Below are 120,004 nucleotides of genomic sequence, written 5' to 3'. Positions count from 1 at the left end.
TGGAAAAATATGCTTACGTAATTATTGAACGGCCCCTTACGGTTAAATGACGGTTTCAAGTTTTTACACATCTTTTGAAAATAAGATGAATGTCTATTCTCTTCTCCATCTTTCTGTTGTGTTCTCCAACTTTCTAGTACTTTTCTATAACTTTGGTTTAGGTTATCAGATCTCGGTTTTTCTTGGATATTCTAGTACGTTATTGCGTTCTGCATCAATTTATGCAAAAAACCCAAAAAGTGTAAAAATGGCACATGTACCACTTTTGCTCTCAACGGCTCAATTATTAGTGATATCCACCGAAGAGTAGAGATGTTGTACCTCAAGGTTCGTTTTTTCATATGTTATTTGGTTTGAGCGTTCGAATTATTTTCAGTGTGTGACGTTGGTTTGTGATATTTGAGCGAGTTGCGCACGCCGCCATTAATAAATGCTTCCGCTCTGGCGGTGACTAGTAGTAGCTCTTTAGAAATTTCAAGGTGGTGACTGTCAGTTTTGGTCAACGAAGTTGTACGTAATATTATGTCCTGTGTTTTTTTTTTAAATACTGTTAGTTGAAACCAGAAACAGTTACGAATTGGATACCTAAGTTTAGTTAAGTGCTTACAGTTTTGAGTGCGATAGTTTGTTTTTTGAAAACCCCGTTACCCGCGATGAATTTTCTCGAAAATCTGCTCGGTAGTTCGAAGCATATTTTGGATGTTTCTCATGCGATGTTTTCTCTCGTTTTCCCATGCCCGCGTTTCTAGTTGAAATCAAGTAAAGAATAACAGCAACAGCAAAATTACAGCGTAAACAATATTAAAAGCATCACCGAATTAAAAGAAAACAGCAAAGCCAACGATACAAAATACCGTCACATATACACATTCGAAATCAGTGCGACGTATTCAGGTGGAATCAGTGGAATAGAAAAAAGGTGTGTTGTGTTGAATCAATAATGATAGTGAACGAATGAAAGTAAAATAATGATAAACAAGGTTTGCTGAAGAAAAGTCTCCTAAAGAAATGCGCCGAAACAAAGTGCAAATCGGTATACGTCTGTTACAGGGTAGTCAAAAGCGAAAATGTGCTTGTATGTTGAATTTAGTTCCATGGTTGAGTAAATTTGCTAACTGCTTGGAACGAAACGCAAAGAAGCATCTGAAATTGCAGTTGGCTTGAGGGGATCTTTAGTACGGGTTTGCTGAATTAGCTGTGCAGAGCAAAGTAATATTGCTGCTTGGATAGAAACAGAATCAAAGCAATTGTTTTGTATTCCGAGAAATGTACTGTTGTTCACTTAGTAATTTATGTTTTCTGGCAGTATTAAATTGACATGGCTTAAAATTTTAGTTCAGCCCTGAGGCTCTGTTTTAACGCCCCATCTTTCCCAAAGAGCCAGCTCTTGAAAACAGGTTCCGTTAAGCTGCACATTTTGCGCAGCTTCGACTTTAATATAGAGCTTCTTCTGGTAATCACATACAAATGTGGACAAGTTTAGAAGGTGTTTATCATTATTGAACAGCCAGATGAATTTGCTAGATTCACTTTGCAGAGTATATTCTGCACCTGTATTGTATTACATGTAGGTATATGTTGATGTGCTGTTACCAATTGAGTTACAGTATAACATCGTAAGTATTTGCAAAAATAAATCAGCATTAAAACAGTCTGAAGGCCAATTGGGTATTATGAGTTAAGTCGCGTGTATGCTGACAGTTTGAAAGCTATGCGAAGTGGTCCGTACCTGAGAGTGCGTAAATGCGTATAAAGTCAATTTGTTTTGTCACAAGGGATAAAACATATGTTGACTGTCATTTAAAACTTAAAGTGATATTTAACTTTCGTTGAATCAATAAATTATTGTATTTGAGGAGATAATCTACCTTATCTGTGAGAATTTATCTCACTGAAAAATGCTGACCATCCAACACAATTAAAATTATGCTGTGATGATACTTAATACACAGAACTAATTATCCACGATAGAATACAACGTTTATTAAATAATTAGATAATTTCTTAGTTTATTTAGCAGCAATCTTCTAGTCTCAGTTAATAGTGTCGAGTCTTATCGTCGTTAGGCCTTCGCAAATTTGATAACTCAAAGTTGGTCATCTAACGTAGTTAAAGACGATATGTAAAAAAAAATCATCTTGCTTGATCGATATAAACCAAGTTCAAATATTTGAGGATTTTCCAAAATCATATATTTTTCTTTTTCCATTTTTCGAAAAACATAATTCCATTTTAATTTAAAAAATAAAATCGTTTTCAGGGATTCGACTTGACGATTCTTCTCTTCAAAAAAAAAGAATGATTTAAAACATTGAATTGAACTATTTGCACGTTATAATACGAACATAATTTTATGTCGCGGAACGCGCTCTCATTTTTTTATCAATCTGTATGTTCGTAAAAACATAAACTTCGCTGAATCTTCTAATTTACTGGCCCTACATTTAGCTCTGTATCCCGGACGTCATAGTAATCGACTAAACAAAGTCACAAATACCGCCATAGTCGAAAGAATTCCCATTTATTGTATCTCCATTATTCGCCATTATTACTATACTCTGCTGCGTGCACCGTTGCTTGCCTGACTGTGTAGCCCGTAGCCAGTCAGGCTGATCGAGTGGTTAAATGTCTTCAGTTGTTTGACTTAAACGACAACAGGGGACAGTCGGGACGGTGAGGTAGTGAGGCAATGGAACCCAACAAGTTTATGAAAGAAGTAGGAAGCGTAAGCAACAAGCACTCTGAAAAAACAGCTAGTTCCCGTAACAATAATAACAACATGTCTAGAATCCATGACGCGTGACTATGCACAGCGGAGTCAACCCCAATGAATTGTCAGATGACGGTGTAACTATTTCCTCGGTAGCAGTGGTGGTTGTATGAGAATTTTGACTTGCAAACGGACTAAATTCTTTGGCAGTAGTCTTCGTAGCAACCAACTGATAGATTGAATTGATTGTAGTCTATTGACAGTTATTCAAGAACCATTGATGCATTCTTGAATCAAAATTGCTTAGTGTCTCGATTTTAACGATGTGTTGTTTCACGCATATTTATCAATTGAATATAAAAGAGCAGGTACCGACGTTAGACCTTAACCGAAAATTGTGATAAACCAAGTCACAGGTACCTAATATTGCTAGCAGCGTTTGAACGGTGTAATAAACCAAACATTTCTGCCAGTCCCTGTCGCTGTTTTGCGACCATGGCTACGGACAACAACAATGATATCGGTACCCTTGCTTCACGTACACTGCTCTAGCGATAGTGTGGTAGTGTGCCAGGAGGACCAAACGCCTTAACGTACGAACGACGTTGTCACGGGCGTGACGTGAGGCTTTACCTCATTCGGTACCATTGGTACCCTCAATCTTCAATGTACGTGTGAGTGCAATGTTTTCATACCTTCGTACAACTGCGTTGCGTTTAAGGTTGTATCGAGGAATTAGTGACCGTCGCGTTGCCTTTCAAGTTAGTCGAACAAGAGTTAATCGTCGTGATTCATTTCAAGTGATTCCGGGTTGCCACCGCCCTACAATTATTCGAATATTTCTACATTGTGAAGCCTTTCCGAAGATTTAAGTGTTTTTGATCTTCGATCAAACAATATTTCAACTACGAAGTTATGGGAATGTAACTCGGAAATCGCGAGTTATTAGTGTATGGCAGCAATTAACGATGACCTCATATCAAACGTGTGAAAGCATCGTACCTATACAGCATAGGAATTTGCAACACAAAGTGAGAAGTGTAATCTTCAATCGAAAGGTGGCTAACAGGTGTATCGGATGAAGTTGAGCAAGCTGCGCTGTAGTGTTCACTGAAGTGAGGTGCCCTGAAGAAAACCAGTGAGATATCAAGATTGCAACAAGGTGATAAAAGTATGATGGCATAGCCCTCTTTTAGTTTGTCCTGTCTTGACGAACAGCAGAAAAAAAAGAAATCAGTGCTGGTCGCGAATGAGTGCCGTGAGCGCAAAATACGCGCATGTGTGAATGTATTAATTGGATTATCGTTACAGTTTTTGAAGTAGAATACTTCTCTCAGGAAGTTCGGCTACATAGGGATGTGAAATGAAAATCTAAAACTGAAAAAAGTGAGAAATATGTCCAATTTCAAATGCTAATAAATCGGTTAGTTTTCGATGGATTTCCTTCGTTTTTGCAGCAATCGATTAGAAAATCTTCTAAGATTCCTACCAAATGCATGAAATTGCAATTTTATCATTCGAACTATTGTACTATTGAAAATTCTTAAGCCTTGTCAAAACACAAAATTCGACCTCTGATTGGTCGTTATATCGCGCTTTCACAAGCACGGTCGGCAGAGTTATGGACCTAGTAAATTGGGAATCATCATTTGGCCTACATAAGAGCTTCATCAGATAATAAACAGACAATTCATCGGATATTAAATTGAACAACTGAAATTTGAAGAACAAAAATGAATATTTGAAGAGTTAATATTTTCTCGTTTTGCGCTATAATCCAAAGTTAATTATCTTCATCTACATAATTTGACTATTATTACGTGTTTGCGTCGCTTAGTGTTTGGATACGGTCATGCAGAACGCAAATAACGGCGCGATGCGATTCGGCAAGACGAAATCTGTTGAAATGTATAGCTCTACTTCGCCTTAAAAAGAGCTGTACAATTCACCACGGTAAGGCGAATCGCATCGCGCCGTCATTCGCGTTCTGCATGACCGTAGCCTTTGTTCCGTTCCCGTTTAACGATGTCGTATTTAATGTGCATATTACAATTCGGCAGCACTTCAACTTCTCATTTGCCCAAAATTTAAAAATATTCAATGAACTTCATTCAAAATATCAAACAAAAAGAAATTACAATACTGCCAATGAACGGTCAACGTTTATTCACTAGAAAAAATGACTGACACGCAAGCAGCCGGGTTATCTTTCTTGTAAAAGTATTCTACTTCAACCTTGCGGTCGTGGCTTTGCATACAACCTTCTTGTGATTTTTTTTGTTTCGTCTGCCTTTGGATACGGTACATACTCTTAGAAATGTAGGCATAAATTTACATTTTTTCAGAGTCTGTACTTTTTTACGTTGAACTGCTACTTCCCTGCTTCAACTGCCCTTTTCTTTTATCAGCAAATTCGTTGCCACCACCACCGGTTTGTACTTAAAACTGGTTCACTGTCATTCTTGCTTTTCATGTTTATGCGTGATATTTTCATCTACCGAACGTCAACCGGCGCGTGCAACGGTTTCGTGTGCCATGTGTGTGGAAATCATACTTCCTTTCTTTCCACGTTTAACTAATCTATAAGAAAACACGATGACCGAGGAAATATTTTGAAACTCACTTCCAGTTGCGGACAGTCGAAGTGGGCAGTCCGGTATATAACTTCATTGTCGTAGCTCAATCTGACCCTAATCAGTAGTGGTGGTAATAATGTGTTGTAGTAGTTTTTTAGGAAGTTTATCTACTACTATTGGCCATAACAAATAAGGGAAATAACTCTTACGTACAGAAATTCTATACTCTTTTAGTCCTTTATACTAACCCAAAGTATGTTTGGATGTGATCCAAAACAAAGTTAGATCGAAAAAAGTTTTCATGTTCGGGCATAATGATTACATCCGACTTCCGTATCCAGATAAATAATTTATCGTCTGGACCCGAGAACTCGAAAAAACGAGTGTCCAGGTAATGAAAGCCTTTGAGGCAACGGGCATGTAAAACAGAATCGTATGAAGTATTTCAGACGGGTCCGTAAATCTGCTTCTAATTGGGATTCTGTCCAGTTGTTCATTGGGATCCATGTCACTGTTCATAGGAACCTCATGTATTTCCTTAATAGTGACAGTGGTAGATTCATTTTTCAGTAGTTAATTTCACATCAAAACATTGTTAATTTAATAAGAAGGGCACAGAAATAAGAGCCGCGCAGAAATAGGGTGCCTCACGGTACATTGATTTTTAATCGGATGAGAATACATCTTTTCGAAAAACAAGAATTTTTTGAAAAATGAACGCAAAGTTACATAGTTTATTAGGGCCTACACATCCACAAAGTTTCATTAGATTCTGTGTGGGTTTAGCCGCAACTGGACGAATTGTCGCGAAGTCCTTCTATACTGACAAATTACGTTTTTTTTTTATTTTGAATGTTGTCTTTATGCATTTACAAAAAAGTTTTCAATTATTGGTTATGTAGCGGTTCAAATAAAATAATACATAACTTCATTTGCAAAGCATAGCAAACAAGCTTCGAGCGAGCTTAACCTGACTTTTATTTTGCACAACTGCTGCTTATAGCCTTTCGCTGGTCACCGTCACATAATCATCAACTCACACTATGCCAACGAACACTTGTCTCGTACGATCCAATCAATGTTTATCGTTTCCGGTGAATATAGCTTGGTCTCACACACAGGGTACCACTGAGATTTTCTCGTACTTTCCCTTTCTTCCAGCGGTAAACGATGTGAGGCTCACGGTACGCTCGAATGACACAACCATCCCAGTTACTTAGCTGTGGCAGTACATCAATCGAACGATGTAGGTCTCAAACAACTCGCTAACCGTAAGATATTTTGTCAATTGAGCAGTGTCAGCGAAACATTGCCAAGATCTAATTGCATCAGTGATTTAACGATTCTTCATCTTGAAGTGCCGAATAACACTACTCGTGGGATTATGAGCTTGATGTATTCTCTTACACTCTCAATTTACACATTACGATTACACTCTTTGTTTGGAAAATTGCAATGCTCCATTTCTTTCACTCTTTATGACTTTCTTTATATCCTTATTTCCTTGCTAGTTGACCCGTAGTGGCTAGCCACTTTTAAAATGAATATTGAGAATAGGTTATGTTTCCATTTAATTCTACTACAAAACTTTTTGTAGTAGAATTAAATGGAAACATAACCTATTCTCAATATACAATTCCATTCTACTAAGACGCTCAAAAAGAAATTTATTTCACTTTTAAAATGCAAGCTGGACTATTACTTGGACTCACTACAAATACTTCTAAAATGATGATGCTTCTTCAAAACATTGGAGTTTGGAATCAAGATTCAACTATGACAATTCGACAATTCGATGCAGATGAATAACGCTAATTTGAAACTCAAATGTTAGCCTTAACTGTGAGAAACATCCTTTTTTCAGTGTGTCATGAAAATGCTTGGATTGATCGTTTATTTGAAGACGTAAGAATATCTTGCCTCCCATACGGAACCACTGCACAGAACATTTTTTTTCCATTATTTAACCACTTTCGAAAAAAAATTCTAATGATTTATTAATTTTCGTTTAAGCTGTATAATTTAAATAAGAGTTCAATTTTTCAATTGTATGATGTTACATTTCAAGTAAAACTTACAAAACAAACAAAAACAAATGTGATCGAGAAAAACATAACATGTTGCAAAATAGTTGCCTACGATACTGAACTACTCCAGAAATTATTCACTCGTGCAAAAGTTTGCCTCCGTACTTTGTAATAGTCATGGCAAAGTCTAGAATAACTGGGTACGTCTCCTTATCATTATTGGGCAGTTCAAATCACTCTGTGATACTCCGGTATAACCTCACACATTATCAATTTTGCGCAAGAAAAGCCTGGCCCCCGCGTTCCCTTGTTCCTGGTTTTAAATCTGAAATGTGTGATGTAAGCCTTGAATGTGTATGAGGTTTTTAACGGGAAATACACTAAGGTCTTTTCACGCAGAGTTCGAAATTAACGCGTTTTTAATGCGCATTTCGGATTCTACGCAGATTTTGCAGAATAGTCGTTTTTGTTGTGGCTTTTTTTAATGGCATTTCATTTTGAAATCGCTTATTCAGAATGTCTGAAGATCGTTCGTTTTACATTTTTCCTTGATGTTCAGCCCAGTTCGTAGGTGGAAATAACACTGCTGTTTATTATTTTTTTTAAGTATTTAGCAGAAATGGTAAAATTTTTTTTAGCAAATTAAGTTTTCTACGCGAATTTCGGAATTTAAGCGGGTTTTTACGTCGATTTTGGAATTTTTCTGGTTCTTTTTTTAAACAAATTTAATGCTTGGTTTTTGTAGGATAGTACCAATGTTGGATTTAAGAAAAATCGAAAACTATATGGCGATATTTCAAACATATAAAATAAAAACCGATAACCAAATTTGACATCATGTTTCAAAGTACACTGGGGTCGCTTTTTACGCGGGTTGTTTTTATGGTTTTCTTAAAACGGAATATTTTTACAATAACGCGGCTTATTTTTACTCGATTAGGAAGATTGTTTGTATGCGATATCAAATAAGTTTAGTATAAGTGTATCTAATCTAATCTTTTAAATGCGATACAACCAACCGCGTAAAAAGCGACCCCAGTGTAATGACAAATAGTGTAAGCTTATACTGTATCTGTATTTAAAAAGCAATGACATAATATCTTATTATTTAATAACGTATTGATTGGTGATATTTTTACATATCGGCAAATGAATTATCGCTTTAACCATACAGTTTGAACGTCGGAGTATAGTTAAAGGATTACGTTGGAGCTCTTGTTTTAAATAACCCATCATGTACTTGAATTTTTCATAGTCGGGTACTGTCTTATGCCATTACTTAACAACCTAATTTTGATGAAGCTGTTTAATGTTACAGGACTAATTGGATATGTTACTATAGATTGACGTTCATAATCGACTGATAGTGGTTTGGTTAACTTCAAATCTCTGGGACATGCTGAATATTTATGACACTACGTTCCTTTTACATCCCGAAATCATCTTCTTCTGTCTTCAGCAAAGCATTATATTTTTGGCGGTTTTTGTCGATGCAACTGGATCAGAACATTTAGCCATGTGCGAATAATAACACGTGTGCCTAAGAAAGTTAAAACTGAGTTCACTCTGATTTCCTCACGCTTCAATGAGTCCGTATCAGGCGAGAGGAGGTGTGTCGAGTAAAGATGGTCGGGTATGGGAAATTGGTTACCCGTACCCGACCCGTACCCGACTCATCGAGATTTTTCAAACCCGTACCCGACCCGAACCCGAAGTCTGAAGTCTGTTTAAAATACCCGTACCCGACCCGAACCCGGAAAATATCTATTCCATCTACCCGTACCCGACCCGTACCCGGGAGAAAAAAATGCCGAAATTGCCGGTACCTGACCCGTACCCGACCCGTCCTGGATTTTTATTTTATTTTATTTTAAATACCTGATTACCTCGCTAATCAGGTATTTAAAACTTACGCTTACTGATTGTCATATGTGGTTTCTCGAGATGATGGCCGGAGTTAGGCTAGACCGAATGTGAACGAATGTTAATGAACCAGAGTTCCAGGCGATGTATTGGTGCTCCAAGAATCCAGCGTAGCATCTATCACTGAGAACGTCCGCTCGTCTGATGTTTAAAAATTTGATCATTTTTATCACGCAGCAAAATGTCTATTAATAACTGTGTACGGAGAATTTGGGTTCCGTTAGTTACCTCATATTAAAATTGATCAGGGATTTCAATTATTTATTTTGTATACGCATACGTACGATTCATATAAACTGCTGAAAATTTTGATAGCGTGTAACTATCTTCCTGCTGTAACCCGAGTATGACTCGAACATCACGAATACTAAATGTGCAAATTTGTATGCAAAACACAGATTTTCCGAGTCAGTTTCTTTAGATTTTTGAGTTTATTTATGTTTACGTAGACTTGCGCAGAGCTGCAATAATTTTACAATTTCATATCTCACTATTTTGTGAAACGAAAATCAAGACTCAACCGTGATGAAGTGTATAGTTCGAAACTGTTACCAAACGACTTTTTTTTTGATACCCGAGTAATAATTATGTAGGAGGTCTGCCGAAAAGAGTTTATTTGCAAACATTGCTTACACGTTTAAACAACAAAAATGCTTTTAAAAAAATCGGCAAACGTTTAAAACTCGTAACTTACCAAAGGACAGAAAGATTATGCTTCAGAAAATATTGTTAATTTCATTGATTGTGTGGATGTTATTTATTTATTTTTAATTGTTTATTTATTTCGTCAAGCAAATGTAGACTACATAAATATTTCATTACAGTTATTATTTATAGTGTTTACAATGTTCTTGTTACGAGCTAAATATTTCTAGTGTATTTCAGACAGTTTTTAATTTGTTTGTTTGTTTTTTTTTTCTTTCAAACTGTTATGCCAATGGTTTTACAATGTAGATTATACTGAAACAGCAGTCGATTTATGGGACCATTTTTTGCATAATTAGTTCTGCATTGTTTTTCTGAAAAAGTTTTCTCGTTCTAAGATGCCGTGAAGGTGTATAAAAGCTGAGTTGTGATAGTAATGCATTTCCGTATTTACACCAAAAAATGTGAATTTTTTCAAAAACTTGTCCTGAAATGGAAAACGAGATTGGAATGAGGTCGATTTCTTGTACCGTTATTGAGTTATTGGAAAAAGCAACCCTCGTAAAAAATCTGACTGTATATGACAAATATGACACAACTTTGTGTCAAATCCTTATTCGAAAATATGTTAACTTTTTGAACGAGAACGTTTTTTATTCGTTGTACTAGTTTCGTTACGATCCAAGTCAGAACTTCTCCAGTTTTGTGTATTTTCTTTAAAATAGACAGGGTGGTAAAAACCTGTAAAAATCTGGAAAATTAGAGAATTTCAGAGAATTCATTTTTCGATTCGGGAATGTTTAAATTTAACAGGGTGTCGAAAACCTGGAAAATCAGGGAATGTCAGGGAATTCTTTTTTCGATCAAGAAATCAGGGAATATCAGGGAAAATTGAAAAATATTCCGGGAATTTTTTCAACCGAGACGCGATTCTTTTTTAAACGACTCTAGCACAAAAAATATTTTTTAGCGTAATTCAGGACCTCTACGGTTCGGTTTTATATCCAATTGAATACTTTTTTTCACTGGGATTTCAGAGCTACGTTCATCTACGCTGAATTTGATTCTGAAAACTTTTCCGCCACCCTGTGAATGAAAAAAATTAATCGAGACACGATTCTATTTAAACGGTTTTTAGCACTTAACCCTGAAAAGGTAGTCTGCGTCAATTTGACCCCTCGCTTGCAGCAACATTTACCATTTTTTTTCTAACCGTGCGTCGGTTTTTTCTCGGTCTTTCTTAATCAATAAAGAAATTTTTAAATCTAAATGCTGGTGTTTGTTACTCACAGATGTGCTAACACTGTAATGACCGTTTATCGATAATTTATGAAAAAAAACTTGCATTTTTAATTATTTAAAAGTTGGGAGTCATTTTGACGCATTATGCTTTTATGTGTACCAAAATATGATTACCTTTTTAGGGTTAAACGGAATTTTTAGTATTCTTTTACAATGTTTGATGGTGAAAAGGGTGATCCATCGATTACTCTTTCAACTACTTTTGGCTATCTCTCAGACAAAGAATGAACATCACATCGAAAGAATTTTTCGTCGTTACACCTAATGAATGAATCAATTCAATTTATCCAAAAATATATTCTGTCGTATATTCTGTCAAAGTGTTGCTCTGACAAGTCATGGATCGGAACAAATAAAAATCATATGTAGTGATGTCTGGTGAATATGGCAGGTGGGACATAACTTCCCAGTTCAGTTTTTGAATAAGACTTTTGACGTTGTCGTGGAGAAAAAGCACTCTGTAATGTCGATCCTGAATTTAAGAACATTTTTCGACGTTTATGAAGGAAGGTTCCCTGTCTGGTTACTGATACTGATACTGATTGGATGTTTATGTCGGTGCGTGACTGAGCAATCATTTTCTGCGCTCAGTTCAAACATCAACTGAAATACGGTGAGTTTCTGCGGCATTGTTCTTCATGTGAAAATTATGAAATAACACTTCTCTAAAACAAAACACAAATGTTAACATGATTGATAATGGTAAATGTTATGAACAATATGGTTAAATAATTTACTGTGACAGAAATATCACAGTAAAAAGATGCACCATATCAGTAGCCTCTTTGTTTTTTTTTTTATCAAATAAATTCAAATAGATCAAAGTCAAAAGACAAATCGTTTGGAATGATTGGTTTCATCGGAATGACAACATCATGGTCTTTTGGCTTCTGTACATCACCTCGATTATGAAAATACTCATATTGGGTGGTATTCGGTCACTTCCAGCTATCTTCCAGAAACCGGAAGTCGTCATCCTGGACGAATTGACATGTGGGGTTAATTTCTAGCCTCTGAGCATCAATCTGAATTCGGAAATATTCATGTTAGGTGGTATTTAGTTATTTTTGACTGCTTTCCATAAACCGGAAGTCGTCATCTTAGAGAATTCAAAATGACTTCTATGCATCATCTCGGTTACAGGAATATCCATTAGGGTGGGGAAAAGTAATCGATTTTCCAGAACCAAGTTTTTTTGGTTACTTTTGGGTCCCCACACAACCCTAAACTTACCGGGAGTCGACTGGTTTTGTCTCCGCTTGGCGCATTGCATTTCAAATTTGTATGAAAATTTATATGGGAAAACCCACTTTTTGCATTTACCTTTCTAGAAAGCTCAATAATGCACTACATTATGTTAAAGTATAGTATTTTAAATGCCGAACAGCTTTGCAGAAGACACTGAAGAGCTAGAATGTTCCTAGGAAGAGCTATAGCTGTTCAAAGTTGAGTATGTCGATTTGAATGCAGAAAATCTTGTTTTCTGCCAACATTACCAATGCACCGGTGTCAGTAGGATTCCAATCAGAAGTAACCTGTTGTAACGAGTTTATACACTTAAGGCAAACATATTTAGGTCAATATTCTAGGCGTAGGTAGAGTCTACAACGTGTTTCAGAGGTTACTTCTGATGGAAATCTGACTGACGCCGGTACACTGGCAGTGTTGGCAGAAAAAATGATTTGCAAGATAAATTTCGACATAATGAACATTAGACAGCTCTAGTATTTTTTTGAGACACCCCAGCACTTTGATGTTTTCGGCCAAGTTGTTAGGCATCAAAAAACCTATCATCTGAAGTCATGAAACCTATGTTTTGGGCCATTTTGAGCTCTTTAGAATGGAAAATGCAAAAAAGTTTGTTTTCCCATACAAATCTCCATATAAATTTGAAATGCAATGCGCCAAGCGAAGACAAAACCAATCGACTTCCGATAAATTTAGGATTGTTTGGGGCCCCAAAAATAACATAAAAAACTTGGTTCTGGCTTTCTGCTATCAAGTTTCGTTTTTTCCATATAACGATTCCCCACCCTAATATCCATATTGAGTGATATTCGGTCGTTTTTTGGCTGTTTCCCAGAAACAGGAAGTCATTATCTCAGAATTCAGCAGAATGATATCTGGGGTTGACTTAAGGCTTCTGTGAATCATCACGATTACGGACATATTCTGTTTTCCAGACACCGGAAGTCGCCATCTTAGAATTCAAAATGGTGTCTGTGAGCGATTTTTAGTTTCTATGCATAATTTTGGTTCAGGAGATACTCGTATTGGGTGGAAATCGGCTATATTCAGCTATTTTCCAGAAATCGGAAGTCGCCATTTTAAAATTGAATATTATGGCTGAGGTCGATTTGTGGCTTCAGTGCACCATTACGATTCCGGAAGTACCCATATTGGGTGGTTTTTGGTCACTTTCGGCTGATTTTCAGGCACTGGAAATCGCCATCTTGGATTTCAAAATGGCATCTGGGCCTCTGAGCGTCATTTCGGTTCTTATTCGATAATGTTCGGCTGTTTTCCAGAAGCCGGAAGCTTCCATCTTAAATTTGAAAATGGCGTCTGGAGTCGATTTTTGGCTCCTGTGCAGCATTCCGAACATTTAAGGCTGTTCCCCGGAAAAACTGGTTGAAGTATCTGTTCAATTTGTCTGAGAGACCTGTCCCCTTCCAGAGTGCGAGATATTAGAGCCCTTTCGGAATAGAGAGGGGTTTATCTGAAAATTATGAGAAAAATTCAATTTTTTGCAATATTGGGTTTTGTGAGTCAAATAATTGAATGCGATGCTGAACCAAACCATGCAAAATATTCAAAAACAACCCCACAAAAATAAAAAAAATATATGGAAAAATGTAGAAATCGAACAGATTTAAAAAAAGTGCAAAAGGGTGGTTTTGTAGCTTGGAAAAGTCATTTTTTCATAAATCTCGTTTGGGTAACCTGAGAACGATTTTTTAGAAAGTCGAAATGTTCTACAAAAATGCTATAAATAACATTATCTTTCAATTTAGGGCTGAGCACCTTGACTTTTTCAACATCGATTTTTTTTTAGGACACCCTACTAAAGATGCTTATGCTAGGTAACGCCATTCTTCGTAAAACGTTACGAATGAATTCTCACCTCTAGTAACTTCTAGTTAACCGGAAGTTGTGCAAATGATGTGTATCACGTTAATATATTCCACTTCCTATTATGTACTCCGTCAGTGACTTAAACTCACGGCTTATGCCGATATTGTCTGATAAAAAATTTAAGTCATTCATTTTCACACATGAACAATGCATAGTATTCTCAATTTTCAGTCACCGATATATTTTTGACGAACAGTTTTATTTTTTCTGTACGTAGGGTAGGGAACATATTCTAAGCAGCTTTAAGAACCTCTTGTGTATTGAGACGAAATACTCGAAATGTGTTGGGTGAAATTCAAACAGAAGTATATCAATCTGTTCTCTATCTTTTTCACTGTGTGAACTTGCTTTCAGATTTTGAAATTAAAAATTAATTATAATTAACTTTAACAATAATCAACTAAAGTTACCACTATTCCAATCACCCCGAACCTATTTTAAGCAGTTTTCATAAGTTTTGCAGGCGTTTTTTTCAGCACCCGAAGTGGCTCCTGAATGGCTGCAATATAGATCGATTTGTTTCGATTGTTAATTGTTTACAGATTTCTTTGTGATTAACGGTATTTCTTATATTCGTAAGACAGCTAGACAATCGAAGTTTTTGTTTCCATCATTGAAATTGTCGATATTGATTAAAATTCAGGAGTTTGAGGCCTGTTTTCTTCGGCTGATTAAAATAGGCGCTACTGCTTTAGCCGTTCCTTACCCTACATTTACTTGTAAGGTCACGATTAAAAATAAACTCTGACGGTAAAAACACTTACTACTTTTACCCTTCACTTTCACTTCTAACTGTTTAGCTCTTATTTCACTATTTAAGCAATGAGCTGCGCCTTTATTAAGTGTTGTAAGAATCACAATTTTTTGCTCTAGTGTGTTTACGTTTACGAAAACATATATAATACTGGTACCAATGTTTATTATTTGCGATGGGAATTGTGATCCCCTAGATTTTCCTTCCTCTATAATTTCCCCGTGTATTGGGCTTAACTTAGACCGGTTAGGATTTTTTTTTGTGTGGACCCCACACTGCGATCAATAATTTTGATCTTTTTCGGCATTGTCCGAAGGTTTTTTAATTAATCAGAATATTGTTGTTTTGGCAGGTTAGTTAATTTAAACGTTTTTAATAAATTCTAACAGAAAACAAATTTTTTCAGATGAAAGATAAAATGTGTAACAATTTTTTGATATTATGTTCAACATTGTTGTTTTACTGCTTAATGGTGGAAAAAGGTGAAAAGTTCTAAGGTCAAGCTTTCCCATACATTTCCCTCGTTATTGGCTTGCTTCCCGAGCACAGATAACAAAAACATGGACGAAATAAATTCCACTGCCTACATATTTTGACTCAACAAATTGTTTTGGTTTGTTTGTCTTTGTCTGAGCTGCGTGGCCACGCCCTAATGGCAGAAATCTATTCTGAACTCGATACAAAAGACTGCGTGTAGAAAATCAGCTTCAGTTTAGCTTGTTACACAATAGCGAGTGCAGTGCAGCTGTTAAAGGTACGCGACATTGAGAAACGAGAGCTGCATACGAGTCAACTTCCAGGCAGTGCGAAGCATGTTACCCTTATTTTGCATACGGCAGCAACAGTTATCATCGTACGCTGCAGGATATTTTCCTGGCACAGCTTCTGGAGGGCACAGCGGAGAGCAAATTTTATGCGCGGCCAACAAAATATTCAATACTACCGGTTTTTGGTGCGATCATCAGCGTTCTATAGCACACATTTCGAGCTGAAGATTATGGAATCGGTTCTTTTTAGAACTATAAATGCTTGAAGATAAAAAATCGTTTGCCATCAATAACTCAAAACTGCAAAATTTTGAGTTGTGCCAGTATTGAATTCAACTGACGATATATATTTAGTCCTACGCCACCATTTCATACAATCCCTAGGGCTGTATACCTTGTAATATTTTATTACATCTTAAATATTTTTAGAATATACTGAATACAATATTGTTTATTATATTATTAAAATAAATACTGGCATGCATTGAGCAAGATCCAGTCACTACTTCAAAAGTGGATTTTTTTTGTGTTAGGATTTTTTTTTGTTTGGACCCCACACTGCGATCAATAATTTTGATCTTTTTCGGCATTGTCCAAAGGTTTTTTAATTAATCAGAATGTTGTTGTTTTGGCAGGTTAGTTAAATTAAACTTTTTTAATAAATTCTAACAGAAAACAAATTTTTTCAGATGAAAGATAAAATGTGTAACAATTTTTTGATATTATGTTCAACATTGTTGTTTTACTGCTTAATGGTGGAAAAAGGTTAAAAGTTCTAAGGTCAAGCTTTCCCATACATTTATTTTTATGCGCGGCCAACAAAATATTCAATACTACCGGTTTTGGTGCGATCATCAGCGTTCTATAGCACACATTTCGAGCTGAAGATTATGGAATCGGTTCTTTTTAGAACTATAAATGCTTGAAGATAAAAGTTATAAGAATTTTCACAACTACTCCTAGTGTGAATTGTTCATCTATTTCTCAATAATCATTTTTACAATAACGACCAGGGTGCACCAAAGATAGTTTATCACAACAAGACATAACCCTCATTTCAAGAATTTTCACTGCTAAATTGAGTGATTTTCCGGTTTAATTGTATGTTTGTGCCCACTCGAACACCGTTATCAGTCAAAGATTAGAAACGAAAATTAGTTAATCTAAGAACCAGAGTGATTTTCGCATCGGGAAAACAAAAAAATTCTTTTGTTGCTTATGAAAATCAATCAGTAGTATCGAAGGTGTGTTGGTTTGTTCCTCTTTCTCCAAGCTACGTAGCCGCGCCTTAATTGCAAAAATCTACTCTGAACTCGATACAAAAGACTGCGTGTAGAAAATTCAGCTTCAGTTTAGTTTGTTACACATAAGCGAGAGCAGTGCAGCTGTTAAAGGTACGCGACATTGAGAAACGAGAGCTGCATACGAGTCAACTTCCAGGCACTGCGGAGCATGTTACACCTTTATTTTGCATACGGCAGCAACAGTTACCCGCGTACGCTGCAGAATATTTAGCTGGCACAGCTACTGGAGGGCACAGCGGAGAGCAAACTTTATTATGCGCGGTCAAGTAAAATATTCATGGTGCGATTATCAGCGTTCTGTAGCACGAATTTCTAACTGAATATTATAGAATCGGTTCTTTTCAGAACAATACATGCTTGAAGATAAAATGTTATGAGAATTTTCGCAACTACTACTAGTGTAAAATTTTCATGTATTCATGCATCGTTAGTTTTAAAATAACGACTATCAAAAATAAACGGTAGTGTTGCCTATGAACAGTTTAGCGCAGCATATAATATCGTCAGTTGAATTCAATACTGGCACAACTCAAAATTCATAGTTTCGAGAAAAACGCGTTTGAAAATTTGCGCCGAAAATTTCTTTTTTAATTTTCGTGAAAAATTCCAATTTTAAGATTTCCTATTTTAATTGAACTTGTTCGGGTCTATCATGTGCAAGTAATAAGGAAATGATAAGAGTTGGAACCTCATTTTTCCGTCTTTTTAGGGATAGTTTAGCTTTGTGCAATAAAGGCACATCTACTTATATTTCTAGAAATATTGTGAATTTTGAAACGGGTCTTTGTGAGATGAAACTTTATAGTATTTGGCATCGTTTGCCATCAATAACTCAAAACTGCAAAATTTTGAGTTGTGCCAGTATTGAATTCAACTGACGATATATATTTAGTCCTACGCCACCATTTCATACAATCCCTAGGGCTGTATACCTTGTAATATTTTATTACATCTTAAATATTTTTAGAATATACTGAATACAATATTGTTTATTATATTTTTAAAATAAATACTGGCATGCATTGAGCAAGATCCAGCCACTACTTCAAAAGTTTAGCAATAATTTTGCTGTTTTTACACATGTTCTAAAATTGTTACACCAATTATTATTCCGGTGTTACATTGTTTACTTCATCATTTTGATGAATTTGGAGTAAACTTTGCTGCTTTAACTAAATTGAACAGCCTAAGACGACTTAAGTGAGTTTATAAAGATGGAAAGCAATTTGGAGACCATTCACATTCTACGTGAACTGTTTATGTGGGCGAATCTCTAAGATTCATACGAAATTTTTAGAATATATATATGAATGATTATCCACGGAGAGGGAAGGTGATCTAAAATGATCAAAAACTAGTCCACGTGAAATATGGCTCATGCAATTGTCCAGATTTGCAGATGCAATTGTTCAGAAGAGAATATGTAATACGCTGTGGAGATTATTGGGACTCAACATTGCCTTCGAGGAGAAACTTGCAAAAATAATAATGAAAAACTTTGGTATAATATTTGTTGATCTTAAGAACTAATCTGGGAAAATTATAAAAAAAAACTTTAACGCATTAAACCTTGTTGTTTTGGATCTGCTGAACCGATTGTTTGTATGCAGCGAAAATCGCCAAAAATACACTTTAGCTTCAACTAATATTTTAGCATAAAAACACTTTTTTAATAGCAGGAAATGCATGAAAAGTAGCTATGTAGACATATATCAACATAATCAGTGGAGAATACGACAAATCCCAAGCATTACGAACGCTTTTTTAACACAATTTTGAAAAAGAGGTAGGGTGATCAAAGCTATCCCGCTGATCAAAGTCACCCCAGTTCACGGTAACTAAAAAGGTGTCATGCGCTTTTAAGGTATAAGTTGATTGTACCATTACATGTCAGTTGATTTTGTTCCATTCACATCCCAATTTATGGCTGGTTAGACAGATGGGAAATTTGCAGATTATTAAATGCAACCAACGTAGAATTCTCATCGCATAAATTATCGTAAGTTGAATGGAATCGCTCTTCTAGGCTTCGATAATTGGCACAAACAGGCCGAGTGGAAATAAACATGGTAAAAAATACAAAGTGCGATGCAAATCAATAATGTATGCTTGAAATTTCATCATTTTCAGAACGATTTTATTTGAAACTACTCTGCATAGCATTACATTATAAACTATCACCTCTAGCTAGCAGAAGTTTTAACAGTCGTTGGATCCCGTTTTTTAAATAACTCTCGAACCACAAACCAAGTCTTTGTGAATTTTATTATCAAGAGGTTTTCAAGCTTTCGTTTTCAACTAACTTTACTTAAATCTTTATATATATTATTAATATTATCGAATTCCTTTGTTATCATATTAAAAACTTAAATTAATCCACCTAGTGGTGAGACCCAGCCTTTCTCGTTCGAACTTATTATTTGTTAAAATAGATTTACACCAACACTTAAAAAATACACCTCGATAATTTCTGCTGGATTTGTTATTCATTCTAAACAACAAATTTTTGGTAGCCAACAGCACAACTATACCGAACATTCAAAGTATAACATTCACACACATATGAACATGCATTAACACATATACATGCAAATGAAATTAAATTCTTTCAAATATATGATGCGATTTTGTTTTTGATTGTGGTATAATCGATTTGTACTCATTTACTGCGTATAAATATTTAGATTGTTTATGTCAACTTTAGTCAGTAGATTTCAAATAATTTACAATTAAATGTTGTTCCTTATACATTAATTTGAATGATCTTATCAGTGAAAATGAAATTCTTTTACGCAGTTGATATTACTGATCGTTTCTGATGGGCATCCAATGAATGGGCTAATATTACTCAATATGGGTTCTTGAAATCTGGATTATACCCAGTGGCCATAATGACTCCTAATTACGAACTTTGATCAAAGCAGCTAGTTTCAAACAGTCTTTGGGTTTTGATTCTTTGTAAGTTCCCGGTCAGAAGAGCATAACTAAAAAATTACAAAATTCTATCAACGTCAGATACAAATAACATATTTTGATACAATTTTGTATTTTTCCATATAATTTTGATAACAAAATTGAATCTGAATGAGTTATAATAACAACGTGTAATGAAGTAGTTCTGAAACAAGTCTTATCAAAACCTGTTGTTTCTAACAATGTTTGTTATTATATTGTTCTATATACTATCTTATTTTGTTAGAAAGCTGATATATTAGTAACAAATTTTGATATGTGTTTGATATTGGTAGAATCATTTCTGTTATAATTTCTGTTATTTTAAAACTTAACGGGACCAAATTGACAACACAGCCTGTAAGGTTTTTCCCGTAACAAACTAACAACTTCTGTTACATTTTTGTTTTTTCTTCTGATCGGGTTTGAGGAACAACCTGTTCGTTTGACACCTGTTTTCTTTAAATAAGTCGTGTAATCTTTGAGAGAACAGACTTTTAATATTTTTACAATTTAACACATAACGATTAAAATAAAAGTCCGATTACATTGGTCAACACAAGTGTGGCCCCAAAGGTCAAACTAAGGAAAAATGAAAAATTATAGCTTTTCCTGTAAATTTTTTTTTAGGGCAACTATTGTGAGCTTTAGAGCAGCATTTTTTTTCGATTTTGTCAACCAGTGTTAAAATCAAATGTAATGGGTACTAATAAAGCAACAAAACCTTTAATTTAAAACTTAATTGTTGAAATCAGTCATGCCATTTTTGGCAAAACGAGTGAGTTTGAAAAAGTTTAAACAGTTTAAACAGTCTTTGAAACGCGTTTCTTTACATAACTTTTGACATGTCACAATCATTATAAAATTATTATACAAATGGTTCAAAAACAAGCCCGTTCTTTTGTAACCAATTTTGTTCAAATCGGTTGTGTAGTTTCTGAGATAATGAAGTTTTGTGATTTTCACATTTTGATACATAACCTCGAAACTAAAAATCCGATTACAATAAAATTCAATAGGGTCTTATGGGGCAACTAGACCTTTCATTTTCAATTAGTTTCATGAAAATCGGTCCAGCCATCTGAGAAAATCGAGTGAGATTGAGAGACCGTTACATACATACACACACATACACACACACACACATACAGAAAATGCTCAGCTCGTCGAACTAAGTCGATTGATATACGAGATTCGACCCTTTGGAGCACTTTTATACCTTTGGATTTTTCAGTGATTGCTATACCTTTCTAGGAGAAAGGCAAAACCATACTCAAAATTAAATGTTATGATGAAAATATGAATTTTTGAAATACTAGTTGAACGCACTAGGTGTTACTCAGGGTAAACAGTTTCAAAATTGAGTGTTTTTTTTTTTGCATATTTCACTGTATTTCGTAACATCGTACATCTTATTGTTCAGTTATCTCTTTGTTTCACAGAATCAAGAAATCGTTATTTTGTATTACAATTGCGTTATTTTGTTTAGATTTAGATATATAGGTATCATCCTTTAAAAACTGAAGCTTGTTTTCAGTGGTACGTTTCAATTTATCCCAATTATCAATTTGCTACAATTTCAATTCAACTTAACTGGTGATTCAATTTCAAATATAGTTTCCAAATTCTGATTTATTGTGTATATTCAAGTCCGTTTTCAATAAAAAAATTCACACTATTGAGGAAAATATAAATAGCAGCCAGTGGGAATGATCGTTGTAAATAAGAAACTTCAAGTGAGGGACCACCACAGCAGTTTAATCCTCAACTAACAAATTTAGCTAATGAGTCGAGATGGAATATAGCAGGGCTACAAAGATGTATACCTTTTGAACAGTAAAGTATCACCTTTCCTTGTGTGTACTTCAGAGGTTTGATATCTCGAAAAAAAAAACAAAATATTTCTGCCGGTACGTTTCTTTGTAGCCACGATGTTTGCTTATCTAGGTTCGTTTATTACGCCATTAGACTATGTTGTGAAAGATGGAAAATAAGGTTGGCTGATAAGAAGCACGGCATAATGTGCAACATGCACCTGATTTGACAAGCTATATCTGTCCCTACGGGTAAGTTTTTATACCTGTACAGTGTATTGAAATACCGGAAATAAGCACTCTTCTCTTGCATTAGGCATAAGTTGTAATCTGTATCAGCCGTGTCTACGTCGAAGCATTTGGTCTCATTAACTCTTATCTTATCGTTAGCGCATTGCTATACGATTTCTTAATATAAACACTAAGTGTTATATCGAACGAACAGTTGATTTTTGATTGAATTTTTTTTTTCTACTAATCAGAGTCGAGACACTGCTAAAATGTCATATTTGATTGTGCGAAAATGGGTTTGGAAGTTTATTGGGTTTATGTTCGTTTGGGTGAGTACGTATGTGGTTTCGGCAAGATTTCTTAATTTTCATGAAAACTTTAAAGATTTCCAGTCGTCTTGTAACATATTATACATATTATGAGCACGTTGTACAAGTTAAAACCTTATTTTTACTAACTTTATGAAAAAAAGTGGAAGAGGCTGTTTATAAGAAACGACCGCAAGGTTAACGTAGAATTATGACAGCCTGTCTTATGTCAATAATTTTTTGCAGTAGCTTTGGAAATGCACTCGATTAGGGTTAATCATTTTAATGGTGTAAAGCGATATATTTTTCCGTATATCATGTTTCGTATATTATTTTGTATATGTTTCGTATTTTTGCTTTAATGGAATGGAATGGGATAACTGGAAAAATAGGTGTGACTAAATTATTTCCAGTTATACCATTCCACAACGTTCGAAAAAAAATACATCACATTCATTCTGGCTCAGAGCGATCATTTGATAAGCTCCACCTTTATTTTTAGTTTTAAAGTTTTTCCTCAGTTTCGTAGCACGGATGTACAAAAATGATTTCTTGTGGACATTCTGTCGAGCCGGACCGGTAACATGTATTGTGTCGTGTTGCGCGGCTTTGAAGGAAAAAATGTTTCCTTCCCCGTGTCGCATGGAAGCAGATTGATTGTTGCGTGTTTGGTACTGCCGACGGTAGACATTAGTATGAAGGTGGAAGTTCTGCTGTGATGTCAAGCAATAACCGTCTTTTTCAAGACGTTACATCCTTGTTAATGAAGTGTTATGAATTTTCTAAAACGGACTCAGCACCGTGAGCAGAACTTGCTGAACTTTTCTGTTTGAGATCGGATTTGTTTCGCATATACCGCTTGTGATGCACAGTATCAATGAATCGTAATATACATCACACTGCTGCGCAATTGCAGCAGCATCAAACTGCAATCAAAGTTGCAGTTTAGTAATAACCATTCATTATGCTCTTCCAAATACATTTAGTAGCCTTGAAAAAGGCTGGTTGCTGCAGTTGCAAATTTCATCCGCTCTGACATAGATTTTTCGCACGTTGTGGAATGGGATAACTGGAAAAATTATTTCCAGTTATACCATTCTACAACGTTCGAAAAAAAAGGATGGGCTACGCTGCTCTGTTTGTCGTTATATAAGCGAAATTTGAGCGTGAAAGCGCATTATTTTATCGTCAACTGTGTACCTGCCAACAAATGTATCATCGTTGAGATGGCACCAGAGGCAAGCGACAAAGGAGCCAGGCAATTTGTCACAACAGGTCAAACCTCGTTGTAATGAGGAACATTTTCGGTTGCTTCCCGTTTGGCGGATTACAACAAACGTTCCACTATTACACTTGCCGCAAAGTTCAGACCGCCGTACGTTTGCTGCTCCAAAGTAAATTGTCACATTCCTTTTGTCAACCTATTGTTGCCTAATAAAAACGGACTCAGCACCATGAGCAGAATTTGCTGAACTTTTCTGTTTGGAATCGGATTTGTTCGCATATACCGCTTGTGATGCGCAGTATCAATGAATCGTAATATACATCACACTGCTGCGCAATTGCAGCAGCATCAAACTGCAATCAAAGTTGCAGTTTAGTATTAACCATTCATTATGCTCTTCCAAATATATTTAGTAGTCTTGAAAAAGGCTGATTGCTGCAGTTGCTAGTTTCATTCCATCATCGCATAAATGCTTCATGGTCCAGATAGCGCGCGATATTCGCTCTGACATAGATTTTTCGCACGTTGTGGAATGAGATAACTGGAACAATAGGTGTGACTAAAGTCGCATGGAAGCAGATTGTTGCGTGTTTGATACTGCCGACGGTAGACATGAGTATGAAGGTGAAAATTCTGCTGTGATGACGAACTATAACCGTTTTGTTTTAAGACGCAATAGCGTAAGTGCTGCATTTCTGTTATCTGCTGCCATCCAGCACTAGAACAAGTATATATTACAACCGGCCACCAACACATTCTTGAGGCAATGTTGAATTTTTCTTGTCTTGCGAATGCTGAAATTTGCGGTTTTGCGTCTGTTACACATGATGAAAAATCTTAACTACTTCAATCACATAATTGTGGAGCACCAAAAGGTGCTATTATATTTGACAACAGTAACAAACTGGCAAGTTTGTTCAATTATCATCATTTCGGATAACCATTCGCCGATGATTCTAGTTCTCCCGTTTTCTTTAGTAGAATTGCCTGCCATTTCCGATAATTCTGCAACTACCAAAAACTCCTTAACAGCCGCCAGATAGTCAGGTGCTTAAGTATCAACGCGCCCAGCGCGATCAGCCAGAAATTGAAACCCGGCTTTTCTTTCTTCCTCACGATCAGCAACCAACGTCCGTGTGGTATTGGCACAATCTTGGAATGAATTATACATGAAACACAAAGCGCGCATTCTTAGCCAACCAGGTATATTCTGTCGACTTTGTTAGGGAAAGAAGCATTGTGCGACCAATCAGAGGTCGACATTTGCGTTTCGACAAGGCTTGACAATTTTCAATAGTACAATCGTTCGAACAATCAGATTACAACTTTCTGCATTTGGACGGGTGCTTGGTTGATTTTCCAATCGATTACTGGCAAAAATGACGAAAATCGGTTGGAAACTGACTGAGCTTAAAACGGTTGAAAATGACAATTTCTGTGAAGCTCTCGATGTTTTTGGGTTTTTGAAATTGGATCCCTGTAATGAAATTGGTCCTCTGTATATGTTGCCGTAAGACGTAATTCTATGTCAAAAAACGTTTGGTGCTGCGAAGGTACTTCTACTCATAACTCTGAATTTTTGTGAATTTTGAAACGGGGTTTCGTGGGGGATAATTGAAAGTATTTGGCATCGCTTGCCATCCAAAACTTAAAGCTGCAAAATTTTGAGTTGTTCCAGTATTGAACGAAACCGACAATATATTCAAATTCTGGCAACACGCCAATAGCTTGTTTACTTTGCTCCAACCGTGATTTTCTTTTCGACGTTTTTTTTCGAGTAATAATTGCACTTACGAATATTTTATTTTACCAGTTGCTTTTTTAAAATCACCTTTCGCGTGTGTGATATCGAGTACAGAGTTATTCTAGACGTTCTGCTGCAAAATCTCCGTTTATAAGTTGGCACCTACCGGCATCGTGCCTCTTTTGTTCGAGTCATAGCCTCTGTCTGTAAAACATGCAGCTCACCTATCAACGGAATCGATAGAGTTGCCTGCCGTGGGAATTGCGGTTCCACGTTTCATCGCACCTGCATTTCGGGACTGCAACGTTCCACTGTGGACGTGATAGCCACCTTCAGTGATAATCTGTTTTGGTTTTGTGACGAGTGCGCCAAAAATTTCAACGAGTGGTTGCAGCGCCCAGCTACCCTTACACCCTCCGCTACCGATACATCGATGCTGTGTGAAGCTGTCGCCAAATTGAATACAGTCGTATCAAACTTATCGATCCGTATAGAGAAACACTTCTCAGCCAGCACCGCTTTACCAGCTCAGAAGATTTTTTATTCTCAGCGACAGCCCGGCGAACAACCGACACCTAAACGGAGTCGTGAAGACACTTCGAAATTTCGGGCTGCAGTGGCCGGTGTTTGTGGCACGAGAACAATACAATGCAAAATAAAAACCATTGCTGATGAACGGCAGCAATTTTGGCTTTATTTAAGCAGATTAGATCCCAGCCACACTGTTGATGACATCGTTGCGATGACTCGAGAGTGCCTCGGCATCAATGAAACGCCTAAGGTCATTATGTTAGTGAAAAAAACGCAGATCCCGCGAAATTGAATTTTATATCTTTCCGGGTGAAGATTCCAGAGAACCTTAACGTGCTTCTACATGGCCCACTGGAGTTTTCGTCCGTAAATTTGACTTCGACCAGATGCGACCCGATAGATTTCGTCAATAGTTCGAACTTTTCTCATGCTTTATTATTGGACAGCGAGAGTCAACTGACTCTCGCACAAGTTAAGTATCCATCCTTGTTTTATGCCCCTGACAACGAATTCCAACATTCCGATTCGTGTTGTAGCATACTCAACTTAACACCCGCACCGTCAGCTCCGCTGCCAACCAGTCCCAGGGCGATACGATCCCGCAACCCGGATTCGATGGTTCAGCTTTATTACCAGAATACTTGCGGCATGAATTCAAATATCGAAGACTATGTGCTCGTTTTTTCGGATGACTGTTACGATGTTATAGCGTTTACTGAAACTTGGTTGGACGATCGTACCGTGTCAGGCTATTTGTTTGGAAACGAGTACGAAGGTTTCCGTTGTGATCGGAGCTCTTTCAACAGCCTGAAAAGGACCGGTGGAGGTGTACTCATTGCCGTTCGTCGACGCTTGAAAGCTCACGTTATTTGTGACCCCACGTGGAATACGCTCGAACAGATTTGGGTGTCTGTCCAGTTGACCGATAGAAAATTGTTTATCTGCATTGTCTACTTTCCACCGGACCGCACACGCGACAAGCAGCTGATCGATACTCATCTTCAGTCTGTTTCCTCGATTACTGCTAGAGCTAATCCGTGCGACGAAATAATAATTATTGGTGATTACAATCTACCTAGTCTATTCTGGCGCCCTGCTTGTGACGGCTTTTCCTATCCCGACCCGGATCAGTCTACATTTCACGCTTGTGCTATGGATCTTCTCGACGGGTATAACGCCGCTGGCCTACAGCAAATTAATGGCAATCCCAACGAAAACGGACGCTGCCTAGACCTTTGCTTCGTCAGCATCTGTGACACGGCTCCTAAGATTGCATACGCACCCGACCCGCTTGTCAAAACCGTACCTCACCACCCGGCTCTTGTTCTGTCTCTCGACAATCGTTATAGAATCAATCCACCGATTTCAGCAAACTCGATTCGATTCAATTTTCGTCGAGCTGATTACGATGGCTTGTCAAGCGCGCTACGCAACGTAGATTGGATTACTGTTTTGAATCACACCGATATTGACCTGGCCGTGAACGATTTTACTTCTGTCTGTACCGAACTGTTGGAACGTTTTGTTCCTAAAGCCCGTCATCGAAAGTATCTCCCCTGGCAATCTTCCACACTACGTCGTCTAAAATCAATGAAAAAAGCTGCATTGAGAAGGTTTTCAGCAAACGGTACGCTTTGTTTGCGAGAACACTATCGGCAACTAAATTACGAGTATAAAAAACTACGACGACGCTGCTACTCAAATTATAGGCGGCTCATGGAGAGTAAATTGAGGACTGATCCAAAAAAGTTTTGGAATTTTGTCAACATGCAGCGGAAGCAATTAGGTCTACCCTCTAGTATGGAGCTGGCTGGCGAGAAAGCAGATAATTGTACCGCAATATGCAGATTGTTCGCCGATAAATTTTCTAGTGTACTCAACAGTGAAACTCTTACTAATGACCAAGTTCTTGAGACCGCTAATAACGTTTCCTCTTATGGACAATCAATCGCCTCGATTAACATCGACGATTCAATGATTCTAACCGCTGCTAGTAAACTGAAACATTCCTATTCTCCTGGTCCGGATGGTATCCCGGCCACGTTGCTAAAAAAGTGCATCACTGATTTACTTATACCGTTGAGTTTCTTTTTTCGTTTGTCGCTTTCCTCAGGAAGATTTCCTACAGCTTGGAAACACGCATTTTTGTTCCCGGTGTACAAAAAAGGCGACCGTACAAAAATCGACAACTATCGTGGCATATCTGCTTTGTGTGCTATATCGAAACTGTTCGAGCTAATCGTACTGCAACCAATTTTCGCGCACTGCCAAAATAACATTGCTGAGGAACAACATGGGTTTCTTCCGAAACGCTCGTGTACGACGAATTTACTCTGCCTAACAAGTTTCGTAATCGACAGCTTCATTGACCGATCTCAAACGGACACGATCTATACGGACCTCTCAGCCGCTTTCGACAAAATAAACCATCGCATTGCCGTCGCCAAACTTGACCGTTATGGCTTTAGCGGCAGCTTGCTGTGCTGGTTAAAGTCATATTTAGTGGGACGGACTCTGAGTGTGAGAATTAACGACGAAATCTCGAAATCGTTCTCGGCTTTCTCCGGGATTGCACAAGGCAGTCATCTTGGCCCACTAGTGTTCCTGCTTTACTTCAACGACGTACACTATTCTTTAAAATGCCCCCGTCTTGCATTTGCCGACGATTTGAAGCTATTCAACAAAATCAAACATTCTGCCGATGCCGCTTTTCTTCAGGAACAACTCAACATATTCGCTTCCTGGTGCGAGATTAATCGTATGGTACTAAACCCGTCCAAATGCTCCGTCATAACATTTACGAGAAAACACAGGCCACTACAAGTTGACTACTTCCTAAACGGTTCTCCAGTACAGCGAGTCGTCTTCATTAAGGATCTCGGAGTACTTCTGGACGAAAAACTCACCTTCAAGCAACACATATCTTTCATCGTAGCGAAGGCTTCTAGTCAACTAGGACTTATTTTCCGAATGACACGTGATTTCAAAAACATCCACTGCCTAGTCACGCTTTACTGTTCGCTTGTTCGGTCTTCATTGGAATACTGTTCTACAGTCTGGGTGCCTCATTATAATAATGCTATCTACCGAATCGAAAATATTCAGCGCCGGTTTGTACGTTATGCCCTTCGAATGCTTCCCTGGCAACAGCCCATGCGTAATACCAGGTATGAGGACCGATGCCAGCTGCTCCAGATCGATACTCTTCAACTACGTCGGGAAACAGCACGCGCTATGCTCGTCTCCGATATTCTGACATCACGGGTCGACTGTCCTGCCATTCTGCGTCAAATCAACCTGCATGCTCCAACTAGAACCCTGCGAAGCATGCCAGCTTTGCACTTGCCCTTTCGCCGAACCAACTATAGCTCAAACAGTGCTATCACAGGTATTCAACGTGCTTTCAACAGAGTGTCGCTATTTTTCGACTTCCATTTATCATACCGAGTTATACGTTCTAAATTTTTGTCAATGTTCCGGAGATATTTGTATTAGTATTAGTAGCCATTAGGACAATTTATTTTATGTCTGTTGGTAATAGTAAATAAATAAATAAATACACTTCCACTTTTATAAAGTATTTCTCTAAAAATATTTGCACGAAAGTTCAAAAATTAAGTTTTCTTCAGTTCACTTCGCAGAATCCGGAAGTAAACGAATTGGTGGGTTTGTAGTGTGAAGAAGCCCGTCGTCGGCCACCACGTGCTCGACTACGAAATTTCATTGGCACAAGACTCGGAAATAGTTAATGCGTTACCTATGAACCTACTGTCTTATGTTGTCATCACCATAACAAACATGAGGATGTGTTTTCACAGGTAACGCATGAACAAATACCGAGAAGTATGCTTTTGAAAGTTCGAAGTCGACCACGTGGTGGCTCGAAGTCGGCCATTTGTGGTTTCAACACACTTTCACCTTAAAATGGCGTCAAACGACGTTAATGTGTTGTTTCTTGGTGTCCTGGTAGTTTAGAAAGTACCAATATAGGAGTATTTAAGTATTTTCTTCGATTTTACACAGCTTTCCAGACATCAATGTTTGAACGTTTGATCACGTTTTGAAAAGGCCATATTGGGGAACATATGATTGATTTTCACGGATTCTTTGAACCGGAAAAAGCCACATTTTCAACCAGTGAAACAGGAAACAGTCGCTCGCAGCGACCCCGAATATCTTTGTTTCAGACCAAAAACTTTTCAGCCCATGTAGCAATATTCTATATGAAAAAATATTTATATGAAAACTGCCACAATTATCGATTTTGATATGTTTGGTATTTATATGACCAATAAGAATTAAAAATTGGAAAACATCTATTTTGCTGTCGCCCGGAATTGTTTGTTTTGCTCGACTATATTGTTAGAGAGATCGGAAGAAGCTGTTCAATCAATTCTCGGCGAGGTACCCGGGTACCTTTGTGTATTTCACAAGACGAAATTTCATAGTTCATTTTATTCAATAGTGATCAGTGACATCTTAAAGCTCATTAAAAAGCAACTATCAAGGGCGATAGATTACAATTATTGGTTCAAAGTTCATAAAATTACTTCCGAAGGCCATTTTTATGGTTTTGGGTGTTATGGTGATATGTTCTTAAAATGGACCTTCCGAAACAGATTCCATGAGGGATTTTAGCAGCCATAGCAACAAGTCAATGATACAACGTTTGTTACCATTCAGGTTTTTTACAGAACCGGATGATAGCTAGGGACCGACACACGACGCCATTTTGGATTTCGAAATGCTGATTTCCGGTATATGGAAGAGAATAAAAATTGGCAGAATAACATCCAATATAAGTATTCCCGGTATCGGAATGATGCCCAAAGAACGGAAATCAGCTCCGAACACCATTTTGAAATTCCAGATGGTGACTTCCGGTTTCTGGAAAAAAGCCATAATTGATCAAATATCACCTCATATGAGTACTTTCCTGTTCCGAAACAAAATGGCCATTCTGTTTCGGAGCAGGATGGTCTATGTGCATAGATCGGTGTGATACCATCATGTAACATGTAACATGTGATGTGATTTGTGACATGTCACACGTATTGTAAATGTTACATGTGAAATAACATGTAATACGTAACATGTTGTGTTACATGTAATGTTACACGTGACATGTTACATGTGACATGCTATACTGCCTATGATCGCATATTTGTAACATTCGACATTTTATGAGCATCGTGTTTTGGATGGGGAAATGCTTAAAATAGTATGTACTTATCACATCTGCCAAAATATGCCTATGTTTGTTAGAAAAATGTCGCAAAAAATACCAAGTTGTTGTGTCACATAGCGTAAATAACCGCATAAGTGTCACACTACTTTACTTTTTCATTTATTTTGTCAGAAAACCTGTCGTCTCAAACCTGCCATCTAAAAAATTCTGTTCCGGTAACCATCCACCGGTGATTCGTTTTAGGTGTTCAGCTCATGCTCGTTGAATCCAAAAAAAAACTTCATATCTGCTGTAATATATTCAAAAAAGAGCCTTGAAGTGGGGGGCCATCCACATTTTCAATCCGGTTTTTGAACGATTTTGACCCCCCTCCCCCTTCCGTGGACAACCGGTTACATAAATTATACAATTTTTGTATGGACCGTGGCCATTACACAGCCACCCCCCCCCCCCCCCAAACCATTCACGTGGAATGTGGATGGCCGCTAATGACATAAATGTATCGCTGTGAAAATTTTTTAAATTTAACTTCAAAAGTAATGTTTAATGTATACATAGTATAAATTAGTACGTGGTACTCTCTTCATGATACTAAGTTTAGTTGAACTGTTCATTTGCAAGAATATATTGGGAACGATGCATTTAATGTCAAAATATACAAGTGTCGTTTGCTCAAACAACCAATTTTGCAAATGTTACGATTATGCGATCATAGGCAGTATATGCATCATGTAGGATGTGACACTAGCCATTTTATACGAGTTAACCTCACTTACCAGGTTTATGTAGATAGATCACTATGTCCGAAACGTTTCGGGGATTCCAGTGAAATATACATGAAGTTAGAGTGGTCTATGTAAATTGGTGTGATAAAATCATTCACAGTCAGGTTTTTTTTGCGCGGATTTTTTACGAGGTTTTTTTTACGCGGATTTTTTAATGAACACGGTTTTTTACGCGGCTTTTTGAATAAACGCGTTTTGACGCGGATTTTTTACGCGATACCGCGTAGTTAAAAAAATCGCGGATTGTCGTATTAAAGCGGATTGAAAACCAAAAACGTCTAAGTGTTCAGTGAATAAAAAAACCTAGTCCAAAAAAATCCCTCCGCCTGGTAGATCCGAAATGACCGTCGAAGGGGATAATTTTAAGTACTGGTCGTAGAGCGTCTCGGGTTTTTTCTAAAATCTTTCTTGGTAGTTTACTTTATGCGGATTTTTGAATTACGCGGTTTTTTACGCGCATATTTTATAACGACGGTTTTTTACGCGGATTTTCGAATTATTGCTGTTTTTACGCGTTTCTGTTTACGTGTAAAAAAACCTGACTATATTTTACAATAAAATGTTATATTTATGTATTTCCATGTTTAACCGCTTCATACCCTTTTTTTAAAAACATTTTGTTTGAAGGAATTCGTTGAACAGAATTTAAATTAGGGATTTTTCGAAAATTGCCTCTCCTGAAAAATTTGCTCGATGGCACACAGACATAGACTCGGTTCCGCAACGGCTCATTTCACAAACTGTGTTAATTGTCATGAAATTTTCAAGTTTTTTTTCTAAATCTCTCAGATAATTTGCATTATTTTGAATTTTATGATGCCCGATTTATAGGTTATTTCCTCCATCCAATAAATAGTGTGAACTACACATTAGCTATTATTTTGTACAATATCAAAACTTCAAACACCTATACATGGTTTTCTTTTTGAAAAAAAAAGTTGCATCATCGTGTATCATTGAAACCAAGAAAATGATTGTTTTATTCTGATAGTAACTGATTAATTTGTTCATAATTGATAAACCAAAAGTATTTTGGTTTGGTTTTGGTGCCAGTAAACGAACCCGCTAAAAACCTGCGCTGCCGCTTTTTTCGCGTTTGAGAGAAATTTTTTTTTATCAGCTTGTCAGAACTCTCATACCATATATGCAACCACAGAATTTTTGCTGCAAGAAAAAGGCTATGATGAAAATCACCGAGTAAATAAACAGTTTTCGTATGAGCACATCGTAGAAAATCGAAGGCTTTTTTCAAGTCCAGTGTATATGTTTATCTGACGCATTATAAAAACGGGAAAAGTGAACGATAAAGGGTCAATTGAGCAAATAGAAAACAAGCGCTGAATTGAGTTACTATCATCCAGCAGGGATAGGGGAACATTGAATTGAACATTTGAGAAAAATTAATCCATTTTCGGGAATTATTATTTTGAATTTTACCAATTCAAAGTAATGTAAGAAAATACATCCTTGTTCGTTTTATTACAGGAAACTTTTTTATCGTTAGTGGAGAACTGCGAATAGCAATAAGAAGAAGTAGTTTACTTTATGTACATTATTTTTTTATCGATGATCACATTCACTTAGTTACATTTTAAATATAAATTTTGAATATTATATAATATATATGGCAATCGAAAAAGATAAGTTTTTATACACGCAGCTGCAAAAAATAAGACGTGATTCGATTTTCAATAAAATAATGATTCAAAACTATTCTAAAATAAGAATTTTTACTGGAGACAAATCATTGCACTGTATATACGATATTTCCACTGAAATTGAGACACTTCGTGGAAATTAGCAATGCAATGAACCCAGTAGCTGTTTTGTTGTGAGAAATAATTCCATCGATTTTCTCTATCAATTGTATTGTGCGGCACATTTCTGTTTCGACTCCCAATTCCTAATATTTGTTTTTCTTTTGCTGAATTTCAGACGGCAGAAAGGTACGTAGCAGGCTATCATGGAATTAAAACAGCCTCTAGTAAAAAGGCTACTCGAGATAACAAATTTGTATTCCTTCTTGGAAACCGGCACATTTACTTGAACATCCAGCTGCTAGTGCCTAAATTCAATAATGACTTAATAGGTGCGGTCCACAAAAGCTCATAATCCTGTTTTAAATCACTGTACTGATAACGGCTTCCACATTTACGATTGTCGCTTGTCACACATTCAACCAATTAGCTCAGTAATCAAATTGTTTACACGGTCTCATTGCGTTAGTCACACGGCACAAAACGTATTATGTTGTCCTACCCCAATAAAAGGAAATTAAAACATGATCAGTACATTATTCTGTCTATTTCCATATAAGAGAGGAGAATGGATTTAGTTCCGATTTAGTTATGGTGAAAAGAATAAAATGGGTTTAGTTTTGTAGCAAATGATGGATACCTTAGCTTGAGTAGGAGGAGAACTAATTTTTATAATAATGTTAAATAGATACACGCATTTGTATTACCAAAAATGATCATTAAAATTGTATAAACTTACTGTATAACTTACTGTTATCTGCGATACATGAGAAATAACCCATACCAATGTCACCTGTTATTGAAAAAGGTGAGCTGTATTGCCAAACAAACTCAATCCAAGGTACAATATGTCAATAGGCCGTATGAATAGAAGAAGTTACTCTGCTTCTCCCGTAAGATTTGCACGGGATGAGTAAAACGAACGCTTTTGTTCATACGGCTTAATATTTCTCAAATTCAGATATTTTCCGTTTTAAAACGGCACTATCGGAGCACTCCAATGTTCCTTTGTATAAGATAAAATTCTCCTTCTAGTTATGTTGAAAATGATACAATTAAACCAATAATTAATTCATTACAAAAATACCAGTTCGAGAATAAAGGTCGCCGAAAGTAACTACCTGTTATAAGCAATATCATGTTTAAATTAGATTATTTAGGGAAAAAAAAAGTTGAAATCATTCGTATTTGTAAAAAGATGTTGTTGACACCGAGCTGTAGGAAAAGTCCCAATGACATCATCGAATAACAACTCAATTATGTTTTGTAGATTAAGACAGACAGCGGTTATAGAAATCTCGATTCTTATTTTTGTTAATTAAAGTGATGTGTTATTGAACATGATTTCTGAAAGAGCGAAAATCTTTTTTAAACAGTTTCAATAAGTATATAGAAGGCTATCTTCGATTTACTTCTTCGTGGCATGAACGTTGTGATCTCAGACATATAATCTAAGGCAAAAGCCTTAAATAATTTCTTGTGCAAATCCATTCAAACGTTAAAACCATGGGTATTGTTGAACTTGGGCCATATTTATCATGTTCAGTGTAGTGAAATATTTTTGTTTCCTCAAACCACATACGAGCTCGGTTTGAAGCCTGTGGAACTAATACTAAGGTATCTATTCGATATGAAAAAATATGTATGTCATCCAAGTCATCAACAAGTTAAAATGTGAACGATGTACGGGCCCAACCAAAGATTGTTACTTCGTCATGTTTGACATCCCCTGATAACACAAATTTATACATGCTGCAATGCATTGTGTTTTATAGATAAAATAAAATGACGCCGAAAATGCTTTTTACGCAATTTTTACACAGTTCTTTTACGAATCTTTTCTCAAAGATCAAGAGCCCGAATATGCATGGTTTAATTTAACCTAATTATTTTCAACGCATCTTAATATGCAAGGTGGAAATGATTCTGGTCCTCAGTCGTTTTCTGAATCATTTAGCAGAGATGATTACAAACTTGTTATGAGTGATGTTTTTCAGGTCGGATTTGAAACGGACGTATTTTCTCCACGTGGATTAAGTAATTTATGTGTGTTTTTCTCAGATTTCAGAACTTGCTTGAATATTTATGCGAATTTCGAAAATCATTATTATTGCACCACCTTCCTGGCAAATTATTGCTGAGGTTTGCAGGAAATTATACTCGTGATTTCTCGTGAACTTTTTGCCAAAATTGTTGTGCAGTTCATAGCGAACTGTACAATGCTCTTGCGGAAAGCTCCTTGTTTCGACACCGTTTTGAAAAGAACTAGGCATGCACAAACAACACAGAAAAAACTGGCATAAAGAGGAGAGAGAGCTTTCATATTCATACTCTCATTTCTCTCTGTGCGTGTTTGCTGTGGAGTAAAAGAGCTTCTCAAAAATTAAAAATTTTCAATGGCACCCGTTTATTCCTCATGAAAAATTTCTTCGTTATTGGGATTATTTTCAACAATATAATTTTCGTTCATTTTGGAAAAAATCCTTACTGTTTACCCGTATTATCTAACTGCTTAAAGGGCGAACGAGATTTTGAAAATTTATCTTCTCAATATCAATTAAAACAACTCACAATCAGAAAAGTTCAACAAAACAAAACATAAGTGCCTTTCAGTTGTTTATTGCTTTTCAAAGTTTTTAAACCCAGTCACTGGAACACACAGCTAACTACGAGCATCGTCGAAAGCTGCAGTCAGCATATTAGGTTACATTCAAACAAAGGCAATAATCATAATTGCATTGAGAACGAAAGTTTGCTGCAGCTTACTAGTTGGATGGTTGAGTGAAATTGGGTTAAAAAGGTAGGAAACAAACACACCCACTCGAGAGGAATGCATTTGACAATACGTTTTATTGAGCTAGTTGCAACTATTACTTTGCATCGCCAAAGTAATGTTGAATTTTTTGGACACATAACAATCTGATCTCAATCGCTTATGCAAAGTTTGTGCAATATCACTTTTATGTGAGGGATACACTTTGAACGAAAAATTTGCGGTAGAACCTTGTACAAAACCTGTATTCGGCTCGAGAAACCCGTATTTGCAACTATCCTGAATTATTTATTTTTACGCGATTGTTTTTTACCTGATTTTATTTTACATGATTTATTTTTACACGCGGTAGATAATTTTATCAAAAGGACGCGATCTTTTTCTACATGGTTTGTTGAAAATAACGCGATAAAAATAACTCAAAAATTTGCAGCTTTGAGTTTTTGATGGCAAACGATGCCAAATACTGTTAAGTTTCATCTCACAAAGACCCGTTTAACAATTTATAAAATATCCAGAGATATGAGTAGATGTTCCTTTATAACACAAGAGTAATTCTATAAAAAAACGGGCAATCAAATTAATCGACTATTTTTTAATCTTACTGAACTTTTGCATAGATGTTTCTATGGGCAAAAGATGCTATTTTGTGCTTATGGCTTCATTTTTTGGAACACGGCTCATTTTTGGGAAGCTATTTAAAAATGTTACTTTGGGAAGGTATTATTGGTTACAAATATTTTTAGAGCCAAAACGGTTTATTTGATCGGTATGACGTCTTCGGCAAAGTTGTAGATAACAATTTTGTCTCTCTGAAAAAGTATGCATTCTAAAAAAATTAAAGCGGCCCGGTTATGGAGAAATCAAGCGAAAAAGTTATAATTTTTTGAAAAAAAAAAATTATTTGAAATTTTTTTTCGGGGACATCTATTATTTTGGAAGGACAAAATTGTTATCTATAACTTTGCCGAGAACACTATGCCAATCAAACAAACCGTTTTGTCTTCAAAAATATTTTTAATTTCCAATAAAGCACTCTATGGGGAATTAAAAATGTTTCTCCTGTCAAAACGGTTTGTTTGATTGGCATAGGGTCTTTGGTAATGTTGCAGATAATAATTTTGTCCTTACATAAAAAATGTACCATGGAACGGGGTGAAATGGATCATCTTTTATAACATTTTTCAATTAATTAGCTTCATGTACATTTTTCACGAAATAATATATATTTAAAACAAGTACTGGCTTGTGCTCTAGAAAACCTCTATGGCCATTGGTGAAATTTCTATCGTTTACTTCATAATAATATCAAGAATTCTATAAGGTACTATGAGATAAATCGGCGTGAAATTGATCATCTATTGTAAATGTGCTTTTCTTTGATATGTTCATGATAAATGATGATTTCTGAACTGAAAAATATCTATCACAGCTAGTTTGGAGACGAAAATATCGATATTTCAGGTTAAAATTTATTCATTTTGGTTCACGAGTTGCAGTTTGCTAAATTTGCTCTCATTCGATCGTTGTTAGATCGATTTCAAATCGGTTTGTTGCAAAAGCTCAAAAACTTGCTCTGAATTTATTTTTGTAGTTTCCTGTGAATTCATCAGTATTACTCTAATGGTATGGAATAATCATTGTTGAAAACCATATTTTTTGAGCTTTTAACAAACTTTACTCACTTCTATTTTCACGTAATTAACCCTTAATTAAGATTACATTAAGGAAATTAAATTTTTTTTCATGATTTCTCCATGATTGAACCGGTTTTATTGTTTAGGTGATCTTTTGTAGTTTTTATGGAAATAAAATTTCAAAAACGAGCTTTTTCGATAAATAATTTTTTAATTTTTTAACTTTTTTTCAAAAATATATGTTTAGAATGTACATATTTTTCGGAAAAACAACATTGTTGTCTACTACTTAGCCGAAGACGTCATACCAATCAATCAAACCGTTTTGTCTCTAAAAATATTTGTAATCATCAATACCTTCCCAAAATAGCGTTTTTTAATAGCTTCCCAAAAATAAGTCGTGTTCCAAAAAATAAAAAAAATACACAAAATAAAATCCTAAAACTGGGACGTTTTCTGTGAAACTGCTCACAAATCTAAAATATAAAAACCTAAATTAATCCACCTAGCGGTCAGACCCAGCCTTTCTCATTCAAACTTATATCAAATTGTTATGATGTTTATTATTTGTAAGCTTGAGAGATGACTCGTTCGTATGACACTATTTATGTTCAAATAAGTCGTGTAATCTTTGAGATAATAGAATTTCGTTGTTTTATTAACAATTTAATACATAACGGTTGCTTAGCTCGATTATAATCAAATGAAATGGGAACGTATAGGGCAGCCAATCTTTGAAACCACGTGTTCAATCATAATTCATCAGTTAACCCTTAACTAGCCCGTTCATCTGATAATTCTTTTGATCAAATCGGTTGTGTACTTTCTGAGATAATGAAGTTTCGTGATTTTCACAATTCGGTACATTACAGACGAAGTTACAATTCGATTACAGTAAAATTCAATAGGGTATCATGAGTCAGCTAGACCTTTCATTTGACACTAATTTCGTGAAAATCGGTTCAGCCATCTCTGAGAAAAGTGAGTGAGTTTATGTATTCTTCGGAATATGTTTCTTTTCATAGCTAGATTTCACATTTCTAAACATAACAGGCAAAGTAATAGTCCGATTGCAAAAAAATCAATAGGGTCTTATGGGGTAACTAGACCTTTCATATAACACTGATTTTGTGGAAATTGGACCAGCCATCTCTGAGAAACATGAGTGAAATTAAACAGTCTTCAGAAGACGTTTCTTTTCATAACTTTTGAACCACATATTCAATCTATATAAAATTCAAAAGTTAAGGGTTTTTAAGATAGCCCGTTCATTTGATACCAATTTATTGAAATCGGTTGTGTGGTTTCTGAGATATTGATGTTTCGTGACTTTTACATTTTTAAACATAACCTCTAAAATAAAAATCCAATTACAATGAAATTTAATAGGGTCTTATGGGGCAACTAGAACTTTCATTTGCATATAATTTCATTAAAACCGGTCCAGCCATCTCTGGGAAAAATGAGTGAAAATAAAAATCTGCATACACACACACGCACACACACACACATCCCAATAAACCAGAAGCTATGAAATATATGTTAATTCTAGATCGCCCACCATATTTTTCGTGATTTCTAATATTCTATTTCTCCAACTAGTTCATTTTCCTATCATCAACCTCGCATTTACTGGCTAAAATAAAAATTAAAAAATAGCATAGTAATTAAATAAGAAAGTGTAAAGTGCATGTTGAAGTTATTTAACATGCAACATCAAATTTGTTCATATGATTTAAGATTTAAATCTTATAAAACATTATACGTGACGCTATTCAATGTATCATAAAACGTCAAATGAATGAAAAAATACAGCATTCCAATAGGTCGGCCAAAAAAACGTGAGAAAAGGGTTTTTTCAATGTTCAAAGTGTATGAGGACTGCAGATTTAGTCGCATAGCCGCATTTCATGCATTTTATGTAGTTATTTTTAACCATATAAGGGTTCACTTAACAGAGTTGCATGCGAATGAATAATATTTTATATAGTTGATATATATTATAAATTTGATTCGCATTCATAGGACGATTACCTCGTCTTAGTAAATAATCGAAACTCCGCAATTCTTCGGTGCAAACGTGTGCAGTAGAACAAAAAATATCGATTATTATTGTATGTTCCATTGAATCCATACCGCTTTTGATGGGTTATTTTTAAAAATATTGCTGGGTACAATTTTGAAGTAGAATACTTCTCTCACGAAATTCGGCTACATAAGGATGTGAAATGAAAATCTAAAACCGAAAAAAGTGAAAAATATGTCCAATTTCAAATGCTAATAAATCGGTTAGTATTCGATGGATTTCCTTCGTTCTTGCAGCAATAGATTGGAAAATCCTCTAAGATTCTTCCCAAATGCAGATAATTGTAATTTTATTTTTCAAACTATTGTACTATTGAAAATAGTCAAGCCTTGTCAAAACAAAAACTTCGGCCTCTGATTGGTCGTTATATGATTGCTTCCCAAGCACGGTCGACAGAATCATAGACCTTGCCATTTGAAATGTGCTATTTGGCCTATATAAGAGCCTGTTTCACCCGAAGCCACTCATTATAATTTTAGACTGCAACAACAGCAGTCCTCCCTTAGCAGCAGCAGTGGATATAGCAGTAGTAGCAGTGCAGCGGTTAACGACCACAGTTGTGGTATGGCAACGGATAGCGGAGCGCGTCTCAGCATCGATAGCAGGACCAGGTGATGCAGGGCAGCGGATACCAATGGCAACGGAAGCGTACACTACTGTGGCAACGGGGATAGCGCAGCGGTTGACGTTGGTCTCAGCATCTATATAAGCAGGGCCAGCCGTTGCAGTGTTGCATTTTAGTGAAATGCTGTCTCTGAGCGATAGCAGGCACACTAGCAAATGCATCCAATGAATAGAACGTTCTGGAAAGCGTTTCAGTGTTTATTTTCCCCCAAGGAATACTTTATTTGCATTGCCAGTGATAACGCAAAGATGTGATCGGCATCTTATCAGACATTGAATTAATCAACAAATTGTCCTTTTCAGAATGAAATAAAAACCTAATTGAAGAGTTAATATTTTCTCCTCAATCAATTTACACTTTCAAGAAATTTGGAACATATATATTTGGCTTCATCTCCGTGTCTCAGAACGTACTGAATTATCTTTTCTTTCAGTCATGAGAACAACATCCGAAAAGCTTTCATTATCAGCATGAAAATTAGTTTTTCAAAATTCAAAAATTCAAAATTCAAAAATTATCAATTCCAAATCATGACAAGCAACTATATTATTGAGAATGGTCAATCCTTGTTGAAGCGCGAAATTCGAATGATCTGATTAGTCGTTAATATGATTGCTTTCCAAACACGGTCGACAGAATCACAGACCTTGCCATTTTAAATTTGCTATTTGCTGTATATGAGTAAGGATGGGCATTATCGACTGAAATGGCTATTGATAGTTATCGATGTTTTCCTATTACTATCGATAACTATCGATAGGTTTTTCATCCCTATATAAGAGCCTGTTTCAGTCGAAGCCGCTCATAATAGTTCTAGACAGCGACAACAGCAGTCTTCCTGTAGCAGCAGCAGTAGCAATGCAGTGGCGGATAGCGGCCACAGCTGTGGCATGGCAATGGATAGTGCACTAGTTGCAGCGGATCTCAGCATCGATAGCAGCTGGGCCAGCTGATGTAGGGACAGCGGATACCAATAGTAGCGTATAGCGGCCAAAACATTAGCATGGCTACGGATAGCGTAGCAGTTGCAGCGGGTTTAGCATCGATAGCTGCTGATGCAGTGAGGCACTTTAGTGAAATGCAACCTCTGTGCGATAGCGGGCACTGGTAAATGCATTCAATGAAAAGTTGACTCATTTTGACAACACATGAGCCATCTAGTTTTGAGTGTTAAATCAGCTTTTCACTGTTTGTTATATCACAAGGAATACTTTATTCGCACTGTCAGTGATAACGCCAAGATGTGATTGGTATCTTATCCGATATTGAATTGAACAACAAATTAAAAAATGACTGAAACGCAAGCAGCCGGGTTTTCTTGTGAAAGTATTCTACTTCATCCTTGCGGTCGTGGCTTTGCACACAACCCTCCTGTTTTTTTCTCCATGAATTGATAAGCAGCGCATGAAAAGAACTCCTCTCACTGTACTCCGCATTCATTCTATCAAAATAGATAAAAAAACACCTTTATTTTGACGCTATGTTTTATTACCAGCGGCGTTTTCCCATCGTAATGGCAAAAGCAGTGGTGTTACTATGATTGTTCGACGTGCAAAAAAATTGAACGCTAGGTATACTTTTTGATAATCGTAAATTTTACAAGTTAATGCTTCCTTACATTTCTTACATTACGAGTAAATGTTTTCTTACATTTTTGTCTAACATAAAATATGTAAGGCAGTGAATTTTTTTTACATTCGAAGAACTAGTGTTAATGCTATTATTAGTTATTATACTATACAATGAAACTTGTTTTTTTTTCGTTACGCTATATCGAGATAAAAAAATATATCATTCAAACGGGAATTAATACAAAACCTAACAACATCAATTTTATTTACATACCAGAGTTACTCGGTTTAAGGTTTCTCAGTTGTTGCTCAACACGAAAATTTTGCTTGCAACCAGATACTGAAAGAAAGATTATCTTTATTACGAAGTGCAGAAAATGTCAACGGCAGGTAGTAAGAAAAATATATACTTTTCTACCGTTACTATCGTGACATATCACAACCTAATGGTCCAAAATAAATAAGTAATAAAATTACTGAAGCATCGTGACTATTATAGTCGGCAAATGGAATGGAAATGGATGAAGAAATGATTTGCATGAGCTAGACGCTTCATATGATGTAACAAGTATTTAAGATAAATTACTCGACAGACATGATGTCTTTCGGTTTTCTCACCGACCGAATAAAAGTTTATCAGTATGCACAACAGTTTCGTTTAATCGCATACAAACATATGCTACTCGTATTTGGACTGCACATAGTCGATTTGTATACGAGAGAACATTGTTTATTGTCGTAGAGGGTTTTGTTATGTCGAATAACAAAACTTTTAAATATCTTTTCATAAAATATAGACAATAATTCTTACTGTAAACAGTGTTTATTAACATTCTCGTGAAATATTATCTTAAAAAAAATTAAAACAATCCAAACTATACCAATGGCAGTAAGCCTCTGGAGACATATGGAATGAATTGTTTTACTGTTTTTAAATAGGAAACTCCTACTACCCACCAACTCGCCCTTAACTCGCTGATATGGCCTGGAAATATTATTATTAAGCGCCTTGCCTTGCTTCTTCGAGAAAATTATTTCACGTATATAAAAATCACAGCATTAACTATTTCTCAGTCGAATATCATTCTATTAGAAAAAATAATTCAATTTGCGAGACCGCCTGGAGGGATCTGTTTAGTGTAACAAACTAAAGAAATATATCGAATTTTATAGCAGCAATTAACACAATAGATTCAAAAACTGTAGCCATCACCGACTCCAAAAACTTTGTGTGAAAAAAAAATCGTTACGTCAATAAGCAATTCGAAGCATGATTAGAATAGTTGTATAGTCGAAATATTATATTCCTGCTTGTTGTGTGCATTCATTGAAAAACGTTTGAAAAAATGCAGGAAGAGTTTAAAAACAAACAAGCTGTTTTGATCAACATGATCCTAGTTTGGAAAAAAAGTTCAATGGTCAAAACCAAACAAAACAAATTATTAATCATGATTTTTTTTGTATTTTCTAGACACCGAAGGTAACAACGTTCCGAGTGCTCGTGCATTAATTAACTCAACATAAAAACAATCGTCTGCTTTCGTACAAATGCTTGAAATCACCAAATATCCTGGGGCCTAGGTCTCATCGAATGCTGTGTTATCGCTCCATCAAATCGATCCCGTTGCTTGTAGGATAATGTCAATGAATGAAAAACGAATGTTGGACCGCGAAACGCTTCGCTCCGTTATCCAGCAATGGAATACGGTTCGTCTGGATATATTTGCTCTATCAGAGCCAAACGAGGTAAAGAATGTAGGTAGCTTATCGATTCAGATAAAAAAGTTTTTTTTTGTTTATTTTCTGCAGAACTTGGAATTCCATGGCGTAATGCGGTTTTACTTTCAAGATGAAGGGCAAAAGGTGGCAACCAAATGTATTCGCGTGGCCTCTGATGCTACCGTATCCGATGTTATTGGTAAGTTGTACATATTGATTGCTTCTACGAAATCGCACACTTTCTCATCAAATGATGTGTATTCTATTTTTTAAAACTGCAGAGACATTGATAGAAAAGTTCCGCCCGGATATGCGGATGTTATCTCTACCCAACTATGCACTATATGTAGTACATGCAAACGGCGAAGAGCGCAAATTGAATCCCGATGAAAAGCCTTTGTTGGTACAGCTCAACTGGCACAATGACGATCGGGAAGGTCGCTTTTTGTTGAAAAATTGTGCTCAGAAAACTAACGTAAGTTTGTTTGAATTCGTTGTTAGAAACGTTCGCCAGATTATTTGATTGTTGTTGTTTTTCCTTTTTGTTTTTTAAATTGATTCTCTATCAGACTTTGGATAGCATCACCGACCAGCCCAGCTTCAAACGGAAGCTGTCGAAACGGGAAAAAAAAGAACAGAAAAAGAGAGAAAAACTCTCCAAGCTGCAGGCTAGCGGAGGTCCACGTTCAGAGAACCATGTTGCTGAAAAATTGTACACAGGTTAGTGCCTTGTAGTTGTTCCTATCATAGAAAGAGAGTATCCATTCCACAGTTCCGTTGTATTTTTTCTACTTACATCACTTACTAAAAGACTGTCAATAATATTTTTTAACTAAATTTTTTTATTGGAAATTCGTCGCTTAAGCAAGTATTACACGAAGCAAATATTTGCTATTTTTGGTACGAATTATAATTGCACAAAATAAAATCAGTACCAAAAATAGCAAATATTTGCTTCGTGTAATACCTGCTGATTGAAATTCTGGATTCTCATTGCTCAATTATTTTCCTGAAGTATGATTATTGGATCCTTTCGATCGTGTGTGCAGTACATAAAGTCAAGATCGGTGAACTGAAAATAAAATTAATGCAATTTACTTATATTTACCTTTGCGGTGAACATATGGGCTCCAACAAAATTTTAGGATACTGCTTCTACTGCTGATTTGTGAACGCAGGATTTAACGTTTGACTAACATATAATATTACTACATTGTATAAAAATCTATACGTTTTCGAAAAAAAAAAACTTTGTTTTTTTTTATTCTCGCTTATTTTTCGTCGGTCTAATTCCGCCACTGTTATTGTACCAACCTTGCATTATTATAGTATCGTAACACTCCATGTTCACGATCAGCTATGTTACATAGGAAAAGTACCTTGGAAGTTAAAATTATTCGAAAATATCGATGGAAGTCCCTACAAGAAAAAAATCGATATAAATGAAGTGATAGTTAACAGAAACAGCTATGACTGGTCCCATATGTGAAACCGTTAAGCAAAAGTTAGATGATGCGAAACCATATCAATATTGAGGGAAATCAGAGCAGTTTTTTGATTTTGGACAAGCGGAGGTATTTGGCTGCCGACGCTACCGTTTAATGTGCCATGAAAATGCTTCCGTTATATTTCAGAATTTTATCTTCGTGATTGCAAAAGCAAAATGTCGAACTCAGACATGGAATCATTCAACTTCGAAATAACGATAAAAGTTTCACAACATACTATTAAGTAACGCAAACCTAGACTATATCTTAAAGACACAAGATGGATAAATTTGAAAAACACTTCTATATAATGCTGCAAGGTTAATAGTGTTAACGCTGCATTCAATTCGGCAATGGCTTGTCAATCGAACAAATAGAAAACCACATTAAAAGCTCTGGCATTGGTGCTTATTTAAATACAATTCTTGAAGTCGCCTCCGACAAACATGTATTTTGGGATGCAGTGCTGCTAACATAGAAAAGTTTGTGATTGAGGTTGCGTGAACCAGTGTCAAACCAAGCCTAACATTATATTTTTCTTTTTCTAACTTATGACCCTGCTCACTAAAGATAACCACAATAACAATATTTTCACAAAATACTGATATGGTCGCCTTAAATTAGAAGTAAAATAGAATAAAACAAAATCAATATTGAACTGTTATGTTTTTACTTTTCACAAAAGTTTCATTGTGAAAAGTGAAAACATAACAGTTCAATATTTGTTTTGTTTTATTTTAAGACAAATTATTATGTGAATTAGCTACAGTCATACTTTAAATTAAAACCGGTAAATTATCATCATAGCATTGTAAACTCGCACAATGTGTGGTATGTAATTGGGTCTTTCATCCAAAAATAAAACCACTCTATTACCGATTATTGATGAATAGATCGAAATTGAACATGAATAAATGAATGATCTAATTTTTTTTTCGTCAATTTGTTATTTTTTGAAAAAAAGGAAAAAAAATAGATATCTGTTACTACATTACGCTGGTAAATACAGTTTTTACTGTAGAGCTCAAACTGGGGAAAATTGAAAGATTATAGCTTTTAAACTAGCAAAACTAACTTTTTCAGAGACTCAATGAGTTTTGTCGTAAGCCGACATAGAACCGACGGACCCGACGAGCAATTACTTTGTGGTTGAAAACTTCTGACCAAACTAGGGGCACCAACATTCACAGTAATGTTTAAAAAAACTAAACTTCTTATAAGGCAACTATTTTGAGCTTAAGCGCAACATTTTAACAATAAACTCATCCAAATATCAGTGCTAGTAGCGAGTCCCTTTTTAGTGATTTTGTCACTATTTTGAGCTTAGTCACTGAAAAGTCCCTATCCACCCCAAAAACTCACTCTTTTACAACAAAATGATCGTTAAAGTCACTATTTTAGCTCTAAATGAGCTGTTTCTGTATTAAAACATACATTGGAAAGATTAAAACATATTTGGACAATTCGTTTCGTTGACTTTTCCATCATGAATGTTCCATGCCACCCACTGTTCTCGAATCTCTCATTGGAGTGTCTAGGATAGATACGAACAAACTGTCTTACAACTGTCAATGTAAACTCTAAAAGCTGTTCGCATCTTTTATCAGTGTTGTGCGTGAAATTATGTAGTTCCTAAACCACGTGGTCATGTTTTGATTACTTTTTATACCCCCCGTACCCCCCCGTGGTCTTTTGGCCAACTCCCCCCCCCCCCCCTACGACTTTAACCACGTGTTTTTTTTCATTTGTCAAGAGCCAAAAATTCACTTAAAATTTTACATTTTTAATATTAAACTTTCAGTACATTCTATGTTTCTAAAATGCTAAAGCTTTATTCTTAACTTGGTGGGAACAAAAAATTCTAAGTCACGAAAAAAGGCCACGAGGTTTAGGAACGGCCCCTAACTAGCTTAACTTACTTGTCTTATATCAACTGTTTTTTACTTTTTTACCTGATTGAACAAGGGTGAACAATTCGACGTTATGGGCTGTATTACAGAAGCTTCGATGAGCAACTCGTCTTATTTAAAATACGTGAGCGAATCGAGACGCCCTATATCCAGCATCGTCTGTTACTAAATTACCGTCCGCCGCCATAAACCTGCGCGGCTCTTAATTATGCGCACTTCGCACTTCGTATCAAAATGTAGATGCCGATTGGCAAAAAAAAAAAAAAAACATAAGCAAGCGCTCATTTGTCCAATTTACCGTCAAATTTCTACAAATTTTAAAAGTAAATCTATTTGCATTCCGATTTTGTCAAGTGGTTGAAAGTTTTACGTTGAAAATATGGTTAAATTGGACGATAAATTGATCAAAAAGGTGTGATGAGTTGAATATCGGTTCTGAGATGAATGTAGGAGCGATTACCCTATAGGAAATCACTTTCAAGCATAATTTTTGAAAATTTTTAATAGTTATTTTCTTAACATTTTAATACGAAGTGCGCAGAATTAGGGTGCCGCACGGTAGTTCAATGTGAAATATCGGTAGGGATTATACTTCGATTTATTTTTCCGAGAACTAGTCATTCCGCATCCTATGTTCTGAACACATATTTCAGATGAAACATGATCCATTTAAGGTTAAGTGATGAATTTTAAAGCTTTATATTATTCCCTTTTTGGTCACTATTTGATCGCTATTTCAACTAACAGAAGTCACTATTATTTTACTCCAAGTTTCCTATTAGCCCTTGTTCCATCCAGGAACGATGTGTTTGAGTAAGCCACGCCTACTTTCAATGTATCGCGTTTTTTGTTGTTTTTGTTTTTGTTTTACGCGCTTCGCCCAGCTATAAAAAGGCAGCGCTCTGATTGCTGCGCAAGTTTGTTTTGTGTACGACTTTCATCAGTAAAAGTGTAAGAGAATAATAAAACTGTAGTTAAGTAACAGCAAGTGAATTCGATCCCGAAGAATCCTTGGAACCTAGGAGCATCGCAGTCAAAAGGTCCTTTTAAGGGCCAATTGAGTTGATTGATTCCACCGAGCGATTGCTTCCTATCCGCCAGTCCACCGAAACCCGAACAGCCCTGGAATGTTAATAAATGGTTGCTATTTAAATTCTTTTGTGTTAACAATTTTCTCTTAGAGGCCATCCACATACCACGTTGTGGAATGTCCACGGTCCTTACAAATTTATATGGGTATTTGTCCACGGGGGGGGGGGGGGGGGGGGGTTAATAGTCGTTAAAAATCTGTCCGCGTGGTATGTGGATGGCCCCTTATGTTAACAATTTCATCATGAAAATTATATTTTTTTCTCCAGAAATCTTTTCAACTGTAGCATGTCAAAAAAAACAAAACGAGGATTGCTTAAAACGTCTTATGATATTAAAAAACAATCAATCATTTTTTGGGGTTGTAGAATGACAGTTTATCTTAAAAGCATTCAAAACTTGATTTTTTGGTCGGTTTTTCTATTAGCAATTATAGCGAAATAATAGTATTTCTTGTAGTAAACCATGATCTGATACTTTCAAGAATCATATAAAATTTTGAGTATGAGTAAACCAAATAAAACAGTGTTACTTTTTTAGAACTGCCTGAAACGTCATTCACCCGTTCTATTTCGAATCCGGAAGCGGTGATGCGCCGTCGGAGGCAGCAAAAACTTGAAAAGAAGTTGCAGCAATTCCGATCACGTGATGGAGGTCCCGACACCGGTGGGACGCTAAAGATTTACGGTGAAAGTCTATGTCGCGATGTGCCTTATAAAACCTTGTTACTCTCGATACGAGACTGTGCTCAGGCCGTAGTCCGGGAAATGCTCGCAAAGTACGGTATGGATAAGGTAGATCCGCTGCATTATTGTTTGGTGCAGGTAGGTTGAGTGTGATCTGTTTTTTTTCAGTACATCAGCATTAAATCAGATTTAAAATCAATTTACCCTTCAACCAGTGGTGAGCGTTTCTTCTTCCCACTTTCAGGTAAACAGCGATGGGTCGGAATACATTCTAGACGATGACGAGTGCCCTTTGTCGATTTTGATGAACCATCCCACATCGCGAGGTAAGTCGAGTTTTTTCCTTTCCTAGTTTTTCCCTGATTGCTTTTCAGTAGCATTAAACTTGTTTTTTCCAAATCTTTTATATCATTGTAACATGGTTAAACTGAATAAAATTGCTAAGTTCGACAATAAAATGCATTTACATGACAAGACTCAACATGTATCGTTCGTTCTTTAGGTGACTTATTGTAAGAATGATAAGTATTGTGGTTTGTCCGTTGGTTCTTTCGTTATCATGAACTAGAATTTAAAGTTCAATATTCAAATTTAAATTGCGATATTGAAATCATAGAAGTTTATAAAGTGATAGTAGATTAGCATTGTTCTTGGACAGTTATCAAACTATCAAACCGTATTAATCTCATTGTGGAAGTGTTTTAATCAAGTGCTGACAATAGGAAACATTGATTCCGTGCATATCAACAATACTATTTAGTACTTTGAATTCAAGCGTCTTAATTACGCTCCCAGTATTAACTTTGCGAGTCGCCGTTAGTTAAATCAGAATCACAACGATCAAACCAGAAACGATCAAACAGAAATAGTTGAGTTGTTTTTTTCTGTTTTTGCCAACAGAGGACAAACAACTAACACAAAAACTCCCCCATACCCTTGATGCTTGTGGATTGTGCAGGAGCATATCCGCGCTTCTAGTAGCAACAAGTTTCGAACTAACTTTCTTTTCCTTTTTTTTCTTTTGATCTACGTTCTGGGCCGACAGGCGTATTGATCTGCATGCATGGATCATTGGAGATGCAATAGCTCGAATAGCTAAATCCCAAGCAATAATTGATAAATTCGATGTGCCGATCCTGGTCGGTAACGAAGTGGTAACCGGTGGTGATCAATCAAGATCAAACTCAATGTAACAATAAATTAACAGATTTTTTTTAAATAGAATGTAGTGTTGGCACAACAGACTCGATTTGTAGAAATTGAAACAAGTAAACCATACTTTGCCGTTCATCCGATAGTTGTCCCATGTTTATAAGAAACTGTATTGAAAGTGCCCAGCAAACAATTATGTTGATTTGTAGCTGTTTAGGCCGCTTTTAGGCACATTCCGGCTGAATAAGCTTTTATACAACACAACTGTTTGCTGTGTAGAATAACTATGCATGGAACAGCAGTACTCTATGGCTTACAACTTATGAATAAATGGATAAATATACTAAGATTGTTGCTTTAATCATACAACATTGAACAATCATGAACTACTGCGTGCTGCTCAAGAAACGAGTTATTTGCAAATAATGATTAAACGTGTTTAGGCCATTCACTGCTAATTGAAAGTAATACATATCAGAATCACTTCCTAGCTTGTCTCGAGGTACAACGCTAGTTTAACAAACCAGTCGTCGTATGTTCGAATCCCGGCTCAGGAGAAACTATCAATAATATCGCATCGCCGTTATCGTCCTGTATACTAATACCTAGTCGAATGCAAAGTGAATTCTGTTGGATGCTTTCCTACTATTGAGTAGATGTCCATAAAAGATTTGCACGTGTATCCAAGTCAATCACCGCACTAAAGATGAAATTCAAAATCTGAGGGGAATTTTTATCCATACCACGATAGAACTTAGGAATCCTTCGTCGAGGAGACAAAATCTGCGCCGTATTATTACTCGGCCCTCTTAGGTGCTTTGAAGCTTTATGTCCCAAGTCTGTAGAAGCAGCACTTTTCGTCATTCATTTAGCTGAATTTTTCAGAGGATACTCGCTCGAGCAGTGACAAGTACGGTAATCGTGCTGATAATATTTTAGATGAGCCTGAATAACGCCACGTTTTTTTTCAAAGTTTGGTTCTATATATGTTGGTTTTGATTCTGTAAACTTTTTCTGACATTTCAAATATTTTCTATTTCTATTCTCTCCTTTCCCTTCAAGGAGAAAGTTCTTGATAAAACGTCACAGAGTTTAGCTAAGGAATCTGAAGTGACCTTGTGTAGGTTGTAGGTCTTGTTGAGTACAACATTCGCTCATACTATAAATTTTCTGAACACCCCCAAAATTTGAAGTTATGGTTAAAATACGGTTTTTTGGACCTCAGCGAATATAATTGTTTTTAACTCAGTCATTTATAAACCGGTTTTCAATATTCAGGCAGTTTTAGAAAGGGGACAAATAGAGCTTTTAAAATATATACAGCTTTGTACTAATATTAATAGAACCTGTTGAGTTATTTGAGTTTGAATCTAATTTTTCAGACTTTTTCAACTTAATTCGAAATGTACTAATATCGATAAAACATGTTAAGTTATTTGATTTTAAATCTAATTTTTTAGATTTTCTATTCTATTTTTGTAAGAAACATACCACAAATACACTATAATTTTGAAAGTATATTTAATTCTGAATTAAATGAAAGTAGCTTTGTGGAAATCGGTTGATATTTGGCTAAGTTATATGAGCATGAGCATGAGCATTGATGACCGTACATATCGTAGTTGCACCTCCGTGATTGACCTGAGCTAGTGAAGTCGCACAGAGAACCACATAGATAGTTTTTGGGATGTTATACCATCTTCAATGTACAACAATTCAGTAGCTCTGACTTTAGAAAGATCGATAACGGCGCTGGCCACGTCCTTACAGTCGTTGGGGAAAAATAGTAAGAGGATTGTTAGTTCGACAAACGTGTTTATGAGATCAATTTCACCTCTGCATCTCTACGGATGTCACAGGAAGGGTATTTGTGTTAGTATGATGGGGTAGGTAGGATCAGGATTCGCCGTGGTAAGCAATACGATCAGATATTATCGAATCCCGCGGGCGAAGCATAATTTTTAAACCAAATAATAAATCGTCAAATACAAAAGCTAAGCGCGAATCAACGAGCTGATTCACAGGCGCCGATTTTATTTCCTGAGAGAGTAAGCTACGCGATACGAATCTCCAGATCACCAGCCACCGTAAACCGAACTCAAACGATTGATCACTGTACTAAAAACAAAACCTATCTATCTTTCTTTTTTGTTATTCTAGAATCAATAAAGTTACTATATTCAATAATGAAAAACAATACTGTGAACAATTAATATATATCGCGATAACTTTGTTTAAAGTGGCCACTATACGGTATCCAGTTGTTTTTTTTTTTTCTTCATAAATCGATATCCAGTTGTTATCTTCATCACATTTGACATGTGACTTATATTCGAATGCGAGTTGTAATAATGTAAATTATTTTTGAACGCGAGTATGATCGCATCCAGCCTGCTCATGTGTTATGTGTTATAAATATTCGCCGTTTATGTCAATTTTCATCCCCAAAAATACCAATCGAAAGAGAAAAATGGCATAGTTCAACGCATCCTAAGCTCTATAAGTTAAAAAAAGGAGACACACACCTAAGCCAAAAAAGTTCTAAATTAATTGTGTTGCGTCTATGAATATATAGCCAAAATTTTGCTTGAAGCTAAAATTAATCATTCAAAAGCCAGAGAAGTCATGGATAGCAAAGAAAAAACAAAGCATATCGAAACAAAGTAGAGTAAGGAATGGCTTAAGCAGTAGCGCCTATTTTAATCAAAAAAAAAAAAAAGCAAAGCCTCGGTGCTACATTCCGTATCGGAACTCGACCTTCTGTTTATTATACACAGACTTCGCAGCCAACTGTTAAGTGTACAGGACAATTGCGGGGCTAGCGCTACGATCCTACTGACACTAACAGTCTCTCCCGAGCCGAGACCCGAACCTACGACGACTGGCTTGTTAGGCCAGCATCGTACCTCGAGACCAGCTGGAAGTTCCTATTTTAATCAGTCGTAGGCGAAAACAGGCCTCAAACTCCTACCTTTTTATCAATATCTACAATTTCAATGATGGAAACGGAAACTTTGATTGTCTAGCTGTCTTACGAATATAAGAAATACCGTTAATCACAAAGAAATCTGTGAACAAGCATCATTTGAAACAAATCGACCTATATTGCAGCCATTCAGGAGCCAATTCGGGTGCTGCAAAAAACGCCTGCAAAACAGATGGAAACTGCTTAAAATAGGCTCGGGGTGATTGGAATAGTGTCCCTCGATTGGTAACTTTAATTGATTATTGTTAAAGTTTGCTAACTTAGTTTTACAATCTGAAAACAAGTTCTTACAGAGAAACCGATAAAGAACAGATTGGTATACTACTGTTTGAATTTCACCCAACACATTTCGAGTAATTCGTCTGAACACACAGGCGGTTCTTAAAGCTGCTTAGAATATGTTCCCTACCCTAATTGGACAAATTTTAAGTTCAAAGATTCAAAACATTTTAACAAATAAAAAATATCACGAAATAGACAAACAAGCTGTGTGGCACGCATCTTTTCCTAGGTTATAAATATGAATATCAACAATGAGAAAACATATGAAAACACTGCGCTTTGCGCCGTCTAGCCTCAGCATACAATCAGCCCAAGAATTCGTGGGGTACAACACACACGCGGATACAAAAAAGTTAGTGTTTGATTCATGTCGGTGGAAGCCACCAGCAGTTTTAATAAACATGTCTGTAAATGTATGCACTTATCTCAGACACCGAAGCAGCATTCAGTGAGTCAAGCATGCCGCCGCGCTCGCACCCGAGCGAGCACAAACAAACCGTTTCCATGATTACAGTTGTCGCTCACTCGGTTTCTGCCTCTCAGCAGAACTTGCCATCGGCGACAAGCATATGTACAGCGCAACCCGGGAGCATCTTAACAGCTCCCATATAAACTGTATGTACCCCGTTTTTGTTGGTTCTATTGTTCTGTCAGATCAGATGCATGCTTTTATAGTTTCTGAAATGGGCGTAATGCACACGTGGAAATTATATTCTTTTACATTGAAGTTTAATTGTGATGGTTTACGGTTGTGGATACAATTCTGAATGACAACTGTTAAAATTGGAGAATTGGTTAGAAAAGGGAAGACATTAGAAATAAATCTACCGATTTTAGAAAATATACCCCCTAAAAAGAAGTACCATGTACCACGCGACGAGAACAGAAAATGTATTTTGTTGATGAATCGCCGACAATAGTGTGGGAAAAGTGTTTGCAAATGTGTTGTTGAGATACATAATAACCCCCCTCTTTCATTTTTACAAATAGTGAAAACAATGTTTTTCATTATTCTGGTAAATGACATTTATGTAAAATTGATGTATTTACAAAATCAAACATGGTTAAATTTTGGTCTAATTATATAAAATAAGATTTTTTAGGGGTTTCTTCGGGCGAGCTCGCAAAAAATCTGAACAATCTTAATTAAACTGGGGTCTTTTTTTACGCGGGTTGTTTTTATCCTTTTTTTCAAACGCGATTGATTTACAGTAACGCGAATTATTTTTACGCGATTAAAAGGATTATTTGTAAGCGGTATCAAATAAGTTTAGTATAATTAACCCTCTAGTGCCCAAATTAATTTCTAAACGGACTTCGATAAAATCACTATAAACCATTATAAACATTTTTTAAGTATTTATTGAAGCTTTTCGGAACTTTTCGACTGAAGCCCGCCAAATGACGGCATTGGGCACTAGAGGGTTAAATTAAATTTAATCTTTTAAACGCGGGACAACCAACCGCGTAAAAAACGACACAAGTGTAACATTTGTTCATTAGATAGTGATTTGGTCATTCACAATTTCTTAAACAATCTGTAAATATCTGAAACTTTTTAGAAATGTGCACATGGATTCCATCTGGTATCTCTGATCCAATGACAAAAAAGGAGGAGGTTGTATCCAAGACACGACCGTATAAATGACGTAGAACCACGTACACTATTAACAAATGCATTGAGTTTTTCATTACCCTAGAAACACAACTGTTTTTATCAAAGTTTTATAGCGCTTTTTTGGCTGTATTGAGCGCTATAAAACTTTGATAAAACCAATATTTTTACTTGGGTAATGAGTTATAATGTCTACTAATGAAGGGTTGTGAATTTCGTGAACCGGATTCAGCAGTTAGCAGATCGTGCCGAGTTAAAAACCATACACAGCACACACACACACAAATCATACCATATCATAGACACACACACATCATACCATATCATTATACCATACACACATCATACCATATCATACACACACACATAATACCATATCATACACACACAGCAAGCAAGCGACCAATCAGAGGACGTTATTTTTATTTCAACAAGGCTTGACAATTTTCAATAGTGCAATAGTTCGTAGATTCAAACAACATTCTTCTGCATTTGGGCAGATGCGTGTGTAATTTTCCAATCGATTGCTGCAAGAATGAAGAAAATCAGTTGAAAACCAATCGACCTATAAGCATTTGAAAAGGAACAAATTTCGTCCCAGTTTTTCAGTTTGCATCCCTGTGTGGTATGCTAAAGTAAAACGTAGTTCTACGTCAAAAAGGCATTTTGCTGTTCAAAATTGGATTTGGTGATGACGATCTTTATGCTGCCCCAACAGTGGCAGTCTGGTGAGGCACGCTGAGAAGAACCGCGCTGCTACTGAGACATGGTGACCAACCACAGCGCAAGTGATTTATTAATTTGAAGGCAGCCACAGGCGCAACGCGCTGTTACTTCTGAGTGCTGTATCTGCTACTGCTGTCAACGTTTTGGACGGTCCATCCAGCTCACCTTCCGACTAATGAATGTAACTAGTTTTCCCAGAAACACTCTTTTATAGCCGAAGGGTGCTACGTAATAGGCCACGCCTTTCTGTTCAGTTGTCTAATTCTCTAATATTCTTTAGACGAATTATTCCACAATTCGCATTCGATATTTGTTTCCAGTGAATAAACATCGATGGTGCTCTCACACACGCAACGGTTTTAACCCGTATTTTATTGCGGTTTGTAACATTCTGTCGACCGTGCTTGGGAAGCAATCATATAACGACCAATCAGAGGACGTAATTTTCGTTTTGACAAGACTTGACAATTATCAATAGTACAATAGTTTGCATAATCAATGAACAATTTTCTACATTTGGGTGGATGCGTGTATAATTTTTCAAACAATTGCTGCAAAAATGAAGGAAATCGGTTGGAAACAAACCGATTTATAAGCATTTAAAAAGGGACATATTTCGTCCCCTTTTCGTTAATAGTTTTTCTATTTACATCCCTATGTGGTAGGCCAAAGAAAAACGTAGTTCTACGTCAAAAGTATACCCATTGCAGTGTTATTCTGTATGTAGATTTGTGATGGCCGACATTTATAACAAGCACACTACATATACCGAAGTAGGTAACAGACATGCAATGATCATAATTTCTCTCTTTTTTCTCTTCCTCTCTCGTTCTCTATTTTCAAGAATTTATATTGCTTCAAATTAATTGAATTCGTTAGGGGCCATCCACATACCACGTGGACTGCTTTGGGGGGGGGGGGTTGGCTAATGTCCACGGTCCATACAATTTTTTTAGAATTTATATGGACAGTGGTCCACGGAGGGGGAGGGGGGGTCAAAATCGTTAAAAATCTGTCCACGTGGTATGTGGATGGCCCCTTATTAAAATATTATACCAAGTCATTACAATCGACATTACGTCCAAATCAAATGTTGAACGAGGTGTACTTTCGATGTTCACGTCTTGTGATACGTTTAAGAAATGTCACCAACACCAACATACCAGTGCGTCTTGAACTGTCCTACAGATCAGACGTTTTTCGGTTGCTTGTGGACTGGTCTTTGACTGCCTATAGCTTCAAAGTTTGTGTTTTGTCAGTGTGTCTTTTTTTTTCAAGACTACCCGAAAGTGATTTCCCATCAGTCTTTCTCAAGACTACCTACTTTTGAATTTAACATTTGTTTTAACTTTTTTCGTATCACCTGAAATCAAACCAACGATCAAACCGTTGATGAGATCAAACTTACTTTAACAGAATTACTTGGCATAGCCCCTACCCAAGTAATTCTAATGAAACAAAAATCACGAGGCGAAAACAGTCAGAGAACTGGAATTTCCCTTGTTAATTATTTAATTCATTTTAACCGCAATGAGGTTAACAACTTAAAATTTTTTGAAAAGGCACATGCTTTGTATAATGTGCGTGTAAAGTGGGAAATTTATAGGAAGTATGGCGGAGGTGAAAAGCATATCACCCAATGCCGTACTTGCCAACGTTATGGCCATGATTCCAAATTCTGTAACATGGACCAAAAATGTCTTAATTGTGGAGACTCTTCTCACAAAAAGGACACATGTCCTGTGAAAGAGAGTAAAAATTTTCGCTGTGCGAATTGTAACGGCAACCATATGTCAAATTTTTATCAATGCCCAGTCCGTTTAGCAATTGTTAAGGCAAGGCAAGGTAAACAAAATTCAAAACAAACTTCAAAACAAAATTCTCCAAGCGTACCAGTGACGCATAGTTTACCTACTCCTTTGCATACCCGTTTAACATATGCACAGGTTACAGGTAGTTCGAACATTCTACCGCCTAATGTTGGTAGTTCGAAAATGACCGCTAATATGGGTAAGCAAAACATGCTAGAAAATAATTGTACACCTATTACCCAGCTAATATTGCTACCGAAAATATTTTTTCTGATGTCAACTGCCTGGGGCCTATTACGGCAGGTAAACTTTCTTTTTTGCAACAGGCAATGTTCGATCTTATGAACGCCATGTTGCAGGCAAAATCAATGTTTGAAGCCATTCAAATAGGCACAAATTTTACTATTAAAATTGTTTCTAATTCAAAATTTAGCAATGATTTTAAATAAAACAATTAAAATATTAAATTGGAATGCTCGCTCATTGAAGGCCAATGAGAATGAGCTTTTTAATTTTTTAACAGTAAATAATGTGCATATTGCAATTATTACTGAAACATTTTTGAAACCTAACATAAAATTAAAATATGATCCCAATTACGTGGTTCATAGATATGATAGGATCCAGGGTTCCGGCGGTGGAGTTGCAATTGTTATTCATCGCCGAATCAAACATCGTGCTCTTCCCCATCTTGAGACGAAAGTTATTGAAACTTCGGGAATTGAAGTTCAAACTGAACTTGGGATTTTATTCATTGCCGCAGCATATTTACCATTTCAATGCACACGCGAGCTCAAAAATTATTTTAAAGGTGATTTACAAAAACTCACCAGAAATCGTTCGAAATTTTTCATAATTGGCGATTTTAACGCTAAACATCGTTCATGGAGTAGTTCTCAATGTAATTCCAATGGCAAAATTTTATTCAATGATTGTTCTTCAGGATACTATTCTATTTTGTCTCCGAATAGTCCTACATGCTTTTCTTCTGTAAGAAACCCTTCAACAATTGATTTGGTGCTAACAGATCAAAGTCAGGTATGTAGTGATTTGATCACACATGCTGACTTTGATTCTGACCATCTTCCAATAACTTTTTCTTTATCGCATGAATCAATTTTAAACCTTATGAGCTCTGTTTTTAATTATAACAAAGCTAATTGGGAAAGATACAAAAATTATATTGAGAAAAATTTCAATAATGAGCTTGATTTGCAAAACGAAGTGAATATTGATTCCGCTTTGGAAGCATTAAAATGTGCAATATTGATGCCAGGAATTATTCTGTTCCAAAGGCTCAAGTGAAATTTGATTCACCAATAATTGACGAAAATCTTCAACTTCTAATTCGTTTGAAAAATGTCCGCAGACGTCAATATCAACGTTCTCGTGACCCTGTTTTTAAAACTATTTATAAAGATTTACAGAAAGAGTTTAAACATAGATTTACTCTTCTGAGAAATCAAAATTTTGAGACTAAAGTTGAAAAATTGAAACCATATTCAAAACTTTTTTGGAAGCTGTCGAAGATTCTTAAGAAACCTTCAAAGCCTATTCCAGTTTTAAAAGATGGTGAACGTTTTCTTGTATCCAATGAACAAAAGGCTCAAAGACTTGCTCAGCAGTTTGAGAGTGTTCATAACTCAAATTTGAATTTTGTGAGTCCAATTGAAAATGAAGTCACACGTCAATTTGATTTAATTTCTTCCCAGAATTTTTCACCTGCAGAAATAATTGAAACTAACTTGAATGAGATTAAATCAATTATTAAAAATTTCAAAAATATGAAAGCACCTGGTGACGATGGAATCTTTAATATACTAATCAAACATCTCCCTGAGAGCACAATGGAATTTTTAGTAAAAATTTTTAATTGCTGCTTCAAAATTGCATATTTTCCCAACTTATGGAAAAATGCAAAAATTACTCCAATTTTAAAACCGGATAAGAACCCAGCAGAAGTTTCAAGTTATCGACCAATCAGTTTGCTTTCTTCAATAAGTAAACTGTTTGAGAGAATTATTCTTAACAGAATGATGTCACACATCAACGAAAATTCAATTTTTGCAAATGAACAGTTTGGATTTCGCCATGGGCATTCCACAACTCATCAATTGCTCCGAGTTACTAATATGATACGAGCTAACAAATCTGAAGGTTATTCCACTGGAGCTGCTCTTTTAGATATAGAAAAAGCATTCGACAGTGTTTGGCATAAAGGTTTGATTGCGAAATTGCAAACTTTTAATTTTCCAATTTTCCTAATCAAAATTTTAAAAAATTATCTTACTGACCGAACTCTGCAGGTTGTCTATCAGAATTCCGAATCTGATAGATTTCCTGTCAGAGCAGGTGTACCTCAAGGTTCAGTCTTGGGTCCAGTCCTGTACAACATATTCACTTCAGATCTTCCTGATTTGCCTCCAGGATGCACAAAGTCATTGTTCTGCGATGACACAAGCATTTCCGTAGAAGGAAAAAGTCTTCGTGTCATATGCAGTCGATTGCAGAAAAGTTTAGATATTTTTTCTTCCTACTTGCAAAAGTGGAAAATCTCTCCCAATGCTTCTAAAACTCAAATGATAATTTTTCCGCATAAGCCTAGGGCTTCTTTCCTCAAGCCAAACAATAATCACGTTGTCAAGATGAATGGGGTTATTTTAAGTTGGTCCGACAAGGTTAAGTACTTGGGACTAATTTATGATAAAAAACTTATTTTCAAAGAGCACATTGAGAGTATACAAGCCAAGTGCATCAAATATACGAGATGTTTATATCCTCTCATTAACAGGAATTCTAAACTTTGTTTAAAGAACAAACTTTTGATTTACATTCAAATTTTTAGACCAGCAATGCTTTATGCTGTACCGATCTGGTCAAGTTGCTGTTCAACAAGGAAGAAAACGCTCCAAAGGATTCAGAATAAAATTCTGAAAATGATTTTGAAGCGTCCTCCTTGGTTTTGTACACTCGAATTACATAGACTTACTGGTGTTGAACCATTAAAAGCTATGTCAAATAAAATTATTAACAATTTTCGACAAAAATCGTTGCAATCCTCAATTGCTACGATAAGCTCTCTTTATAGCCAATAAGTTAGCAATTAAGTTAGTTGTAAGTTTACTTCCCCTTTTCTGACAAGTAGGTTTAATCCCTACGAACGATAAGTCCTAATTGCGAAAGCAAACAAATCCTAATAATGAAAATTACAAATTTCTAACAGTGTTGAGAAGTCACCATTTGTGATTGGACACACATACTCATTATTTACTAATATTTATCATAAATACTTAAGCTACAAACAAATCCCCCCCATTAAAAAAAAAAAAAAAATGTCACCAACACAATACTGCGCTTTCAAGACAGCCATTTGCAGAGCGATAAACTGTACAAGAAAACTGTAATAAAATTTAAATTCCTAAATCCCTTCACTCGTAATTCATTCCAAATACACTGTAATCAAAAAGGAACACCCTCAACTACAAGTACCACACGAATTTCACAATTTTGTGCACTGTGCACCACTATTAAAAGCGATTATTAAGGACGCAATAAACAAAGCGTCTACACACGATGGGCTCCCTCTCCTCTCTCGATATTTAGCTAAGTTATATATTCTGGTTTTCTTAAAAAATATATAACTTAGCCAAATATCAATCGATTTCCGCAAAACTACTTTCATTTGATTTGGAATTAAATATACTTTCAAAATTATAGTGTATTTATGGTATGTTTCCTACAAAAATAGATGGCACATTTCGAATTAAGTTGAAAAAGTCTGAAAAACTAGATTCAAACTCAAATAACTCAACAGGTTCTATTGACATTAGTACAAAGCTGTACAGTCGTACCTCGATATAAGGCAACCTCGATATAAGGCAACCTCGATATAACGTAACTCGATATAACGTAACTTTTACCTCGATATAACGTAACTTTTTAAAATGTTTTGAAAATGAAAATAAATGATACAGCAACTGTTTTTGGGCTATAAATTGCTTTAAAAAAATGTTTGTAGTAAGTTTTGAAACCAATGAAACCAATGCGAAAATTGTCCAAAATATGCATAAGGAAGGTTTAAAAATACTAATAGGTGGTGGGAAATAGATTTCCACGCATCCTTCAGTAACAATTCACAGTCTTGCATCAATTAGAGAAAAAATTTGCTTTCTGCTTGTTGAAATTTTCTCTAAATTGGCATAAGAAAGGTTTAAAAATACTGATAGGTAATGGGAAAAAGGTTTTTGCGCATCTGTGAGTAACCACCAACATTCTTGCATCAATTAAAAAAAAAATTTGCATGTTGAAAATTGTCCTAAATGGGCATAAGAATGGTTTAAAAATACTGATAGGTGATGGGAAATAGGTTTTCACGCATCTTTGAGTAACCTCTGGTATCAATTGAAAAAAAAAATTTTTTTGCTTCTGAAAATATCTCTTAATGGGCATTAGAAAGGTTTAAAAATACTGATAGGTTATGGAAAATAGGTTTTCGCGCATTTTTAAGTAACCACTAACATTCTTGCATAAATAAAAAAAATTTTTTTTGCTTCGATATAACGTAACTCGATATAACGTAACGAAAATAAAAATAAAGTTGCCTTATATCGAGGTATGACTGTATATATTTCAAAAGCTCTATTTGTCCCCTTTCTAAAACTGCTTAAATATTGAAAATCGGTTGATAAATGACTGAGTTAAAAAAATATATGCACTAAGGTCCAAAAAACCGTATTTTGACCATAACTTCAGATTTTGGGGGTGTTTGGAAAAGTTCCAGTATGAGCGAATGTTGTACTCGACAAGACCTACAACATACACTAGGTCACTTCAGAAGTTCTAAATCGCTGTAGCACAGTGTAGTGCATGGTTGATATACTATGTTAATTTTTTATTAAAAATACTACACCGGGCCAAAATAATATAAGATTTTCCTCGGTAAGCAGATTGAATTGAAGGCAGAGATAGTCTTCATGACAATTCATCTATCAAAAGTCAAAGAAGACCAATAAAGCTGTGAAAATATGATCATTGTTTTTTTCATTTCAATCTACGACTTTTTTGAAGGCAACAAATAGCTTCAAATCATTATAGGTGTATAGTGGCCACTAACATTTTATTTTTCTCTGTGTAGACCAAAGTCACATCGACAAAAAATAAGTCCATCTACGAATTGTTTCAATCATGAACCGTTAGGTGTCACTTTCGGAAAAGCTCCAAGAAAAGCCCGTTGCAGTAAAAACGCTTGGTTGTTTGTACATTCTCATGATTGTCTCATGTGTTCTGTCTCGCGTACCATAATATGCTTGGATGTCGCTCACTATTTTCACTAGAGAGAATCAATTATATTTCTGACTCTCTGAATGAGAAGAAGCAACTGACGGTTACGATGTCAAGTGGAAATGGCCAGATGCTTTAGAACGATTTCTTTTTCCATTGCTGCCGGTCGGTGTATCCTTATGCGCTCGGAAAGTGCTCAAAGGGCCTATCTTTGGTTGCTCGTATTGTGTGCACTTAAGGGTTTTATCAGATTAGGGAGACCATTGTTTGTATTGTTCATTGAATAAGCAAGTTTTTTCCTAAATCGATAAAATCGCGTGTGAGATAGTTAGGATTCGATACGTGTCGTGCTATTCGTTGTGATAAGAAAATCGTCACTTTTGTTTAGACGAGGAGAAAAGGAACTTGTTACAAAATGTACTGATGAATGAACGTCGTAGATTGTATGGACCATGAAATCAGCGTATTCACAGAATGGAAAATTATATAGAATCGAAGCTTCGATAATCCGTTGACTTATAAAGTTTGTAAAGTTCAGTTCTATGCTATCGGAAGTATTTGCCTCTCGTAACACACCAATGTCAAGATAATAGGGTGGTGCTGATTATTCATGTTAGTTTCGCATTTTTCACGAAATTATTAAATGAAATTCCAAGTGTTTCAATGTTTCTCCAAGAGTATTCCACAATCGCTTTGTCCTTTTTTAAATGATACCTTGTGACAATTTTCATACTTATGCACTATGATCTATGTATATGATATGGTGATATAATGAATCGTTGTCTGTATATCAGTAACCACCACCTTAGAAGAGAGCCACATGGCCTTGCGGCGCCTTCGTTCTTGAACGTACACTATATTTTGTGTGGGAAAAACACAAGCAAGACAAATTTTCAACTTAGAAAGCGACGAAAATCGCAACTCCTTCCAAAACTAGTGACTCGTGTCATACACAAATACTTAGTCAGTTTTTTCAAACGCAGTAGTGTGTTGACAGGGCAATGATAACATCGAATGCATACAATTGTACACTGTCCGTAAGCAAGATGTTTTGGTTCACATTAAGGTCATGCAAATGCGGTTGACTGTTTAAATTTACCAAGTGCCAATTTTTTAATAATCATCAAAATAGGTATGTCATAGTACTCACATAATATTTACTAAAAGGCTCCCAATCGTGTAGAATCAAGTAATGATAGTTAACGTGGAAAGCCAGGCAAAAGGGAAGTGAGTGTGTAGTGAATCCGTTAATTTATATATAATTTCACGGCATGGGATAAGGTTTTAATGCATAGTGCTTCGTTAAATAGAGGATAAAGAGCAGGAGAACGCCGAATCCGTGTTGGCTACAACAGCGACTTAATCACCCATGCTGCGGAAACCTTCAACTCCTACAATATGATGGACTGGGGTATTCGCCGTAAGTTTTTTTTTTTTGACATTTGTTACTCTATTTTCAGTTTGGTGTAAAGTGTCCAATTTGATTATAAATCAAGTATATATCGCCTTGCCATGAGCTGTAAGAGTTCGTTTGTTTTTGCGTCTTTTCACGCACGGAGTGACGGCGGGTGGTTTATACACCCACAGTTACTGTAGGCCACCGGGTAGCGCTGTTTAGTAAACAAACGGAAAAGAAAATTGTTATATTTCCGTCGTCATTGCATATACAGTACTCCTCTGTTTATTCAACAACGTTATGTCTATCCGTTCAATTTATTCATGCTCAAATTCTACAGAAGTATTGGATTGATAATGATTTCAAATCATGAAATGGTTATTTGAAAAACGAATTCTGAAATCGTGTATCCATTTAGCTTCCCTTTACAATATATTGCCAACGCAAACTATAAACCAGTACATTACATAATAAGTTTCATGAGATATATACAACGTATTGAATCAACTATGTACGAACCTACTGCATTTTGTGCATGGATACAGAGCAGCATGGTCGAAGTTTCAACCATACTGTCAATGCTAGATAACAATGTCAATAATATTGTCTCCCCTGGCTCACATTAAAGAAATATGTGAGTGTATGCTGGCTGACCTCTCTTCTGAGATGGTTTGCTATTTCATTATTTCCCGTTCCTGCTGAATGTTTACATTTGCCTAATAAATTTGTGTTGCCTATATTACTCAATTCACTCGTCCTTGGTGACCGACACTGTCACTAAGTGATGCTTCTGAGTTTCTCACTATAACGATGAACTATTGTAACTTCTGTAAAGGGTCAAGACGTGGGTATGTTCCCTCGGTCGTTTATCCTTCTAGAAAGTAATGGTATAGGAAGTGGAAATTGGAGGTACTTTCGGATCAACAAATCGATATGCATTTTCATCAAAAAGTTATTGTTTAGGTTAGACCTCATTCATTCTGCTACTGTTGAACTGATTGTCAAATAAATTAGGGGCCATCCACATTCCATGTACATAGAAAAATCCCCCCCGTGAAAAAAAATCACGGATATTGCTCAAACACCTTCACTTACCTTAACTTCGGTTAAATTCACATTTAAGGTGAATCGGGATTGTGGCCTTTTCCTATACAATTTTGAGGTTAGAGTTCTTTTTACTTCTGTATTTTGATCGTAAAAAACTCGGCTTCCACTAAATAAACAGCACTCAAATTGCTGCTTCAGGCATGCAACAGTTGTGAAAACAATTGATCAAAGTTTCATAAACGTAGTCTTCATAAATCAAGAAAAAATTAGATTGCAAAATTCGAGTTGATCGCGACCACGTCCCGATTCACCTTAAGTACTGTACAATTTTGATTTACAACCGAAGGTGTGTTAATCAATAGGTCAGGTGGAAACGCTCTGGTGAAATAAGTCAGAAATCAATATCAAACATTTAATAAGTAAAACATGATTAGATCTTCATACCAACTCAAAGCAAAAGGCATACAACTGGCTATTCTGTATTCTGTTGTATGTTATTAGTGCAACGGTCTTCCCTGTCGCTCTATTGTGTCTGCGAAACTTATATTCAGTTGAAAGTGGACTGTTATATATATAAGTTGTTGGTATGAATACTGACACTGTCCGTGATACTAGCCAAGTGGTTCTCCTACGTGAGTTATTTTGAGTATAGGAACATACATAGCATAAGAATTAGGGTGAGCAAAATTTTGCCTTAAGCTTTATGTATTACAGCTGGACCGTATGTTTCTGCGTAGGGTTTCCTTATATTTATATTTTTTTGTAAAATCGTCATTTTTGAAATGTTTTGATGTATACAACATTAATTCTGTTTGCCATTTTAACATATGTTCAGGATTCAATACATATCAAGAAAATATATATTCAAGACAAATCTATGTCGGGTCGATCTATGGCAACCTTAACATTTATCTCAAACTGTTCAGCATCGTAAATTTTATATTTCTTTACAAATATTTAACAGTATAAGATTTTCTATGACCTCATTCCGCTGAAGAGTATATATTCCCGTAATGAAACCCTTATCAACAACATCAATTGAAATTGAACAAGAATCATGAAAATTGCCTGGAAACATTCTGGTAAAAATGGACGAGCGAAAAACACTTGAAAAGCGGCGTTCAAGCTCGTTTGTGTTACCGCTGTTGGTGTATTTTCCTTTTGCCTGCAAGGCATTCAGTTAATGCTGGATTACAATGTCGATCGGACGCGCGGTCAGTTGTCGGTTTTAAGCGAACAAGGGATTGCACTTTGCGACCATAAAATGCGTTACGCCCCCAATTTGCTATAGTGTCAGATGTCTGCACAACTGTGAATGCATCACTGGCCGGGTTAGTTATGTATAATAACGATTTTGTTTCGTTAGTAAAATGTTTTATTTCACAATCAGTACTTAAATAAAGAAAAGTATTTTCCTTCGTTTTCGGTTATCGAATATTAAATGCCGCCTCATGATCGTATTTTTCTAGATTCATAAAAATCGGTTCTCGCCTGAGTGACAATATACTATCGATTTTTCATTACCGTAGTTGTGACATAATTTAACGTATAGGACACGCGATGATTACGATGAGCTAGTAATAGAAATGTAGAAAGCAATTCACTTTTTTGAATAACCTTAGCATCGAATAAAGGTGAAAAACAGTTTGTTCGTTGAAAAAGTACTCTCATGCCGTAGTCATTTGGAAGTGAATTTTTTCTTTTGGTGTAAGAGGTACGTATAACAGCTTTGTTTCAAGGCACGTATCTCGGGTTAGCGATATTGTCGCTGTTATTAGCGCTACCTCTGTACTGACTAGAACCCAAAACACAATGGATAGAGTGCTCTGTCAAAATAACGAAAGTAAAAGTAACTTGGTTCTTGGTTCTTGGTTCGAGTAATAGGTGACGAAGACTTTCAATTAACTGGTTTAACTAGTTAGGTTTTTTCCAAAACTTTTTTCAACTTCGATATTCATTAGGGGCCATCCACATACCACGTGGACAGCTTTGGGGGGGGGAGGGGTTGGCTAATGTCCACGGTTCATACAATTTATGTAGAATTTATATGGACAGTTGTCCACGGAGGGAGAGGGGGGGGGGTCTAGTTTTTAAATAGTTTATCTGACACGGCACGATGCAATTTATGTTTAACTGAGCCAAGTAAATTTTTTTTTAAAATTCTAAATTAGCAGGGAAAAGAGGGAGGCCTTTTTTTATTCTCGCGGCCGACTACGAGCTAGTGGGGATTTAAGGTGAGAGGAGGGGTGTTACAATTTTGTTTTTAACTATACAGAATGTATTCATTTGTACGTGGCTAACCAGTGATGTTCTATTTGAGCAGTTTTGGTCTGAGGTGTCGAACATAGGCGTGAACATAGAGATGCCGAGTCTTCGTTTTAGTGTCTCCAGCCGGGTGTATCATTCTCTTTCAGTTTGTGACAGAAATTGTATTCTAGCAAATAGATAAAAGAAATCAAATTTTAATGCCAGCATTTTTAATAAACCCGTATAGCTGTGTCATGTACTGGAGATCACCGCTTCCCAGAATGTCTCTAACGGGTACGTTCGGTTGTTTTCCTCGGGCCCGAAGGGAATCTATAAGCTCAGACCTAACACCACAGTATTCGGTACACGACCAAACAACATGCTCGATGTCATGGTAGCCATCGCCACAAACGCAGTGATTACTATCTACAAGCCCTATACGAAAGAGATGCGTGTTTAACGTATAGTGATTGGACATAAGTCTGGACATCACGCGAATGAAGTCTCGACCTACATCCAACCCCTTGAACCATGCTTTCGTCGATACCTTAGGAAAAATGGAATGTAGCCACCGTCCCAGTTCATCTGAGTTCCATGATGATTGCCAACTGTTGAGTGTTCTCTGAGGCGAAATGCTATAAAATTCATCATAAGCAATTGGTCTTACATAAATATCGCCATCAATAGCACCCACCTTAGCTAAAGCGTCAGCCTTTTCATTGCCCGGAATGGAACAATGAGAAGGGACCCACGCTAAGTAACCCGGTAATTTTTATCTGTTAAAGCACTTAAAAACCGCCGTATTTTCCCCAGGAAATACGGGGTGTGCTTCACAGTCTTCATCGATCGCAGAGCCTCAATGGCACTGAGACTGTCTGTGAAGATGAAGTAGTGGTCTATGGGCAGGGTTTCGATGATCCCAAGAGAGTACTGAATGGCAGCAAGCTCTGCGACGTACACGGAAGCAGGAGCATCGAGTTTGTAGGAGGCGGTAAAATTTTCATGGAAAACACCGAAGCCAGTGGACTCATCTAGATTAGATCCGTCAGTGTAAAACCTTTTATCATAACTAACATTTTTGAAGTTATTACAAAAAATTTTAGGGATCTCTTGGGGTCGCAATTGATCCGGGATACCAGAAATGTCTTGTTTCATGGTGGTGTCGAAGAATATAGCATTATTAGAAGTATCTAAAAGTGCGACATTGGAGAAATCGTACGAAGAAGGATTAATATCTTGAGCCATATAGTCAAAATATAAAGTCATAAATCTGGATTGAGATTGAAGGTCGACCAACCTCTCGAAATTTTCAATTACTAATGGGTTCATAACTGTGCATCGAATTAGCAACCGATAAGAGAGATTCCAAAAGCGATGTTTCAACGGAAGAATACCCGCTAGTACTTCAAGACTCATCGTATGGGTCGACTGCATGCAACCTAAGGCAATACGCAAACAACGATATTGTATTCGTTCCAATTTGATCAAATGTGTGTTTGCTGCGGAGCGGAAGCAGAAACACCCGTACTCAAGAACTGACAATATCGTTGTTTGGTAAAGCCTTAGAAGGTCTCCTGGGTGGGCACCCCACCTAATCGTACGAAGAAAATTGATCCTCTGTTGGCATTTTTGTGTCAGATACCTAATATGACAAGCCCAGGTGCATTTAGAGTCGAACCAGACCCCGAGATATTTAGCGACTAAAACCTGAGAGATCGTTTTACCCGTTAGTAGGAGCTGCAGCTGAGCTAGATTATGCTTCCTAGAAAAAACGACCAGCTCAGTTTTCTCCGGAGAGAATTCGATACCCAGCTTAAGAGCCCATTCAGACAAATTGTCTAAGGTATCTTGCAATGGTCCTTGCAGATCGCTAGCCTCGCTACCAGTAATGGATACAACGCTATCGTCTGCAAGTTGCCTTAGCGTGCATGAATTTGCAAGACATTCATCGATGTCATTGACGTAAAAATTATATAAGAGAGGACTTAAACATGAACCCTGGGGAAGACCCATGTAACTAATTCGGGAAGTTGTCGAATCGCCATGTGAGAAATACATATGCTTTTCTGACAACAAATTGAGCAAAAAGTTATTCAAATTTGGTGAAAGTCCCTGCGAATGAAGTTTCGCGCTTAAAACTTCTACAGAGACAGAGTCAAAAGCCCCCTTAATATCCATGAACGCAGAAGCCATTTGCTCTTTTCGAGTAAAGGCTAGTTGAATTTCAGTAGAAAGCAACGCTAGGCAATCGTTCGTCCCTTTGCCCCGGCGAAAGCCAAATTGAGTATCTGAAAGTAACCCGTTTGTTTCGACCCATTTGTCTAACCGTAAGAGGATCATTTTCTCCATTAATTTCCGGAGGCAAGAGAGCATCGCAATCGGCCTATATGAATTGTGATCAGAGGCAGGTTTCCCGGGTTTCCGAATAGCAATGACTTTTACCTCCCTCCAGTCATGCGGAACAATATTTAGCTCAAGAAACTTGTTGAACAAATTCAACAAGCGTCTTTTTGCAGAGTCGGGTAGATTCTTCAACAGGTTGAATTTTATTCTATCTAACCCTGGAGCCTTATTGTTGCACGACAGGAGAGCCATTGAAAATTCCAATATCGAAAATGGAGGCTCTTCCGTAGTTACTATTAACGCGTCGCGAAAGGTTTTCTGTTCCGGTACAGAGTCCGGACAGACCTTTTTGGCAAAATCGAGTATCCAGCGATCTGAATACTCCTCGCTTTCATTCGAAACGTCACGGTTCCGCATGCGCCTGGCGGTATCCCAAAGAGTGCTCATCGCTGTTTCCCTCGACAACGCGTTTACGAACCGCCGCCAGTACCCGCGTTTTTTCGCCTTTACTAAGCTCTTCATCTGCCTGCCCAGTGCCTCGTACTTTCGAAGCAGGTTGACAGTGCCGTACTCCCGGTGGTCCTTATACGCCGCGGACCTTCGCACGTACAGCTCAGAGCACTCTTCGTCCCACCATTTGTTGGGAGGGCGCTGTCTAATCGTTACCCCGGGTATCGGTTTCGGCTGAGCTTGAGTCGCGGCGTCTATTATCAAGCCAGCTAAGAACGCGTATCCTTCCTCCGGAGGAAGTTCCTCGTGAGTCTCGATAGACTGCGCTATAATAGACTCATAACACTTCCAATCAATATTACGTGTAAGGTCGTAGGAAATATTGATTGGGTTCGGGGAAGTTGAACCATTAGCAATTGATATAACGATTGGAAGATGATCACTACCGTGGGGATCGTTGATTACTTTCCACTGGCAATCTAACGCTAGTGATGTCGAGCAGAGGGATAGGTCAAGCACGCTCTCACGTGCTGGAGGATTAGGTACGCGTGTCGCTTCCCCAGTATTCAAAACTGTCATATTGAAGTCGTCGATCAAGTTACAGATTAAAGAAGATCGGTTGTCGTCGTACAGCGACCCCCATAGCGAACAGTGAGAGTTAAAATCTCCCAAAATCAAAAAAGGTGCGGGAAGCAATTCTGCTATATCAAGGAGTTGCTTCTGTTCAATCCGCGCGGATGGGGGAATATATAACGAAACAAGGCAAAGGTCTTTTCCATTCATATTCGTTTGAATGGCAACAACTTCAATATTCGAGATCGAGGGGAGTTTGATTCTGAAAAAAGAATAGCACTTTTTGATCCCTAAAAGTACCCCTCCGCCGTGTGAGTCTCGATCTCGACGAATGATGTTAAAATCGTGGAAGTTAAGTTGGTCATTTGAATTGAGAAAAGTTTCACAGAGCGCGAACGCATCACAATTGTTTGTGTTTATCAAATGTGAAAATAAATCGTATTTGGGGATGATACTTCTGCAGTTCCACTGTAACACAGTGACAAAATTCCTAACCTCTTTCGACGTATTAGTCATCGAAAGATACGATAGCTGAAATGAGGGGCCAAGTTGCTGTGAGTTGCTTCAAATAGGTTTTCACTGTAGGGAGAAGGGCAAGAAGAATGTTTTGAATGGGATCTGGTATGTTGAATGTTTTAAATATCCAGTCCACAATATCAGAGAATTTTATGAACCCTGTTTCTTTTATGTCTTCTGATCGAGAAATGGGTGCACGAGGGGTTTTTGGTGCCCCAGGAAGCGGTGGGTACTCCTGGTTTGATTTGAAATTAAAACCGGGGGGTACTTGCTCCGGTTTTTCTTCACCGCTTCCTTTCTTTGTTGTCTTATTGGTCATTCCGCTAGTGGTTATCTTACGACCTTTGCGAGAAAGATTAGGAGAGTTGAGCATTCTCCTCTTCCTAGATCCCTCTGGCAAGGCATAAGAACACGCTTCGACGGGATCGTCAGATGTACCCTCATCGGTTGGCAAAAAGGAAAAGATGTTTCCTGTCGAGGGTGGCTCAGCCCTCTTAAGCATTTCTGCAAAAGAGCGCTTTGATCGTTCCTTAAGGGAACGCTTAATTTTTTCCTCGCGCTGTTTGTACGCGGGACACGCCGAAAGGTCATGCCGAGTTCCCTCGCAGTAAAGACACTTTTCAGTATCCTCACTGCAAGCGGTCTCAGCATGATTGCCACCGCACTTGCTGCAGCGTGCCTTGTTGCAGCAGTAGGTGGCTGTATGACCTAACTGCTTGCAGTTTTGGCAATGCATGACCCGCGGTACAAACAGGCGTACAGGCAGACGAACCCTGTCCAAAGAGATGTAGTTCGGCAGTGCGGATCCGGCGAATGTTACACGGAAGGAATCCGAAGGGAGGAATTTCTTCTTCCCTTCTTCGATGGATACTGAATGTAATTGCTTGACATCCAGTATCTTTACATCTTGAATCAGGGGGTTCTTGAAGCAGCCAACCCCGTGACGCAAAATGTCATCGTCCGTGAGGCTTCCTTCGGTAACCACACCGTCGATCTCCACGTCCTTGGCAGGGATGTACACGCGGTACTCCCTTGTAAAGAGCTCGTAGCTAGCAATTTCGTTTGCTTGCTTCAAGCTACTCACGACAACTCGCAGTTTGTTCGGCCTCACCTTCGTAATCTCGGTTACGGCCGAAAACTGTTTTGCCAGGTCCTTGCCTATTTGTATAATGTTAAGAGGCTTCTTTATGGGCCTTTAGTAAACTACGAACGGACCTTTCGAAGCATCTGGGTAAGCTTTCACCCGTGTTGCCGGTACCCTTGGTACGGGGCTAGGTAGCGGGGAAGGTAGAGGGGAATTGATGGGGGAGATCTCAATCTCTTCCCCATTTGTTTCCACATCCAGGAATAGTTGCACCTGCATGTCGTCCATTTTGCGGGACCGTTACGCTCTACCGCACACAAACGATAAATATTCGAATGTGGGGGGGTGGGGGGATCAAGTAGTTGATATTAAATTTTAAAAACAATTTTTCAAACTACAATGGATCAAAATAAAAAAAAGACAGTAATACTAATACTAATAACAATAGTATTAATAGTAATAATAATAATAATAATTATAACAATAATAATAATAACAACAATAATAATTATAATAACAATAATAATAATAATAATTATAATAATAACAATAATAATAATAATATTAATAATAATGATAAAAATTCTAAAGTGAATACTTCACCGAACGTCTAAGCCACGACCTCACGGCTGATAGTTGGATTAATCGAGTGTCTCCGCAGAACAAACAATGACGATCCAGCTTCGTGTTGTGACACAGTGGCCGTATCTTACACTCGACCTTGTAGATGCCACTTGTAGTTGACTTCCACTCGCTCGATCGTATGATGGTCCGTGCTGCTAACGGGGTAACAGCGGTGCGGGAGAATTATTCTTGCTGATATATCAGCTGCGTATCAGATCACTGGCGGGGTAGCCTGCCCCTACCAGTGTGCAGAAGATGTTTCTGCCGATATATTGCAGGCTATTGTTATCGCACACAAGAACTAATCGAAAAAAAAACACCCGTACGATAACTCGTGTTTTGTTATTTTGCGAATCAAACGGAGATAAACAATTTGCGTCTAATCAAGACGAAAGCAAAACAACGAATGGGGGGGGGGTCAAAATCGTTAAAAATCTGTCCACGTGGTATGTGGATGGCCCCTTAAATAAAAAAAAACAATGAAATTAGAATAAAAATCGGCAATGATGCGGTAAACTGAACGATAACTTTAAAAGCATCTCGATCAAACTCCAGCTTTCGTATGGCATTATTATGCTTTTCGAAATTACTATATAAGTTTGATTGAATATAATGGAACCACATAGAAAATAAAATCTTGATTAACAGATACAATAAAAGACCAGTCAAAGAGCGTGTGATATTTCTTCGGGAAAACCAATGGCAATGCTCTGTGTTGAAAAAACCGTTGAGACGATTTGATGTCGTCCGAGAGTTTAGATAATAATTTCTGACAAATTTCGCGGTGCCCAAAATATATTTTGTTATTTGATTCTTTGTATTTTATGAATTATAAACGTGGAATGTATATTTTAATGGCATACAACTTTAAAAAACTCTATGTTTTGGCCTTTTTCTTAGATCCATGGATCTGCACTTGAACTCGATTACATAATGTAAAATTCATGGACCCAAGTAATGTCATAGAATGTCTAGCTAGTTATATCGAGTGCGGTGATCATCTAGACCCAAGCTCCTGGAAACAGACTTGTAAACGCTCAATACTTTCATTTGATTCGCTTCGTTAGTGTGCTTCGCACTAGGCTTTCACTAGTAGAATGTCGCACAAAGAACATATGGTAAAATGACATTTGCGCATGGAAGAGATACAGCAGAAATAGTCTAAGCGAAGCACCATACAGGTTGAATCTGTGAAATCAAGGGTTAGGACGTTTTATGACAAACTTTTGGATAAGAAATCGATATGTGTTATTATGGATGACAAAACTTACATAAAACTAGACCATAAGACTCTCCTAGGACCACAAATCTATACCGCACTTAAAAGATGAATCCACCTAATTGTCCCAAAGTTCGTCCTATCAAAATTTTCTGGGCTTTGACAAAGGCGAAGCTTCAAGATAGATTTGCCAAAAATGGTGAAAATGGTCGGAGAAAGCACAGTGCAGAACCTTATAAGTGGTGTAAAAAAATGTTAGAGAACTCGTGCACCCTATCAAAAAATCAAGATCTACTAAAATGGCTAAAAGATCCTGGACCTACTAACGCAAAAGAGTATAAAAAAAAAACTTTGACAAAGTCTCCGCCGAGAGTATTACTGTAACGATTTTATGCCAGTTTTGTCCTATTTCGACTATTTTCGTTTGTTTTCAACTCTACCATCGGGTAGAATGTCTTGCCAGAGAAAAAAGAAAATAATCTCTTGGCGTTTTTTTTTCTTATCCAGAACTAGAGTCGAGGTAGCTCGATTTATTTGACACAGACTTCGCAGCCAGCAGTTAGTGTACAGAACAGTTGCGGCGCTAGCGCTACGATTCTACTGACACTAACAGTGTTCTCCCAAACCGAATCTGGAATATACGACGAATATTGACCATCAATTCATCGGCTTGTTTTTGCGTTTGATAATTTTTGAGAAAATGTAACTCTTGAACTAAAATTATGCTCCGTCATTTTAGTACCGAATATAGCTTCCCTAGAGCCAAAAGAGCTGATGATTTTATCGCTTTCTACTGAATTTCAGCTCACTTTCGCATGCTGGGAGCAGATGGCATTTTTGTTTTTAGCCATTTGAAAACCCTTATAAGACTGGTGTTTTTGCTTTCACTTAACTGCATATACAAATACATCAATTCTCGCGTAACTTTTCAAAGAGACCTAAGTAACGACGAGAGATTCTCTCCTCTCCCGCTCTGTTGCGTCATTGATCTCTCACCACAAATCGGAAAAATATAATATTGCCTAGCTAACTAAGCAAAGAGAAACAAAGCCTTGATGCTACATTCCGCGGTTCGGAACTCGACCTTCTTTTTATTATACACAGACTTTGCAGCTACGATCCTACTGACACTAACAGTCGCTTCCGAGTCAAGACTTGAACCTACGATAACTGGTTTGTTTAGGCAGCATCGTACCGCGAGACCACCCAGCAAACAGTTTGGTCCGTATATTTCAGTTGTTGTTGAGATATAAGCACCCTTGTACAATCTGATAAAGTTGTATATAACGTTCTATATTAGCTTGTAAGTACCAAAGTGGGCAATATACGTACCAAAATGGTTCGCGCAGTTAAAGATATACAACTTTTTATTCCATTTTTTACAATTCTATAACAATTTCCTTTTGAATAAAATCTGAGGTATGAACAACTCTGTTTGCTACTTTGTACAATTTTCTATTGCCATATTTCAAGCATACATACAATTCCGTTTCACTCGTATTATGATTCTACTACGATGCTCTACGAACTAAAACGCAGCAGTGTATAACCTGTACTGCGAATAAATTTTGCATTATATACAACCTAAATTTTCCAAATAAAAAAAATATAAAATTGAGTAGCAACAATTTCATTTATATTTTTTTAATGAGAAGTACGCGTACCATTAACTTTGTACATTCTTTGGCATGTATTAATTATTAAGGTTGGATGCGGCTTTTTTCTTTATTATATTTTTTACACGGCTATGTTCAGCCTCGAACCCCCAACGTTCCGATCACTGCTCTTATTCCCTATCCTCAGAGTCAGTTTACGATGCTGCATGTCAACGGATTGTATCTTGTACTATTGATCGCCGCAAATCGTATGAACCTGTAAATCGTATATAATGTCACTTACTGTCTTCAATGTTGACCCATATCTATTTATAGTCTCTGATGTCAATAAGTAACTCAATATTGCCTCATATACAAAGGAATAATAACATGCGATTTGCATTCACCTTCTTTTCAACTGTTAGGCGATTCAAGCAATTGCAATCAACAAACAATAAAAATCTCTAAGGCGCTGCCCATGATTATGTGAAACCCGACCGTATCTGCCATTTTTTGGGTGATTTTTCTTTTAGTCAAAACTGCGTTCATGATTTATACCCAATTCTTTAAATCATTTAGGAACTAGATTTTAAAAACCAGAGTTGCTGAAAGGGACATTTCAATTTAAAATAAATTTGACATAAAAATGGTATCATTCTTTACTATCCAATGATTTCGTGTTTCATGATAGACGATTTTAACTGTCACGAAAAAGTAAATTGTATAAAATTCATTATGCAATCCTCTTACAAATGTTCAAGGAACATATTAACGTGGATCACATTAATTAGAAATCCTACAATTTTGCACTGCAATTAAGTTTGGCACTGTAGACAACTCTACTGCGATGAAACCTGATTTTTTGTGTGCATTTATACGAGGAACAATATGCAGTCATATATCACGGACTGTACGACCCATATATGATGAAAGATAACTTGAACTGGTTATAACATGAACTTTATACAATTTCGATTGAAACTGGATGTTTGAATGATTTTGTATTGCCATTTTTATACGATTTCTGGTTATCTGGGCAAGCGAGACAACGCGTTCTACACGGGCGGTTTACTTCTGTACAGGTCCACTGGCTTCGGTATATTCAGTAACAATTTTACCATCTCTCATCAACTAGATAATCCAGCTTTTATTAACACAACCAGTGGGCTGTTTTTCAGTATAACCTAGCAATAATTGAAAAAAATGCTCTCGGACTAATACTTCACTTTCACACATAATCTCAGTTATATTTTTTACCTTGTAGAAGACTGAACCACTCGACCATTTTTTGATCTATTGTGGTAAGAGTCTCAGTTATATTGGGGCTCTCCGATGGATGAAGGATGCAAAATACTCTTTGCATTTCCTGATAAAAACGCGCAACGATTTGAGTGTTTTATCCATACAATCTCTTCAGATTATCTAAGATCGACGCAACAACCAACGATATATCACGATAGATCGCTCACAATGAATTTTTAAAATTTCCACGTTAAATTACACTTGTTAACTGGCAGATCCTATGTATTTGGAAACTATCGTTTCCAAAGTACCAACTCGTTGTCCTGAGGCTTGGATGTGAGACGGAATTTCATTTGCGTAATATCTTGGATTATGTCCATTCATTGTTGATTAGATGTACATCTATGGCATATTGTGCTCAAGATAGTAATCATGGTGTTCGTGGATTGGAGTATCATGACTTTGAATAGATAGCACCGTGATCAGTGTAAAATACTCCAAAACGTAACATTTCCAACAAATTTCAATTAACGTACATTTCTAGTCTAGGTACAATGTTGTTACGGTGTCTCTTCAGCAGTTTTTGTTTGCCATCGTACTCCATCTTATTTCTGATGTTTTCAATTTATTTTTTTAATAATTCCAAGAAATTCGATTATTCAACAGCTAAATATTGCACATTTGAATCGTCATACTATGTTCAGTGATTCCTAGCAATAAGTAATGTTGGACGGATTTACACACGCTCACAATTTGACCCTCATATAATAAAATTATATATATAGTAGTTGCCATCCAGCTTCCTGTTCGCTATCTTTGCAGAGTAAACACGATTTGCTTTTTTTTATTGAATCGTTAGCTTTCATTTACAACAATGTACTCTGTAAAACAAAACCCCAGAAATTTTCAACAATTCAATGCTTAATCAAGGTAATTGTAGCAGTTTTAGTGCTATCTATTCTGCGGGTTTTCAAGTTTTTATCACAAAATCATTGATAAATCAGAATATGCTTTGGCATTACTTGTTACAGCACATTTAGAGAATGAAATAGGACCAAGCAGCTATATTTTTTACACATATTAACACAACAATGTTGATAAGTTACTCACAACGTTAATCCAAATTGAAACAAAATATCATTAGTTTGCACGTTTGCAGCTTTTGTCAGTTAATTTTGAGGTCTCCGATGTTTGTGTATTTGTTATAATCCATTTTAATTTTATTGTTTCTCCTTGAACACAATGAGTATTAAGTAGTTGATGCTTCAGCAACCACTACCACTGGGTTGCTTGATTATTTTATTCCTGGATAAAACACTAATGTATAGGCACTACTCGGCCACTCATAAGCCCCGATTTCGATTTACGATTTGAGCTACAGAAAAAAACCTAAACTAATTCATTATGCTACAGCCAATAATCTGTAACAAATCAAACGAATCTGCATATCGAATGTTCAGTTGTAATTTGCCTACGCTATGCGCGGCGTATTCCGTACAGCTGTAATTCATAATAAACCCATGTATTATGTGTTCGTGATAAAAAACAAATCGTGTACCAAGCGCAATTACACCAGAGTGCTGACTGCGTTATTAAGCAGTGGGACGTTAGCGAAATCAGATACATTATTGAATACTGTTTAATGATATTATTTGTTCTTCACAGAAATTTTTCGCCCACAAACGTGTAGCACAATCGAATTCATGTATATTACAGAAAAGGCGATATGTGACCACGCACTCAAATTTGTTAATATTTGTTCACCTACAAGGGGGTAGCATTTTTGCACTACAATTGTTCGCTTTTAGGTTTCGTACTACATTTGCAAGAGTAAAAAAGTGCAACAGAGAATGAAACGATTCATACGACATAATTCCTTCAAATTAATTTTCTCAACTGTTCAGTTTTCGGCAATTAAGTTTAAATGTGTATCTATCGTTACGTTATGGTATCTCATAGTTTGTCCCAAACATATAGACATGAACAAGCAACAAACACTGCAGTTAAAAAAAATGTGGAAAACGCTTAGTAATCGTTATCGATTATTTTAGTAACTACATCTTCATGTGCTTCTATGTGGTTAGAGTTGATAAATATACTTTTTTTACTGTCATGGCGGCCGTGGTTGGTGAATACAGGTTTAGTTGCATACTTTGTTTAATCCCCCACAACCTGACAAACTTATTCAGATTCACGAACCCACTTATTTCACTAATAGGACCATCCGTTTTTGGCGGAAAACTTTTTTGCATAGGAAAACGTTGTTAAAGGCACAGCTCATCCACATTTTGGTTCGGCTGTACAGGGTTCGGCAATTGAACTGGTACATGTACTACTGTGGTGACATCTGCCATGGTGAAGATCGCCAGAAAGCGTCATAAGCGAAATGTTTGACGTAGTGCTACTAAATCGAAAAAGTAATCTTCAGAGCTAGGCCTATAAGATCCAGAAGATTCAAGGCCTTTCAATGAAGTAGGAAAAAGTTCGGGTAAAATGAGCGGAGGCGGTTGTAAAGTGGGCCGCGGAACAAAGTTGGAAAATATCATGCTCCTCCATGGATCTCATCTAGAGAAGTTGCAGAAAGAACCACGTATTGATGGCTATTTGGAATTAGTTTACCGTCTTCAATGTACAACAATTCCGTAACTTTCACTTTGTAAAGATCGATCACGGCGCTGGTCACGTCCTTACGGTTTTTAAGAAAGGAAAAAAAGGAAGTGTTACCATTTTTGTTACCAGAGAACGAGTTTACTTCTGCATTTCTAACGACTATAACGGGAAAGAAAGGTACTTTTCATCACCGTGGTCAGTGACAGATTATAGTGCTGTAACCCTCCACTTATATTTTTTAAAAACTTCACTACTCTATTTTAACGAGCCTCGTTCAGTTACCCTGCAAAGTATCGGCAATTATAAATGCCTGGAGAAGTATTCATTCAACTCTGTTCGATTTTTTTTCTGGAATTTAGTGTGAGAAAGGTTCAAGTAGGGGAATGAGAGGGAGCCTGAGAATTAACGCTTGCGTAAAAATCGTAAAATGTACAACAGTTCGTAAATAAATAGAACGGCAGAGTTTGGTTGCTAGAAAGACCCCCACGTGCTGACACTAACAGCCATCAGAAGACAGAAACTATCATCATGGTTTGAGCCGGATTCATCCTTGATGGCCGAACTCCGCTAGTTTTTGTCTGTGAAAGAGTGAAGATCAACCAAAGTACTTATCGGAAATTTGTTCTACAGAACGCGGTCGAACCGTGGAAAAAGTGCCATTTTGTTTGGGATTGGGGTTTTAAAAAGGGACTCGGCGCCGGTCGTGAACCGGCGAAGAAAACTGAACTCTGGATTGTGGGCTCGAAATGGCCGACAAGGTCACCGCACCTGAACCCTATGGACTTTTTCGTCTGGGATTTGTTGAAGGTCGAAGTGTGCTCTAAAAATATGAAGGTGTGGAAACCCTGAAGCGACAAATGGTGGCAACCTGAGATAGAATACCACTAGAACACCTGCGGGCCTCGTGAGATGCGTTTCTCGATCGTCTGCGGCGAATGGTTGAACCACTATTGTGGAATCACCATTGTCTCTTACATTCTAAAACTTTTTTAATCACTTATATATGACGAAATTTTACAGTAATTGAAAAAACATGTCATTAGTTTGGCAGCCAACTTAGCACCGACTCCAGCACACATAGCGAAACTAACGGCCACCATGCGTAGCTATCTCTTCCGTGGGTGTTATGCTACTATACCTATGCAGCAAATGTCACGCAACAGAGAGGATGGTGGCCTCAAACTGCATTTACCGGCGCTTAAATGTAAGGCTTTATTGATTAACCGACATATACACGAATTAGACTCCCTTCCTTTTTATAATTCCTTACTACAACAAGCAATTCCTCCCAACTCAAATTCCATCCGCGATCTTCCTTGTTTTAAAATCATCCTAAGCAATATTACACATCTTCCCCTTCAAATCCGTCTACACCCCTCCGCCTGTTCGATCCATCGTTATTTCATCGAACAAACAGACAAACCAAAAGTGGAGATCAAAAATCCAAATACCAATTGGGTCCGTGTTTGGAAAAATATTTGTGGTCGAAGTCTGCTGTCTGCGGAAAAAAGTACTCTATACATGTACCTCAACAATAAGTTGCCACATCGTCAACTGCTGTTCAAAATGAGACGAACTGATGAGCCAGTGTGTATACACTGTAGAGCTGGTGAGGAGACCATCCAGCACAAATTTTTTGGCTGCACCAGAGTGCGCGCAGCGCACCAACTACTCCAACAAAAGCTGCTTGCTTGGACTGGCTATCAACGAACACTGACGATTGATGAACTCTTGCGGCCCTCGCTTGAAGGTATATCAGCGACACCAAGAAGGGAAATTTTGAAACTCTTGTTTAGATACATTACCTTCATTGATAATTGTAATGGTAGGATAAATGTAGAAGAATTGAACTTCAATTTAGAAGTCGGTGTTTGATACAATTATATAGATAATTTTTAATTAAACAATATAGCGACAAATAAACTTATACTTTTATAAAAAAAAAAAAAAAAAAAAAAAAATTAGTAAACAGCATAGCTGCTTTGAAGATCACTCAACAACTTCGATTCTTAAAGATTTTGTATTCTCTTATTCTCAACACAATGGATAATGATAGTCACGTTGAAGCTTTTTATCAAAACCCATTGCAGCCACCTCTGTAGTAACCCGGGGTGCGCATTTGGATTCACTGTTTTTCATTTTGTATGTAAGTGACATTTCCTTTACACTTAAAAAAATAAAAATAAGGTAAGGTGGGGCAAGATGGGTCACCTAAGCCAAATTGTCAATATGATATATGATTATATTGATTCCATGTTTATTTTATAAAATGACGCTTAAAAAATGACAAAAATCAAGTGTTGGTTCGCTTTTACAGAATTTTTAGAAAAGGCTGTTTTTTTGCACTGTAAGAAAAGGCGGGGCAAGATGGGTCATTTGGAGGGGTAAGATGGATCACCCTCTCAAACAGCACAAATTTATGATTAAATCTCAATGATCTTTTTACGGATAGCAAGAAAAATGCCTTCTCTTCATAGATAACAAAAATATGGGGTCATCTTGTCCATTTTATACCGCCGAAGGGGTTGAATTTTTCTCGACGATTACTTTCTGCAGCATTTTGAAGAACTTCTCTACTATCGGCTTATCTAGCCCTAAAATTGAAACGTTGACAATGAAAAATCAGCTGTCGATGCGAACTATATTGCCTCGTCTTTGGTGACCTATGCTGCCCCAATCATTAATTTAGCTCACGATTGTAATATTTATGTTTATTTTAAATTTATTCATGCTAAGAAGCATATTATTTGGTCAATCATGAGCAAAACTGCTTCTACAATGAAGGTTTACTTCAAATTATATAGCGTACGACGAGAGAACACATTTTTTCAAAAGTGTGAATCGCCTAAGAAACTAAGCTAAAACATTTCATTTATTAAAAACAATATGCAAATATGCACTATGAACACGTGATACATAATCAAAATTACGTTAAACATCATGCAATATTTTTTTTTTTGTTCACACAACATTTATTTGACACGGCACAATACAAATTAATGTTTTACGGAGCCAATTAAATCTAATGCCTTATGGTCTAAAATATCTTATAAGCTAAAGGCAAATTCTTTACCCTCGCTGCCGACTACGAGCTGAAACTATATTTAATACTAAAACTAACATGTTTTTTTTTTGTTTCGCTGTTAAATTGGCACCTTGATGCTCTTCAAGTAGCTATAAACATGTAGCATGTATGGCAAGTTTCGCTGAGCGAGAATATCACGAACTGGCACATAGGGCTGTATTCCTCGGGCCCTGAGGGTATCCAAAAGTAGAGATCTGGCGCCGCAGAATTCAGCACACACCCAAACCACGTGTTCAATGTCTTGATACCCCAATCCACAAACGCAATGATTACTGCTCGCCAGCCCAATTCGCAAGAGATGTGCATCTAGCCCGTAGTGGTTGGACATAATCCGAGACATCATGCGAATTAAAACTCGTCCTACATCCAATCCTCGAAACCAAGGTTTGGTGGAAACCTTGGGGATGATGCTGTGTAGCCACCTTCCCAGTTCTCCCTTATCCCACGAGGCCTGCCAGTTGACAAGTGTATTCTGACGTGAAAATTTTAAAAATTCATTGTAGGCAATTGGTCTGTTGTAAATATCACCGTTTGTTGCGCCCACCTTAGCCAAAGTGTCCGCTTTCAATGAGAAGGGACCCACACTAAGGTAATCTGAGAAGATTTTTCGGATAAAGCACTCAGATGTTCCTGTATTTTCCCCAGGAAATACGGAGAGTGCCTTGCATCCTTCATCGATCGGAGAGCCTCAATAGAACTGAGACTGTCCGTAAAGATGCAGTAATGGTCCGTGGGCATTGTTTCAATAATCCCTAAGGTATACTGAATTGCAGCCAATTCTGCGACGTAAACAGAAGCAGGATTATCGAGCTTGTAGGAAGCGGTAAAATTATTGTTGATGATACCGAAGCCAGTGGACCCGTTGAGAAGTGATCCATCAGTATAAAACGCATTGTCGCAGTTGATGTTTTTATATTTGTTATAAAATATTTTAGGGATCTGCTGCACGCGTAAATGATCCGGGATTCCACGAGTTTCTTCCATCATGGATGTATCGAAAAACACAGTAGAAACAGAAGTATCTAATAAGTTGACACGATTGGAGGTGTATGAGGAAGGATTTATACTTTGAGACATGTGATTGAAATACACAGTCATGAAACGGGTTTGAGATTTAAGTTCAACTAGCCTATCGAAATTTTCAATTACCAAGGGGTTCAAAACCTCACATTTGATGAGAATACGAGTAGTCAGATCCCAAAAGCGGTCTTTTAATGGGAGAACGCCCGCCAAAACTTCCAAACTCATCGTATGGGTCGAATGCATGCCACCTAAGGCAATACGTAAACAGCGATACTGCAATCGTTCCAGCTTGATTAAATGGGTGTTTGCAGCGGAGCGGAAGCAGAAACACCCGTACTCAAGCACCGACAATATCGTTGTTTGGTAAAGCCTTATGAGGTCTCCTGGGTGGGCGCCCCACCATGATCCAGTAATTTTCCGGAGAAAATTCACTCTTTGTTGACATTTTTTCATCAAATACCGAACGTGACATCCCCAGGTGCCTTTCGAATCGAACCAGACACCAAGATATTTAGATACCAAAACCTGAGAAATTGTTGACCCATTAACTGTAAGTGGAGCTGAGCAGGCTCACGCTTCCTAGAAAAAACTACTGTCTCAGTCTTCTCCGGAGAGAATTCGATACCTAGCTGTAAAACCCAAGCAGACAAATTGTCCAAGGTATCTTGCAATGGTCCTTGCAAATCGGCAGCTTTGGCTCCTGTAACAGAGACCACGCTGTCGTCTGAAAGTTGTCTTATCGTGCATAAATTTGCCAGACATGCGTCAATGTCATTCACATAAAAATTGTAAAGAAGGGGGCTTAAGCATGAGCCCTGGGGAAGACCCATGTAGCTAATACGAAAAGTTGCCAAATCGCCATGCGTAACATGCATATGCTTTTCGGACAACAAATTATGCAAAAAATTGTTCAAAATTGGTGAAAATCCTTGTCGGTGAAGTTTGCCCGAAAGTATGTTAATAGAAACGGAATCAAAAGCCCCCTTAATGTCCAAGAACACAGATGCCATTTGTTTTTTGCGAGCATAGGCTAGCTGAATATCTGTAGAAAGCAACGCAAGACAGTCATTCGTTCCTTTGGCACGGCGGAAGCCAAATTGAGTATCTGATAGTAGACCATTTGATTCGACCCAATGGTCTAAACGACGGAGTATCATTTTTTCCATCAATTCCCGGATACAGGATAGCATTGCAATCGGCCTATAAGAGTTGTGATCAGAAGCTGGTTTTCCTGGTTTTTGGATGGCGATCACCTTCACTTGCCTCCAATCCTGCGGTACAATGTTTTGCTCAAGGAACTTATTGAAAAAGTTCAACAAGCGCCTCTTGGCATTGCCGGGTAGATTCTTCAACAAGTTGAATTTGATTCTATCTAACCCAGGCGCGTTATTGTTACAGGACAGGAAGGCAACTGAAAGTTCTGCCATCGTAAAAGGTGATTCTATCGCATCGTGGCCCGGAGACGTATCGCGAACAAAGTTTTGCGCAGGAACAGAGTCCGGACATACTTTCCTGGCAAAATCAAATATCCACCGACTTGAAGACTCCTCGCTTTCGTTGACCGTTATACGATTTCGCATTCTTCGGGCTGTGTTCCAAAGAGTGCTCATCGATGTCTCCCTCGACGTTTCGTTTACGAACCGGCGCCAATATCCACGTTTCTTTGCTCGGACCAAGCTTTTGAATTTGGTCTCAAGCGCCAAATGCCGCTTAATGTCGTCGGGTTGACCTTACACCCAAAAGAAGGCCTTAAACGCGTCGGATTTTTCCGTGTAGACATCGGAGCACTCTTTGTCCCACCACGGAGTGGGAGGCCGTTCTTTGTTCGTCACGCCGAGATATTTCTTCGTTTGGGCTTGCAACGCGGCGTCGAGAATCAAGCCCGCGAGGAGGTTGTATTCTTCAAGTGGTGGGTGATGTTGAATCGACTCGACAGATTCTGATATCATTTCCTCGTATAATTTCCAATCGATATTCCGTGTGAGGTCATACGGAATATCAACTGATCGCGTGCGAGTTGAACCATTATCAATTGAAATTTGAATAGGCAAATGATCGCTACCGTGGGGATCAAGGACTACTTTCCATATGCAATCCAACCGTAGCGATGTTGAACATAAAGATAAATCTAAAGCACTGGGGCGCGCTGGAGGTTTCGGAACGCGTGTCATATCCCCGTTGTTTAATTTTGTCATGTCGAAGTCGTCGCAGAGGTTATAGATCAAAGAGGAACGGTTATCATTAGAAGGGGAACCCCAAGCCACGCCGTGAGAGTTAAAATCTCCCAAAATCAAACGTGGCGAGGGAAGAAGTTCTATTAAATCAAAGAGCAGCCGTTGCCCAACCTGTGCTCTGGGAGGAATATATATTGAGGCAATACAAAGCTCTTTACCTTGTATTGTCATTTGACATGCGACAGCTTCGACGCCTGGGACTTCTTAATCCCTAGAAGTACTCCTCTGTAAGGGGTGTCTCGGTCGAGGCGAATTATATTAAAATCATGGAAGCTAAGATCTACATTTGAAGTGAGCCAAGTTTCACAGAGGGAAAATGCATCGCATTTATGCTTACTAATCAAAACTTTAAATGAATCAATTTTGGGGATAATACTTCTACAATTCCACTGTAAAATAGAGATAGAATCCTTCATCTCAGCCGATGAATTAGCCATCGAAGGATACGATCGCTGCAAGGAGGGGCCATTTAGCAGTCAACTGCTTCAAAAACGTTTTAACTGTTGGTAGAAATGCCAGCAGAAGACTTTTAAGAGGATCAGTTATGTTGAAATTTTCAAAAATCCAGTCCACAATATCTGAAAACTTCAGCAGTCCAGATTCTGGCTGAATCTTGGACGAAAAAGAAGGAACAGTTGGGTTTTTTGATGTCCCTGGAAGTGCCGGAAACTCCTTACTTGAATTCAGTTTTGCCAATCCCGGAGGAGTTTGCTTCGGATTTTCTACAGCACTTTTTTGTTTCTTAGTATCAGTCACTTCAGAAGGTCTTCTCTGTCCTTTCCTAGGAAGCCTAGGAGAAGAAAGGTTTTCCTCTTCCTAGATTTCCAGGGGTTCAACAAAAGAAGATTCCCCAACTGAATCGTCAGAATCAGACTCATCGGATGGCAAGACCTCGAAGAGATTCGGGGAAACCAGTTTGGTGGCAGCGGCCTCTTTGAGCATTTCTGCGAAAGTGCGCTTAGAGCTCTCTTTCAGAGACCGCTTGATCTTGTCTTGGTGCTATTTGTACGCGGGACATGCAGACAGCTCATGCGGAGTCTGCCCACAATAAAGGCACTTTTCAGCACCCTTATTACAGGCGTCATCCGCATGTTGCTCTCCGCACTTGCCACAACGTGCTTTATTGCCACAGTGGGAGGCCGTATGGCCCAACTGTTTGCACTTGAGGCAATTCATTACCCGCGGTACAAACAAGCGCACGGGCAGACGCACCTTGTCCACGAGCACATAGCTCGGCAGAGCAGACCCGGCGAAAGTCACGCGAAAAGAGTCTGAAGGGGTGTAAGTTTTTACACCCTTGTCGAGCGATACTGAATGTAATTGCTTACATTGCTGATGCTGATAATGAAGCTTATTGTTTTGAAGAACTTATCTCGGATCAAATAACAAATGTTCCCGTTGACGACAGTTTCATTGAACCATATATTATACATCCGGCACTGCATGTACAAATATACTTCGAAGTTTTGAAGAATGTCTGAATGAGCTAGCTGGAAATGCACATATGCTGCAAGTACAGCAATCGAATATAAAATATTGGAAACAGCTTAGAATCATGATCAATAACGAGGATAACTTTGGTGTTCAGTTGCTCTAGATCTGCGATTCAAATTTTGACTGAATCAGAATGACAAAAACTTAGATGAAAGAAAGGTCTCACTTCATAGGAGATTGCTAAAATAAATTGTTTTCTGCAAACACACAGGTTTTAATTCCACAAATTCAACTTCCACAGTATAATAATGATTGGCTGAACCAGTGTAACGAGGAACATTTATTTTAAAGATATGTTACATCAAGATGTTATCGGGCTAGCTTCTTCACGTTACAATTTATCACTTCAAAAACACGCATTTATTGTATTGATAGCTCTTTTAGTTTCATAACAATATTTTTACATTTTCATTGAAATGTTTTAAGAAAATACATAAGAATACGCAGACATTATCATTTGATTGATTACCAAATCTTTCGTTGTATGAAATTCATTTGTTTGTGTAATAATAATATCATTTCCAAACTTCATGCAGGTTTGGGAAATGAATATATATTCATACGGAAGTACCACGAAACTTCACGCAGCTAAAACGAGTGATAGCACGGAAACCGTTATTTTGAAATGTTGACTACGATGCATCAACAACGTTCATTTTCGTTTGATGCAGATGTGTTTAACGTAAACCCTAAAATATTGCAGTAATTTCATCATCAATTCACTGTACATTGATGACGATGTATGCCGTTTTTAAAATAACTGCTTTGCAGATAAACAGTTCCTAATGCTGTTTAACGAAGATTCCCAAAGGCATGATTTTGTTGGGACGCGATGAAGATACTATTTATTAACATGTTGCAACAATCACATTGGATCTTTGTCGAAGGCACTTGTGATCACCAAGAGCACGGTTGCTCCACCGCAGTTTTTCTATTTTTAACTTCTGATCTGTTGCGTCTAACACGTGTTGGGAGAGTAAATCAATTTCCGATATGTTTCAGAAAACCGCCGCATTGCCATGATCGATACGCGATGCTTGTGTTTTCCACATGGCCAACAAATTAAGACAAGCCCAGCTGGAAATCACAGCCAGAACATTTGAAGGGGCATTTACATCTGCTCTTCTTGTTTTTGCCTTTCTCCTAGAAAGGTATAGCAATCACTGAAAAAACTAAAGGTATAGAAGTGCTCCAGAGGGCCGAATGTCGTATATCACTCGACTTAATTCGACGAGCTGAGCATTTTCTGTATGTATGCATATATGTGTGTATGTGTGTGTGCGTGTGTGTGTGTAAGTGCAACTTTTTTTTCTCACTCACTTTGCCAAGAGATGGCTGGACCAATTTCCATGAAATCAATTGCAAATGAAAGGTCTAGCTGCGCCATAGGTTGCTATTGAATTTCATTGTAATCGGATTTTTGGTTTAGAGGTTATGTATCAAAATGTAAAAATCAGGAAACATCAATATCTCAGAAACTACACAACCGATTTCAACAAAACTGATGTCAAATGAACGGGCTATTTTCAGAACTCTTAACTTATAAATTTCATAAAGATTAAACATATGGTTCAAAAGTTATGTAAAGAAATGTTTTCCAGAGGCTGGTTAAACTCACTCACTTTTCTCAGAGATGGCTGGACCGATTTTCACAAAATTAATCTAAAATGAAAGGCCTAGTTGTCCCATTAGTTGCAATTGAATTTCATTGTAATTGGTTATTGGTTTGTCCGTTATTTATAAAAATGTCAAATCACGTTATAAAAGCAAAGCATATACCAAAAACTGCTTAACCTCACTTACTTTTCTCAGAAAAGGCTGGACCGGAAAATGAAAGATCTAGTAGCCTCATAACACCCAATTGAACTTCATTGTAATTGGATTTTTAGTTTAGGCACCGTGTATCAAAATGTGAAAATCACGAAATTTCATTATCTCAGAAACTAAGCAACCAATTTAAACAAAACTGGTGGCAAATGAACGGCTTGTCTTGAAAATCCTTAACTAATGATTAAACATGTGGTTCAAAATTATATATAAAAAATATGTATAAAAAAAGGAAATCACGTTTTGAAAAGAAACATATTCCAAAGACTGCTTGGGCTCACTCAATTTTTTTAGAATGGTTGGACCGATTTCCACTAAATTAGTCTCAAATAAAAGATCTAGTGGCGCAATAAAATCCTATTCAATTACACTGTTATCGGACTTTATATATTTTTGTATTTTTTTTAAATGGGAGTGTTGTGTAATTCTATTTGAACAAATAATAAGATCGAATGAGAAAGGCTGGGTCTCACCACTAGGTGGATTGATATGAGTTTTTTCTGTAAGAAAAAGTTGAATAGCTTTGTTTTTAACTGACCGACTGACTGTAGTGATTGCTTTCAAAACATTTTGCTTAATTATTTAATCTGTTTTCTTTGAAAGATTTTTTCGCCTTCCATTGTCAATCGATCAATGTCTAACAATAGCAATAACGATTTATTTTATTTTCAGGATCCATTATGTTTCACGTTCGCCGACGACCAGCTGATTCTCAGACACGAAGACGGAAGAAAAAACCGCTGGGTGTTTCAAACGGTGGAGGAAATTTGAGTGGCGACCGGGAAGGTCCAATGTTGATCGAAATAACTCACAGTGGCGACGGTGGACGGCGAGTTAAGTTGGGCAGCGAACCTATCGAGGTCGGCTCTGCAAACACAAACGCGTTGCAACTATTTGGTCCGTCTATCCAGGCACGACACTGTCTGATTTCGTTGCATGACGGCGTATGCACTGTGACACCTCTGCATGCCGATGGGACCACTTTTGTTAACGGGCATCACATTCAACAGCCAACAATTTTGCATGTGAGTATCACATAACTACTACTTCGACCCATATGTATCCCATTGTTTTCTAAAGTATTTTTTGTTCTAAAACTACTACTAAAATTAACAAGAAATTTCCAACAGAACAAGTCCACGATTTAAAATAAGCCCCCTGTTAGAATTCTACAAATGTAAAGATCTTAACTTATTTGTGCTATTAATATTACATTTACCATGTTAATAAAAGTGGTAAAAGTAACAATAAGCATCTTTTGGTATCTTTTTTCTTCTGTAAACGAAATCTAGTCTAGTCATTTGAATTCAATTAATGTAAAATACACAATAGAACCACATGTTACTTATAACGACTCGGGTTCCCATAGAACAAAACACTGTGCTCTAGATCAGCGGTTCTCAACCTGGGGTACGCGTACCCCCGGGGGTACTCGAAAGCTTCCAGGGGGTACGCGAAAGAAAAATCAGTAATGGCGGACAAAGCAATTTTTCTTTGTAATACTTCATTTGTTGTTCAATCGTGCTCTTAAAACATGATTGTAGAACTCAAACAAACTATAGTTCAATTTGAAACCTGAAATGGAATACCACAACATGACCTACCACTACCCTCTCGCACTCTGCGAAAACATTCCAAGCCAGGGGGTACAATCGATATGAAAAATGTCGCCAAGGGGTACGCGGACAAAAAAAGGTTGAGAACCGCTGCTCTAGATGACTAATGAACATTTTTGATATTTCTGATCTTCTTATTTACAAGTTGTAAGCAAAAATTCGAAAAATGTGATTCGCTGGATTAAGAATGCAGAACTATACTTAATTGTATTCATATTTATTCTCTATCACTATGATCGTGCTTCAAAGTCTTAAGTAATCTTTGGAAAACTTTAAAGTGCCCGTAAATCACACCATTTGATGCCTGGCCAGCCATTTAGACATAGTACATAAATTATGCAACACAGAAATCTTGACTGCATACCCCCTTCCACCATTTGTATGAATAAGTATAACAGTTTCATAGGAAATAATGCAACAATATTTCGCCATTTTCTAATCAAATTAGAATTGTGGTAAACACGGTTGTTCACTTTCGATGGAGACATCATTTTATCCGTTCAATTCTTCTATATGATGGTGTTTTCAACAAAGGTGTAGATGGCGAATTTGAATGAATTTATACAATATTTTTTAAACAAATTCAAAATAAAAATGAAGGTTAGATGGTTTTATTTTAGGAAACGTATTTTAATATTGTACAGCATGGTAAAAACACCATATCAATATAATGGACATAATACAAGAAGGGCCCCATTGAAAATTATGTCTAATTTTTCACGTTTCGCATAGACATAGTTTCCAATAGCCCAAACACCTAAACGCCCTCCTACGTCACAAAAATCCCTAGGGTTTGATTGTTGACGCGCTCGACTAACTGTTTATTGAAGCAGCATTAATTATGGCACTGATCCACTCGCCGCATCAACTGCTGAACCCGAGCATTACTTCCATTGATATGGTTTTATGCCTGCGTTAAATCCTCTGCATAAGGGAATTTGCGCGATAAACGATTTATGCCATTTACGCTGTGTTTACGATAATGCGATAAAAGTCCAATTCTACGAAAAAAATGTGTTTTGTTATAACTGATTTGAGTAAAAATCGTAGCGTACGTAATTGTGTGCTTCACATAATCAATTTTGGCATATTGATTCTGTGGATTACTCTACAGAAATCAGTTTCGGTTTATTTAATCTGTGAATATAAATTTTATATCCAAGGTTATTATAGTTAGCAATCGCTGTCACAAAACTAGTAACAATTTTATGCGGAGGGAGGGGGAGAGGGTGTGTTTGGTAACGTAGAATAAAAATTTTATTTGTTACAACCTAACTTTACTATGATTAACTTAGGGTGAAACTGTGTTAAAGCCAAAAATGGCCGACTTCGAGCCACAAGCTCGAAATCTTAATAGCACAAAACTCGGATATAGGTAATGCGTTCCCAGTGAAAAGGTTATTTTATGTTTGCTGTGGTGAAGCAAACATGAAATAGCGGTTCCACAGGTGACACATTTACTATTATCGAGTCTAGTGTCTTTTAAAATTCGAAGTGGTGGCGCGAAGTCGACCATTTGTGGCTTCAACACGGTTTCACCTTAAAAATGTCTCACTTTTTGCGTTTTAAGTTTACTAATCGGGAGCATATTAAAATATATATTTACTCAGTTCAGTTATGGTTTTACCTTTAACACGGTTTTTTCATTTCGAATCCATCTTATTTTATTTTTCTTTTGCCCAAACATTTCAAACTTCATTTTCTTTTTTCAGAATGGTTCGGTGGTGATGTTCGGACGGGTGGCATCCTATCGTTTCGTGGACTCGCCCTCTGATGGTCGATACAACCTAGCCCTTTCCCAATCGCAGCTCGATTCCGCCTGTTTATATGAAAGGTATGTGTCACATCTTTCATGACAGTATTCGATTGACTGGACGAATTGATTAAAAGCATCAATGTATTAAACAGTAGCTTCAATGTGCTTTACATGATGTGTTAACACGAGTAATGCCAAATACCTTTTTTATTTATTTTTCTTCAATATGCTAAATGAGTGATTATCGATTTATTTAATTTGTTGTCTATCAATGTGCTTTAGTTGTTTCTCATGCTACTGTTTTGTGCACTATTTTGTATTTTTATGTTCATCATTCGTTCGACATCATGTCCGTCACTAAATTCATCACCCACACCAATACACAAAAACCACCAAATAATATCCGAGTAGCCGATCGCCCACTTCACCTACCTCCTGGAATGAAGAAGAGAGCCGCCCTATCAGTCCGGTAAGTTCAGTTCAACCAGTTTCAAACCAGAAACTGAGCAGTTTCCTGGATTCAACCGACGGTGGAAAAATACTAGATCAGCAACAAATAACCAAACCACCATCATTCGATATTCAACACAATATACCAACGTCTGCTGCACCATCATCGACAATGTCAGGGAACATGGGATCGTCTCATTCTCAAATACATCAAACGCAAAATTTGCTTATGACAAGTGTGGACTCGGTGGATATGATTTCGACTGTTGGTGGTGTGGCTTTGAATGATGACACCAAAAGTATTGCCACTGCTGATTTCAATGAAAACGATATTGGTAATACCGAAACAGAGACGAAATCGATATCTAGTTTAAAATCTATTGGATCAACACAAGACAGGTAATACATGAACATACAATCTACCTGTGGTATCAAGAGAGAAAGCTTCGGATGAAGAGTTAAAGCGCCTACTTTCACTGTTTTTTTTTTCTTGCTCATTGCACTCAACTATATCATCATTAACCCAATTCTATAAACGAGATAATTTTCTCTTAACTTTACCCTTTATTAGTTATGTATTATTTTCTCTATGGCATTAGCCATTTATTTCTTAGACACAGTTTATGTTGATTATATTAGCCATATAGCTTCTTTCTTCTTGTGTTACGTTCCGTTTAACGCCGTGTCACTTTAAGATTGCCGTTCATTTCGCAATGCAGCCCCGATTTGTATGTTGCTAGTTATTCAATATTATATCGCAAAAATGTCAGTGTGTGTAATTTTATATTGCTGTAACAAAATATTGATCGAAACGAACCTCTATTTCTAACGAGAAACCTTCGAGATTAAGAGATGCTTGTTTTAATAAGTAACACAATTAATTTTGAATCACAATTTATGAGCTATCTAACACTTACTCTGCTAATTATTTAAAACGATTGCTTCTTCATGATGTAGAAATATTCTATTCACAAAAATATTAAAACAGCATTGAGTTTTAGTTAGTACACTCAGACCTTCCATTTATAGTTAAGGTTGATTTCATTATTATAAATGATTTCAATATATTCATGGATTTCTTTCGAAAACAACCTGCTGGAGGGATCGAAAACCACTTGATTAAAATATGAAATGAGAACAACTTTGAAAATAATATTTGACCTCAACAGGATTTTAGGTTATATCAGACGCATTCATATAAACTTTTTTTTTTCATATAAATTGTTTCACGGTGCTCCCACGGACCGTTATTATAAAAAAATGCACCAAAGAATCTGAGTACCCCATTCGATTCGTTATGACGTCCAGAATCTTTGGTCAAAATTTCAAAATCATCGTACGGTACATTTTTGACCAATGCTCTTTTGAAGGTCGTTAAGTACAAAAAAGTGATATAAAAACGACGAAATACGTAGTAAAGCACGTTTTCAACCACCATTTTATGAAATAATTTCCAAATAAGTTTCTACACATTCCAAGGGTTATATTTCAAGACATTTACTATTGGTGGAAAGATTTATTCGAAAATCCCGCAGTGCACAGTGGTCTAAACTCGAAAACTCGTGATCGTTTTAGATTTGACTGTCAAAAGTTGGATTTTATGTACTCAATGTCTTCAGCAAAATTGTTTCATAGAACAAAGCCTTACTTCTGGCGTTTTTGGTTTTTCGATCAACACCTAACAGTTAGGTAAAAATAAATATTTTTTCTGATTTTCAACATACCAACATACGATTGTTTCCTCGAGCAAAGTTGTGGAAAATTTTAAAGAAAAACAATTGCTGAATACTGCGATGTCCTATCTGTACGTTGGGCATGTCAAAATAGAGTTTTTCAAAGAACACCCCCCATTAAAATCAGTTTTTTATCTATAAGTTTTTCTGTGATTGTCAAAAGAGCATTAGTCAAAAATGTACCGTGCGATGATTTTGAAATTTTGACCAGAGATTCTGGACGTCATAACGAATCGAATTGTGCACTCAGATTCTTTGGTGCATTTTTTTATAATACAGTCTGTGGGAGCACCATGTGTCTGAAACATTAAAGACGCTGCAGCGCTCTAATGAAAAATCTTTATGTTGGATGCTAACGAGCCAACATACAAAATTTCGTATTTCTCTTTAAGGATTTCCGCTCGAAGACTAGTTTTGTGATTGATTGTCCTGTGATTTACATATTTTATGCGATATCCTATTGTAGTTCGCAGTATTCCGTACTTGACGCATATAACAAAAATAACAACATGTGAAGTTAATGAAACTACGTCGATTGGTGGCCGAAAATAGATCAGTGTTAGTTTTCAGGGTCAGTAATAAAAACTGTCAGTAAAGTAGATGAATCGCACGCTTTCAAAGAAATAAAATTCTGGAAAAGGTCCCCACAGAAAACCTTCCAAGTAACAGAATTGGTTATATCAAAGTTGTTCAGTATGTGATAAAACTAAGACATAGAACCTTCAATGCCGACTATGCGGTTGTAACAACTTACTAACAACAGCTTCAAACATGTGTTATGGGTAGTTGGCCCAGCTTTATTTCAGTCATCAAAATTTCATATACGCTCCATCATAGGACCAGATGTTGCATACAACCCGATTTGCTTTCCACATAATGGCCGCGAGATTTTAATGAGATATATTCTCATAGTTAAGTGTGATGCATCAAATTCCATCCTGGTATCATTTTTCTATGGGGTTTTTTCCAACAGTGTCGTGAAAACAAAGTTGTGGAAAATTTTATTTCCATCTTGATTGATTAATGAATATATTGTTTCCTTTAAATTGTTTTCGTGCATGTGAAAACACATACCATAAAATATTTATGGTGAAACCGGCCACGAATTTTATCGCAAATGATACGCGCCGCAGGAATTCCGTAGGAAGAGAATATATAATTAAAATTTGATTCCTCTGAACTAAGGTGATGATTCAATAAATGCCATGATTTGGAGTATTTTGTTCAATGTATGCCGCTAGATTAGATTTTCGAAACTATGGTGTAGTTCCGTTATTCTCATAAAAGAAAGTGTTAATTCAGATAAAATTACAAAAATTTGCATTTTTTCCATTCAATACATGTTGTTTTAGAATAAAACATTGGTCGTATTTAAAATCTTCGTCATAACCAAATTCTTATAATTTGAACACAACATAGCATATCATAACCTTAGTAACCACCACAAAATATCAAATCTCTGGTCGCAGTGGAAAATGTACCCTACATGAAAACTTATGTTCCGATTATCAAGTCACAATCATAACCTACATGGCGGGGTTGCCATGACAAATTCTGTTCAAAATAAAATTATAGCTTGGAAATTTATTTTAGCTTTAAGAGGGACTATCATACAACTTCACGGGTTATGTATTTCTGTTTTTATTTGGGTGTTGTGAAAGTCAATATTAAACAAATTTATGACCGTTCCTAAAACTGTAAGCTAAGTTGTATTATGGAAGACATATGATGATCTTCCAGATGGTCTCGAGGTTCGATGCTTACCTAACAAGCCAGTCGTCGTAGGTTCGAGTCTTGGCTTAGAAGAGACTGTTAGTGTCAGTAGAGGATCGTGGCGCCTAGTCCCGCAAACGGTTGGCTGCGAAGTCTGTGTACAGAAGGTCGAGTTCCGAATCGCGGAACGTAACACCAAGGTTTTGCTTTGCTTTTTTATGATCGATTTTACATTGTGTGGTAAGAAAATTTCGAACCGATTTGATCTCTATTCAGTATTCTTCGACAATACGATAAATTTTGCTTAAGATACCATCTGAGAAACACGATTTTTTTCCAACAAGAAAAAAGTAACTTTCTGGTTTTTCCTGAGCCTTGTGAGCACTTAATTTTTTTCATTAAAAGATTGCAATAGTGTTTCGTGTTTTCTTATAAGAAAGTAGTTTAACTAAAATTAAAACAGTTCCGCGATTGTTGACCATAGTGTCATTAAAAAACTATCTTACTATTGTTTACTACTCATTTTTTCACTCTTCAATAAATCACTACTTTCTACTCTCTAACTAATTGCATTTGCATTAACTAACCAATTTCTGCACTCACACGAACGACAAATCTCTATAATGGAACATAATGCTTGCTGCTGCTGAAGAATTTGAATTAAATTGGTTTTATTTATTTATTTTTTTGTTTTGTTTAGGATCAGTACATTCCCTAAACTACAACCATCGCATGCGGCAGCATCAATTTCAAGTGAACCCGGTGGCCAGGAACCGATTTTACCCGCTGTACTCGAGTTTCCTGAACAGCATCAGGAAGCTTTTCTGCAGGCAGTTATCAGCGAATTAGATGTCAATTCACCTAACTTTAAGCTAGCCCCAGTATACACACTATATCTTTGTGCTAGGTATAAACATATCGCATTCTAATTAGTCGGTACATGTTACAGTTCTTTTTTCCCTCATAATAGGTACCGCGCCTCCACTCACTATCGTCCAGATTTACAGCCAACAGAGCGTGCCCACAAGTTAACAGTATTCCTACATCATGTTGCCAATCTGATTCAGAACGTTGTTCAAGAGCAGTACACAGATGCCAAAATTTTGTCATTTTGGATGGCAAACAGTTCCGAGTTTTTGCATTTTCTCAAATCCGATAGACACATCTCGGCCTTCAGTGTGCAGGCGCAGGAAGTCTTGGCTGAGAGTGTACAAACAGCATTCCGAAATTTGGTGTCAATTTTCCACGTAGAGCTATCGCAAACGCTAAACCAGTTTCTATCCGAAAACATCGACCACGATTCTGCAGCAGGTTTGGTGCTATCCGTTTTAGGCTCGGCAATGGCATTATTGCGACGGTGTAGAGTCAATGCCGCTCTCACAATACAGCTTTTCTCTCAACTTTTTCATTACATCAACGTGGTGTGTTTCAACAAGGTAAGTGAAAAGCAGAAGCTTAATTGAATAATATAAAATTAATTTTTCTACAACTAAAGCTATAATTAGACGAGATTATATATCATGTAAGTAATGTATTTTTGCTGTCAACAGTTTGTCACGACGTCCCACATGTGCACCAGTGCCTGGGGTAAAGCTCTAAGTGAACGACTCTCACTACTGGAATTGTGGGCCGAAAAGCAAGGTCTCGAGCTAGCAGCTGACTGCCATTTGGCTAAAATTAACCAATGCGCACAGTTTCTTCAGGCACCAAAAACATCTGTTACCGAAGTCCAACAACTGGTGTGTTCTTGTTTCCGGTTAAACTCGCTTCAAATGGCTGCTTTGCTCTCGCAGGAAACTATACCCCGAAACTTGATTGATGCTACCGTTCGAATGGCCGAGTCGGTCGCCGATGAGTTGAGTCGGGCAGATGGTCGAGAAATTCGATTAGAAGAGTCGCCTGAATTGCCACTAGCATTGCTTCTTCCGGACGACGGTTTTAGTTGCGACGTAGTACGTGGTATTCCGGCTGGTTTGGTAGATTTTCTAAGTCCATTCCAAATGGCAAATATGTGTAGGCTTGCCTCTCAACCCACCAGCATTGGCCTATGGACAGTCTACATGCATCAGTTTAATGTAAGTGCATGAACATAGTGTACTTTATGTCGAATTCTTTTAGGCGGTGTAGCTACACTTTTTCTGCTTTGCTTAGACTTGATTGAAAACAAGTGTAGATGTAAACACCAACGCAGCTACACAAGTCTTCAAATGTCAAATCAAAACTTTAGGAAATTATGTGTACATATTTTGAAATTGTTTTTCGTGTTACAATTTAATATATACTAGATTAAAGGTAGTCAGAACTAAATAGCAAAAATAAATGAACCATTTGAAATTTCTCCTAGAGATTTAAACAAAACTTCTACATGTAAACAAGCCATTCAGAAGATTTACTGTTAATAGGACTTTTCTGATTCGTTTTTATTTTATCCAAACATTTGTAGGGTCGATCGCCTAGTGTTATGTCTAGTAAATTACCACAACCAGAAATTCAAATTATTAAGCTGCACAAAAACGCGAACGGCATGGGCCTGTCGATTGTAGCTGCTAAGGGAGCTGGTCAAGAACGCTTAGGAATTTATATCAAATCGGTGGTAACAGGGGGTGCAGCAGATTTGGATGATCGTTTACAGGCAGGGGACCAGTTATTGGAAGTAGATGGACAAAGTCTAATCGGAATCACCCAAGAACGGGCAGCGGATCATCTAGTGCGCACTGGACCGGTAGTAACATTGAAAGTCGCAAAACAAGGAGCCATTTATCATGGGTTGGCAACCCTGCTGCAACAGCCAAGTCCAGTTATACAACGCGGTAAGTGAAGTTTTCATGCAATTATTGTACCAGAAAATTTATTTGTCCTTGTTCATACGAGTTTTGTATCATGTCTTGCGTGGTTTAAATATTTAAATACCGCTAGTGTACTAACGTTATAACATTTACCACAATCTCCCATGCTGCTTTTAAATTATATGCTACCTATGGCGGCCACTATCATTATGGTAAACGGTATTAACTAACATTGCTTGCATGTCTTGCGTACGCTTGATCTAATTAATTCTAACGTTCGATTAGATATAGGAAATGAGTTTAGCTGTAATGTGTACGATAACGATGGTAATCAGCGATACCACTTTGGTCGTTCAAATGAAAGTCTCAATTTCCACGGCAGCTCGCGATCGCTTTCACGCCGAGGTTCTATGCAACATTCGTTACATCCGATGAAAAATCACACTTTCTCTGCGCCTTATCTTTCGTACGACGATTCTCACAGGAGAATGTCCAATCCAGATTTGATCCAACCAAGACATTATGGGTTATCGTTTTCGAATGACGACATACTCTCTAATGACCAGTTACAGCAGATTCATTTCGATCCGCGCTATAGAGACTGTAGATCAACAGTTAGTTTAACCAGTTTCCACAACCGTACCAGAAGCAATAGCCTGGGAAGCATAAGCAAAACAAACGAAGTTAGCAGTAGCGGTGTGGCTCCGTCATCCAGAAATATTGGTCCTGTCCGGTACGACACACCACCGTCAATTCATGTTGAAGATTATGATTCGAGAGGAAGCAGCCACAGTAGTCGTGAAATGATTAAAATAGAAGAAGCGACAGAAGCGGAAACACCAGTGGTCGAGATGCCGGTATTTGAAATCAAACTGGAGTTACCTTCAACAGACTCAAACTTATCGTTTGTGGCCGATGTGAATCTAGACGACATCCCATTCATCGATGATGATGAAGATGATGAAGTGGTAGGAAATATCTTCATTTACTACTAGCTTATGAAAGTACAGTGTTTGTTTATGAATTTACTAGATTCACCACAGAGTAGCAATGCTGTGGGTTTATGTGAATGTTCTGATGCTCTAGATGAAATCAAGTCCTAAACTAAAATGATACTCCCAGTTTTATCTGTCAAAAATCCCTTTTTAAAAACCTTTACATGTTAACGTATTGAGCAAATCCAAGCCAGATAAGTTATCGAACAATATCGACTTTTTTTGATTCGAATGAATCTTTGCACACGTTTTCGACTCAGCAAACTAAGTATTTTCCGCGGAACACAGTTTGCCCTACAACCAAAGGTTTCTGAGCTACAATGTTTTGAATAAAACCTATGTTAAAATGCATACCCCCTTTTGAGGATTATACTTGAGTCTAAAAAATACTACTTTCGTAAAAAATAGTTAATCTGTTGAGCCAAATACCTGTGCAAAGGGTCATTTATTCCTATTCATCCGATGTATTCAAATCAAAGATGATCGCTGAAATTTTCTGCGTATTTTCCGATCATCTGGCATAGATCTGCTTTATTGTCATACCTTAATTTTTCCTTGATAACTTCAGTTGTGAATGATGTTGTGAATGTATCGTGAATTCTCTACTCAAACAGCTATGCGTTCTGAGTTCACTGCAATACGTTCAGTAAAATGAAAAAAAAAACTATTTATTCCACGTATGCGGGTTGTAAAACGATGCATATATTTTGTTTACAATAGACAACAGTTAAAAACAAAGTATTAATGCTCTGTTCTGTAAATATTTTCAAAAAAATTAAATTCGAACTCTTTCCTAGCCTTCAGTCTGTCGGGTTAGTAACGAAAGGCTGAAACTCAAAAGGCTGAAACCCGAAAGGCTGAAACTCGAAAGGCTGAAAAGTATGTTTCATAACGAAAGGCTGAATGCACAAAAGGCTGAAACCACAAAAGGCTGAATGAACAAAAGGCTGAAACATGAAAGGCTGAAACTTTTGTAACTTGAATCATAATCGTTGAAAAATTCGGACACATGGATAACAAACCTTTATAAGGTGACAGAGTTCAATGTTTGAGTATTAATTGGTTTGTGCAATGGAAAATTAATTTTCGGCAACATTTGAATCTATACACACTTGACTCTTGTACACGTTTCCTAGATAATTCAGGGCAAGACGGCCGAAGGCCGCGAGTGTGCGCCGGCAACCCGCCGTCGGAAGCGCCGGCCACTGCGGGGGGGCAGCCCCCCGCAGAAATCACCTCTGTATAGGTTCGTTCGTTTTCCTAGGTCTACTGACTCGTAGGGGTGATCCCCTAGTTTAGTCCGAACGAGCGATAGCGAGTAAGGACAGCATACATCTCGGACAATCGAGTCGGCCGTAGGCCGCGAGTGTTCTTTTAGAAATGAACTTTGTGAATTTCAGCCTTATGATTTTTCAGCTTTTCGTGATTCAGCCTTTCGTGTTTTCAGCCTTTCGTGTTTTCAGCCTTTCGTGTTTTCAGCCTTTCGTGTTTTCGGCCTTATATAGTTTTCAGCCTTTCGAATTTCAGCCTTTCGTGTTTCAGCCTTTTGACTTTCAGCCTTTCGTAGTAGACCCCTGGCAGGCTTGGCAAAAAACTACTGTAGAAAACCGCCGCTGCAGAAAACATGCTGAAAAAATCCGCTGTCGAAATAGTTCGATAACCTAATAGAGGGTAACAAGCTCTGTTATCGTCAGGTTTATCGTGTTATCGTCCTTCCTAAACCTGGCGATAATATAGCCGATACCCTATGTTACAAATTTCTGTTAGAGCCAATATGCTCCTTGTTTTACGAGTTAATAATTTGCCTCTTGCTAATAGTTGCTATTATTTTCAACTACAATTTACCTGTGGCAGGTTGGTTTGCGTTCATTTGTAGCGTAGAATTAGCAAAAATGTGAAAATTCCCGGCATTTTAGAAACAAACAAACTTTCTTGTGTTTTCTCGGAGATACCCTTAACTGGTTTCAACGTACGATGCAGCGTTATCGAGCCAGTCGGCATGTTTGAATCCCTACTGGGAAAGGAAAAAAAAAGAAAAAAAGACAGCTAGTGACAGCTGGCCGCGAAGTCTGTACTTAATAAAAAAAACAGATGGTCGCGTTCCTATTATAAAAACGCTATAATAGCAGAATATAACACTGATTCCGAATAGATAAATATACTTAAAAGGGCGAAGAGATTACAAACATCTATATCAGTAATCGATTTTTTTTATGGAAAGCGGAACAGTTTTTTAATTTCTAGAAGGGCATACATAAACATTTTTTACATGATGTAAGTGTATATTGCAATCTAAATTTTTTCAGTATATTTTTGGAATACTTTTTCATTACCCAATGAGTAACATTACAATAGCAAATGTGCATTCTTGCGAGATTTAAAAAACCCAGTTGTAAACAGCACTAATACTATCACCAACTCGTTTACCATTAGGAAACTAGATTCTACACCAGCCTAGATAGTGAGCTGCAACCGTCGTTTGTACAGGCTGTGCCCAGAACATTTTCCACTACGAAAACTTCTACGACACTTGGCAATATAGCTAGCATAATGATAAATCCTGGCAGTCGTCGTGGCAGTAACTCATCGTGTCGTAAAACGGTCAGCTTTGATATCATAGCCGAAAGCAAAAATTTGAATAAATTTGAACAAAACACCAACTATTGCGCTAATGACAGTAGCAATGAGGCCTATAACGTTTTAAATGATATCGAACAGTACAACCAAGGGACCAAGGAACCTTTGTTCAAATTTTGTACAACAAGATCCGGTACTGTAAGTACCAATGATGATCGCAAAAATGAAAACTTATATCTTAACATTAAGAATGAATTCATCGATAACAATGATTGCCCAAACCCTTCAAGAAACGAAACCATCCATTTAACCTGTCACCAGAATCAAGTGGAAACTTTACAAGATTATGGTATTCCCAAATGTGTTTTGACAAAGCAGTCGCAACAAGAGAAAACATATGTAGAATCTCCGCTTAATCATAACAGATTTACTGCTAATGAAGACGGATCAAATCTTATCAACAATACCAGTGAACTAGGCAAATTGATTGACTCGCCAATGCCTCTGGAATCAGATTTCAATGACGACAACCCTAGTGATGATTGTTCTTACAATAGTGTTGCAGGTAATCTTACCAAAGAGGAGAGCTGTTTTATGACTGATATTCATTGAACTACTATCGGACGAAGATAAACCATAAACACACAACACCAAGTCAAACTATAGATAATAGATTATTGTTAATGAAGTAAGTGAGAGAGCATCCAATATTTCTCTAGTTTTAATTCTATTAATTACTCGTTTTTTGATTTCCATAATGTAATGTCATGAATTTGTGCAAAGCAAGAACTATCGTTACTGTACTTGTGCATATTATACTACATTTACACCACTCAAAGCGTACAATATCATGTGTTGACTGTTTTGTTTAGAATTTAAATTTATATTACATGTTGTGAGTGTTTAGAAGCTATGCTCTCGGTATTTGCATTATAATAATTACCAAGTAAATTGTTTAATTATTGAATTCTTGTGAAGCCTTTCAATTCTACATTTACTGCATCATTTATCGCAAAAAAGTAACTTATTACTTCAAATGAAATATTGTCCCAATCTACCAATCAGTAATCAAACAGTTCCAAAATTCAAATAAAGAATAGCGTTGTTGATGAACATATATTAAACCCTGCATGATTCAATTCCAACTACAAGTCTCCACTCCATTTTCAGCCAGCGAACTGAAACCACAATTATCATCACCAGTTCCTACTGCATGCTTACTAATAAAACAAATATTAGAACGAGACAATACTTGCGCTGTTATGTCTAAATCAGGGAACATGGATATAACGGCGATGCCCACTGAATCGATTCAGTTCGGTCACGGCAAAGTTAAGGCGTTGACAAAGTTCTTCAACTCATTGAAAAATTGTGACAACAATCGAATGGAGAACAGTGTAGAAACATTTGAATTGACCCAGCAGATGACTCGTTCGCTATCAACTCCAAATCTTACGAGCTTAAGCGTTAAACACAACAAATCTGCTTTTAACAACAAAATGTCCGCTTATGAAGAGGAGAAAATCCTCAACCAACTCAAACAGTGGAGTGAGTTTGGATCTATGGGTGAAGATCTTGAAGTAGGAAACCTATCACAACGAAATAAATTCTCAAAATACCTCACAGAAGATGCCAATAACTTAGATGGACAATCCAAACTTTCATTTAGAAGTACGACTAATTTGGATAACTATCATATAATAAATGATTGGAATGAAACCACTCCCGATGGTTTCATACTGAAAAAAATCAAAACTTGCAAAAATAATTGCAGGGATATTGAAAACAAACCCATCAAACTTCAATTGTTTCGCAATGGTAGTTATCCGGCTTTAACAAGCATCAAGCAACAAACATCCAAATCGGAAAGATTTAGTCCACGCCATTCACCGACGAAAAAATCGTTGCGTCATTTAAAAAAACAGCAAAATTTAATAAAAATACTTAAATCTGTAAACCGCAGATACGCACCACCCCAACTAAGCAATACTTACGGATATAATCGTAAAACTGAGCAATCGGATGACGACGAAACGCCACCAACATCCCGCAAAAGCTGACCACCGGCACTGACCTTCATTGGTACAGAATCCTAATTTTATTAACACCCAAGCACTTTGCCTCTATTTCACATAGGTTCTTACGCTTTTTAGATATTTGCAATGAATACTTTTTCAGAACAGTTAGCTTTTCAGGATATTCAACTGGAAGCTCTGAATTGAATTATTTTCATGCTATTTAGTAGATAAACAATAGCGAATTATATAGTTTTGAGTTATGCGTGCAATATTTGCTATGTACAACACGTATTGAAGCAGATTATCTAAGCAAACGAACATTCTTCTATGTTTAGGTTTTTCAGTTCTATATTTCACAATTTGAACGTACATGTTTACAACCAGGTACGGTACCTACATGCACATGGTTGAGTGAAACAAAAAACTGAAATCAATGGTTCACAATATTGGTCATAGCTATGTAAGAACATAGGAAAGACAATTTGTTTGAAAAATGTCACCCTACATGTGTTGCAACATTGTGTAACGAAGATACAATATTTTGCAGTTCTCAATCTGAGAGAGCATTTTGGTTATACATATAATTCAATTTCAAAAATTTTCAATTTTTCATTTTTAAGATGGAGAAAAAGCTACTTACTTTCGGTAACTCAGACGCACGCGATGAAATTCTTTCGGTGATTGAATACTTACTGATGTAAGCTCAAAGTTATAAAAAAACATTGAACAAAACATTTCTGATCACATCGCGTACGATAGTAGAAAGGAATATAGAAACAAGATATTAAACAGGTGACTCAAAGGAACATAACAGTAGACTTTGTGTTATGTTTTTAAATTTGAACCCATCAACAGCTATTTTTTTTAGAAAACGTTTTATAATCTCAAGATTCGTTGGTGATGACCATTCACCTTGAAGAGATGTGATAGCTTGGGATTTTATTTTCCCCTGTTCTCCTATTTCCATCACTGTTTGCGTTAGTATTCTATTGTAACACAAAAAATAGCTGTACGCGAGAAATTTCAAGTGTGTGCTAATAACCCTTGGAGATTTGGTTCGATTTGTTTACTTTGAAATACTCAATTGATTCGAAGTAAAACTTCGTGACGCATTTGGCTTACGTATTAAGACTGAAGAGTTGACGTTTGATGAAAACTTGCCATGAGGAGAAAGGTATTACCGTATTACACATGTAGCATCTGTCATCTTTGAAAGAACAATTGAATGCAATGAAACGATAATCAGGAGCCCTACCGGAGAGCCTAATCTGATATGAGCGATTCCGCAACAGCCCGACATTTAAAATTATTTATTCTAAGCTAACCTCCACAATACACAGAACATTCAATATGTGACAACGAAAACTTATCTGATGGTCGAATATGATTCATTCGTTATATTTAAATAGCATGAATTTGAGTATTGTTGAGGTCGAAGACGAACTAAAGCATGAACTCGATTAACTTTGATCGTTAGGGTTTTTGCACGTGCATTTACATTTTGCGGCAAAATAAGTATTTCAATAACGAGCATGAGGTTTATCTCAGGTTTATCTCAGTTTTAAACTTGAATTATTTTAGTCCAAATAGTTCTTTGGTAAAAATGCGTCTTGGCATGTAGTTTGGAAAATTATAAGCTGGTTTTGCGGTAATTCTCATATTAAGTAAATTAGTTTACTAATAAATTGCCAGAAATTTACTGTTTTATTTTTTAATCTATCAATTTAACAGTAGAATACGTAACCTCTGTGTATGAACAATAGATAGATAATTTTGCATGCATGGCACTAGTAGATATTCATTGTTCCACTTCGCCAAATCCGCAAAGCCATTTCGACATTAACCGGCCTACTAACCATAGACCTTACTCATGAATCGTGTTCGTTATGAAATTCATTATTCTAAATCCAGGTGGCAGAAGAATGTCTGAACGAGACATGACACGAATAGGTACCAACGACCCCAGTAAACCATCCATACCTGCATCTTCTGGACAACAATTAATCAACAGTAAATCAGTTCCTGCTTTACACCACGTTGGCAACATTGGTAAGAATTAGATTGAAAACCGTGTCTCCGGAATTTCAGATGAAGAGTATTAGTGCGCAGCAGTTTTACAAATGTGACACAAATCATTAAAATTTATTCTATATATAAAAAGTATGCATTTAGGATTTATATAAAAAAATCAAGTTTTCATACATGGCACTTGATCACAAACTAACATCTTTTTGCACCCCATTGCTTGTTCAACACCGTGTTTTGTTGGCATATATACATATTATGTTCTCGTAAAGTTGATAATGTTTAGGCTTTCAGAATGCCAACAACAACAAAAAAGTGTGTTCAAAAATATACATAGAACTTACATTTTCAGGATCATCATCTAACAAATCCCGTAGTATTCACAACCTAGCGGGAGGAAGTAGTCAGGATCAAGGATTTTATCAAAATCTTAGCGTTTATCGTGCACAGAATCAAAGCCATCCTAACTTAGGCGAAAGGTAAAGTTGTTTGTTTATGTTCCCACAATGCCCTTATTACTTTTTGTCTATTAAAGACCTCCTATGCCATTACAAAACTCACTCAATTCGCCGGGTGCATCAAACAGCAGTGGTAACAGCGGCATGCAACAAATACAGCAGCAGCCACTTTTAAGCCGTCCAGCATCTGCCTATTTCAATAGCAATAATAATACCAACCCAAACACCTTATTGCCAACAACACCAAACAACTCGATGTCGTACGCAATGCCCAACCAACCGCAACACCAACAAGCCATAAACACTAATATATCACACCCGAATCTAACTGCTGCTGCCGGTTCTAATACAATGAATAATCGCTTCCAAAAAATACAACAGCAACATCAACAACAAGCTAGCGGGAATAATTTTGTACGTGAATCACAAGGACAACAAAGCCTTCGACTAAATCAAATAATGGCACCATCGATGCCAAATATTGCCCATTCTTTCCAACAACAACCAACGCAGCAACCTCATCAGCATTCGACTCAGCACCCTAGTGGTTTATCAGCTAGTCAGAGTATGCAAAACGTTAATATGATTGCCAGTGGGGGCATTGGCTATCAGAATGGTAGTCCCATGATGTCACCACAACTGTATTTGAATGAACAACAGCAGCAACAACAACAACAACAAGCCTCGCTACTTCGCGGTCAAGCGAAAATAGCAGAGATGAACGAGCTAATCAAGCGGCGCAATCAACCTGTGCCCACGCAGCAGCGACCCATAAATCAAGATTCTTCTATGATGCCATCCCCTTCCATGCCGCAGCAGCTTAGCTACAGTGGTACTAGTCCCCGTCCAAGTACTCCATTAGCCTCTCATAAACAGTTACCTCCAACGACAGCACCGAAACCACATATGCGTCCTGGGGTATCAGATCAAGAGCACCCTCCTCTTCCGCCAACTAATACACATCCTCTATTCAAAACAGCTCCAAGCACTAGTAATAACTCTACTGTTAATGCGTACAGTTCGTCCGACCCCCCAAAAGTGGGCTTTTATCCTACAATGCCAACGCAGTCTAAGAACATCGCTCCGGGAAGCAATCCGTGGGAACGTGAGGAGAAGGAAAAGGAAACTGAGATACGTAGAGAGCAAATAAGAGCATGGCGCGATCAGCAAATTGCTGAATTACAATCTATGCCTCAGCGATCTCCGCAGCAGGACGAACAATTGCGCACCCTCATGCTCGAACGAGATTTCGAAAAACGTGCTATGGAGGAAGACACCGATTTTGATAACGATACTTCTCCATATGGCAAGGACTCTTCAGGAGTTCAAGAAGTTTTAAGACTTACACAAACACAAAACACCATTTCAGCACCGTTAACTAAGATGAAACAAGTCGACATTAAGACTTCATCTACCCAAAGTCTGGAAACTGCTTATAATGATGTACAACCCGTCAACACTGTGGCAAACACTATCGCGAGTTTCCAGCAGCAAGTCGCTTCCGCTAGTGCATCAATTCAACCGAAAAGCATTCTTAAACATAACAATAGCACACCATCTTCTCCCTCAAAAAGTACTGTGAAGTCAGCCAGCTTTGCGCATCATGACAAACAGCTCAATCTCAGTGAAATCACAATGAACAACACCAACGCAAACCAGATGTTATCACAGATGGCAATCGACATGGGCCAGCTAAATCTGGTCGATCAGACAGAAGAAGAAACGGCTGAAAATCAGCCGAATGGTTATTCTCAGGATTCACTCAGTAGCGACAACCAAGGAACGGCACCACCTCCACCACCGCCGGAACGTAATAGTTCATACGTGATAATGTCCCAGCAGCAAAAGATTCGTAATAGTGCTACAAAGTTGACTTTCAACAACGCAAATATGATTATGACAGATCATCAACAACAACAAAATGTTATTAATAACAACACCAATAGTAGCACACTTGTAAGACACAGCAACAATCTTTTGACAACAGCACCAACTTCCGCAACTTTACTGCCTAGTTTCGGAGTTGTAACTAGCACAAGCAATACTCCAGTCAGCTCGAACAATAATATCAACAACAACTACACCGCAGCTAACCTTGCTAATGCCGCGTTCAGAGATAACAAACGCGTTTCTTTTCACGATGAAGATGCGGCTGCAGCTGCCAATATGCTTAATAACAACAGCTGCGGAGGTTTCTTCTCCGGCAACACCAGCAACATTGGTAGCAGCTATACTGAGGCAGGACATTTAATTGGCAGCAGTGGAGCTACCGAACAAGGTGCACTAGGAACTATCATGGAACGACCAGACCCGGATGTAAGTACACGATAGAATGACAGATATTTTAGTATTGAAAATGTTTAAATTTTAACTGTTTTATTTTTTTTCTTGAAGAAGAAAATTTAAATTGTCTAAAGTGTAATGAGCGCCTATGTCGTAATCCGTTATTCCGCAAGCTTGTGCTATTTTTGCACCATCTTCTTTGCAAATATTGAAAAAGCACACAATTGTAGTTTTCGATATAGTAAATAAAGATCGCTCTATGAAATAGAACTAAGAGCGTGGAAATCGTACAACGATAGCTGTGACATCTACGAAAGGTTAAAATCTTTATTTTTTTTCTCCTAGTCCATGATAAACACAGAAGAAATACCTGGTACGGTGCACGTATTTATTTATAGCTTGAATATTTTTGGTTCGTAACTTGGATCATGTGAGGCGCCGCAGGCACAGACATTATATGCTATAATTTGATATGCTACAATTTGGCACTCAACCGCGTCTCTGCTACTCTTTGCAGCGCTTCATTGATGAGACAATGCCTGCCATGCTGCACACCCCCACTACCCCGGAAGTTGAAAGTTGGAATATTCAAATGCAAGCCACCCCAGGAGTGATTGGTGCACAGGAAGTATATCGGTATGTTTTTAATGTATTTGATTAATTAAGTCTATACACCGAAGAACTTATTGTTTTAGTGATCCTCGCACTCGTCGGCTAGCTGAACAACAACAAAAGCAAAAATCCGAACCAGTACCGGAAAAGCTATCTTTCAAGGAGAAAATGAAAATGTTTGCACTAGAATCAGGAGAGAATAATACTCCGAAGGATAAATTAAAAATTTCCCGTGCTCAGCGTGATATCGATGCCGTGCACTGAAAACCACAGTGATACAGCTTTTGACCTGCGAATTAGTCTCTCCGAGCCCAGTAGCTGACACCAAGCGAGTCTGTATCAGGTGAATAATAGTACTAGAGGGAAAAGTGGTACGGTTTCGTGTTTGTTTTAGAGTAAACACAATTGAATGTTGATTTTAGACGCTTTGAGACATTAGGTGATGCACGCAACATCTATTATTTTGTATACTTTTAACTGAATCGAAAACATTGTTTCGAAATGACAAACGCACCAGGAATGATTGCGCGCGATTTGTTATTTATTTTAGAAATGTTTATATCAAAGTTAAACAAGAGAATTCTTACTAGATGAGAAATAAACAGACCGATCGATTTGATTGTTGTAAAAGTAAACATATGACAATTGAAGGAGGATCGGAAACGTAAAAAAACTACATTTACGTGGACAAAACATGGAAGTGATAAACTCACTAGTAGAAAACCCATTGGACCAAAAACAAAAGATACATTGATTCTTACAACTTTTACGCATATAATAAACGTGTTTTTATCAAAAGATGTGTATTTCAAGCAAAGGCGTAAATAGATAATAATTCATATAAAAAACCCCACATAACAAGTGTAGCAAACGAAACTGTGGTAAAGTGCGGAACAAGTACAGAGAAAAACCCTTTCTACAAACAGATGTTGAAGTGATTCGTATCGAAGTCCTATTTTGACTAGATTGTTAGTTATTTGTATCGCAACTGTTTCAAACAAGTGACCTAAACGACACATACGAAATTTAATACAAAGAATTAGCGATGTGTACTCTACCCTGTCCTTACCAGCGCTCATAAGCCACCTTAAGTGCGATGCACCTTAGGGTAAATGGTCAATTTCCGAACCTCACTTAACATTTTTATTGTTAATATTGAAACTACCTTAGATATTCGCTAAAATAGTGACAAATACATTGTGTGATTCGAATACACATTTTATACATGTTTACAATTAGGAAATCATTGTATAGTACTATAGAGTATGTTATTGATTTGTTTTCCAAAGTTGCATTTTATGTTTGAACACGACGTGGAACGCGTAAAGGAGAGTATGTAAGAACGAAGGAAAACGGTATATTTAAGGAATGAACGTTGAAACATTTATTTAGGTATCAACTGAAGCGTTAAAGCAGTATAATTGATTTGTTGTAGCATTTCGGAATCATTTCAAAAATTATCTAAATATCAGCTAAATGCAAGTTCACTAGTAAAAAGTTTCTAGCAAGTTTTACCCGATTCTAATTCATAAATGATGGAATAGATAATAGGCAGAAGTAAACATTTGTAAGAGAAGTAAAATATTTTAAAACATTTTACATGCAGACGCAAACATACAGACCTATTCTCAACTAGTAGAAGTGTTTACTAATTAACAATACACTACACGTCGAAATAAAAACACCTAGCGATGCACATGCGATTCAAGTAACACAGGCGTAATACATCATCAATATTTATCAGATGATAGCGTATAATAATGACTCAAAAAGTAGATTTTTATTAGGATTTAGATAAACACAACTAACATTCACTTTAAAGGAAAATACAACAACAATGCATATGTTACTATATTGATTTATTTCAGAGAAAATCGAGGTTGCATAAGCAATGGCATTAAACGAAACTCGATAGTCGATTGAATTTACTTTTTCAATACGATTAAAAGCATCGATTGGATACTTGCACAAAAGCGAATGCCACATTGAAGGGCGATTTGTTCGAGGTTTTATAGCAAGCAAAACATTAATTCCATTTTTTGCGGTTCTAGGTATATTTATAAGATCGGTGTTATGTCATACAGGACGAGGTGATAGTTTTATCATTTTGCAAAAAAACAAATGTGTTTCAAAACATCCAAATTGCGTAGAAATCACGAAAACTTCGAAATTCACTGATTTACCTCAAATTCGTTCTTCTCGAAATGATAAAAATATCCCATGATTATGTCTGACTTAACACTGACCGTGTTAATTCACAATGAACCTGTTAGAAATTTAACATCACAATATTTAGATGGCATCGGAGTTGATGTTTTTTAAAACATCGAGTCGGACGACGTGCAATATAGGGCCGTATAACAGAAGCTTCGACGAGCAACTCGTCACCCTTGAAATACATGGGCAGGCGGAGTCGTCTCGACATCTGTGATAGTATATTCAACTTTTCTTATTCTACACATATAAGGTTTCTGAAAATCTCCGTTTTTGCCACCCTTTTGGCATCACGCAATGCTTCAAGGGCTAACATCTCATCATATGTAAAAACGAGACAGGATATCACCGCTTCTTTTCATACATCTTTATCTTACTGCTGACAGCGGGCACAAATTAATTTGAGCCCAGGACATGAGTTCATTGTCATTCACTGTTACTCGGTATAGGGATGCCAAAGGCTCGGTTTTTGCAGTAAATGGGGGTTTTTAAATTTTGAAGTAGAATACTTCTCTCAGGAAGTTCGGCTACATAGGGATGTGAAATGAAAATCTAAAACCGAAAAAAGGGAAAAATATGTCCAATTTCAAATGCTAATAAATCGGTTAGTATTCGATGGATTTCCTTCGTTCTTGCAGCAATAGATTGGAAAATCTTCTAAGATTCTTCCCAAATGCAGATGATTGTAATTTCATTTTTCAAACTTTTGTACTATTGAAAATAGTCAAGCCTTTATATTATATGATTGCTTTCCAAGCACGGTCGACAGAATCATAGACCTTGCCATTTGAAATGTGCTATTTGGCCTATATAAGGGCCTGTTTCACCCGAAGCCGCTCATTCTAGACTGCAACAACAGCAGTCCTCCCTTAGCAGCAGCAGTGGATACAGCAGCAGTGGATACAGCAGCAGTAGCAGTGCAGCGGACAACGGCCACAGCTGTGGTATGGCACAGTACGGCTGTGGTATGGCAACGGAGCGCGTCTCAGCATCGATAGCAGGACCAGGTGATGCAGGGCAGCGGATACCAATGGCAACGGAAGCGTCCACTACTGTGGCAACGGGGATACCGCAGCGGTTGACGTTGGTCTGAGCATCTATATAAGCAGGGCCAGCTGATGCAGTGTGGCATTTTAGTGAAATGCTGTCTCTGAGCGATAGCAGGCACACTAGCAAATGCATCCAATAAAAGGAACGTTCTGGAAAGCTTTCCAGTGTTTATTTTCCTCCAAGGAATACTTTATTTGCACTGCCAGTGATAACGCAAAGATGTGATCGGCATCTTATCAGACATTGAATTAAACAACAAATTGTCCTTTTCAGGATGCAATAAAAACCTATTTGAAGAGTTAACCCTCTCTCTACCATGGTTACTCTAGAGCACCATAGGTTTGGATGCAAAAAGTCTTCAGAAATATTTACCAATCCTACTTAAAATGCATAAATATGTTCTTGAACAATCAGTATATTGTTAAAGAATATATTCATGCATTTTGAGTAGCATTGGTAAACATTTCGAAGGACTTTTCGCATCTGACCCCATGGTGCTCTAGAGTAACCATGGTAAAGAGAGGGTTAATATTTTCTCTTAACCCTCTAGTGCCCAATGCCGCCATTTGGCGGGCTTCAGTTGAAGTTCCGTGAAGCTTTCATAAATACTTAAAAAGTGTTTATAATGATTTTATCGAAGTCCGTTTAGAAATTAATTTGGGCACTAGAGGGTTAAATCAATTTACACTGTCAAGAAATTTGGAACAGATACATATTTGGCTTCATCTTCGTGTCTCAGAACGTACTGAATTATCTTTTCCTTCAGTCATGAGCACGACATCCGTAAAGCTTTCATTATCGGCATAAAAATTAATTTTTCGCATAATCAAAATTCAAAAATTATCAAGTCCAAATCATGACAAGCAATTATATTATTGAGAATGGTCAATCCTTGTTGAAGCGCGAAATTTGACTGATCTGATTAGTCGTTAATATGATTGCTTCCCAAGCACGGTCGACAGAATCATAGACCTTGCCATTTCAAATTTGCTATTTGTCTGTATAAGAGTAAGGATGGGAAATATCGGCTGAAATGGCTATCGATAGTTATCGATGATTTCCTACTACTATCGATAGGTTTTTCATCCCTATATAAAAGCCTGTTTCAGTCGAAGCCGCTCATAATAGTTCTAGACAGCGGCAACAGCAGTCTTCCCTTAGCAGCAGCAGTAGCAGTACAGTAGATACCAGGCGGATAGCGGCCACAGCTGTGACACGGCAATGGATAGTGCACTAGTTGCAGCGGATCTCAGCATCGATAGCAGCTGATGCAGTGAGGCACTTTAGTGAAATGCAGTCTCTGTGCGACAGCGGGCACTAGTAGGGTGTTTGATCCTGGTTCGAACTAGTTTCAGCGTTTTTCATGATACACTTGGGTTGATCTCAGCGTTTCTAATAAATGATGGCAGTTATGTATCAAGATTGACTTCTAATGTGAAAACACACTTATAACGAATATATTGTAGTACTCAAAACTGTATTTCAATGCCTGAATGATTTACTTTTCGATATTTAATGACAGAGAAATAATGATCCAGGTTCGAACCATGCTGATTGTGGTTTGAACCATTTATATGATCCTGGTTCGAACTACTGATTGAATCGAGCAAAAGTTTTTTTACTCCTCCAAATATGGATATGGATAACCCCTAATAGCATACTAATTTACCAAAAAGTTTTTAAATATTTGACTGAAATATAAAAAATGCGCAGCGACTCTAGCGGTGATATAAGGAAGCTTGCTAGTTCGAACCACGATCATCGGTAGTTCGAAGCAGGATCAAAAATATACTGTCATATTTTTGTTTAAAATTTATTTTAACTAACCTTTCAATTGAAAAAAATGTTATAGGAATGGAATAATATTCATGTCTAAATGTTTCAAAACTGTTCTTGCTCGAATATAATTGCTTTGGATACTATATAATAATGACGACGAACCAGGTCGTATATGAACAACCAAAGCCAAAATCAACGCTGTTTTAATTGTAAATAAATTAACTTAAGGCTGTAATTTTCAATATGTAAAAAAATCATATGTTAAGACAGATATCGAAAGCATATTATGCAATCGTTCTAATCTTAAATAACTGAATTTAATAAGATTATTCGGGATTTTTCGTAATAGTTCGAACCAGGATCAATTTTGGCATGGTTCGAACCAGGATTAAAAACCCTAAATGCATTCAATGAAAAGTTGACTCATTTTGACAACACATGAGCCGTCTAGTTTTGAGTGTTAAATCAGCTTTTCACTGTTTATTTTATCACAAGGAATACTTCAAGAATACAAGGAATGGATTCAAGTAGAGAAAAAATCCAGATCTTCTGGAAAGAGCTACACACAGATCAGACGAAAGCTGTCACATCTGAATTTGAGCAAATTGTTTGTGTACAGTACCATGAAACCACTCGAGGAAACTGGTCCTTAAACAGCGACCGGGTAAAAAACGGAAGGTGCGGACTGCAGCGGTGATCGAAGCAATTAACGAACGTATCCGGTGAAATCCGGCTTGCATTATCCTGCAAAAATATAGCCGACAGGGTTGCAACATCTCGATTGCTACTGAAGAATGATCGTGTATATGGAGCATGTCTTCATTATATTCTAGCAGACAAAACAGAGGAGGGGTCCACTGCTATTTATCGACAGGGGCGTGAAAACCTACAAAGAGTACTATCTATTACACGTCATCAAAGACCATTTGCTCCCCTATGCCAAGTAATTATTTGGAAAAGGAAGTTTCTGCTTTCAAAAGGATTTAGCGCCAGCGCATAAGGCATTGGTTGTTCAGAAGTGGTGCAAGGAAAATTTACCGTGTTACATCAGTATCTCTGAGTGGCCCGCATCCCATCCGATTTGAATCTATTGGACTTCAGCATTTGGTGGTACATGCTATGAAAGCTGGGTGAAGTGAAACATATGACTTCGGATACTTTTAAGAATCATTGAAAATGAAAATTTAGGATGAAATGTCGATCGAAGTCGTGCGTGCGGTGGTGATTATTTTGAAGGCTTTTGTGGGCCGTAATCAAATGCAAAGGCAAAAGATTTGAACTTTACTACTCTACCATGATACTGGAAAAGAATCAGAGAAAAAATATTTATCTGTTTTTATAGTATGAATGAAATTTATCACATCCACGGTGACACCTCCTCCAAAAACATTGTTGGAATTGATGAATTAGTTCCTTCCATTTACTTTTTGAAGATTACTTCATGTGAATGTTGACCATGGCTACGTTTCGAATCGTTCATAAGATCATAAGCAAACATACAAAGCTAAAACTAGAGATGAATTGCTCAACAAATTCATTTCACAAAATGTACATTGTTGCGCGTGCTGTGTGGCACCTGGTGCCATCTCATCACATATTAAACACGGTATCGTTTCATCCAAGGTCATCTTAAAAAAAAAACGGCCTAATGATCTCACAGAGCACAAGTTTCGATAATGAATTTCTGAGCTTCTCAATCGCTGTTCATTTGTGCAGTTTTCCATGACGAAATGTCTTAAAATACTAATTCTTTTTGACTTTGACAGATGACTCTTGGACGCAATAGAGCTTTCTGACAACTCAGCCGCGCACATTAAATTCGGGTTGTTTGCCTCATAAATGACTCTTGCTCAACTCTACCGGGGTTAAGAAAATCGAAATATGCAGTCTTTTTTGAGTTGCTTGGTACTGGAAATCAAATATTCATTTTGTAAGATATCCGGGAACGTATCACACAACCTTGAATTAACTTTCAAGTCAGCGGAAGAAAATAAAAATTTCACAGCCAATGCAGGCATTTTGACAGCACTTTGTTGGCCTCATTTTCCATCCGACTTACACGGTGTAAAGTGCACCAATACATGCACAATTGGAAAGGTCTATTATATACCAGTGCTGCCTACTTGATTTTTCACTTGAAATCGTAAAATATGATTATTTGAGATTCAGTGAAATCAGAGTGAAATGAATATAGCCCTATAACGGAACTCACATAAGTAAGAAAAACGTCGCAAAGTGACATCTACCGTACTTACTTACCAACCATACGAGAGCCGTGATGGCTCGTGCTGTATCAAGAAGTTGTCGCCATGTCGATCGGTTTTATCACCCGCAAGTCTCCTTCGATCTGGTCGAGCCATCGTGCACGTTGCGTTCTTCTATTTCTGGTGTCGGAAGGGTTGCTGAAGAAAAGTGATGGTACTGGCCCACGAACCTCCTGATTAAAGGTGATAGACGACGGAACAGGATCTGTGAGAGTAGTTTGTAGGCGGCATTGATTAACGAGATACCGCGGTAGTTGCGGCACTCCAGCTTGTCGCCCTTCTTGTAGATGGGATAGACGACTTCCTTCATCCACTCGTCTGGCAATTTTTCCTCCTTCCAAATCCTGGAAATGACCCATTGCAGCGCTCTAGCCAGCGCCTCTCTTCCATGTTTGAAAAGCTCGCTCGGCAGTCAGTCTTTGCCTGCGGCTTTGTTTTTCAGCTTCCCGATCGCACAAAGACCTTCATGAACATCGGGGCTAGTACTCGGTCATCTGCTGCTGGTGCTCCTAGGTCAGTTTCTGCTCCGCTTCTATTTACTGTATCGTCTTTCAGGTGTCCATCGAAGTACTCCTTCCACCTGTCGACCACCTTGCTGGCACTGGCACGGTACAGCTGCTCCAGCTCCTCATGTTCACGATCCTCTTTCTGGCACTTCTTTCCTCTGAGAATCGTGGTCATGTTCTTCCGTGTCCGTTTATAATTGGCCTTGTTCTCTCTCGTTGACCTACCCAGGTATATCGCCCAGGTCCGGTTCAACTCATTCACCGCTGCCTCGCACTCCTCGTTTCTGCCACTCGGGGCTTCCACTAGGAGGTCGTCGTTGCGGTCCCCAGATAGCCGTGCGAATGCTGCACCAGCCGTCTTCGAGAGGCGATGCGCCAAGCTCCTCCGCCGTGGGTAGTACCGCTTCGAGCTGTTGCGCGTATTACTCCGTAGTCTGGGGGTTCCAGAGCTGCTTGATGTTAAGCCGCGGGGTTCGGCGATGTCGTGCATGGTATATGACCGACAGTTTTGAGCGCAAAGCTACCGCAATTAGGTATTGGTCCGAGCCAATATCAGCACCGCGATTGTACGCAACGTTTGTAATGTCTAGGAAGAACCGGCCGTCGATGAGAACATGGTCAATTTGGTTTGCTGTACGTTGGTAAGGTGATCTCCAGGTGGTTTTGTGGATGTCCTTTTGGGAAAAGGAGGTACTTCGGACTGTCAGTCCTCGGGAATCTGCGAAGTTGACACATCGCTGGCCGTTGTCGTTTGGCTGTGTGGGCCGATCACCGGCTTGTATATGTCTTTCCTACCGATCTGATCGTTCATGTCCCCGATGATTGAAGCTAGAACGCTTCCTTCTCTACATCGGGTCTTTCTTCGTGAGGGTAGTGTACATTAAAGATAGTGTAGTTGTAGAACCGACCTTTTATTTTCAACAAACGCAACCTGTCGCTGATCGCCTGCCACTTGATCACAAGACTCTGCATTCTGCCCAACACTATAAAGCCAGTACCCAGCTCATTGGTTGTGCCGCAGTGGCCACAAATCCTCTGTACCTGTTCTCCTTTCCGGCAAAGCTTCTCGAGCGCAACGATGTTGAAGTGGCGTGGTTCTAGCTGATCCAGCAAAATCCTGTCGCCACCCGAGGTGTTCAGCGATCTACAGTTCCATGTACCGAGCTTACAATCGTCGAGAACAACTGTGAAATCTGGGTTATTATGAGTGTATCTCACTTATGTAAAAACGGAAATAGTGACATTTCGCGTGTAATTTCACGAGCATTTTAAACGGAGAAATGATTTCACGAAGATGGAATAATACTTTAAAATCGATTGATTTGTGACCTAATACTAAAATATGTTGGATTTTTTTTCAGTAACAGGACGATTTTTTCCTGTATGGACTTGGTCACTGCGACTGCGACTCGTTGATTTATTGTTATCGGGAAAAAGGTGAGCGTGA

General features: G+C 37.3%; 1 protein-coding gene across 9 annotated transcripts; it reads left to right on the top strand.

The window, feature by feature from the left end:
- The first annotated feature begins 481 nt into the window (after positions 1-481).
- Positions 482-112,593, top strand: LOC129718955 (afadin). Of its 9 annotated transcripts, XM_055670212.1 has the most exons (20): positions 3,446-3,872; positions 6,448-6,532; positions 43,842-44,116; positions 44,180-44,288; positions 44,371-44,564; positions 44,659-44,809; positions 49,116-49,399; positions 49,506-49,587; positions 90,395-90,747; positions 93,051-93,172; positions 93,506-93,943; positions 97,691-97,897; positions 97,961-98,426; positions 98,541-99,065; positions 99,434-99,800; positions 107,278-107,415; positions 107,744-107,870; positions 107,927-110,165; positions 110,650-110,768; positions 110,828-112,593. In XM_055670212.1, the coding sequence occupies exons 3-20, from the start codon at positions 44,009-44,011 to the stop codon at positions 111,006-111,008; spliced, it is 6,210 nt and encodes a 2,069-aa protein (XP_055526187.1). In that variant the 5' UTR covers positions 3,446-3,872; positions 6,448-6,532; positions 43,842-44,008; the 3' UTR covers positions 111,009-112,593. The 9 variants fall into 9 exon arrangements, with proteins under 9 accessions (XP_055526185.1, XP_055526190.1, XP_055526189.1 ...); XM_055670210.1 differs by lacking the exons at positions 3,446-3,872; positions 6,448-6,532 and adding an exon at positions 482-919; XM_055670211.1 differs by lacking the exon at positions 6,448-6,532.
- The last annotated feature ends 7,411 nt before the right edge of the window (positions 112,594-120,004 follow it).

The sequence above is a fragment of the Wyeomyia smithii genome, chromosome 1 (genome assembly GCF_029784165.1).
Source record: "Wyeomyia smithii strain HCP4-BCI-WySm-NY-G18 chromosome 1, ASM2978416v1, whole genome shotgun sequence".
In the NCBI taxonomy this organism is placed as follows: domain Eukaryota; kingdom Metazoa; phylum Arthropoda; class Insecta; order Diptera; family Culicidae; genus Wyeomyia; species Wyeomyia smithii.
The sequence above is the reverse complement of the archived record's forward strand: the minus strand, read 5'-3'. Positions and strand labels throughout refer to the sequence as shown.

Coding starts and splice junctions, on each gene's coding strand:
- LOC129718955 (XM_055670210.1), top strand. CDS start 44,009: ATGTCAATGAATGAAAAACGAATGTTGGACCGCGAAACGCTTCGCTCC. Junction 107,416..107,743: donor ACACCACGTTGGCAACATTG/GTAAGAATTAGA, acceptor TTACATTTTCAG/GATCATCATCTAACAAATCC. Junction 110,166..110,649: donor TGGAACGACCAGACCCGGAT/GTAAGTACACGA, acceptor TACTCTTTGCAG/CGCTTCATTGATGAGACAAT.